The following is a 144,179-nucleotide window of genomic DNA, read 5'->3' on the forward strand; positions in this document are numbered from 1 at the left end:
ACTGCTTCCCCCCATCAACAAGGCTTGTTACCTGTCAAAGAAAGCTATTCAGTTGGTTTGACATGATTTGTTCTTGACAAATCCATGCTGACTGTTACTTATCACCTTATTATCTGTTTGCAAATTGATTGCTTCATTATTTGCTCCATTATCTTTCTAGGCACTGAAGTTAAGCTGACTGGTCTGTAATTCCCCAAGTTTGTCCTTATTCTCTGTTTTATGGATTGGCACTATATTGGCCTTTTTCCAGTACTCTGGAATCTCTCCTGCCTTCCATGAGTTTTTGAAGATAATTACTAAGGGCTCAGATATCTATATTTCATAGAGTCTAGGACTGGAAGGGACCTCGAGAGGTCATCGAGCCAAGTCCCCTGCCCTCACGGCAGGACCAAATACTGTTTAGACCATCCCGGATAGACATTTGTCTAACCTACTCTTAAATATCTCCAGAGATGGAGATTCCACAACCTCCCTAAACAATTTATTCCAGTGTTTAACCACCCTGGCAGTTAGGAACTTTTTCCTAATGTCCAACCTAAACCTCCCTTGCTGCAGTTTAAGCCCATTGCTTCTTGTTCTATCCTTAGAGGCAAGATGAACAAGTTTTCTCCCTCCTCCTTATGATACACTTTTAGATACCTGAAAACGTCCCCTCTCAGTCTTCTCTTTTCCAAACTAAACAAATCCAATTCTTTCAGCCTTCCTTCATAGGTCATGTTCTAATTCTTGTTGCTCTTCTCTGGACCCTCTCCAATTTCTCCACATCTTTCTTGAAATGCAGTGCCCAGAACTGGACACAATACTCCAGTTGAGGCCTAACTAGCACAGGGTAGAGCGGAAGAATGACTTCTCGTGTCTTGCTCACAACACACCTGTTAATGCATCCCAGAATCATGTTGGCCTTTTTTGCAACAGCATCACACTGTTGACTCATATTTAGGTTGTGGTCCACTATAACCCCTGGATCCCTTTCTGCCATACTCTTTCCCATTCTGTATGTGTGAAACTGATTGTTCGTTCCTAAGTGGAGCACTTTGCATTTGTCTTTATTAAACTTCATCCTGTTTACCTCAGACCATTTCTCCAATTTGTCCAGATCATTTTGAATTATGACCCTATCCTCCAAAGCAGTTGCAATCCCTCCCAGTTTGGTATCATCTGCAAACTTAATAAGTGTACTTTCTATGCCAATATCTAAGTCGTTGATGGAGATATTGAACAGAGCCGGTCCCAAAACAGACCCCTGCGGAACCCCACCTGTTATACCTTTCCAATAGGATTGAGAACCATTAATAACTACTCTCTGAGTATGGTTATCCAGCCAGTTATGCACCCACCTTATAGTAGCCCCATTTAAGTTGTATTTGCCTAGTTTATTGATAAGAATATCATTCGAGACCGTATCAAATGCCTTACTAAAGTCTAGGTATACCACATCCATCGCTTCTCCCTTATCCACAAGACTCATTATCCTATCAAAGAAAGCTATCAGATTGGTTTGACATGTAATGTTCTTTACAAATCCATGCTGCTCTTCCCTATCACCTTCCAAGTGTTTGCAGATGATTTCCTTAATTACTTGTTCCATTATCTTCCCTGGCACAGAAGTTAAACTAACTGGTCTGTAGTTTCCTGGGTTGTTTTTATTTCCCTTTTTATAGATGGGCACTATATTTGCCCTTTTCCAGTATTCTGGAATCTCTCCTGTCTCCCATGATTTTCAAAAGATAATAGCTAGAGGCTCACATACCTCCTCTATTAGTTCTTTGAGTATTCTAGGATGCATTTCATCAGGCCCTGGTAACTTGCAGGCATCTAACTTTTCTAAGTGATTTTTAACTTGTTCTTTTTTTTTTTTCCCAAATCTTCTAAACCTACCCCCTTCTCATTAGCATTCACTATGCTAGGCATTCCTTCAGACTTCTCGGTGAAGACCAAAACAAAGAAGGCATTAAGCATCTCTGCCATTTCCAAGTTTCTTGTTACTGTTTCTCCCTCCTCACTGAGCATGGGGGCCTTCCTTGTCCTTTGTCTTCCTCTTGCTTCTAATGTATTGATAAAGTCTTCTTGTTTCCCTTTATTCCTGTAGCTAGTTTGACCTCATTTTGTGCCTTTGCCTTTCTAATCTTGTCCCTGCAGTCCTGTGTTGTTTGCCTTTGTAATTTGTCCTAGTTTCCATTTTTTATATGACTCCTTTTTATTTTTTAGATCATGCAAGATCTTGTGGTTAAGCCAAGGTGGTCTTTCGCCACATTTTCTATCTTTCCTACCCAGCAGAATAGCTTGCTTTTGGGCCCTTAATAGTGTCCCTTTGAAAAACTGCCAACTCTCCTCAGTTGTTTTTCCCCTCAGTCTTGATTCCCATGGGACTTTACCTATCAGCTCTCTGAGCTTACCAAAATCTGCCATCCTGAAATCCATTGTTTCTATTTTGCTGTACTCCCTTCTACCCTTCCTTAGAATTGTGAACTCTATGATATCATGATCATTTTCACCCAAGCTGCCTTCCACTTTCAAATTCTCAACGAGTTCCTCCCTATTTGTTAAAATCAAATCTAGAACAGCTTCCCCCCAGTGGCTTTTTCAACCTTTTGAAATAAAAAGTTGTCTGCAATTCAGTCCAATAACTTATTGGATAGTCTGTGCCCCGCTGTGTTATTTTCCCAACATATATCTGGATAATTGAAGTCCCCTATCACCACCAAATCTTGGGCTTAGGATGATTTTGTTAGTTGTTTAAAAAAAGCCTCATCCACCTCTTCCATCTGGTAAGGTGGCCTGTAGTAGACTCCTAGCATGACATCACCCTTGTTTTTTACCCCTTTTAGCCTAACCCAGAGACTCTCAACACTTCCATCTCCTATGTCCATCTACACCTCAGTCCAAGTGTGTACATTTTTAATATATAAGGCAACACCTCCTCCATCTTTCCCCTGTCTATCCTTCCTGAGCAAGCTGTACCCATCCATACCAACATTCCAATCATGTGTATTATCCCAATAAATTTCAGTGATGCCAACAATGTCATAGTTGTATTTATTTATTAGCACTTCCAGTTCTTCCTACTTATTACCCATACTTCTCGTATTTGTATATAGGTATCTAAGATACTGCTTTGATCTTGCCTCCCAGTTTTGCCCTGACCCTCCTTTCTCTCTGCCATTATAGCCCACGCTCCCTCCTATTTCTGACCCATCTTTCAGGTCCCCATGTTCTCCACTTACCTGTGGGCTTTGCTCACCTGTCCCCGTCAAACCTAGTTTAAAGCTCTCCTCACTAGGTTAGCCAGTCTGTGTCCAAATAGGGTCTTTCCCCTCCTCAAAAGGTGAATGCCATCTCTGCCTAGCAGTCCTTCCTGGAATAGCATCCCGTGGTTGAGGAAACCAAAGCCCTCCTGGCGACACCATCTTCGCATTTCCATCCTGTTTGTACTCTTAGAACATAGAAACATAGGAATTGTTTCTTTTTAAATGTTTGTTTCTTTTTATCACTCTTAATTGTATTGCCCTTTAATTTAGAGGCTTATCACTTGCACTGTGAGAAACAGTAATGAATAATAAGTGCACCTGATTGACCATTTGTCTTTTATACTAGATTTCTCTATCATGTCATCTAGTATACTGGGATACAGCTGATTCAGCCCTTCAGTCTGCTAGCAGAAAAGATCAAAGAATCTCAAGTCTGATTCAGTTCCCACTGAAGTCAATGGGAATCGTTCCACTACTTTCAACAGGAGCTGGATCAGCTCCATGGTTTATATTTATCAAGTATGGATCTAATTCACTTCCTTCAGTGGTATTACCACAAGGATGAATTTGGCCTCAAAACCTTTACATTAGCTTTTACAAGCATTTCCCAGCTTCAGGCATGACCTTAACAAGGTGATGATGTTTATTGCTATGGATGTTTTCCCTCACTCTTTAAATTTTGAGCCAAGTATGTTGGCAGCTCCAGGGTGTGTACACAAATTTTAGTCTGGATTGGTAGTTAATCTTGGGTCTTTTCATGGGAGCCATTTAAAGAATTTGGAAAGTAATTACCTTTAAAACAAAGGAGATTGCAGCTGCTTTCTAGTGTCTATTTTTAGATTGTGAATAAAAGAGAGAAATAAAGTATTTTGATGATGTTTTACACTCTTTTAAAATGTGGCTCATAATGACATATATTAAATTGCTGAATAATTAAGAAAGCTGGTCATGTAATTGTTAGATGAAACTGCACATTGTCCCAGGGAATGTAAATCAACAAATTCAAATCAACCACAGTCAGACTATTTCTAGGATTTACTATATTGCTCTGACAAGACTTCTGTTCAGCCGTAGTGCTTCTACTACTGTTTGGTTTCAGGGCAGACCACACTCAATATGAACTGGCCTGTGGGGTCACCCCTGTCCTCCACACTATTTGTGAATGCAGTCCAACACCGCTTGTTAGCGTCTGTGTTTTCCAAAAACACCATTTTGGTTTTTTTAAGGAGATTTGAAATAATGTGCTGGTGGAAACAAATAAACAAACAAACACAGACAAACCCACCACTGTCTCCACAGAAGATCTGAATTAAACAGGATTTGCCAAGTACTAGTAATAGTTTATCATGGCCCAGTGGCTCTGACAGGTCTCTTTGTTGTATGTGACACACAGCACTGTTACATGTTATAGACAGGTTGATGCAGGGCTTCATCATACATTTTCAGAGAAGATGCAGCAATTTTCATTGATTACAAAGTTTTAAACTCTCTCACACATTTTTGGTATATATGTACTATGCGTGGAAGCAAAGAGGCACTGATTAGTGGTGTACTTTGTACTGTTCTACCATGAGCCACATTTTATACTTGCAAACATAATTCCTGACCATATCATTATTTTCGATAGACCCAAGAGAAACCTGGATGGTGAGACCCCCAAATGTATAATTCTGAGGCATTGTTGCACAGTACTTAAAATCCCAAGGAAATAAGTATACGAGTTCAGATTTTCTCTATAGCTTGATTTTTCTTCCAAGAGACTCACCTTACAAAATCATCCAAAAATAATCATGATTCTAACCACTGATATAACAAGATTCACCTTTATGCATTAGATTTCTTACAATACTTTTCAGAAAAGAAGGAAATGTCCATTTACTTCAATGGGAGCAGGACCTGATGCTAAATGGTATTCATTTGATTGATTACCTTACTTTCCCCTTAAGAAAGTTTAGTTTAAATGAAAGTACCCATCAATAAGGTAGTGAGGAAATTCCTTAAAATGACATGGGTGGACTGCATGATTCAGAGATGATCAATGGGATATGGTCTGTTTCAGGTTCCAATCTAACTGAGTTAACAATGACAAAAATTGTTGCTACTTGATGGATGGTTGTTCAGTAGTCTATGTGGAAGGTGTTTGACTATCTCAGTCCAGTTCCTAATACATTGGAGACTACATCCCCATACTAAAACAAAAAAGAGCAATAAGTGCCACACATATTGGCCCTCTCAACGGAGATATGTCTCTCTCACCCCATAAATAGTTCATCCAGGTCAGTACTGGGGCTCGTTGGTAGGGCTGAGTGGAGAAGTCTGGCATAATCCATGCTCATGCCCACTTAGAAGGCTTCAATCTCCAGAGGTATCAACTCAGCACAGTTTACATGAACACTAAATCATTTTAAAGAATTAAAACCAACCAAACAAAAAAACAACCCTACTGATTTTATTCTAAAGGATGCATCAGTTAGACAATGGAATGAAGGCTCAGGGCTTACTTGTTCCCTTTAATACCCAGTCTAAAACAATGGCCACTTGTGGGCATAGCTGGTAGGGGAAATCTGAGGGAGATGCATGTGGAAAGCTACTATTCAGTGGATAGACATAGTAGATTACATGGTTATTTTAGTAGGCTGGGCCTTTGTTACCAAAGAGACCTAGTAATCTCTGAGCTGCAAGGCGGGACCAGTGGCATTAGACAGAGTGGAGAGCAAATGTGTGTGAGTTCCAGGGTGCATGACACTCTGGCAGTTCTCATTGTAGGGGTCAAACATATTTAACAGGCCAGGGATTTGAAGCAGTCTGAATGCCCAGCTGCTGACCATAGAATCATAGAGTCATAGAATATCAGGGTTGGAAGGGACCTCAGGAGGTCATCTAGTCCAACCTCCTGTCCAAGCAGGACCAATTCCCAACTAAATCATCCCAGCCCGGGCTTTGTCAAGCCTGACCTTAAAAACCTCTAAGGAAGGAGATTCCACCACCTCCCTAGTTAACCTATTCCAGTGCTTCACCACCTCTTAGTAAAAAAGTTTTTCCTAATATCCAACCTAAACCTCCCACACTGCAACTTGAGACCATTACTCCTTGTTCTGTTATCTGGTACCACTGAGAACAGTCTAGATCCATCCTCTTTGAAACCTCCTTTCAGGAAGTTGAAAGCAGCTATCAAATCCCCCCTCATTCTTCTCTTCTGCAGACTAAACAATCCCAGTTCCCTCAGCCTCTCCTCATAAGTCATGTGCTCCAGCCCCCTAATCATTTTTGATGCCCTCCGCTGGACTCTTTCCAATTTTTCCACATCCTTCTTGTAGTGTAGGGCCCAAAACTGGACACAGTACTCCAGATGAGGCCTCACCACTGTCGAATAGAGGGGAATGATCACGTCCCTCGATCTGCTGGCAATGGCCCTACTTATACAGCTCAAAATGCCATTAGCCTTCTTCGTAACAAGGGCACACTGTTGACTCATTCAGCTTCTCGTCCACTCTGACCCGTTGGTCCTTTTCTGCAGAACTACTGCCTAGTCACTCAGTCCCTAGTCTGTAGCAGTGCATGAGATTCTTCCGTCCTAAGGGCAGGACTCTGCACTTGTCCTTGTTGAACCTCATCAGGTTTCTTTTGGCCCAATCCTCTAATTTGTCTAGGTCCCTCTATATCCTATCTCTACCGTCCAGCATATCTACCACTCCTCCCAGTTTAGTGTCATCTGCAAACTTGCTGAGAGTGCAGTCCACGCCATTGTCCAGATCATCAATGAAGATATTGAACAAAACTGGCCCCAGGACCGACCGTTGGGGCACTCTGCTTGATACCGGCTGCCAACTAGACATGGAACCATTGATCACTACCTGTTGAGCCTGACAATCTAGCCAGCTTTCTATCCACCTTATAGTCCATTCATCCAGCTCATACTTCTTTAACTTGCTGGCAAGAATACTGTGGGAGACCGTATCAAAAGCTTTACTACAGTCAAGGAATAACACATCCACTGCTTTCCCCTCATCCACAGAGCCAGTTATCTCCTCATAGAAGGCAATTAGGTAGTCAGGCATGACTTACCCTTGGTGAATCCATGCTGACTGTTCCTGATCACTTTCTTCTCCTCTAAGTGCTTCAGAGTTGATTCCTTGAGGACCTGCTCCATAATTTTCCAGGGACTGAGGTGAGGCTGACTGGCCTGTAGTTCCCCAGATCGTCCTTCTTCCCTTTTTTAAAGGGACGGTTTATTCGTTCTTATAACAGCATTCTGCATAATAAAGGAGAGCCACTGGTGTGCTTCAGGAATTCTCTTGCTCTTTTTAAACATTATTTATACTGCTGTTGTATTAGAGTTAATTATTTGTGGCTGTGCTGACCTCTCCACCCAATACACCTCTGTGCTCAGGCATGTCAGTTTGGCTGCCTTTCCCCTTTTATCTGTTTTAATCAAAATGCATTTTGTAGTGATAAGGGGGACCAGATTGACAGAACAGGTATAGCACTCCCTCACCAATGTATATTAACCTTGGCCTGGAGCCTCCAGTTCCATTCATGCCTTGGTTTCTCTGCTAAGGCTGCCAGTTATTGCCAGCTGTGATGATGTTTTAACTTCCTTTTTTATTTATTTTGATTATTATTATATATTTATTTCCATCAGGCAGGGGCAGCTCTAGGAATTTTGCCGCCACAAGCACGGTCCTCCAAAGCCGCGGGACCAGCGGACCCTCCGCAGGCAAGCCGCCGAGGGCAGCCTGCCTGCTGCCCTTGCGGCACCAGCAGAGCGCCCCCTGCGGCTTGTCGCCCCAAACACGCACTTGGCGTGCTGAGGCCTGGAGCCGCCCCTGCCATCAGGCTTAGGATCCCGCTGTGGTGGGTGCTGCTCAAACACAGTCCTTACACCAAACTGCTCACCACCTAATTTAAACAAGACACAATCGGTAGGCATGTGTGGATGTCCGGTGTCGGGGCTCGGCCCTCTCAGGCGCAGCTGGGATCCAGGGCGCCTCACTACAAACAGCCAGTAGGTCAGGGTCCAGGCCCTTCAGCAGGGCGTTGAGCTAACAAACAGTCTATAAGTCTAGGCCCTGGGTCAGGGTAGGGCAATCCACAGTTTAAAGCTCAGACCCTTCAGCAGGGGTGGAGCAAACAAACAGTAGTTCAGGGGCTCAGACCCTCAGGCAGGGGCTGAGCAAACAAACAGTACAGTACATAAGCCCCGGCCCTTGAGCAGGGCGGGGCAGCAAGCAGTTGACTACAGTAAGTCCAGACTCCTACGCCTGAGCGTCGGGAATGGGGTGGCAGGGGGGGACACAGGCCCACCGACTCCACTGCATCCCAGCCCGGGGCCCTAACAGCAGCAGTCAGTCAGCTGCTGTGTCAGTGGGGATCCTGGCCGCAACACACTGACATTGGCTCGGGGTCGGCTGCAGCCGGACTAGGGTCGGCTGCCCCCGGGCCACTTCCACTCTCCCCCTCCATTGGTACCTGTACATCCCCAGCATCTTCCGCAGTGTCCCACACCATGGGCTCCTCAGGGTACTGAGTGCTGGGTAAGCCGGGCTGCTCCTCAGATACAGGGCGACGGGAAGCTCAGGCAGCTCCTCCGGGCAGCGAGCCCGGGGCAGGCTTGGCCAGTCCTCCTCCAGGTAGCGAGCCCGGGGCAGGCTTGGCTAGTCCTCCTCCAGGTAGCGAGCCCGGGGCAGGCTTGGCCAGTCCTCCTCCAGGTAGCGAGCCCGGGGCAGGCTTGGCCAGTCCTCCTCAGGGTAGCGAGCACAGGGCAGGCCCGGCCCAGCGGGAGCTAGAGCACTAGCGTCTGTCCTCTCCAGCGGCCAGCGGTCAACTGAGCACTGGGGCCGGGCCTTTATACTTCCTGCCCCGCCCCTTGACTTCCGGGGGGCAGGAACAGGCGGTGGTGGCTTCGCCCACTGTGGTGTCCGTTCTGGCTCCGCCCTCTCAGGCGCAGCTGGGACCCAGGCCTCCTCACTACAGCATGACAAACAGTCGGAGGGATTGGCGGACAGGAACACAAAGACTTGCTCTGATATGAACACAATTGAATAATTTGTGCTTAAACCTTGAATTTCTCTACTCAGGGACAGGTCACAATATCAGGCCAGACATTTGGCAGAGAGCAAGGTCTGCTCCTTCCATGAGCTCCCAAGGGTGCTAATTACCCCAAAGAGGGCAGGGATGAAGTGAGATCATAGTCCTGTCTCAGCCTCACGAACAACCCATTGAGCTGGCCAGACTTGCTTCACAGACAGCTAGAGAGCTGGAGATTGGTACTGCATCCTGAAGCACAAACTCTCCCAGCACTTGTGCTTGGGTGGGGTGGCTGCATATATCCCACAATGTGTAATTTGCACATATCGCCCTTATTAAGGCTTCTGTTTTCCCGTCTGCTTTCTCATGCAGAAGGGAGTATATGCTGAATTCTCCACTCTCCTAAACTCTGTGGCTCTCAGAAGTGTAAGTTACCACTGACGCTCTGTAATTCCAAGGAAATTGGTGTAAATGATGAGTTTTACCCTGGTGTAAGTTCATTGAAAATTAAGATGGCTGCTACTTCCCTGCAGGCAGAAGTTCAGTCGTCTCCTAGCAAAAATGGCCACTGCCATTCATTGTTCCTGTTCGGAATGAAGCCAGATGTTCCTCAGTGAAGATGTCAGGTCCCAGGCAGAAAGTATGGAGAGACACTGTGAAATGCACGAGATGACAGGGTGGGTATAGGAGAATCTAGGCAGAAGACAGGAAGGTGACCAAATGAATATAGCATGGGGGAAAGCTAAGGAGTTGGGAGAGAAAATATGAAGGAACAGGAAGAAACATTGATGGGTAGGGACTGTAGGGTTTAGGATGGAGTTAAATGGGGAACAGATGAATAAGGGGGAAGAGAGGAATGTAGGGAGGCTTCGCAGGAAGCCTGAGGCAGGGAGGGGAATAGGGAGAATATGAGATGAAAAGGAGGACCAATATGGGACTTGAATTGGGAGACTATGGGTGCATATGGAGGGAGAATATAAATGAGTCAGAAGATTGAGAAGTAGGATAGTGATAGTGGAGGGAGACAGAGAGGCATAGAATGACATTGTCCACCCCAGAGATTAGGAAAGGGGTAGAATGGCATCCAAACTTCTTCCTAACGTCAGTATGAGTGTGAATCAAAACTGTAAAATCAAGCTTACAATTAAGTTTTTCTGTGTGGAAAATGACTTTGTTGGTTCTATTGCATATTCATGCATCCTCAAAGGTCTCAAGCCAGATATCTTCAGTTTCATACTCAACTATATTTCTCTCTCCCTTGTAATGAACGCTAAGTGGTAGGTCATCATACGTTGTTTATTTCCACCCGTATACCTGGTACAAATACTTTTATGTATTTGTTAATCCCAGTGTGGTCTTTTGCAGTACTTGCACTGGCTCACAGTTCTTCTTGGAACAAATCCAAGATACACTATATTATATGTGCCACTTCTAGAGAAAACCTGTTACAGCTGGGGGGGAAAAATCACTTGCAATTTGCATTTGAATTTTGCTATCTTAATTAGCTTTGTTTTGTGACTTAGAGCCAGATTTTATGACAGCTATTAACAAGTCTTATCATCATCATTCTTTTCCATGTGTACTTAACTGCTGCTGAGCTTTGCATTTTTATGATCTATAAGCTTTAGTTTATTTCAGAGTTTGCTACAATTGTGCTATGCAAATTATTAAATGCAAATCTTATAACATTATTGATAGAAAGCATCACACACAGACACATACTGAGAGGGCAAGATGGAGCAGATGACAGAACAAACAAAACAAAACAAATTAAATAATGTCCTGAAATTATATATTTGTATAAACGAATCCCCTTAATTAACCTCTTGCATACTAGAGACAGTGATTTATGAAAATTACATAATAAAGGCAATGGGTAATGATAAACATAATTATCCAAACACTATTTTTATTTATTGTTTCTATAGTGCCGCCAATATGGATTGCACTTAGAAGATAAATTAAACAAAAGCTACGACCTGGATTTACAGACTAAGGGCCTTATTTTTAAAGGTATTTATGCAACAGATAGGTGCCTTGTGGGATTTTCAAAAGAGCCTAGGTCCCTAAATCCCATTGATTTTGATGGGAGTTAGGTGCCTAGGTACTTTTGAAATCTGCACCTTTAGCCACCTAAGTACCTTTCAAAATCTGGCCCTGATCCTGCAAGTCATTCCATTCAAAAGGCACCCTAATCTGTACTAAACAACTTGCAGGATAAGGGTCTAAATTGTGGTCCGGTGGGGTGCATGTTTCGTGTACAGCCTACTGTGTAATAACATGAGAGGACTCCAGGTTTGTAAAACTAAACTGTCTCTCTATTAAAGCATTTATTTTCAGAGGTGCTGCACCTGCCAGCATTATTCAAGCTTTACACATACACACTAACTACCTGTGCTTCCTCCAAACTCTGCCTTCCTGCAGATTGTACTCCTCCCTCCAAATTCCAGGCAGGTTGCTGCATTGCAGAGAGCCTCCTGGAATGTGTTGAGTGCCCTCATCTCCCACTGATGTCAGTTTAACCAGGCTTGATCCCATGAAATGCACCAGATGTTCAAGGACCACTTCCCTAGAAATTCTAAGACATCTGACTGAACTGGGCCCTAAAGCTTCCATATTTTATTCAAATGGCCAGTGGGCCAAATCATACCATCACATGTGGGTATATGGCTCCCATTGACTTTAAGATGCATCTTGAGGCAGACTTCACCTCTCTGTTCCCAAAAGTAATTTATTTCCTTGCAGTAAGATCCATAAGACAAGGTTGCCAGTAGCTATAACACCTGCTTGGCACACAGGGACTTCCAGTTTGTAATACGCAATCACGCTGCTATCTCAGAGATGCATCAAATCCTTTTTAAAAAAAGGAGAGTGAGAAACAACAAAAGAAGATTGTCTAACATTTATCTTAGTATGTGTTGTTAATGTTACATTTCAAATTAAATTAACATAATACTTATTTTTAGGATCCCTATATTTTAAAGCTGGCAAAGATGGAACTATACATGAACACAACGCTTTCACTAGAGTAAAGATACTATTACAAATATGTAATCATTCAGGAAAGGATTCACTTACTATTATTCCACTTAATTTGATCATTGGGTCATCTGGCTCAATAAGTGACACTTGTGCAGGCCCCACAGAGTTGTCTTAAGATCTTACCCTTTTGTCAATAACAACTAAAAGTTCTCAAGTCCTTTCAGACAGTAGCACAACCTCTGTGTATATGACATGTGGTACTAACCCAAAAGGCTCCAGGAACTTTAATGAACCACCTTGCTTCCATCAGCTTCTCATTCACAATTCCTGATCTATACTCTGAAGATATAAATGTTCAATAATGCACAATATGTTTCTATCAACACAGTGTTATTTAATAGGGATGGGAAAATATAGGGGTGATTTTGCTCGTACAAAAACAAATGTGTGGTGATTTGATAACTGTCTTCATTTTATCTGACTAACCCAAATTTGATGTCTTAAATAAGTTGTTCCTCTTCTGGCTCATGATAGTAAATTATGGTCAGAAAAGTGCCATTCTAACTACCCACAGATGTAAGCCTGGCATTCCAAAACTATTCTTACATTTATATTCCTGCTTTAAAGTTTAAAAAGCTGTTAAATGTAATTCCAGCAGAACTGCAATAAAATTTATGACCATGTCTCTCTGCTGATAAATAAATGTTTTGCGTCATGAATTAGACATAGGAATATCTGGAAATAGAGTGTTGTGGTCCCCGGTTGACACACAACTTGAGGATATTAGTGCCAGGACCAGTGGTGCCCAGGGGCCCCAGCCAATTGAGGGACCCTGGAAAAATGGGCACCCTCGCATGCCCACCTGCTCCGCCCACTCAGTGACCTGCCAGGGAGTGGGGTTGGGGCATAGGGGTTGCCCCGCCCCTCCCCATTCCCCAGTGCGGGGGAGGACGAAGGGGACTGCAGGCGAAAGGGGTAGGGAGGGCCCCCCACTTGCTCTGGCCCAGGGGCTCCACCAAAGCCTAATTCACCCCTGGTCAGGACATTCTCATTGGGCATGATGTGATAAAGTTAGACAGCATTTTAGAACTCCTGCTTTTTGTGGAACCAAAAGTGGTCATGATTAGAAATCTCAAAATTGGTTTGAAATCTCAAAATTGGTTTGAATCTCAAATATACAGGTTCTTGATGTCACACATATACAACATTGTCTCCCAGCTTTCTAAAATGCATAGCCAAAATCAGCCTCTGTATTAAGAGTAGCCAGCTAAAGATGATGCTGGTAAGAAGTGGGAAATGCTTGGAAGAACTTGCTTATTCTATAACATAACCCAGTTACAAGGGCATCTGCCCTTGGATTGTTAAACTGGTTCATAATTTGGGGGTGCTCTTCTGCCCCAATGCTACTGGAAGCCCAGTTAACCATGGTGGTAAATCCCTCCAAATATGTCTATCTGGAACTGGCCAAAAGATTGTGCTCATTCCTATTCCTTTGATCTTTGCACAGCAACTCAAATTTAGGAGTGCAGCCACTCACAGTCGGAAAGCTCCTACTAATACAAAATGCAGCAACATAGCTTGCCATGAATTCATTACTCCAGTGCTCTTGTTTCTGCACTGGCTTCCATTTAATAAAGAGTCCAGTTCACTTTCATTGCTGTGATATTTAAAATTAGCCGTGGGTATGGACCTAAGTAATTGAGAGATTGCAATTTCCTCCATGATCAGGAGCTCCTATGACATTTACATGCCACCACAACTATATAACTGCAAGACCTTTACAGGTGTTGGACCCAGACTACAGAGCTCATTTCTTGAAGATGGTAGAAAGACCATGGGCTTCACTATTTCAGAACTCTGTGACTTGGCTCCCCCACAATGATGTCTTTACTCACAGATACACACACACACACAATTAAAAAAATACTAAAAGTTTTTCTCTTAGAAGCAGGGAAGGAAGAATCAGAGAGGTTGTTATTGTTTACTATTTTTTTCAAATATGGGAGGTTCTCTGATATGATGGCTGGATCCACAGTCATTTTCACACACTTTCATTCTGTCATATATTTTTTTCTTCACTCTCAAAGCCAAGTGTGGGTGGTCAGAAAGGCCAGGAGGCTGAGGGAGCTGTTTCTGTAGATGAGATGGGACAGAGTGAACTTAGAAACCTGTAAATAAGCCATCTATAGGATACTAATGGTGACACTGCCATGTAATAGGCTAGCTTGGAGAAGCAGAGTCCCAAAGCAAGGACAGCTATACTCTTCACTTGCGCACAATTGTGGGAGGAGAGTAAACAGACTAGCCCTGCATCCTATGTTAGGAACTTGCACACCAGGCTAAATGCCACGTCACTTAGCAGCGCAGTCTAGGCCTTCACCTGTATTCTTAAGATCTATGTCTGCCATATAGATCATATTCCATTGCTAGCATTGCTACCAATGCTTGGAAGCATTTATCATGTATTCAGCCACCTGAAACTTTGACATGACAGATATACAGCTTATACACATCAGACCAGATCCTAGGCTGGTGTAAATTGGTGTAACGGAGGTTTGATCCCACCATAACCAAATCATAGCAAAATTCAAAAATACGACTTGAAAGATGGCTACACACCTGTACCAGAAAACCACAGTTCAAAGGTCACCGCAGGTCAGTGCCACCAGCATGTCTTGAAGAACACATATTATATTAGGAGCCACATCATTTTGTATGTCTTCAGGCTAGGGAATGTAATAAATGAGAGGGAGTAATAAAAAAGTGGTTAAAAAGAGACATACATCAAAATATCAGACACCATGGAATTCCCCAGAGGGATGTACACAAGAATGCTTATATACCATCTGATGATAAGCAAACCTCAAGAGATTTGGAGATTTTAGTGTAGATAAGACCCAAGTGTTTGCACTCCTATCAGAAACACCTAATTTCTTCCTCCTTTCTTCTTATTTCTTTGTATCCTATCTACAGCTGAGTGAATACTGGAAATATTTTGTCTGTATGTAAAAGTCCATTTTGATTTGACCATATTCATAAAACTTTCAGGATTGTTTTCCACGGCATTCAAGTGCTCAACCTTCAATGGTACAAATAAAAAACCCTAAATTAAAGATCAAGCACTCAAACATTTCAATGAAAGTGAATTTAAGATTGGATATGAAATTATTATTGTTGTAGCACTCCGAGGTCTCATTCAGGACAGGGTCCCGTTGTGGTAGGCACTGTACAAACGTATAGTAAATGACAGTCTTCACCCAGGTCAGATTAGCAGGGACCTTGGGAAATTTTCACCTTCCTCTGCAATGCAGGGCGTGGGTCACAAGATGGGATTATCTGGGTATATCTCACCAAATCATTTCCCTGCCTTGAGCACTGGTGTGCCTTGGTACCTTCTAGTCTCTGCCTATAATACACAGTAGTTTAATCTCCAGAGTCCTGGTAGCTATAATACTTTTGTTTAATCCTGGTTATTGGACTCAAAACAGAGGTAATTGGGTGGGCTTTAATGGTCTGTGGTGTGCAGGAGATAAGACTAAATGATCTCTTCTGGCCCTAAATTCTATGACTCTATGGGTACATCTACACTACAAGACTATTTCGAATCAACTTAATTCAAATTTGTGGAATCGACCTTATGAAGTCGAAGTTGTGTATCCACACTAAATACACTAGTTCGACTGTGTGAGTCCACAATCTGCCCATTTGAATTCTGGGATTTCCAATGCATGCTGGGGTGGTTTTGGGTAACTGTCATCATTGAACCGCAATCTGTTCATGCACTTTTCTGCTCAGTGACAGCGCAGCACTTTGAGCACGGATCCTGCTGCAGTTATGGTTGTCCACCTCTTCCACAGTCAGCTGCCGCACTGGTGGACCATGGGGACATTTTACCAACATCAACCTCGGGTGGCCAGGCAAAGTTCATGGAACTCTGGTCTGTTTAGACGCCTGCAGGAAGGTAGTTTCTTCCCGGACCACAAAATAACTCTTGGGGATGTGCAGATGCCTATAGTGATCCTCGGGACCCAGCCAAGCTCTGTGCAGGCGCCTTGCAGAGCGACAAGGAACTCTTCAAGTACCAGCGAGCAGTGAGCAGCGTGACCTGTGACTGTTCAGTTTCTTTACAGAGAAGCTGAACCTGACTAGCATCTGCAGTTACATAAAAATAAAATACATGTTCCACTGTAACTTTACAAGAGCAACAAAGAATCCTGTGGCACCTTATAGACTAACAGACGTTCTGCAGCATGAGCTTTCGTGGGTGAATACCCACTTCTTCAGATGCAAGTCAACTTTGTAACTTTACAAAGGTTTCTTTATTGATGACTTTGCGTTACAGGGTTGAGACTGGGACACGGACTGTGCTGGGTAGGGTGTGCAGTGATGTAAAGACCGCCTGTAAACTCGAGGAATGACAGGCTCCTGCGTCTGCAGTGCCGGACTGGATGTTTCAACGGAGCCTGCCATCCCTCCTTTTGGGACTCGGGAGGACGGATACAGATTCCTCTGCTGCGTGGCTCTGTGGTCCAGGACAGGGACCGTTGCATGAGATCTGTAACACCCACACAGAACCTGCGTACTGACTGCAGTGTGTGTGTGACCTGCTGATCCTGCCCCCATGTCTGTACCCTGGTAAAGGTGATTGTCCTATCAAATTACCAACCCCTTCCCCTTCAAACACAGTCTCCTCTAAAAGAACATGACGGAAACAGTAATTAACAGAAAAGTATTTTTATTATCAACTAGACAGTTAGGGGATGAAACTGGGATGGGGGCTTGGGTGAGGCGGAAGGAAAGGACTTCTCAAAATTTAGGCTATGAGAGCTTTTGGGTACTTGAGCACTCTGCTGGGGTGCAGTGACAGCTCCTTCTGGTTATTTTGGGTGAGCGGTTGCAGATACACTGCAGGGGGCTCTGTCCTCCTGCCTGAGGTCCTGCAGAACATGCACAAGGCGCAGGAGCATGTCCGCTCATTAGTCCAAGCAGCGGAGAGGGTCTCCTCCACTGGCTCTGCTGGTACATCTTGTCCCCTGTCTTTTCTTTCGCGCCTAATCTTTGCCAGCCTCTGTGAGGGGATGCTGTGGCAGGTCTGGAGACAGTCAAGATAAATTTTTACAATGAACACAGTCTAGTCTGTCTCTGTGAATTCTGGGTTGAGATCCCAGTGCCTGATGGGGCAAAAACCATTTTCGTGGGTGGTTCTGGGTAAATGTCGTCAGTCATCCCTTCCTCCGGGAAAGCTACAGCAGACAATCATTTCAAGCCCGTTTTCCCTGGATTGCCCTGGCAGACGCCACAGCGTGGAAACCATGGAGCCTATTTTGCCTTTTGTGCCTGTCACCGTATGTGTACTAGATGCCGCTGACAGAGGTGGTCCAGCAGCGCTACACAGCAGCATGCTTTTGCTTTTGCATGATAGCAGAGATGGTTACCAGCCATACTGTACCATCTACTATACCATAAATTGGTAATAAGATGGGCATTGTTACCAGTCCTTTTGCACTGCACCATTTGCTGCTGTCATAAGTGCCCTGCTGCTCTTAGCCAGGGTGCAAAAAAAAATTGGGAATGACTCCTGAGTCAATCCCTCCTTTTGGGTCCCTCCTTTTGGTATAAAAATAGAATCAGTCCTGCCTAGAATATGGGCAAGTGTACTAGAGAACCACTGTATCAGAGAACCAGAGAGCACAGCTGCTCTGTGTCAGATCCTGCATAGATTATGAGCTGAATGCTATTCACAGGGGGTGCTCCTGCAACAACCCCAACTGTTCATTCCATTCTTCCCCAGCCTTCCTGGGCTACCATAGCATTGTCCCCCCACTTGTGTGGTGAAGTAATAAAGAATGCAGGAATAAGACACAGTGCCTTGTTAGTGAGAAATGAGTGGAAGGCAGCCTCCAGTTGCTATGATAGTCCAGATAGGACATTAAGGAGTGTGGAGGAGAGGAGCCCAGCATCCTGCTGCTAGTCCAGGGTAATTGATCTTTTCTTTACACATGAAGGGTGAGGGCTGATGAAGCTCAGCCCCTGTTGATATGATGAGGCAGCCATACTGCACCATCTACCAGGAAAAATTAGGCCAGGCGCCTTGATTGACCTCACGGATGCTAGTACGCATGGTTACCAGTCCTTTGCACTGCCCCATGTGCCAATAGGCTGATGATGACGATGGATATCAGTCATATTGCCACCCATGGCGGGGAGTGAGGATGTTGGTGTTCAGTGCTGCAGCATCCCGTCTATCTTCAGCATTCAGTAAAGATGACACTGTGTTTTACCCTAGAAGCATTTGGATCTCAGCCAAGAATGCAAATGCTTGAGACAGCAGGAACTGTGGCGTCCATTTGATTCTTTGGCTTTCCGTTACGCTTTTGAAAAATACTTTGGACCAGGCGAATTAGATGCAGGAGTCTATCACCCTGAGGACGGTCACTGAAGGAGATAGCCAGCACAAACCAGGGCCCTATGCAGCCGTGCTCGGGAGGCAATGCTCCTGAGTACCGAGATCTCCCAGGAGGATTTCTGTTCTATCCCCATATATAGAGAGACCTCCTTTTCACATACTTCAGATTCCTGTTATATTAAGAATAAAAGTTTACATGGTTAAAGCACTTACCGACTGCTCCTTCCCTGATTCAGGGTCTGATGGTGATGAAGAGATCCTGGCTGTCCCTCATCCTCCACAAACACTTCCTCAACACTGTCCCATCGTCAGAGTCCATGGTCACTGGTGATTTTTGGTAGCCTTGTCTGGGGTCCGATCAGATCCAAGAGTTCCCGGTCAGTCTATGCTGGGTCCTCTTTCTATTCAGAGATTACATGAACTCCTCTGCTGGAGAGCTCTGAATGAGATTCTAACTGTCCAGACAGGAAAAGGAATTCAAATTTTCCCGGACTTTTCCTGTGTGGCTGGTCAGAGCATCCAAGCTCGGACTGCTGTCCAGAGCGTCAACAGAGTGGTGCAATTAAAGTCCTAGTGTAGACCAGGCCTATGATTCGATTATAGTCCTTGCCTGAAGGAACATGGGACTGGAAGCACAAGAGAATTTAGGTGCCTAGAAAATCACTGTGCTTCACAAAGCCTTAGTTAGGTGCCTAGGCTTATATACAATGAATTGGAGGAGATAGGCACCTTAGACACAAAAACCCATGTGATAGGTGGGGAGCTGTCTAAGCCACCCAATGGGAGATGCCACACAGAAGGGTAGGGCTTAGCCCCGCCCCTTTCAGGGTGATAGGTGCTGTTTCTGATAGCAACTCTCATCTGTGAACATTCTTCCAGAATTAGGAACCTTGGCAGTTTTAGCAAGAAGCTGGGGAGGAGGTGGACTTCCCTCATAACTTTCAGAGCAGTGGCTAGGGTGCTCACCTGGGATGTGGGAGATGCTTAGTTCAAGTCCCACCTGTGTTAGGATATGTCTGCAAAAGGGATCAGCAACCTTTGGCACACGGCTCACCAGGGTAAGCACCCTGGCAGGCTGGGCTGGTTTGTTTGCCTGCCGTGTCCGGAGGGTCAGCCGATCGCGGCTCCCACTGGCTGTCCCAGGCCAATGGGGGCTGCGGGAAGTGGCGCGGGCCAAAGGATGTGCTGGCCGCCGCTTCCCATTGCAGCTGGTCCAGGTCAGCTAACTCAGAGTCACAAGGCTTGGACTTGGGGGCTGAAAAATTGCTGTGTAGAAGTTCAGGTTTGGGCTGGACCCTGCAAGGATTGCAGGTCCCAGAGCTCAGGCTCCAACCCAAGCTCAAACATCTACACAGCTGTTTTTACTCCTACAGCCTGCACCAGCTGACCTGGGCCAGCTGTGGCCATACTGTGGGTCTTTTATCCCTGTAGACATACCCTTAAAGGGTCATTTGGGCTAGAAAGAGAGAGCAGAAGCATGAGATGTCTCTGTAGCCTGGTCTTTAGAGCACTTATCCAGGATGTGGGAGACCCAGAGTCCCCCTGCTCCAGTGACTCTATCTGTTTATCTATAGTGCAACAGCTTCTATAGGAGACAGTAATATCCCACATCAGAATATCCCACAGCCCAGTGTTTAGAGCACTCACATGAGAAGTGGCTTATCACTATTCAAATCCCTTCTCCTCCACAGGCAGAGAGTGGACCTGCATGGGGGTGGTCTCCCACATCACAGTGAGTACCCTAACCACCAAGATACAAGTGAAGTCCTCCCTCCCTCTTGCTGCCTTGTGTGAATTCGTCAGAGAGGTCCGATCTCTCTGAACACACCTATCGGATTAGGCCCCTCACCTGACTTAGACAGCCAAGTGCCTATCTTTCTCCTGTTCATGCATCTCTCTGGGGCTTAGGCAGGAGATAGGGATCTGGATGCCTAGAATGGGGCAGCCATTCACATGCTCAGAGGCAGAAACTTAGGTGCCGAGGAAAATTTAACTGCAAACATGTGCAAACTTAGGACCAGATATTTATTTGGGGGGAAATTTCAAAGATGCAAATATGTATTCAACTTCTACAAACTTGCACATCTCCCCTGATGTAAATCAGCGTTGCTCCACTGACATCAAAGGAGCAATAGTGATATACAGCAGCTGAGGAACTTGTCCTTACAGATGTGGGGTGACGTAGAGGGAACCAGGAAGATAACAATTTGTACTGTATGGGTTAGTTACATAAACCAGCCATTTAGGGAACAGAAACAATACCCCTTGACTTATGTACCTAACTACTACAATGGGAATTGTGAATAGTGCTGCTGAATGAGCTATATCACAGTAATTATTTACTGAAGAAATCTGTGAATAATTTCAAGAATTCTGCAGTTTCGTCACAAACTGAAAAAATGGCAATTGGGACTGAATATATATACTTTTGTGAATGATTTACTCACTTCTCTTTCCCTAAAAAATGTCTCCCCCACACTTGGGGGGTACTTATCTGAACTGAATCACCAATCCTTTAGCAATCCACTCATCTCTAGTAATACAGTCAATGAGCCACTGCATGATATCTGAACCGACTGACCAGCCAGCCACTTTCAGATTATACAGTCAAATCCTCCCCTGAAATACAAAGGGACAAAGGGGATTCAGGGTTCCTTTTCCCTAACTGTGCAGGAACAGGGCAGGAGTCCTACTTGGCACTCAAGACACACTCAGGCTACTGTGCAATGGGAGCAACATGGCTTCAAGGAAGACTGTCAAACTCTCAGCCAGTTATCGGACATGCAAATGTATTAGCTGGGGTCACACAGTGTTACTCTTTCCCTTCGGCCAGCAGGATACCTCTTGTAGTGTTGCATACAGCACTAGTCACCCAACTATTGCAGCTCCTCTCGGTAATTTCAGGGCTTCACCAGCTAGACTATTGGCGTTTCAGTGATTTGCTGAATTGAATGGTCTGGATTTGTTTCAATGTATGGTCATGATGATAATACATACGTACAATGTATATATATACCTAGTGTAGATCACATGCCTGCATTTATATACCTACAGAATGCTACAAGACACATTACAAGACTGTTCTTTTTTTAGGCGGGGAGAGAGGGCGTATAGGCTATTTCTAACTACTATAAATCACAAACTTAAATAATGACTTCACAAACTTAAATAAATAATACTTTACAAAGATAGTCAGAATACAGTTCTTCAGTGAACCTGGTTGCCAATTTTCTACCCAATTCCAAATCTTAACCTCTTGTTTATGGAAATAATTATTCTCTGGATTTCACAAACATAATAGGACACCCATATATTTAATATAAAATTCATTGATATAATAGACAGGACAGGTTAAAAGTTCCAATTGAATTAGCATAGCCCTCTGAGTTCTTAACAGGCACTGGAATGCAAGTAAGTGAGTTCATCAAAACTTAATCCTTCTTGTAACCATTCAGTCCGCTCTATTTTGGAAGGAAATACCAAGTGGCATGTTCTACTATACGCTTACTGTCATTTCAAGTAATAGATGTTTTTGGTTTGTTTTGTATGTTTTGTAAAAAGAAAATGTATAATTGTTGAATAAGATAGATACCCGCCTTTGAAATATATTGCTATGGGACATCTGACATACAGCTTTGAGTTAATTAATTATTAATACTTAATTATTAATGTTTCAAACCAATCTCCCTTGGTTTATTTTGTAAACTGCAGTGCAGAATAATCCTATCAGCTGAATTTCCAAATGACTAGTGTTTCTATATTTCTTTACTGTTTGTTTTCAAGTGTTGATTTTTTTTAATAGCACAAGAGAGGAAAACAAATCACATCATACATTAACCCATAACCTTTTAAGCTATAGAAACAGACAGGTCTTTTTAGTGTTGACATTCTGCATGTGTAAGAAAAACTTATGTATGTAGATTTCTCTCACAAGAGCTTCAGGGCATAACCCAGACAGAGGAGCCATCACTTTTCCATTCTGCACCCAGGCTGCTGACAAAAGAATTGTGCAAATGAGCCTTTAAATCCTTAAATAGTCACTACACAATGCATGAAAGAATGCAGCACAGGACAAAGGGCAATATTCACAGTTTATCTCAGGGTGATGGATCTGAATCGACGCATGAACATGGTTTGTTATGGGATGGAGTAGGCTGCAAACCCCTACTGAGAACCCAGTGGCCACAGTCTGTAATGCAAACAGTCAGGCTAAGTCCTTAACAATTAGGGTAAATTGAACTGGCCATTATCTGAACTTCAACTTGTTCTCATGATTGATATGGGAAATGAAAAGTTGTATATATCTTTAGAAAGACTGCGTGTTTCTTCCCTGTCTTAATGCTAGCAATATTTTAATGTAAAAATTCCTATTTATAAAATTGATCCAGGTGACAAATGCATTTGCAGTAGCAGTTATTGATCTTTTGCTGTTCACCTGGATTTTTTTCTGTAGATGACAGGTTATTTTTAAAAGTGTATAGAGAAAGTACATATAAAATTGAAGACATTCTCTCTCTCTCTCTCTCTCTCTCTCGATATATATATAAAACTTAAATTTTCAGAAGTGACTAGTAATTTAGGGAGCCTCAGTTTGCCGAAACGGAGGCATCTTAAAAGAGTTTGATTTTCAGAGAGTAGGTGTGCCTTTAAGAGGTTTCAGTTGGATACCCAAAAATGTAGGTAGTATATTAATATAAATATATAAATTTTACATACACACACTATTTGGTAAGCTTTTTAATTACCATTTATTAAAATAATGTTGCAGTTTTTTTGAACCATACAGAGTATAAAAGTAATAGTGAAGTAATTTATAATGGTAAAGCAAATGGTAAAGCAAAAGTAAAAGTTTTTCAGTGTTCAAACTGGGGAGAAGTGATGGAATACGCCAATGTATTCTCGGTACACTCTCCCTTTTTCGACTGGCAAGAACTTGTACAACACCACCCTAGAAAAAAACATCCACAAAGCATCTATTATCCACACATAATTGGGGTGAGAAGGGAATGCTTACTTATGTCCTTATAGGCTTATTAAAAAATCTTAGAGTGAACCAAATTTCTTTTTGGTGAATATTGCACCAACTAAAATGCAAGGCTGTATAATGCAGGTAGCATTTTGGGAGATGTGATCTATGTGAGTACATATGATTTCACATAAAGACCTGCATGAAGGCCACCAGGACAGCCAATGAAACAGAGAGACTTCAAGAAACACTCTTCAAAGCAATCCAATGTATTCAGGAATACACTGCATTCAGGCTGGATGGATTTCCCTTTTGTCTACAGTCATCAGAGGCAAGTGACATCTTGAACGCCTCAAGAAGATTAAATAGCAAAGCTCAGTCGGAAGCTTAAAAAAAGAGAGAGAGAAAAGAAAAGGGCCAACTTGGCCATTATGGAACTGGTCCTTTCTTGTCTGTGAAAGAGCTTTCAATGAGTACTATTGGAAGAAGAAGGCCCAGATAAAGAATACAATGATGGATAGAAAGGGAGAACTCCGAGTGGAACCAGAGGGTGTGGGTTGCACTGAATGAAGGATTAGTGCAGCTTCACAGCAAAGAAAAGGGGAATCCTAGTCAAGATGAAAATGAGGAATTACTTTTTTGAGACTTCAGTTCACTGAGCAACAACAATGCATGATGGGAGGTACTTGACATAACACTCTTCCAGGCCATGTTTGCTCTCCATGTGGGACCTAAGAAAAAAACAACAACAGTGGCAACCAAAACAAACCAGATTTTAACCTGATAAAGTTAATTTAGATATTCTTTTATATAAATCTTGGAACTTTTTTTTACTGTTGTATATCTGCTCACATAGCCAATCATATGTGGGAAATTAGCATGCCAGTTTTGCATACACTTGTGTGTCTCTAAATAATCCTGTCTTTTCTAAAAGGGTTTAAACCAACACATTTTTACTTCAGATGAGAGAAGAGAAAAGATGCCTGAATTCTTGAACTGTTCCCAGCTACAAGAAATAACTGGCTTTTACCAGCCAGCGCAGTGATGAGGGAGTAAGGGGCATTTCAGACCCCTAGTTGTGCTTCAAATGGTTCCACAGTAGTCCAACTTATCCTGACTTAGGTAGGGCTCAGTGCAGATGTGAGGAGGGAATGGCCAAGCACTTACTCATGTATATGAATCTCATGTAAATAACCTCTTTGGGCCCCCATGAATCTCACGGCATGATCCCTGTCCCTCTCTTTCCACACATAAGGAATCTGCAGCGCCAGGGTTGCATTACCCAGTGTGGTCCAGCCAAAATTGGAAAAGGGGCATGGATACAGAGTCTCTGCAACATCTTATTTTACAAAAGTTACAGATGAAAAATTAACTCAGGGCAAGGAAGGTTAGGAGGGCTCTGTAGCTCTCTCCCCTTCATCTTGCAGTGGGGTGGGCTAGAATCCATTCAGGAAAAAAGAGACTTCCTTCAGCTGCTGCTGAAGCTGCTGTCATAGCAATGGGCGACAGAGATGAGTTGAGCTTCCTCACCCACTTCCCCAGAGCCTCCTTGTGGTGCAGAAGTCCACACCGCTTCCTAGGGGAGAGGCAGAACCCACTGGCAGGCCAGAGGATTTCTCCAGATGTTGCTGGACAAACTGCAGTGGCAGGAGTCAAATAACAAACATCTCCTGGGTCATTCAGATTCTTTGGCTGTCAATCAGCTGAAATGAACACACCCCTTTCACTGGGAGGTCACAGAGACACAACTTTCCCAATACCATTTTTTTGGGTCCTGCATAGCAGATGAGGTGTGAAGTCACAGGCTTCAACTCCGGATGGGGTATAACAGCTGTTACCTGGCTACACAGATAGTTGAGTTTCCTTTTAGGGTGTCTGAAGGGCTCTGTGAAAACGTAGGATAGTTTGGGGCATGCAGCTTTGGCTGGGGCTACATCACAGAGCCAACAGGGACTCTTGGGTTGGAGTATTTTAAAAAGTTCCTATTATTGATGGATGGTCCTAAAGTCAAAATGATGTAACCTTGAGTAAATCTCTAACCCTGTCTAGGCCACACTTTTTCCTCACTTCTGTATGGTGAAACGGAGCTAATACTGATCTATCTGATAGAGGGTCAAGGTGGGTGAGATAATATCTTTTATTGCACCAGCTTCTGCTGGTGGAAAAGACAGAGATAAACTTTCGAGCTACACAGAGCTCTTCAGGTCTGGGAAAGGTAATTAGGGGGTCACTGCTAAATATAAGATGGAACAGATTGTTATGCATAGGAATTAACACATATTGCAAAGGCACAATTCAAAATGAAATGGGCCATTAACATTTCTGCAGTCATAGGACAAAGGAGGAGGAGTGAATTGTAAAGAGATACAAAACCAGTATCCCTACTGAATCCCTGATTTTTAGTGTAGAGCAAAGTTATGAATTTAAGTTCCCAGGGTCTTCTTTTGAAGGTGATGTTGTGCAGGTTTTCTTTGAGGATAAGGACTGAGAGGTCAGCTGGAGGGATTATTTTGTGAAAAGTGTTTGATCACAGTGATAGGAGGTTTTTGTCTTTTACTATTTTTCTGTGTGAGTTGATTCAAGAGTGTAGTGATTGTCTGGTTTCACCCACATAGCTGTTGTTGGGACATGTGATGTACACCACATGTTGTGACAAACATGTGTAAGACCCATGGATATTTAAAGGTGTGCTGTGGAGTGTATTGATCATCAGATAAGTAAAGAGATGTCTGTAGGTTTTGCAGCTGTTGCTATAGCAGGTTCTAGTGATGCTTTTGAGCTTGGAGAGGTTGGGGGATTGTTTGAAGGCCAGAAGAGGGTGTTCAGGAAAGATTTTTTTCAAGATGTGGTCCCCATTGAGCATGGGTTGTAATTGTTTGATGATATCATGTATGGATGCCAGTGTGAGATGGTAGGCTGCTAGGGGTCTGCAGCCAGCGTTGGTTTTTTTTTTTGTTTGTTTGTTTTTTGGTATTGCAGCAGGTTTCTTCAGGATATTTGGATGGCCTCTTCCATGACGTGATCTACTTCTTTGGTGAAGTGAACTTATTTGTTAGAGGCAGTTTTAAGTGTATTAAGATGTGTATCGCAGAGCATGGAGCATATTCTGTGGTATCTGAGTGCATGGTTGAAGATAACAGATTTATTGATGTGCCTGGGGTGGTTACTTGATTTGTGGAGGTAAGCAGGGTGATCTGAGAGTTTCTTGTATGTAGTTGTTTGCAGGACTCTCTTGTTGAGGCTGATTGTGATGCTCAGGAAGTTGATGCTGGAGTGGGAGTGTCTAGAGAGTTTAATGGATGGGTGGTGGTTGTTGAAGTTGTGGTGGAAATCTAAGAGTGAGTTTAGGTCATTTATCCAGACGATGAAAATATCATTGATGTATCTCAAGTATATAGTGGTTTCATGATACATTTTCCCAGAAATTGTTCCTCAAGGGGGTTCGTGTAGAGGTTGTCATACTGGGGAGTCAACCTAGTACCCATGGCTGTTCCTATGGTTTAGACAGAGTGTTTCTTGTTGAATTTAAATTTGTTATGGGTGAGGATGGAATGGATGAGTTTGGAAATACGTTTGGGGTGAGTATCTGGTTGTTGTCCTTTGTCTTGTAGATATTTGAGAAAGGCAGTGATGTCATCGTGGTGAGGGAGAATGGTGTATAGGGAAGTGAAATCCATGGTGTCAATTTTGTGGAGTTTCCTGAGGAAGTCAGTTGTGTCCTAGAGGAAACTTGCCCTTTGTGCGATGAGTGGCTTGAGGATGCTTTCTATGAGTCCTGATATTCCTTCAGTCAGAGTGCTGTGGCCATATACAATGGGTCTGCCTTGGTTTTGTTTGTTTGTGTATCTTGTGTAGAAGGTCCGGGGTGGGGGGGGAGGGGTTGTGGGGACAAGGTTGTAGATTTTCTTTTGCAGTTGTTTGGGGAAGGATTTGACATTATCCTCAAATTACTGTGTGAATTGTGGAGTGGGGTCTTCTTTGAGTTCTTTATAACAGGTGGTGTCAGAGAGTTGTCTGTTGGCCTCACTGGTGTAGTCATCACAGTTGAGGATTACAATGGTGCCCCCTTTGTCTGCTGGTTTGATTATTATCTGGTGGCTGGATTTTGGGGTATGGTATGGATGTCCTCTTGGTGGTGGATAGATTGTGGTGGCTTTGATTTTTAACGGATTTGACAGTCTTTTTTTTTTTTTCCTGAAGCAACTGATGTAATGATCAAGTGTGTGATTTTGTCCACTGTGGGGTCTCAGGTCAGATGATTCTCTTTTCTTGTGACTGTCCATAGGGAAGTGGTACTTGTGGGTGGTGTGGTCTTTGTTGTGAAATAATTCTTTGAGTTGGAATCAGCAAAAGAATTGTTTTAGTTCTCCGCATGTTAGTATGGTATCAGATTCTGTTGTGACACAGGAATTCAGTTCCTTTGAGAAGACAGATAATTCAGCTCTACTTCGAGGTAGTCTTGATAGGTTGGTGATATTGGGGTATCACGTAGAGTCCATGTTGTGGGTCCTGATATCATGGTTTCTCCCTAAGGTGGTGTTCTGTGGAGTTGTTGTGATTGACTCCACTTTTTGTTTTTGGGGCTGTCATCAGGTTTTTTTCATAGTTATTTTGGGTTTCCTGCATGATCTCCAGGTAGGTTTCCTGGCATTTTCCTTCCAGAGAGTGGAAGCGGGTGATAATTTCTTATTCTGGAGTATATGAGGGGCTGGAGATGGTTCCTCAGTTTTTCTGAAGTCTAACTGCATAACTGTTCTGCATATTTGGAGTTGTACGTAGTGGTCAAAGGGTTATAGAATGTGAGTCCTCTGGGGACTATGTTTTCTTTCTTGCATTTTCTCAGGACATATACATTGCTGTTAAGTTTGGCTTCCTTTTTATCCCTGTTGTGGAGTTTCCATTTCAGATGGCAAAATTCAATATCTTCCATTGTTGTTTGCAATGCTGTTGTAGCCAGATTGGTCCCAGGATAGGAAAGAGACAAAGTGGGTGAGATAATATCTTTTATTGGACCAACTTCTGTTAGTGAGAGAGAGACAAAGAAAAGCTTTCAAATTACACAAAGTTCTTCCTGAGGTCTGGGGAAGGTAATTAGCATACTAATTAACCAGGGCTGGACTGTATGACTACAATCCAGGCTGGGCAAAGGGCAGCACATAGTTGTGCTGTAGACTGAGTATGTCAAGAAGCAGATTGACTCTCAAAGTGACAGTCTTGTTCCTACTTTTCCCTTGTTCTGGGCAGAGGTCGGAGAGAGAGGGGGCGAGAGGGGTAGGTAAACTGCACCAGCTTGTGGTAAACTGCCACATCCTGTTTATGTTCTGGTTTTGGTGTGTGGACAGGCACATTTGATTAGCAGCGGCAAGGCTCTGCCCACTCCATGGATCTGCCTGCCAATGCCCTTCTCACTTGCACAGGAGTGGGAGGAGCAGCTTGATGGTGGCTACTCTGCCTCCAGTGTGCACAGGCTACAGCGTGGAGCCCATGCTAGGGTGTAAAGGTCTCATTAGTCCCCCTTCTTACCTGCATGGACATGAAGGAGTGCTCACGAGAGAGCCCATAGTGAGTCAGTGGCTGTGCCACAAATTATATCCCGAGCAATCCTGTTGGGTTTATAGTTTGATTTAAAAAGAAAAAAAAATTGTTTTCTCCTCTCCTTGTGAAATGAACCACTGTCTTCTTCACACTGAATTCTCTTGACAAGTGAAATTATTATTACTATTCAGAATGTAGGAAAATTGGGAAACAACTCATTGTTGAAGAAGGAAAACGTAACAGTCTGGATTCTCAGCTGGTGCAAACTGGCATAGCTACATTGATCAGTTGTTGGGTTGAGTATGTGGATGCAGGGTGCTGTTGGTGGCCTCTGATATGCTGGAGGTCAGACTAGATGGTCTGGTTTTCCTTCTGGCCTTAAACTCTATGACTTCATTGGAGTTATGCTAATTTACCTCAGTTGAGGATCTATTGTTTTTAAAGGTAAGTCTGTTTCCAATGAAATTTTGTGTATGATTACATTGTGTCTCCAAGGTTATTTACAAGGGCTCTGCATGTGTACTTCTCTGCATGTGTACTTCATTCCTACATTAAACTACTTCTTTGAACTCTGAAGTAGCTTTTACTTATTTGTCCATTATTATCTACTCTGTTGGCTATAAATTGATCTGTACAAAGAATGCAGCACTTCATTGCAGTAGTTTACTTGGAAAAGAACAGTGTCATTTTCACCCTAAGGGAAAAATCCTGTACAATGTACTACTATGAAATCAAGTAGATTCTATAGGGACAAGTAGTGCAAATCAATGTAGCTTCATTGGCATAACACCACTGATTTCAATGGGGCTATGCTGATTTACACCAGCTGAGGATATGGGACATAGACTTCAAAAGAGAACTAGGTCCTTCCTCATTTTCAGAACACTGTAGGGAAGTTAATATGGAAGTATTTCCCAACTATGGAATTCTGAAGATTGGTTTAAAAATTCAATGGGAGTTGAAGCAGGTCCTATAAGATACAGAAAGATGAGCATTCTGTATTCAAATCTCTAGGGCTCTTCCATCATGGCACTTGCTTGACAATGACACTTGCCTGCGTACACGGTGTTCCTTCAATTTACAGCTCAATGTCCTGCCACATGTTTTTAAAGGTCATCCTCATTCTTTGCCTTGACTTTCCCTGTGGGCTACTACATTTGGTTGCTCCTAATTCCAGGGTCTCTGCCAGTTCTTTTACAAAAACAGCCCAACATCTTATTACATATTAAGAATGCAATACAGCACAGTTTCATTCTTTACAGCAATTGCTATGTACAGGATATGCCTGACCTGCTGCTAATTATTGCTATTATAAACCATGAAAATGTAATAATGTAGAAAGGGAAATCATTGTTTTTTTTCCCTTTCCTTTCTTTTTAAAACTTTTTTTGTGTTATAGCCATTGAGACAATATAACAGCTGGGGATAATGCAGTGAAAAATAAAGAGCACCTGATAAATACATACAGAGGAGAGGAGCATTTTCTCCCTAAACATGTTAACATTTTTCTTGCACAGTCAAAGATGTTGCATAGATGAGATATGTTCAATAATTGAGACCACTGACCCTACCCACCCACCCAGCCAGCCATGATCCAGATATGTCAAAAAGCAAGCATTTCCCAAGGTAGTTTATGTGCTTGATCATGCACCAATTAAATCTAAGGGAATTTTGTCATTGACTTCAATGGGAGTTGAAGCAGGTCCTATAACAGAGAGTCAAATAGTTACCATGTACATTTGTTCCAGAGCTCACAGTTTCCTCAATAGTAAGAACTAGCATAGTGGATGTGTGTTAGGGATGCTTCTGTTGAAATACCAGTTTTAGCCTCTAGGCCTAGCGGAATCCAGGAGCATTCTGGGAAGATTTAATTTGTTGGTCATCAGTCCTTAAATTCTGCTGCATTTTTATTTTTAAAAATGTACAATGTGTTCAGAGCATTGCATGGTGGAAATCAAAAGAAGCAATTCAATTGTATTAATAATAACTGAAATGATAAGTTTGAACTGTCCTAACTTATCACAATTAACATTCAAAGCCATGAGGGTACACAGCAGAGTCAGGACAAGAGCTGGTCAAAAAAAAGGAAAGTTTTTTTCATTAACATTTTTTAAAGAAATGAAATTTGTTTTGCTGTGTTTGAAATTTTTCATAGAAATGAAAAAATGAAAAAAAAAGTTCCCCTTCGTCTCACTTTATTCCCCTTTACTTTTTCATTTCCAATGGAAACAGAGAAAAAAAAGAGGGAGAAGAAAGCAGAAAAGCAGGAAAAAAACCCAAACAAAACCAAAACCAGGGAAAAAACAGGTTTTTGTTTATATTTAGACACACACATGCACATACATTCCTGTCATATCACTCTACAGACTATTCTGTGTTAGCTTAATGCAAGTAATGTGATTATTCTAAAATTACAGGAATTTCCCCTTTCATATATATATGGGATAATTCCATTAATTCTGGGATAATCACATTACTTGTGTTCAGCTAAAACAAAGTAGTCTGCAGAGTGGCATGACAGGAGTGAAAATGTGAAAATCTGACTTCTATTTGTAAGCACAGATAGTGAAACAAATGCCAATTAAAACAGAATATATTCAAGTCCAAATGATTTTAAGCAGCATGGTATAGCAAGCCATGTGTTATGTATATTACCCCAGAGTTTACTGAGATCCTCTCAGAGTCCAAAGAGTGCCACTGTGGATAAGATCTCATGGCCTGGGAAGTGTCTTTTATTGTGATTATAAAACAGGACAATTTAGGATAATGACATTTAAAATTGGATTTTGTTAAGATTTACCAGTAAAGAATAAAAATTTAAAGAATATTTGTGAAAAAAAGTATCAGAGTGGTAGCCGTGTTAGTTGTGAAAACAGTGGCTCCATGTACAAGAGGCCAGCTATAACAGTGGTACCTGTGACGCCCTCTCTCTTAGTCCCACCAGTGCAACTGACCTCTGTGGTTCTACAGGAGACACCCAGTGGCAGCTTTCTAGGAGCTGTGCAGGAGTTGTGCTGAATCAATGCATCTGTCAGGAAAGCCTGCCATGGCTAGCCCTCCATGGCTAGCACCACATAATGTCTGGCGGCATCAACTGACTGTTAGCCCCCACCGTGGAATGCCTGATTTAGGCACTTGTGATATTGAAATTCTTATTCAATTGTAGTTTCACCGTAAGGGACTGAATTCTGGCTGCCACTGTTTGGACCGGGGTGAAAGTAACTTACAGGACTTACCGGTACTGCTGGAGTCCTGAGCTGCGTGGCCTCATCTGGAAGAGCCGTGGCCTCTCAGGATTTAAAGGTCCTGGGGCACCAGCTGTGGCTGAGAGACCCAGAGCCTTTAAATCAGTCAGGGGCTCCCAGCTGAAGAGGTGGCTGGGAGCCCCCCGGGGCTCAGGGGCAAATTAAAGGGCCTGGGGCTCCAGCCGCCAGGGGGAACCCCGAGCTTTGCGGGGCTGAGGCAGGGATTTAAAGGGCCCAGAGCTCCTGCTGCTGAGGGGAGCCCCGAGCCCTTTAAATCCTGGCCCCAGCCCGGCCGCCAGAGCAGTGGCCGGGATTCAAAGGGCTCTGGGCTGCCTGCAGCGGCGGGGAGCTCTGAGCCCTTTATATCTCAGCTGAGCCGAGTTTTAGCTCACAGTGTTTTGAGCATCCTCTGGTTTTTAGGTTTATATCCAATTTGTGATTTGTGATGTGGGTTGACACAAATGCAAACATTCATACTAAAATTCAGCGAAAAAACAACTGATTTCATCTGATTTTAGGACAAAATTTATAACTACAGAACCCCATGCACTCCCCTCAAGACTCTGTTCCCACAGCTGACTCAGGCTCCTCCTTAACTTTTTCTGTATATTTAAGGCATTCAACTAGAGCTGGCTGGGACATTTTCAACTAAATGTTTGTTTTGGTGTTTTGCGGAAACATGGTGCTTTGTCAAAGCCGAAATGTTTTCAGAGACATATTGATTTTGACTAAGTTTTTGATGGGAAGGTTTATGAGGTCTAGCATGGTCAGTTCCAGAAAGAAAGAAAGAAAGAGAATGAATGTTTACACTGCAGCTGGGAACATGGTTTCCAGCACAGAAAGACAAACAGAAGCTAGTTCTGCTTGAGCTAGCACACCAAAAAAATAACAGAGTGGACATGGCATCATAAGATAATTGCCTGAGTATGGACTAGGGCAGTGTTTCCCAAACTTGGGACGCCGCTTGTGTAGGGAAAGCCCCTGGCGGGCTAGGCCAGTTTGTTTACCTGCCCCGACCACAGGAAGCGGCAGCCAGTACGCCCCTCAGCCTGCACCGCTCCCATTGGTCGGGAGCAGCGAACCACGGTCAGTGGCGACCTGTGGACGCTGCAGGTAAACAAACTGGCCTGGCCTGCCAAGGGCTTTCCCTACGCAAGCGGCGTCCCAAGTTTGGGAAACATTGAACTAGGGTAACCAGATAGCCAGTGTGAAAAACCAGGATGCTTTTTTCCCCCAGGGGGTATAATTGTGTATATAACACAAAGCCCCTAGTATCGGGATGGTCCTGATAATATCATGATGTCTGGTCACTTTAGTACAGACCCAGGGGATTGGGTGGATTTGTATTTAAGTGGCTAGCCCATGCTGGCACCTCTGCTGAATTGTCCACAAGGTTTTCTTAGCATGCTAGCTCAAGCAGAGCTAGCGTGTCTCTGTCTACCCATGATGGAAGGCTCCAACATAGACATTCCTGAATTAAAAACCTGACCTTTTAAATCTGAAAACAGACATTTTGACAGAGTTTCATTTCACAAAAACTTTAGAAAGGTTTTTATTTTATTTCCAATGTGGAATAAAAAGAACATTTGGAGTCTTGAAAGTTGTGAAATGGGATTTTCATTCTACATGCAACCTTCCCTCCTCCTCCAATCATCTACAATATCTTGGACAGAAAGACACTTAGCTTCTTCCCTCCTCTTCAACCTTTGTGAATGCCTGCAAGGCAGGCTCACTCTCCATAATCCCTAGAAATAACCTTGTTGGAGAGCCTCAGTTGTACCAAATTCTGCTGCTGAGACATTGATGTTTGACTTCACTCTAGCCCCAAAGCTTCACAGCGCTGTTATAACTGCCGTCCTTCCCCTGACAGGTTCTAACCAGTAAAGGTGGCTTTTCTTGTACACATAAAGTCTTCAACAGCAAGGGGGAAGTGATGCCAGAGGGAGAGAGATCTGCTCTCTAAGGCCTTAATTTATCTGCTGTGTTCCCTGCATGTAGCAGCATGCTTATTCTGCAGGTATGTAACTAAAGCAGAAATATTCATGTATTTCTAGTCTTCTGATTCTACAAGCAACACACTACTTTTGTGAGATCATTTGAGATATTGGCATGTTCCAGTTCCCATTTCATCATGAGACACTGACAGCTGTTTAATGGCCTTCATCACCATAGTAACTAAGCCCCTTTGCATTCCTACTGGGCAGTAATATTTTGTAGCCTCTTCACAGTCTAACATGTCCTCTTCATTATTATTCCCCCTTTTCATACCTTAAAAGTTTGCTCCTTCAGCAACTTCAACATTACTATGTGGCATAGTTCAACCCCTAGAATTGTCATAGACATTAGCAGCTCTCTTTCTCCACCAGTGCCATCAGCTGACTGACCCCTGCTTCCTTGATTTACTGATTGTCATGCTCCAAGATTTTAAAGTCACATTAACCATGGCTGAAGCATCAATAATGGCTTCCATTTTGTGGATGATCTTAAGAAAAAAACTAGTTGGGAGATGGTATGATACTCATACCTTCCAAGTTAGGCTTTTCAAAATGATAATAATAACTATTATTTATATAGTGTTTTATATGTTCAAAAGACTGTCAGACATTTATTAATTAATTCTCACAACATCCCTGTGAGATACGTGGGTAACTACTATTCTTCCCATTTTACAGATGTGGAAACTGTGAAAGTGAAAGGATTTACTCAGCACCACATAGTGAGCCAGTGTTAGAGCTGGGATTAGACTTGAGGATCTCCTGATTCCCAGCCCATGCCTGAAGACCACACTGCTTCTGAAAATGCTGCTTCTTTCTGAGATTCTGGGAGGTTTTCAGTCCCACCCGCTAAAAGGTGACGTATGAACTGGTCCATTATTTTTCTCTATTTTGGACTCATTTTATTTATATTCAGAAAATGTGCTTTAACTATGGAGGTACTATGTATAAATTCTGTTCATATGGCCAGACATTCAAAACTCTGGCTAACTGGGTTTGTTTGTTCACATACTTTCAGGCCACATTCATCAGCCCCTTCATTTTCACTCAGTAAAAAAATTGTGCCATTTTCCTCTAATCTAGAAAAATAGTAATGATTAATAATAGTAAACAATGCAATTTCTAACAGGAAGTAGATTGGCCTCTTGCATTCAGGTGTATCATATTTTCACACTTCAAAGTGACAGGGCGTGATAGGACACATCTAAGTGAAGAATAACTGACTCCTTGACAAGAACAAATTTGTTTTCAGTCATGTTTGACTGGGAGGAGATATCAATTCAGATAGCACTTTTTTACAGCCAAAAGATGAAATCAAACAGGTGTGAAAAGACAATTCAATCTGGACAGATCTCTGCCTTCTGTCAACAGGCCCAAAGCAATCCAAAAAGATTAGGATTTACATACATTTTCCAATATAATTTGGTGTAAAGAACCACACCTCAGAATTCAGAAGATAAAAATATTCATAGGAATTATATAGCTTCACGTGTGCTAGAAAAACGTCTGGGCACTGCAGATCTTTCATTCCTGGATCCGTGTGCTGAGCTCACCCTAGTCCTCCAGCACAGTGTCACAGGGTAGGAACACCCCATCACGGGAACTGGGTGACATGTGGGGCGAAGAAGAGAAAAAGAATTGTATAGCAGTTTGTCAGGTCCTAAGTTCGTGACCCTGACTACAAACATGGTAGTACAGCCTAGTGGCTGGAGTCAACAAATGGCCCTTCCACTCCTGGTAGCACGGCCCAATGGTCAATAGGGTAGCCCACCTCTGTGGGGATTTTGTGGCCTATTGGCCCATTGGGAGAGTGGGGCACGACTTAGGGGGGAGTGGCACCCAGGGGAGGGGTACTCAGGCCCTCCCTGGTCCTCCGAGTCCCAGCCCCTGGCTCTGGCTGTGGTGGGGGTGCTTGCCACCGAGTCAGCTGAGCGGTTTTCCCTTTCACTCACCGGAGAATATTCTAAGTCCCCTGGGCTGTTTCCTCCGCTTTCTCCCTTAGCGAAGGTCCACGGTTCCTCCAGGTGTCTGGGGTCCTCCAGTAGCCTAGCTCGGGGCTTGTCAGGCAGTCTGATGTTCGTCTGGGCCTCTGTGTGCTTTGCCCCTGGGGTTGGGGCCTGCAGCTGCTCCCTGGGGAGAGCCTGCAGTCTGTGTCCTCCCACTTCAGCAGCCTGCCTAGAATGAGCTGGGCTGCTTTCCTTTATACTCCTCCTCTAGGCTGAGCATGCCCAGCAAAATTGGAGGGGTAGGCTTCCTTAGCTTGCAAAGCATAGTTAACCCTTTTGGGGCAGGTGCGGGGTAGGTACACCCCGTCATACACAGGGACACCAGAATGAGAGCTGCACTGGCAATTGAGAAGTCAGCGGCAGTTGCACTCTAGAAGGCAATTGCACTGCAAGATCGTTACCAGTCAGTGGGAAATTATTTTGGAGTTGGAAAATCCACATGGGGGTCTATTGTCATGCAAGTGTGTAGGGCCATTAATCATGTCCTGCTATGCAGTACCATGACTCTTGACCATGCACAGGACATAGTGGATGGATTTGCGTCAATAGGGGTTCCCAAACTGCATGGGGGTAATAGACAGCACATATATCCCTATTTTTGCACCAGCCCACCTTGCCACAGAGTACATCAACAGAAAGGGCTACGTTTCTATGATTATGCAAGTGCTGGTGGATCACCAGGGATGCTTCACCACTGTCAGTGTGGGCTACTCAGGGAAGGTGCATGATGTTGACATATTTAAGAACACAGGACTCTTTAGAAAGCTGCAAGCAGGGATATTCTTTCCCAGCAGGCAAATTACCACTGGTGATAATGAAATGTCAGTAATGATCCAGTCTAGCCCTTGCTCGCGAAGTCATACACTTCAACAGCATCAAGGAAAGATTCAGCTATTGGTTCAGCAGGCGCAGAAGAATGACTGTTGAACGTGCTTTTGGTAGATTGAAGGGATGCTGGTGGAGTTTACTCACAAGTTTGGATCTCAGTGAGAAAAAATCTCAAAGGTTATAGCTACATGTTGTGTGCTGCATAATGTGTGTCAGGCAAAGGGGGAAAAGTTGCCACTGGGGTGGTGAGGCAGAGATGGAGTGTCTGTCTGGTGAGTTTGAATAGTCAGATATGAGGGCTATTACGAGAGCTAAGAATGGAGCTATGTGGTTGCTGGAAGCTTTGAAAGAGAACTTGACCAGTCAGCCACATTAATTCCTGTGCTTGACTGTGCTCTGGCCCTGAAGGTTTGTGGGCTGTTAGTAATTTTGTAGTGTTTGGTGTATTTATACATATAACAGTGTGTCTTTTAACGAATCTATGGATGGTGTGGTTTTTGGTGTATATTTATAATTGTTACACTATGTGTTTCACTGAAACTATGAATTATGTGATGCTTGCTGGTTGTTTTGTTAAACCAGCTGTACACTTGCAAGTACGGGGTGCTTTGAGTACTGCTATACATTCTGCAGTATATGTGGTGAACCTAATAAAGAGGAATTTATTTTTTAAATAAAATTTTATCGAGTGACAAAAAAAAGAAAAGCAAAGCAATGTGCGTATAAAAAAGGGCAATAATATCCAAACTTCTAGCATAAATTAACTGAACAGAACTTTAAAATTAGAAAGGCAGCAAACATTTTTGTCCATTTCTGTGTACAAATGCATTGCATTTTTGCTATACATACACCAAACATGCCTCTCACAAGTCAATATATGTGGAGCTGTGGTTGTCCTTAAGTCCTCCAGCATGCAGTGGAGGGTACACCTGTGACCCATGATGCCACATGGAACGTTGTGAGATGTAGGGAGTTGCTACCATGGAGTTCTCCAAGAACTGTAAATGGTGGCAAATCCATGATTGTTGTACCTGTAGGTCAGCTAGTGTCTGCAGCATTTGTGTTTGCTGCCTGAGAAGCCCTATTATCACTTTTCCTGCTGAGATTCCTGAGTCTTTCTCCATTTTCTCCTGACCTCACTATCCCTCTCCAGGCAATCTGACAAGGTGCTTTGTTTGCAGTCAAATGAAACGCTTGCAGGATCTCAGTGGAAATATCTTCCTAGTCCTCTTCTTTCTTCTCCTCCTCATTAGGGTCTCGTGTTCTGTGAATGTGAATGTGCAACAGCAGCAACTACAGATAAAACAGACAGATGTATCACTGGGTTTGCAGCTGTGACAAAGTTCCTCCTCCATCTTAGTGGGTCGTGCACTTATTGGCAGATGTGTTCGCCTCAGAGATTCACCATGTGGGTCAGGGAACAGTCCAGAGACCTTCCCCTCTGGTAGAACCCACAGTCCAGGTCAATTCCTCCTGTGTCTGATCAGAAATTGGGAGGTTTGGGGGGAAACCCGGGCCCACCCTCTACTCCAGGTTCCAGCCCAGGGCCCTGTGGACTGCAGCTGTCTAGAGTGCCTCCTGGAACAGCTGTGCAACAGCTACAACTCCCTGGCCTACTTCCCCATAGGCTTCTCCCAACACCTTCTTTATCCTCACCACAGGACCTTTCTCCTGGTGTCTGATAATGCTTGTACTCTTCAGTCCTCCAGCAATATACCTCCCCACTCTCAGCTCCTAGTTCTTCTTGCTCCTAGCTCTTTGCATGCATGCTACAAACTGAAGTGAGATTCTTTTTAAACTCAGGTGCCCTGATTAGCCAGCCTTTCCTAATTGATTCTAGCAGTTTCTTCTTAATTGGCTCCAGGTGTCCTAATTAGCCTGCCTGCCTTAATTGGTTCCAGCAAGTTCCTGCTTGTCCTGTTCCCTTATCCAGGGAAAAAGGATCTACTTAACTGAGACTAATATATATCTGCCTTCTAACACTCTCCTGTAGACATCTGGCCTGACCCTGTCACACAGCCAAAATGGAAAATGAAAGATAAATTGAAAAACTCCCTTCTCTTATTCCTATAAAATTTTTAAATAAGACACGTTCATTGACACTTCAGCTTTTGAGTGCCTCTGCACCCACTGCTTGCTAGTCCCAGCCATGGTGAGTATTGACTACCAGGCATGGTGGTAGAGGAAAGGAGAAGAGGGTTAAGAGTTTCAGTTGTATGAAACAGTAGCATTTCAGTCCCTATTTCCATGAGTATTAGAATAGGGAAATGGCATTGAATCGTGGCTTCATTTTCCACAGGTATTGGTGGTTTTAGATGATATCTCACCCCTGAGGGTAACAAAGGCACAGAGAGCACAGCAGCTTTTGGCATCACAAAGCTGCCCAGACATATATGCCCCTAGCCGTTTTACTGCAATGGTATTAGCATGGGGGCAGGTATCATAGGCTAGGGAAGGCTGTGCTTTCCCAAACAGCCAGGAGTAGCCCTGCCGATGCTCTGCTCCCAGGCATCTCCTGATTACCGCTCTTGCCCACTCTTCCCAGTTCCCCTGTGCAGTGTCCCTGGCTTAGGCTCGGGCTGGCGCTGGAGCCGTGCATGCCACCTGCCTGCCCGGCACTCTGGAACTGGGGCTGCACCACCTACGCTCCCAGCACTCTGGGGCTGCGGGGGCTGTGGCCACACCACCCACCCTCCTGGCAATCTGGGGCTGTGGCTGCTCTGCCTGCCTGCCCGGCACTCTGGGGCTGGGGCCGTGCCACCAGTGCTCTGGGGCTTGGGCTGCACTGCCCGCCCTCTTGGCAATCCAGGGCTGGGCTTCCGGGGCTGGGGCCCCTCTGGGGCTGGAGGCACTAGCCTGCGGTGGGGGCCAGTGGCCATGGTGGGAGGCTCTGGGCTGCGGCGGGGGAATGGAAGGGGCGGGGCCTTGGGCAGAAGGAGTGGGGCTTGGGTCTAGCCTCCCCCAGCCAGTGGTCCATGTGCTGCCCAGTCTTGGGCCCCTCTCAGGTATCCATGGTGATCTGAGGTGTGCTGGTGGATCTCCATGAAGTATGGCATGCAACTCCTTGTAAAAGCAGCAGGTCTGTGGCTCTGCACAAGATTGAGTATTGGCCTCCTTAGCTTGTGCTATGCCTGCTACAGTTCCTTCACTTTCACACAGCACTGCTGATGACCCCTGTTGTACCCCATTCACCTGCCTCCCCTGTGCAATCTTTTCATAGACATCTGTGTTCCTATGACTGGTCCGTAGTTGTGCCCACCCAGTCTCTTCTCCCCACAGGCCAAATACTTCCTGTCTACTCCACAAAGGTCTAATGCTTAGAGTTGGCATGGTTGGTTGGGCAGTTGCACACAACAAGAGAGAGCTGAGAGAGTGTCTTCTGGTCTCTGTGACCCCTGGGCAGTACAGTTCACAATTGTGACCAGAGCAGTCTGTGTCAGGCATTGTGGGACAGCAGCTGGAGAATTGGTGGGGTTGACATAGGTCATACAGCTTCTACACTCACACTGCATTAACCTATATTGGTCAACCATGTCTCAATGCTGTTCGGGAAGGTGGTTTTACTGTGTCACCTAAACAAGGCACTTAAATTGGCTAGAGACAAATTTGAGTGCAGACACATGCACAAATAGGTCAGTATCAGAGGGGTAGCCGTGTTAGTCTGGTTCTGTAGAAGCAGCAAAGAATCCTGTGGCACCTTATAGACTAACAGACGTTTTGCAGCATGAGCTTTCGTGGGTGAATACCCACTTCTTCGGATGCAACACTTCTTCTGCTGACCTATCTTTGTATTGTCTTTGTCTTCTGTCTCCAGAAGAGCCACTGCAATGGCAGTTCCGGGGGACTCTGTTAACTCTGTGGCTTCCCATCACTCCACTAATAGGTACATGATGGAAAATTCCCTCACATTTAAGCTCTCAAACGTAAGAGTAAGGCTATATGGGGGTATTTGGAACTGGTAGGATACTCTTTTGAGGAAGACCTTCTACACAGTACAAACACTGGGCTCTAGCTCCTTATGAAAGAAAGCCAGAAAGCTCCTGCACTCCCATTTCCTCAAGCACATGAGAGAAAGCTCAGATGTTTAGTGGGGAATCTCTAATATGAGCTTTCTTGGGAACCCAAGAGACGCCTGGAAGAGTTTTTTCTTACATTCATGATGAGCAAGATTACTCCCAAAAATAAGGAGATTAATTCAAATGTAGGGAATAGAATAGGATTTGTAAGGCTGGCAATCATTGTTTCATTACATTTAGGGTCTTTCTAGAGTGTTGTATTATCTGTGGTTAGGAGAAATATTTGGGGGTTAGGACTCAATTTGAGAAATACAGCTAAGAAGCAGAGTCCTTTCCTTTGAGAAATGCATGAATATCCGTCATTGCAGACACACAGCTTCACAAGTAGCTCTTGGATGAGCCAATGACACAATGCACTCTGCCAAAACTCATCGGCTTCCTGACATGGAGAAGCTGGACCTCATGGGACAGTGGTAGACCGAATAGGTCAAGATGAGAAGGGACAAATCTAAGTCCATGGCTGGGATGGTACCCCAAGTCAAGACACAAATAGCATTCTAGAAAACCTTGGTTTCAGACTCCAAAATGGTCTTTCTCATCAATTCCTCCCCAATCCCAGATGAAGTAAAGTTGAATAGTAGGGTTGTAAGAAACACACACTTGATAAGTGGGTTACAGATGCTTCAAAAACAGGCTGGTTTGTCTTCTTTGCTCAACAAAAAGTAAGGGTATGTCTACACTTTGAGCTGGGGGTGATTCCCAGCTCCAGGAGACACACCACAATTAGCTTTCATCAATAGAGTGTAGGCAAGGCAGTATAAGCAGTGGGAGGGACTAGCCATCCTGACTATATACACATCTGAGATGCTAGGCACATACTCAAGGTAGCTAGTCCCTCCTGCTGTTTGCAAAAAAACGACATTCTATTATTAGTGCACTAGCTTGATGAGAGCTAGCACAGGCATGTTTCCTTCAAGCTGGAGGTATGATTCCCATCTTAAGTGTAGACAAACCCTCAGTGACAATTGGTCTCGTCCTGCCTCTTATTCAGTATGAACAAGTGAGAGGCCCTTGCTTTCTGGAGGACCCTGCAGTGCCCCACATTATGGCTGGGTAGGAAGAACCCATCCTGCAAGAATTTTTGAGATTTCAGAAAAAAATCCCATCCCAAATCAGGATGAAAAATCAAAGTCTTGAAAATTTTTGAGAACTGACAAACAAAATGACAATTCCATTTGGGTCAATCAAAACATTTTATTTCAATCATTTCCCAATATTTTGTTCCAATGTTGTCATTTTTTTTCTTTTTTAACCCTTTTCTAGAGTAAATTAAGTTGCATTTCTAAATGACAAGTCATTTCTAAACAAAAGCTAACAAACAAATAATCCAAAAGAAACTTTTTATTCCAGAAATTTTGAAACTTTTTTCCTCAACATTTTTCATGTGGGGAAATTCATCAGATCTGCCCCTTTCTGTGAACAGTTTTGGTTTTGATGAATCAGCATTTTTGGCAAAACAAAAACAAACAAAATGTTTAGGTGAAAAATTCCAAGCCAGAACAGTCCTCTGGGCACTCACGTGCAGTTTCTGTCAGGCAATAAGAATTGTGGTGTTGCATGTGTGAACTGGAGGACAGTCAAATATGCTCTGGACATATGAATTTACAGATTTTGTCAAAATATAAAAAATACTACAGAATGTTGCCGGAACCGAGAATGTAGTAGCCAATGCCTTGTACAGGAGCAAACACCCATGTGAGGAAGCATACACACATCTGGCAATTTCCCCCCAAATATGTCACTGGTGGGGTCTCCTACAGCTAGCTCTATTGGCCATTGCTTGGAATCACTCCAAGTTCTCTCGTTAAGTTCACATGCACAAATGTAACAGGGAAAGATCTCAAATGTTTGACACATCCACAGCTTCTGTACTTGTTTCCTCCTCCTAATACTTCTGAAAGTAACATCATAAGTAATGAATGACAAACAAGGCAACTGTCTTTTAATATTTCCCTACTGACTATTCAGGGCTTGATTCTGCTCTATCCTGCAGCTCTTGGGTCTCTTGCATATACACCACCCAACCAATGTCATTGAAAAGGGAAAATAATATGCCATATATGAAAAATCATAAAATAATGTTTCTTTATTTCCTCCAGACAAAGAGAATCAATGTATAAGTGAACTGAAAGAAAATCCTTCTTGGCGTGTGTACATAATCTATATTAGGGGCCTGATTTTCATTTACACTTAAGGCCCCTTTACACCAGTCTGGTAGCATATAGGGGCCTTAAAGTGACTCTAATTTATCCCAGCTTAAATGTTCTTTTACACCAAGACTTTGTCTTCCTGAGTGTTTGTACAAGGTCCATCTCAATAGGGATCTGAATGCTAATTGTGAACTCCTGGCACTTCTTCAATGTAATTGTTAAATAATTCAAAATAATATAATACCAATAAGCTATTACTTTTAAAATGTACATGTTATATATGGAAGTGATGATAACACTTTGTTATGAAATGACATGTCAAATATTTGCGATATGTTCTTGGATATCAGATTTTTGCCCTTGAATAATTCAGTTCTGTAAACATGGGGGTGAGTGTTTTCCCAAAGTAACATGAAATATCAGAGAATGAGCAGGGCAAAACAAATTCATGCCATTTATCGTCGCCATTGAGTTTTAAATTTTCAAAGCAGACTTTTACATGTATAACTAGACTAAATTGTAGCATCCCTGTACTGTATAGCCTTCTACAAATGTATGCACTTAAATGTCATGCACATAATTTGAGCTTTGCTTGCCAAACACACTCTGCTTGTTCATTTTGCAATATAACCTGACAGTTAACTTTAGCCTGCTTGATACTGGTTTGTGCTTGATGAGGCAGCGCGCTGCTCGGTTAGTGCAAACTAGAGATTGGGCATAGAAATCATCAAGGCTATTATAGCACGGTGTCTACAACACTCCCTGAATAACCATAATTAATGTGATGGTTCAGCCTCTGATTGGCACAGGAAGATAAAGCACCCACTTAAGATTTTTATAGTGATCGATTGTGTATATTTATTGGCTGTCAAGGTTTTTCTACTGAGTCTGAAGTATCCCTCAAAAATCTGAGATTCAGTGAGATTAACTGGAAGAATCTTTGGGGCTTTAACTACTTATACATTTCTACTGCTAAAATGTGCAATCAAGGTGAAAACCAGGTATAGAATTAACTTCCTCCATGTTGCAAAATTCTGCCAACTGTGTCCCCTTTTTCTGCTGGCAGTATGTTGGCAAAGGCATTAGCTGCCCTACCTTGCGGCAGTTAGCAACTGATCCTTCTAAATTTTCTATAGCAAAAATCCATCCTTTAAAGTATTAGATAATTTAAACCTGTTTTTTATCCCTCAATATTATATCAGAACAATTTTAATTAATTCTTAAGAGTTTAAAAAAAAAGGAATGAAGATTTTTGTTTCTTAGGAATGCTAAGCTGTACAAAAGCTCTAGGCTTTGTTTTTGGCCTGTCATTCTAAAGGAGGTGAGGATGGATTATAATTGCACTGTGGAGCCTGAACAGAGAACCCCTGTAGGTAGAGCAGGCCTTTCAATCTTCTGATCAACGGAGCTGAAACAAAAATGCAGGAGGGCTGTGTTCCCACGTTCTTTGACAGTTTCCTGCTGCAGATAGCGTCCTTTTAAATCTCCCTTATGCTTTCATTATGCTGGTGAAATAATGAATAATTTGCCTCCTCCACTCTTTGATATGCATGGTCAGATATTATTGGGTAAGAAGCAAGGGGGACCTTCCTATAACCTTAATCCAGTTCACACTAATAAAATGATTTAGCTGAGCATTCTTGAGAAGCAATTATTTTTCTTGAAGACAATGACTATCAAAAAGTCCCTAATGGGCAAAGGCAGATCAGGTCATCTCAGTTTTCCATTTTTCCCCCAACCCAGATGAGTTTAAAGTAAAAGTTCCCTTCTGCAGTTTTGTCACAAATAGTCATGACAATTGCTGTGTGTATATGTAAAAATGAATTTTGGCTTCAATTTTATTTATCCAGCTATATAATTCTAGATTGTGAGTTGCCAACTGCCCTCTGCATGTTACAGAAAAAATCTTTAAATACTGCAGCTTGGTAGGAAAATTCTAAAAGGAAACATCAGTTTCTTACTGCTAGTGAGGAACAATCACAAACTTTTATTCAAAACCTTCTTTTCCTCATGAAATTATCATGCTGCTAGTGTTTGATTTTTTTTAAACAGATAAACCAATCAATTTTACTTGCTAAACTGGTAAAATCTTTAATGAATGTCATACTTACGAAGTTAAAAGTCTCACTTTTAGATTATTGAGTTCTTCTTTTATGACTTAAATGCAAAAGATTACAAACCATATATCACAACAATAGTAATAATTACTTAAATACATAATACTTAAATACATACACACTTATATGTATACTACCTTTGCATTCAAACTTCTTTGCAAAGAGCAATTCAACTGACCTCACAAAATTTCTGGTCAAACACATAAAGATCCCACACACATTCTAATGTAGGTGTTATCAGAGGGCATTTACTAATTATCTTTATTATCCTATTGATATAGCCCCAAAAGTTTGATTTCATCTTAAAGAAAACATTCAAAGATGCGAGTTGAGATTTTCAATGCTATCTAGACTCATATCTTTTAATGAAATTATTAATGTTAATAAAATCTGGTTCTAAACCCCTCAGATGGTTTTGCACATGTAACACACCAAGTGAGAGAAATAAACAAGAAGAGATTGGATGAGGAAGTGAAAAGGCTAGAGTTAAAGTAATGAGATCACATGGTTTAAAAGCTAATTAAAATAAAACAGGCATTGGTATAAGAATGATCTCATGTAATATGTATTTACAGTAGCAAAACACTGAATGGTAAAAATTGTAATGTAGAGAATACCGTTAGAGTGAGTATATTTGTGAACAGATTTAGAATATAGTTAGAGCTGGTCTATTATTAAAATACCTGTTTTTCATCACTGAAATTTGCATGCCAATCATTTGTTTTTTATTCAATTTTCATGTTTTCATTAAAAATTCTGAAGAGGAATTTTGTTTGTTTGTTTTCAGTTTCCTGCAACTGGACACAGAAAAAAATTAAAACCAAAAAAACATTTTTTTCCCTGATTTTTTTTACTTGCTGAAAGCCAAAAAATGTTGTTGTTGAATATGAAATATTTCATGGAAATATGTTAATGTTTTCATTGAAATTTTCATGGATTTTTTTTCCCAACCAGTTTTAAACATCCTAAAGCATACCCACAGAAAATGTACCCTTGACTTATGCCCATTTTGTCATAAACTCACTCCAGAGCATCCTGTTACTTCTCTCTAGAGGAGACTTTAAGCAGTTTGCTTGTTTAGCCTAACAAAACAAAGATGGGTGTGGGGCAGGAGATATGACTGTTCTCTATAAATACATCTGAGGGATAAATACCCAGGAGGGAAAGGTGTTATTTAAGTTAAGGGCCAATGTTGGCACAAGAACAAATGGATACAAACTCACCATCAACAAGTTTAGGCTTGTAATTAGACAAAGGCTGTGGCTACACTTAGCACTGCCACGGCAGCGCTTTGAAGTGCTAAGTGTAGTCAAAGCGCCAGCGCTGGGAGAGAGCTCTCCCAGCGCTGTCCGTACTCCACCTCCCTGTGGGGAATAACGGACAGCGCTGGGAGCCGCGCTCCTAGCGCTGGGGCTTTGACCACACTGGCGCTTTGCAGCGCTGCAATTTGCAGCGCTGGAGAGGTTGTGTTTTCACACCCTGCTGCAGCGCTGCAAATTTGTAAGTGTAGCCAAGCCCAAAGGATTCTAACCATCAGAGGAGTTAAATTCTGGAATGGCCTTCCAATGGGAATAGTGGGGACAAAAAAACCTAACATCTTCCAAGACTAAGCTTAATAAGTTTGTGGAGGAGATGATTTGATGAGGTTGTGTACGATGGCATATCATCTATCTACAACTCTTAGTAAATATCTCTAATGACCAGAGATGGGACACTAGATGAGGAAGGCCTTGAGTTACTACAGAGAATTCTTTCCCCATGTGCCTCATTGGTGGGTCTGACCCACACACTCAGGACCTAATTGATTGCTATATTTGGGGTTGGGAAGGAATTTTCCCCTGGTTGGATTGGAAGTGACCCTGGGGGTTTTCCACCTTCCTCTGCAGCATGGGGCACAGGTCACTTGCTCCTTTGAACTAGAGAAAATGGTGGATTCACTGTAACTTGGAAAGGGATCTCACAAAATTGGGTGACTGGGGTCTATTACAGGAGTGGGTGGGTGAGATTCTGTGGCCTTCAATGTGCAGGTGGTCAGATTAGATGATCACAATGGTCCCTTCTGGCCTTAAAGTCTATGAATCTATGAGCATATGTGACATATGAATCAAGGTACCTAAAAGTAGAATAAAATGATTAGAGTGTTCTGCATACTACAGAATATTTTCTGCACGTATCCCCTTGAAAAATGAAAAGATTTTGCTTCTGCCATGTTTACGCTAATGTTATGATCACTTTTTTTTGGAAAAAATTAATCTGTCATGTTTTCTTCACTTAAACTCATAAGAACGGCCATACTGGGTCAGACCTTATCTAGTCTAGCATTCTGTCTTATGACTATGGCTAGTGCCAGATGTTTCAGAGGGAATGAACAGAATAATGGACAATTTGAGTGTTCTGTCACCTGTCATCCAGTCCCAGCTTCTGGCAGTCAGAGGTTTAGTGACACCCAAGCATGGGTTTGCATCCCTGACCATCTTGGCTAATAGCCATCAATGGACCTATCCATCAACTTATCTAATTCTTTTTTGAACACAGTTATACTTTTGGCCTTCAGAAAATCCCCTGGCAATGAGTTCCACAGTTGACAATGCATTGTTTGAAGAAGTATTTCCTTATGTTCATTTTCAACCTGCTAACTATTAATTTCACTGGGTGACCCCTGCTTCTTCTGTTGTGTGGAGAGGTAAATACCACTTCCTTATTCCACACCATTCATTATTTTTATAGACCTCTACTATATTTCCCTTTAGTCGTTTCTTGTTTAAAGTGAATGGTCCCAGTCTTTTTTTTAATCTCTCCTCATATGAAAGCTGTTCCATCCCTAATCATTTTTATTGTCCATATCTGTACTTTCTCTAATTCTAATATCTCTTTTTTGAGATGTGGCAACCGGTACTGCACACAGTATTCCAGGTGTAGGCATATAATGGATTTATATAGTGGCATTATGATATTTTCTGTCATTATCTATCACTTTCCTAATGGTGCCTAATATTCTGTTAACTTTTTTGACTGCCACTGCATACTGAGCAGATATTTTCAGAAAATTATCCACAATGACTCCAAAATCTAACTGCTAATTTAGACCCCATCATTTTTGTATGTATAATTGGGATTATGTTTTCCAATGTGCCATACTTTGCTTTTATCGACATTGAATTTCATCTGCCATTTTGTTGCCCAGTCACCCAGTTTTGTGAGATCCCTTTGTAACTTTTCACAGCAAGCTTTAGACTTACCTACCCTGAGCAATTTTGTATTGTCTGCAAACTTTGCCATTTTACTGTTTACCTCTTTTTCAAGATCTTTTTAAAAATATGTTAAACAGCTCTCAACCCGGTACAGATCCTTGGGAGACCCTCTCTCCATTCTGAAAACTGACCATTTATTCCTACCCTTTGTCTCCTATCTTGTCACCAGTGGTACTCCCCCACTAGTGGGGCCATTTCTGTCATTCCTATATATTTTGTTCCTTGGTATTATTGTGTCCCATTGATTATCATTGTTCCACCAAATTTCTATTATGCCTATTATCAATATCCTCATTTATTACCAGGCACTCAAGTTCACCCATCTTATTTAGATTTCTATCATTTGTATACAAGCTCTTATGAATTTTTTCAATATTAGTTGTCACCCTTCCTGTCAAATAATTGACTGGGACTCTTTTTCATGTGACTGTTTCTCTTCAGTTCTTACCTGTATTTTATCAACTTCTATCCTGTCCTCTTTACAAGCATATAGAGTATACCCTTTAATAAATCTTCCCTTAAGGGGTGTGTCTGTGAACCATGTGCTCTTCTGCACTTGTCAGCTTTCCCCCAGCTCTTAGTCTATGACTTTTTCAATTTTACATGCCAGCAGTCTGGTTTAGGTGGAGCACATCCTTCCTGTTTAGGCTCCTCCTTTCCCAAAAGGTTCCCCAATTCCTAATAAATCTAAACCCTTCCTCCCTACAACATTGTCTCATCCACACACTGAGACCCTGCAGTTCTGCCTGTCTAACTGGCCCTGGATGTGGAACTGGCAGCATTTCAGAGAATGCTACCATGAAGGTCTTGGACTTTAATCTTTAACCTAGCAGCCTAAATTTGCCCTCCAGGACCACTCTCCTACCTTTCCCTATATAACTGATACCTACATATACCACACCCCCAGCTCCACCCTAGCACTGCACATAAAGCTGTCTAGATGTCTTGAGAGGTCCACAACCTTCGCACCCAGCAGGCAATTCACCATGTCTTTCTCCTGGTCATCACTAACCCAACTAGCTAGATTTCTAATAATTGAATCCTCCATTACTGTTACCTGTCTGTTCTGAATAAGTAGGATCCCCTCCCCTGGAGAGGTATCCTCAGTGTGAGAGCACACCATGACATCATCTGGAAGGAGGGCCCCAACTAGGAGATCATTTCCCTCCACTCCAGGTTGATGTTCTCCTTCCCTGAGACTTCATCTTCCTCAACAGCACAGCAAATTAAAAAGTAAAAAATCAAAACAGATTGAAAAAAAAATTGTTTGAACCAAAACAAAATGTTTAGTTTCCATTTTAAATATTTTAAAACATTTTTGAATTTCTTAAATAAAGGGAATTATGACACAAAAAGTCATTTTGAGCCAAAAATTCAAAACTTTTTTTTTAATGTCAAAATGATTTTGCAGATTTTTTTTCTCTAAATGAACACTTTGGGATAACTGAAAAGATTCTGCAAAAACTTTGTGAAATTCCAAATAATAAAAAAAGTGGAGGAAATAGTATTTTCCTAGTGAACATTCTACAAGGAGAAAACAGGCTACGTTTGTTGAATAAATTATTTGTTGTGAATAACTAGTTTAACTCTACAAATAACCTAGGTGTCTGTGGGACTGGGAGCAGCCTCAGTACAAAACTTGCACCCACATTGGATACTATTATCCTCTAACATTAGAAGTAGCAGCATTGATATGATCAAAAATGGGGGCCTGTTTTGTCCAAAACTTGGTGGCATTTGGATATTTGCAGAGTCTTGTTTGGAACTAGACCTTATAATTCACATATGGGGTTAGACTGTGCTTTTAGGCACAGCCCAGAGGAAAGGGTAGTGCATAATCTGCAGCCCTCCAGGGGTAGCCCTGGGAAGCAATGTGACTGTGAGACACCCTCTGAATCACAATTCCTCCCCATGCTCCCACCTTGCTTTGAGGTCTTAGGAATTTGCTTCTGGCCTATATCAGCAGCAATTTCCAGAGTGTGGACTCAGAGTGCCACCCATCCCTCATCCCTTTCTGTCACTATCCACCTACCTGCTTTGAAGGAGAAATAATCAGGAATGCAGAGCATGCTTCTCCCTGCACACCTGGATCAAAGGTCTGCATAGTTAAAGGAAGGTCTAAGGGAAGCTCTTACTCCCTCATATATTCCAAGGCACAATATAGCCCTCAGTGACTACAATACAATCCATATAGCTGCTTCAATAAACAACTCACATGAACCTACTTGTACTCTGATGTGTCTTTTAGCTAGAGTAGAGATCCAAAGACAACGATCCAACGGTCAAGAACATCCATGTAGGTTTGAGAAACTCACTTGGAGACTCTGAATCCATAAATGAATTAGTGGTTATGCTCATCTTTTATAGTAGTTCATTCTAACTTACTTCTAAAAAATGTATTCACAAATAAATAGAGCCAGGACCCACTAAGGGCAGTGCTGTAAAACTCGCATCTTTGTTTGGATTTCCATTGTATGGGCTAAAATTTATTAAGTGCATTTGAGATACCAGGTCTCTATGAAAGTTGTATCAAGTATTAGGATGTGACCCTAAACTTATAGGGTGGGATTTTCAGAAACACTCAAAATTGGCCTCACTTGCCTCCAAATAATGTTATGACTCCAGTTGGAACAGAGTTAGGCTAATGCTAAATGCTTTTGAAACTCCAAATTATAATGCCTTATCTCATTGTCACTGAAGCTAATTACAAAACTCCCATTGACTTCAGTGGTACAGTACCTCTAGCTTATGAGAGTCAAATTAACAAGTTAACTGAGCTAATATAGCAGGAAAATGTATGTTTGGTGAAACATTTACATAATAAATATTCTGGCTTAGATAGATTCCTCTCCAACTGTTAGCAAAGAGTGCAGGGAAGCTATTTTAGATATGGAGTCATTTCTTGAAATGATTACCTAATATTTCTCTAACCCATAAGGTTAAAAACCATCTGGACTAATTTTCATACATGCATATTTCTCTCGTCAATCCTGATCTTATCATTCATACTAAAATTATTTCCAATATGTATGTAATGAATGATTGCCAGCTATTTTTATTCATAGCAATAAAACACATTTTATTTCTTCTAGAACACGAGTCTCCATTATTAGGTATCCTTTAGATGTATTTTCACCAATAGGGTCAATAGCATTTCTCCATGCAGAAAAAACATTAAACAGAGTGGACACTGAGCTGGGGAGCCAAAAATGTACACAGTATTCGGGGGCTGGGGGGAGCATATTCCCTAAGAGTTGCAATTGCTTCATGCTTACTTCTTGCTCTAGGGGTATCAATTTACTGGTGACTTAAATCAGCAGCAAACTATAAGATCCTCTGCTCTACTTGCATTGGCCAGCTCATTGTGGAGGAGAATATTTGCCCCCATCCACCTTTCACTGTCCTTCTGCTTGAGGAGTGAATAAGAATCTTGCAATTTCCATGTACTCCTCCATGCCCAGACCAGCCTGCCTAGAGCTATAAGGGAAGGCTTTTACTCCTATCCCCTTGAATGTGCTTGGACTTAAAATTTATGGGGGCAACTGTGTAGATGGTCAGATCTTTAGGCCATCTCTATAAATCCTTTGAGAGTAGAAACGTTGTGAATAATAATATCATATAAACATATGAAGACAATCTTTGCCGCAATCCAAACTAATTATACTGCTGAAACGTATTGATATGTGATTAAAACGTCTTGGAAGGAACAAAAAAGATAGTTAATCTCATGGCTGATAATCAACTACAAAGAACTATTTCATGTGAATATAATCTACATCTAGACTTTAAAATTCAGTTCAGCTAATAGATGCTATCATCTAAGAACAACAATTCCATGCAAGAAGTTTCCTGACACAAGCTCTGTGATGCTGTTTGAAAACAAAGATCCTCTTGAGTTTGTAGCAGAGGAAGAGATGTTATCTGCAATCCAATGCAGAAGAGTGGTAAATAAATGTGACTATGCCATTTCATATGGCAGCAAAAATAAAAAAAAAATCTTGACAACTGCTTGGTTCAGTCAAAGTAATATTAACAGCAAAATGTACAAGGGGGAACAGCCCCAAAAGCTTGAGAATTAGTCAAAGTAAAAGGTGCCTCTTATGTAGCAATGTCACTATCTGCCTTCACTGAATATTTATTCAGGGGTTCCCTGTTGTAAAACTCATTGCCCTCTCTTTTCCCTCACACCCCTGCATTCTTCAATCCTCTGAATCTCCTACAGACCCAAGGTTATCTTTTTAATGGCTGGTAACCAGACCCTCGAGACCATGCCCCCTGCTCTGCCTCTTTCCCCAAGGTCCTGCCCCTGCTCCACTCCTTCCCTTGAGGCCCTGCCCCCCTTCTCCCCCCCACCCAAGACTCTAGCCTAGCTCTGCCTCCCCCCCCCCCCGATCTAAAACAAACAAACAAACAAAAAAACCACAGACGTCAAGACTTGTCAATGGCACCTGGACACACAAGCCAAAACCTGGACTGTGCAGGTGAAACCCAGATGGGTGGCAAGCCTGTATAGTTCCTTATAATCACCCAATTCTCTGCTGTTGCTGCTCATAGTTCTTTCAGCAGCCCCAGAAGAGTGAAAATGGCACCTTTCTGGACATTTTCTATGCTGGTCTTGCCAGGATACCATGCAGTTGCTTGGAACTGCACCAGCTGCACAACAGTACAAATTCAGGGCTCGATTCTCCATTGTCCTGTAATTTGTGTAGTCATTTACACCAGTGCAGAGTGGGTGTAAAATGCTACTAAATCAGAGTTGTAGTACTTTGCAGAGGTGTAAATGACTACACAGATTGCAGGGCAATGGAGAATCAGGTTCTCAATCTAGGGCCACTCCAGCTAGTGCTTCTAGCAGCAGAAATATAGAGATACTGTCATAAAGAGACTGATCAATTTCATAGCTTCCCTTTAAGATATAAAGAGAAACAGCGACATTGACCAGGCTGTTGTCAATTTAATTCTGCAGCTTCTGATCCCCACCAAGGAAAGTTAACTCCTAGGCACTGATGGGTGGGTTTTTGAAGACCTGTAAATACAATTGTGGTGGGGTGACAACTCACCATCACAGTGCCTCCTGCTCATAGTCTCGGGAATTAGCTCTTTCGAGCCCAGAGCACCCTCTGCAGGCTGGTGTTTCGCCTGCCACTGGCCCCCCATGGACCCTGGTGCCCCTCTACATCAGGGTTCTGCCCCTGCAGTAACTCACAGTCTGGGTCTCCCTGTCCAGGGGAAACCCCAACCTCCTATTCCAACCTTGCCTCAGTGGCTACTGCCAGTCACCTCTAGCCCTCGCTCCCTGGGGCAGACTGCAGTCTGTAAACCACTCATCATCGGCAAGGGGGGGTTACACCAGCTGCCTCTGCCTATCTGTGGGCTGCCCCTTTGCAGCCCCAGTACCTTCTGTGGGCCCTTAACTCGGCCTGCAGCCTGGGGCTTTGCTAGGCTGGAGCTCCCCAGCTCCCTCTGCCCTTCCCCAGCACTGCTCCACCTCAGGTACCCTTCTCAGCTTCCCAGGCAGCCAGGTCCTTCTCTCTCTAGGGAGCTAGAGAGAGTGTGTGTCTTCAGTCTCTGGCCCTAAGCCCTCTTATAGGACCAGCTGTGGCCTGATTGGGGCATAGCCCCAGCTGTGGCTGCTTCCCCCAATCAGCCTGGCTTTACCAGCCACAGCCCTCTTCAGGGCTGCTTTAACCCCTTCAGGGTCGGAGCAGGGTGACCACCCTGCTACAACAATATATAATCCTCATCCACTCTCTTAAACTCTGCCACAACAAGGCTGAGTGAAGGTATAAGGGGCTTCTGGATGCAAACAGATTTTAAAAAAAGAGGAGATGAGAAATGAGAAGACACAAACCCTGTTGCCATACTGAGGGGAACATCTAAAAGGAAGTGAAAAGTTGCACAGAAAATCATGGTACCTCCTCAATTGTTGTGCATATTATCTTCAGCTCTTATCTGAAAGGTCAATGAGAGTAGAGCATTCTCTGGTTTATGTGGGGAGAATGTTTAAGGCCAGGAAAGTCTTCAACCTCTATAGAGAGCCAGGAGTGAAATCCTGATTTTATTTAAGTTAATAGCAAAACTCCCATTGACTTCAGTGGGTCCAGAAAGTCAATATAGCTCCATTGACTTCAATAGAGATATGTTGATTTAGGAGGATGTGGCCAAGGTTGTTTACTAGTTTGCTTATGGGAGACTTTGAAGCAGTTGAATCATTTGTAAATGTTTTCCTTTACTCTTCCCGAAGGGTGTTGGTTGGGGGTAGATATGTTGCTACAGAAAGGATTCACCATAATCTATAAAGAGATGCAAAAAGATGGAGCTTTTCCAATAGAGGGCAGCCTGAGGGGATGGGGGAAGGGACACTTACTCTGGAGTTGCATTGTTTTTATTCGAGGCAGTTTTTAGCCAAGAATATGTAGAAATATAGGACATTTTTCACATATTAATCCAAGATGGTTGTTTAAGTACCTTCTGGGTAACAGCTGCTATTGTCTGAGAGTATCAAGTACCCATGCAGATGTAAAACACAGACAGTAGAAGCTAGTATTGCTGCAGGAGATTTAAGGCTGTAAGTTGTAACAAGTTTTTAGTTTTTGAGCTATTACCCTTTGAGCTAAAAAAAATGACTCCCAATAGTCATGAGTACAAGCCTGATCAACCCCTCCGGGTCTGTACTTGGGTGGCTAGTCCATGCCACCACCCATGCTGCAACATCCACACTGCTATTTTTATAAAACTAGCTTGAGCAGAACGAATGCATGTTTGCCTACCTGGAGGGCATGGTACCAGCTGCAGTGTAGACATACCCTTTAAGGTGTCTACAGTAGACCAAATCTAGCCTTGTTTACAGCATGGAGCACCACTGAAATCTATAGAGAGGCATGGCTATAATGAAGGGCCACTATAAAAATATATTATTTACTCTTGTGTTTATTGATGTGCGTTTCAGCATATGCTGGAAACTAGTCCAGAGTTTCCTTATCTGTTAATCTTCTTACACAAATGCAAGAAATGTCAGGCCTCTGCAGAGCAGCTGAGGGTCAAATAAGCCTAAAATATCAGAGTGAAGGAAGAATTCTTCAGCATGGTATGAGAGGAGACAGTGCATGAAAAAAGTGGCAAGGGGTCAGGAGGGGAACACACAGGATAAAATACTTTCATCTATTGTATTGGGGTCAATAGGCTCCCATCAGGAAATCTTGAGCCCAAGATTAATTACTTATTGCAGTAGGTAAACCATTGTGCTCTTGAAGACACTGGGGTGACTTTAGGCATCTTTCAGATTTCTGGTTCACACATTACAATTCTATATATATCTATATCTATAAACACAATAGTGGCTAAGAATGTAGTGGTGGGTGGCAATGAGGAGCCTTTTAACTCATTCTAATCACAAGCTTTTCAAGGGCACGTTCAGCTCAGATAGAAATGCTGGGAAAGCAGTTATTAGATATTGCTAAAGAATTTCATAGCTATTCCGAATTGCAGGCCAAGATTATTATGATTCACTATTATGATTCACTATGCAGGAAATCCAGTCTTAAAAAATTCCCAGTCTTCTTATTTAAGACTCTGTCAATGCTTCATTCTTGGAACTTGATAATTTCTGTATACATTTTGGGAACTCTCATTCTAAATTTAGACCCAAATCCTGTGGTTGTCAGCTCCCAGACAAATGTGGTCTTGCTGTAAAGCAACAAAACAAATAAAAATAGCCTTTTGGTTCTCACAGGAAATAACGATTTGGGAGGTGGGGGGAGTGAAGAAATCAAAAGCACAATATTGCAATCTTTACTGTGGAAAAATTCCTATTAGAAATTTAAGACATAAACATTTAAACCCAATGGGAGTTTTGCTTCAGTTAGTACAGCAGGGTTGGGTCCTTGGGTTTCATGAATGTTTTAATAAACTATATCCCAATATTTTAGACAAAAATATGAATAGTATAATTGATCGTCACTTCTTGTCCTGAATTGTTACATAGGGTTGCTTTGCTGTGCTGTGTTCCACTGCATAGATGGCTACATTTCAGTAACAGGTAAAGTGGTCTTTACATACACATCCTTACCTTCCTGTTAGGAGTATTGTGAGGGCTAATTAGCTGAATATTGATAAAGTGCTCTGATAGCTCACTTATTACATCATTTATCGTAAAATCTTTCTCTTACCTGAATAAACATTTAAATAGAACCTGCAAGAGAAGCGTGAGGGTCTTTGTCTTCCTCTAGTGGTTAGTCCACATAACAGGCGAAACAGTCTCCAACACCTGCTAGATAAGGGCATGTGTCCTGTATTTGAGGTGTAGTGGGTCATGTTTATAGCACTTGGAGGTGACAAGTTCTAACATCACAATCAGCCTCAGTGAGGTCAGTTATAGAAACGTAAGTATTACTATGATTTCAGTATATTTTGTGAAAGCTCAGTAATTTTCTGAGCACGTGCACCTTAGGGGAGGAAAAAAAGAACAGTAAAGGCTAGGGAAAAATACATGATCTGTCAAAACCCTTACTTCGTTAATGCTCAGGAAATCCAGTCATCTTGCATCTAGTCCACTTAACTCCCAAAGTATAGGTAATGGTCCTACTTGCCTTAAAATGATATATATTCTTCTCCATCTGAAACACAACCTTCTTGTTCCATGAAGCAGATAATCAGTAACATACCTTTATTGGCACCAAAAGGGAAAAAAAGCCTAACGAACTAAGGTAGAATCTTTCTCTTGGTTTCCCAGTGTGTTTTGTGTTGCCTTTCTGTCTGCACTCTGTCTAACCCATCATGGCAGGCACAGGGGAATCCATTCCTGAAATGGTGCTTAGCCTTCTGCAGCGACTGAGGGAGGAGTCAATGTGCCATCCCTAACTGTGGGCTGCTGGAGGGCTGCTTGGCCCCCTGCACAGGTTAAAAAGCCTGAGGACCACCCTAGCTTGTGCCCTGGCTATGTTGGTTCTATGGGCACTGTAGAATAGCTGGGGCATAAAACTGTCCCATCTGTAGTATGGTGAAATGAACTGGAGAAAAGAGGGTCCAGTTGCAGGCAGGACTTAGTTTTGTGTGATCAGTGACTCAGGATCGCAAACTGAAGCCAGGTTACTAACACACATTTTAGAGGACGTGCATATAACACTGGTGTCTTAGTATGTGTAATAATGAACCCTTTCCTATAACTCTACCTGCTTGCTGCATCACTTCTTGCTAAGGAAGCACCAGCTATGCACCTTCCCTTTGGTGCCCGTAGCTCCTGAGGGGTGTGCGGTTGAAGTCAGCTATGGTGGCTACACATCAACTGGGAAGCCCGTTAGACCCCGGGTATCTCTTTATGTCTGATTTACAGTCACTTTGAATATCTGACTTTGCAGCAGTTCTAATGCTAACTTTGACATATTGTCCCAGTTTTTTGTGCAGATGAAGGACCAGATCAAAAGACTCCCATTGAGTTCAATATCTTTCGAATCAGGCTTTTGTCCTGCAGGTGAAGGGATATGATTAAATCAAAATGGCCCAGTCTTGTAAAGACATTTGCTAGTTCTTGTTCACTGTATGATCAGAGAGAGTTGTGATTGATGTGTACCTTAGTCCTCATGCTCTATAATTTTTAATTCTGTTATACATCAAAATATGGGCTTTAGGGAAGAAATGCCATGATTTTTGAACCCCTGACTTTGATAGCACTTTTCTTACTTACAAGCTGTTATTTAGCATCTGTTGTGGGAAAGAACAAGCACATTCCCAGATATTCTTCATGGTCTAAAGAGTTTTAGACATGAGACATAGTTACCAGACTCCTAGTAAAATTTTGGTCATCATGCAAATTAGGAATGATGTGTGTTGGCTAGAGCTGAACAAATAATCAGTAACAAATAATTTATTCAGTGAATTTGGCCTCCCTTTCTGTTCCACGTTGTTCATGACCATATTTTTTTCCTCAAATGATATTAGTTATTCTTCATTATTAACTAAGAGCTTCATTTGGGCTTTGTGTTCAGCGCTGTGCATGGGAAGGTATGTTGTTAAGTCACCCCGGGAGCAGCACAGGAAGGCCATCATGCCTCTGGGAGACCCATCATTATTATGGTTATTAGTTGTATCGCAGGCCCCAATCCCATTGTGCTAGGCCCTGTGCTAGCAGCATTTCCTACTGGGTTTACTCATCATAGACACATAGAATTGTAGGACTGGAAGGGACCTCGAGAGGTCTTCTAGTCCAGTGCCCTGCACTCATGACTGGACTAAGTATTATCTAGACCATCCCTGACAGGTGTTTGTCCAACCTGCTCTTAAAAGTCTCCAATGATGGAGATTCCACAATTTCCCTAGGCAATTTATTCCAGTCCTTAGCCCCCTCCCCTCTCCCTCCGCCCCCGACAGTTAGATAGTTTTTCCAAATGTCCAACCTAAGCCTCACTTGCTGCAATTTAAGCCTATGGCAGTAAAGTTAAGCACATGCATAAGTATTGCAGAATCACGCCCAAAGTATAAGCTGAGACACAACAGATAGAAAAGACGGACTGGTGAAGCATCAGGAAACAATTCCTCTCCTTATTTCCTTCCTTGCCTATGCCAGCAGCAAATCATTACCCCCTCCAGGATGGCCCAGCTTGGCTGCCTGATGCACTGAGTGGGGAGAGCCTGGCCTCCATCCATTCCTCCTCACTCCCTTGTCAGCCCTGATATCTCAGACCATATGTCCAGGTAGTCTTAACAGGCATGTATGGGAGGGTCTTAATTTCTCTTATCCCCCTAATTGGCATGTAGGCCCAAACACAAAGTAGCCTGAATAATTTCTGAAAGTAATTTTTGGTCAGCAGGTTTTTGTTTGTTTGTTTGTTTTTATTAGAAATTTATTGTAAGTATCCAGTAGTTCACAATCTGAGTTGCTTTGACTTGACACATTAGACAGCCAAAGTTTTCTGTTCCCTGACTGGATAGGCATTATTGTTCAGAACAGATTTTCAGAGCCAATAATTGAATTAAAAATTGTTTTTCATAAATATTTGCAACATTTACTTAAAATGTGCTGTTTTGGTGAACTTCTTTCTAGTAAACTTGCTAGGATGTCTGTGGAAAACGGAAAATGAACAGGAACACAAATGTTTTGTTTAAAAATTGGTCTCCGTGTGTATGTCTGTATGTGTCCATTTTTTTATAGTAAATGCTCAACTCCAGTGTTTGTATAATCTTCCTAAATTAGATGCCATTGTCAGTTTTATGTATATAATGTAATATAAAGTTTTTCACTGCCGTGCTGGAAAACACAGATTAAGGCATATATTTTCTAAAGAACAACACGAAATAATTTAAAAATCAGCCAAAGGTTGGATTAAGGGCTATTCCTATTAAATTAACCAGAAGCAGTAGCATGATGTCCACTTAGCTACCCATTTTCAGCCAATGTTAAAGCTCTGCAAAATTGTTGAAAGAAAAGTATAGGAAACAAATGCCACATTTTTTCCGAGATCTTTCATCTTAGCGAAATAAACTAAATTAGTGTGACAGCATGAGGGAAGGGGTGTATATGTGTTTGAAGGGGGAAATCTATTGTTTCTCATTGGTAGAAGAGAAGAGAGCATTCTGTGTTGTTGTCTATCTTCTACTTATTGTAGTAGATGTGGAGGCAGGTATTAAATCATCCAAGTTTTTCATCTGTATGTGTAGCTAGTTCTGAACAATGAATGGTTCCGTATGAAATAGATACTTGCAGATAGATTCACAAAAGGATGTAGGAATCTAACTGCTACTTTCAGTGTCCAAATCCCAGAATCAGGCCCCAGCAGGATTCACAAACCCCCTGCTCAGCTGCCTCTGAACCCTGTAGGTGCTCATTTGGTGCCTACATTTTTGCAGTAAAACTTCCCTAGGCGCCTGTGTTTCTATCTCTGTACATGAGCACTGCAGCCCCTGGGCGTCTAAGCCCCAGAATGATGCATGAACTGGAGGCAGATAGGCAGTTTGTCTGCCTAATTTGTCTACAGGTAAGCAGGCTCTGAATTCACCTACCAGGCCTCACATAAAATAGCTGGAGGAAGAGACAGCTCCCTCAGAACGTTTAGTCCAGTGATTAGAGTACACACATGGAATGTGGGAGACCCCAGATTAAGTCCCCCATCCACCTGAGGGAGGGAAGTGATTTGAACAGGAATATTTCACCTCTCAGGTGAGTGCCCCAGGCACTAGGCTCTGGGATATTCTTGTGCGGGGCTCCCTCACAAAATTGTTAAACTTTGGATAAATAATTAGAGTGTCATTGGGCCAGAGTGACATCTAGGATGAGAATGACTCTGTAGTCTCCTGGTTAGAGCGCTCATACGAGAGTCTCAAGATCCAGTCCTCTGCTCCAGTCTAGCCCCTGTTTGTCCTTTCCATTGGGGATCCTTGAATTTACTTCATCTGTGTCAAAATTAAAACCCTTTCCCTTAAACTGACACATGACCCTTTGTGTTTATTCAGCTGTCAGAATTTATTCTCTTTCCTTAAAGAGGGGAAGAAGCCCTGGGAGCTTCTAAATCATTAAAACTGAGGATCAAATTTTAAAGTCTTATTAATTTTATTTAAAGCTTTTTTTAAAAAAGGCTTGAACAAAATCTTATCAGATTAGGCATAATTTACATGAAGTCTGAGGGTCAACTTCTGCATGGAGTTACACTATTGTAAATCTGGAGCAACTTCACTTCAATCAGTGGAGTCAGTCCAGGGTCATAATTATTCTGTTGGTTGAGGGCATATGATTCCTGTTGAAGTCACTGGGAATTAAGTGCATAAATAATGTGATGATTGGGCTTTGCGTGTATAACAATGTTATTGGGAGCAGAATTTAATCTTGTATAGGCAAAAAACTTTGTACAGGAGAAACATTCCTATTGTATATCTCAGAATGAAGGCACTGCACATAGAGCTATACAAACTCACTGGCTCTGGGATATGTGCAATACTAATTTTGGAGTTTGGATCATGCCCCCAGAGTTTTGCTGTTCATTTTGGATTTGACCAAATTTCTACACTCACAATTCGGCTGAAGCCAGTAAAGGGATATTCTGCTTTCTGGTGGAAGTCCAACAAAGAACTAAGGGCTAGGTTGATACAGCCTGTATTCTGCTTTGTGGGGTAATATGGCTTTCCTTGCTCCCCTTCTTTATCTTGCTCAGATTGTGACTCTGACCATGGTGAGGCGAGTAATGGCTAATCACTTGATTATTTGGGGTAGGGAGTGGATAAAGAGTAGAAGAAACCCTGGCCCTGTTCTCTCTGAATGCGAGCCAGACTATCTGGCTGGGTGGACAGTGAGGGAGTTGCTCTGAAGAAAGTGGCAAAGAAAATTGGAGTCTCTGAGTAACAATTTATTTTCTGGCCTGCTCCTGGAGCATCAGATTACCTCTAACTAGATTTTATCTAGCACAGATAGTTCATTGATTGCAGTGATCCAATCGGGGCATGACAAAGGTCTGCATGCAGTGGTGGAGCCAAACTTCGCAAACGGAGGGAACAGCGGTGGCGGGTTGGAGTGTGAGCCCGTCTTGCATACATCCAGCAATGGTGGCTCCTGTCCAGAACGGCAGGGCCTGGCTCCCCACTCTGGGGGATGCCCCACTCAGTCATGATGGAGGGGCAGCCAGGCCAAATTTGAGTGAGTGGCATTAGGACATGGTGCATGGGGGTGCAGTGCCATGTGACCCCGTGAGCCATGTCGCAATGCTGGAGTGGGGAGCTAGGCCCAGCCCCACAGGACAGAAGCTGCCATTACTGTCTGAGAGAGGAGCCCTCCAGCCCTGTGTGAAAAGCATGTCATACACCTCCTTTTGTCAACTGCATAATATGTTTGAAAAGGCACCACACAAACTGCGGTGTGGTCGCCTCCTCCCCCCAGGCCTTCTTTTAGCTCTGTCACCGTTTGGATGACTATGATGACATTCACACATACAAGAAAAGCCATGAGTTTCTAGCCAAGCAGAGAAGGGGAAAACTCACTCTAGGCTACTGATATCTGGCATTCAGAAGCAGATCAGGATCCAACTGGACTCCCAAGTAAAAGCAGAACCAAAAGCACTCCCTCTTTGCCATACTCTTTATATTCCACCTATGGTATGTGCAGTAGCTCTTCAATATTGTCTTTCATATCCTTCATTAATGGGACTCCCATTTAAAACAGTTCTGGCTCTAATGGAGAGAAAAGAATGAAGTAAGCACAATTTCAATAATTCTGATCTCACAGACGTGGGCTGGATGAGCATAGAGTAAAGCATGAACAGAACAGACAGGGGTTAAGAGAAAAAAAATATCCCCCGCAGTATAAGCATGAACACATGCAAATTATTCCCTAATTCTTTCAAGATGGATAATTTGTTTTTAGTAAATCTTATAAAATGAGGTTTATTCTAATCATAACATGCTAATATTTTGCTAGGATATTTATTTTTATTTCAAAAGCAACAGAAAAAAAAAGTCAGGACAAATTTTGCTTTCATTTTAGCCAAAGAAAATCCAGAGTAAATCCAACAAAGCCATTAAGAACTACTTTGGGTTTACAATGGTATAAATGAGACAGAATTTCGCCCTTCCCCTCCAACAAATGCATTATGTTTCAAGTACATGAAATGCTGGCACATTGTCTAGGAGGGCATCCTGCAGTCACAGGACTCCTTTGAAAAATAAATAAATGTAGAAGCCAGATTCTGCCATCCTTACTATGCTAAGTAGTATCTTAGGCCCACATCCTTAGGCCCCTAACTCTCATTGAAATCAATGGGAATCTGGTACCTTTATACCATTAAGGCTCGGCCTTACTCCTTTGAATTATTGGGACTCCTCAGGGAATTAGGTACTAGGGTGACCAGATAGCAAGTGTGAAAAATCGGGATGGGGGTGGGGGGTAATTGGCACCTATATAAGAAAAAGCCCCAACTGTTGGGACTGTCCCTATAAAATCAGGACATCTGGTCACCCTAGGTACTATTTGGTGTGAGTAAGAGTGGTTGAACCTGTGTGAACAGTGACCCAGACCTGAAAAGCTATATATGAATTATCAATCCCCTGCATTATCCAGCTACAGAGGCCAAGCACCGCTAGGTATCTAATTATAAACTCTTTATTTGACTGAACTCAGTGCGTCTTGTAGCAGTTCCTCTGGTTTTATTCTAGAGTCCTGTCTGATTTCACCGGGGCTTTTCCCAGAGTAAGGACGTAAGAAAAGTTCAGGATTTGGCCCAATGAACCTTAATGACTCTTCCAGTAGTTTTCTTGAGTGGCAAGTCTATTTTACATGTTTGGCTACCTTCCCGTGGAAGGTGTTTGGCCTGCACTGCTACTGACGGAAAGACACTTGTAGTACCATAAGGTGGCCTTTGGAGCCACTTCTTGATCTACACCAAATGTCTGAAGTGGTAATTAATCACAAAGCCTGGGCTCTAGTTTAATTTTGTTAATGAAGATGCTCTTAGGTGTTGTGCTCTGGCTTGATTTATTTTTACCTTGGGGAAAATAAATACTAATTAAATATTGCCACACTTGCTGAGCTCTGATCTGCTTTAAAAGAAAAATGTAGGATAGAAGGTAGCATGGTTTAGTGTGATGGAGTGTTCCATCACTGGGACTTGATTTCTGATTGACTGGACTTCAGAGGATGGCAGGGTTAAAGAGCTATAAAACTTGCCCTGGTTTTGAAAGTGTCAGTGTAGCCTGTGATCTTGGCTTAGGCAGAGACCTGCTCCAGCTTTGAAGGGCATCATCAACCTGGGACTAGAGTTGCCTAGAAGCCTGGTTTAGGCTGGAACTTGCCCTACCCCTGAAAGACTTTCTCTAGCCTGGGGGCTTGGTTTAGATACAGGCTTGTTTTCAGCTTTGAAAAACGTGGTTAGCTTGGAATCCTGCCCTACAAAAAGGTCTGCTCCAGCTATGAAAAATGTACTCTAACCGGGGAGTTTGCTGTAGCTCAGAATGATTTAGTCCAGATGAGAGAGCTTTGTTTTAGGAATAGGATCTGCATCAGCCTGAAAAGATTTTCCTTAGTCTGAAAAAAGGCTTGTGCTAATTCTGTTGTGGTTTTTTTAAACTGGGGATTATATTGTCAATATGTTGTATGAGAATTTCTGTAACTTTCACTGTCAGTTCCTATGGGACCTAATATTTTAAAAAGGATATCTTTTCATAATGCCTCTTTCCCCTTCATGGTATTTAAGTCTATGACCCACAGTTTCTATGCCTTAAACTTCTGTGTGCCTAGATATAGGATCAGTTCTTGTATTGACATGATGTCCTTGTGTTTATCTTTCTGGCCTTTTTAAATAGTTTGTTTTGGAGGCAGCTCCTGATATAAGAAAAGGGTCCTGCTGCCAATATCATGTTATATTTGGTTATGGCATAGTTTCTTTCTTGGCCAGTGTTTCAAGTGATCACTTACTGCAATGTCAATAATTGTTTCATGTCACACTTAAGGAACAAAAGCCCATCCCAAATCCTTGCAAAAATCTGTATGCAGTTCAAACCTGATTATTGGGAAGCCTTGGGGGATATCTGAATATTTTGAATAAACAGGATATCAGATGAAGGGTAGTTGGACTCTGAGTCAGAAAAAAAAGCTGCTCTTCAGATTCATATCCCCAAAACATATTGAGGAAAACAGTGGCTGACTTGTTAGCTTGGCTGACCTTCACCAATTAGTTGACCTGATCAGCAGGTGGCCACTTTTCTGGGAGTCTTGGGTAGGAGTACAACCCTGGGGACATAAGCTTTACTCCTGGGGGCATTCTGCATCCAAAAAAATAAAAATTCTGTGCCAAAAAATTAAAAATTCCGTGCACAATATTTTAAAATTCTGCAACATTCTGAAAATTTTATTTGTCAAAATAACACTACATAATCATGCCAGTTTCAATTATTTGGTAATTTATTTCAAAATACCTGTCAGTAAGTATGTCTGTAACAATATGGACACACACAAAAATTCCCCCAGGAGTAGAGTTAAAGAAACCCCTACAACAACCCAATTCCTGTTTCTCTGCCCCTTCCCCAGAGCCCAGCCAGGGGGCCAGACACCCACAACCCCTTCCCCCCAACCCCCATAGACCAAACCAGCCAATTCACCTGAATCCCCTCCTCCCCAGAGCCCAACTGCAGGGCACCCCCAGTGCAGATACCTGCACCCCATCCCCCCAGAGGCCAGCTACAGAGCCCCCTTTGCCTGAGCTCAGGGATCCAGAGGGAGAAACAGCCTGATGCTTCGTCCCAGGTTCACATAGAGTTTCCTGTGTGCCGCCCTCTCCTTCCCTCAGGGTGTGCTGGGAACTGCAGCTGCCAAGAACCCTTTGGCTCCCTCCCCCTGGCAGTGTCTTCTATGTGCGAGTTGGCCTCTGCTGGGTCCAGCAGGCCCTAGTGGCAGCTAGCAGCACTGCAGCCCATTTCTCTGGAGGAAGGGAAATTCTGCATGCACAATGTTAATTTCTTCAAAATTCTGCATTGCGCAGTGCTGCAGAATTCCCCCAGGAGTAAACCTTCGTTACTATTATTTTTATTTAATGTATTATTAGTATTTCCGTAGCACCTAGGAACCCCAATCAGGGATAGGAACTGTGCAAGCACAATGTAAGAGACAGTCCCTATCCTGAGGTGACTACCCATTATGGTTCAGCAAACTAGGGTTGTGCTGTACACTTCTTTAGTTTAGGTTTTGAGTGAGGTTTGTGACATCAGTGAGTGACTGATAGCAAAACCATGAGCATCACAATTAACATGGAAAGGTCTGTTCATGCTTCCCTGTAGAACTCTGCCAGTGCCCCTCAGTTCTGATTTACTATTTTCAAACTGTCTGCTGGGATTTTGGTGGCAAGAAACAAACTTGGATTACAGGAATGAGGGACCTAAGCAGATTTTAACCTAGCTCTATGGAGGCAAAATGTTAGTGTATGAGCCCACTGTACCATGTAAGTATTCTGAAAACAACCTCAGGTATTCTTTTATAATACATTACTACACCTAGGTTAGCAAAGCTCTCTATAGCAAGTCACGAGTGCTCAATAAATGAATACAGAGTGCCATCTTTAAACACCCGGTGCAGTAAATGTCTCCATGATTAGATGCTTTTCAACCATAAAGTTTTTAAATAGGCTTTAGTACGTTCCAACTTGAAAATAACCGGTGCTGCTAGCCTACATTTATCCTCCAGGTCTGACAATTAAAAGTTCCAAAATGTAATAAATTCCTTCTTACCTGGTTTTGCTCAGTCAGTAATGTAAAACTGACACTCAATATCCTCCAAAGAGTGAATGGATTTGATGTCTCTGAATTGATTTCTTCCTGTTATCAAAGTCATATGCATAGACAGTTTTCAACTGTACCATAACTCAATCTTTTAGTTTCAAACAGCTGATGGCATTCTGGCTGCCTCTCAGCATCTCACAGTGAATCAGTTGGAGCTGGGGAGATGATCTGAATTGCACAGTACAGAAAAGTTGCACCATAATTAATTATCATCAGGAACACTGGTTCACTTTTGGGAAAAATGATTTATATTGCAGGTAGCACTCAGCCAAGATCAAGCCCCTTTTTATTAGGTCCAGTGCAAACACACAAGAGACAGTCACTGCCCCAAAGTGCTTGCAGTCTAACTAGACTAGTCAGACAAAGAGAGACACATATAGAAATGACTTGGGAGAAGAGACAGAGCCAGGTGTCTCACTCCCAGCACAGTACCCTATCCACTAGATCACATTGCCTCATCCTATTTTGAAGGTATTTGCCAGTCAAATTTCCACTCCTTTTCCAGTTTTGTATTTTTAGAAGACACACATCTGACTGTTGGCGCATATGTGCTCTAGTGCTTCTCTAAGAGATTGTGATTCCCCATGTTGAGAGAACATTATTTTAATCTATGGTCAGTCCTCAGAATCCACAATTCAACCTATGAATTGAATTTTGTGGAGGATCACTGCCCTTGAATTGATCTATTGTGGACTGTGGTGGTCAGTATCACACCTTTTAGTTAGGCGGTCTGTGGAGACAGTCACAACTCCTATCAGGGCGTTTGCCTCTGCTGACGTTCTTCCACACTCTCAGAAAAGTAGCCCATTATCCCAAGAAAAGGATGATCACTGGACACAGGCCCGCAGTGTTGTCCTTTGAGAACTCTACGGCTGCCCAGGGCAGAGAGCAGCACTCCACTGATTCCCCAGTCCTGCCGCATGCAGGAAAGCCTGGAGGCATAAGTCACCTCGTGTAGCTTGTAATGTTTGTTTCTATACTTGGCAGACTCCTAAGTCTCAGGAATGCACATCCTTGAATTAGAACTATCTCTGCAGTGTAGGCAATCATTACATCTGATTAGGAAGCATGAAAAGAAACACACATGTGGTTGAATCCGCTCCTCTGAAGTCTGTGGCTTTTTGCTGACAGGAAGGAAATCCTTTAAAAAACATACTTTTTACAGAGTTCACATCATTTTTGAAACTATGTGGGCCAAATCCTGCCCTCACTTACACCCAATCAGGGGATTGGTTAGCCCACAGGGGTGCAGGAAGCTCTGCAGGAAGAATTTGGACCCTTTGTTTTGTTTTTCACCAGCAATTCTTATTCTTAAAATGCACATATTCTGTTTGGTTTTTTTTTTAATTTTGTAAAGAGTTTGCCAGGTCTGAATGTGGCAGAGCTGGGAGATCTGTTGTGGAAAGCTTTAATCTGGCTACAGTCATAAGGAAAGGTGCAAAGACCGCAGTGTTCCCTTCTCCTACAGTGTATGTGAGTTAACTAAAATTGGTGTTTACATTTTTCCTTTTGGACATGATCCAAAGCCCCATTGTCTTTCCATTGACCCCAGTGGGCAGGCCCTTGGGAATCATTCTTGCTTTCTTGGCTGTCCTTGAAATCCATTGTTATTACCAGAAGTTCGATATCTTCTATATCTCTATATCGGAAGATGGTATTTCTGCATATGATGTAATAGTGCAGATTAGGCTGTGTTTGCAGGGCTGCTACTTATACTGATCATAATGCAAAATGCTGCCTGTGTTCAGCATAGATAAATTGGTAACAGGACAGGCAGAGCATGACCATTGTACCTGTGAACAGACCTACTTTCTCAGAAACCAACATTTTTTAAATTAGTTTGTACAAGAAGTGGGTAAAGCAATTTTGAACTATCTGATCATCTACCCCTGGAATCCTCATGTTGAAATGAACCTGTTCCAGTGGTTTGGGAATTTTCAATTAACTTCAACAGTGCATTTTTATTTTCATACCCTTCTGCCCAGGATCAGAACCAAAAATACCAAAATACACCGAGACACTGATTCCACAATATTTCTAGCCTTCCCAGAAGCAAAAAAATACTTGTAGTAATTTCAGGAGAAAAGCTATTTACACAAGATTTCCTTTTGCGTTTTACAGGTGTAAGATGTTCAAGAGAGTTTGGATAATTAATGAGACCTGATCTCCAATGCCTCAATCCTGCACCTTTAGAGCCAATGGGAGTTGTTTCCATTTGCTCCAACAGGAGGAGGCTCAGGCTCCATGTCCTTTGACCCATTACTATGGAGCAGTTTCTTTGACATACAGAGACTATGCTTAAAATTAATCCATTGCAAGTAATGCTAAGACAAGTAAGCCTGTGGTGACTTTTAGAGTGAATTTTTCTATTATAAGAAAGGAGCCAGACTGACCATCTAGATGCTTCTGTATTTATCCAGTGAAAGACATGTAATATTGGGAAGTACGCTTGCAAGCGTCTCCATGCTGCGTCCTCTCCTCTCTGACCTGCAGGGTTGGCCTCTAGAGATGAGAGGGCCAGTCAGCCTCCATAATTACAGTGGGTGAGAAATGGGCAATGAGCAACTCATTCCAAAAATTCAGCCCTTCTTTCCATTATCCACAAAGAGCTTTTATGAAAGTATTTGCTATTCCTAATAATTAATTAATCATTGTCAGGAACAAATCTTGGCCAGCTAGTTTGCAAACTGCCGACTACACAGCTTTATTAGTCACAATTCCCACTCTGTGAATGGCCACCTAAGTCCATGATATGGCTTCCACTATATTGTTTCTGCTTCCAACTGGATGATCTAACCTTTTTAAACATGAGGAAAGCTTGCCACCTGAATAAATCATTGCATCATGGCTCTTCTCTGTGACAGGGCAGTGAAGAACTTTAGGGAGGAAGGGAGTAGGTGATAAATAGCACTTGTGAATTTCTGGGCATTTGAAATCACTACCACCACAGCTGGTATCATCGCCAATGGGGCTGGAGTGGGGTGACGTTGGCGGGGGGAGGTAAGGACTATGTGGTACATTCTCCATATACTTCTAATGGTGCTGCGAGGAGGAGGGAGACTAGGAGGGAGGTTTTGTCTGCAGCAGCTGCCAAAACAATAAACAATGGGTGCATGTGTGATATGGCAGGTTCTTGAGTGAGGAGTGAGTAGCAGTCACCTCAGTTTTTGGTCCTCTTCAGCCATTGCTTCGGCAGTGGAGCCTATCTGCTTGGTTCTCCCAACTGTGGTGATGGGTTGGCTTTGGTTTCCAGTGGCCTATAAATGTTTACATGTTCCAGGCTAACATCACAAGGAAACAGCCTGTAGACTTCACTTAAACAAGAAAACTGAGACTCCTCCATGAATCCCAATGTTCACAAAGGTCTGTCATAAGCCCCCTCCAGCTTATCAGCGGGCCACATGCCAATTACACAGGCAGATGATCAGGTGCACTGTTTTACTACTACCAGGCTCGGGACCCCACTGCTTCCTCTCGGAGTGGTGGTGGTTACACAGCCCTTCTCACCACAATCTCCACGCTACTGCTGGTCATTTTTATTTCTTTTTTTTGTTTTCCTTCTTTTCCTCTCAACCTCCTTCCTTTGCTTTCCCATTGCCAACCCACAAAGAGCTTCCAAAGTGGCAGTGGGAGCATTTGCAGTGAGAATACATCAGTGAGTATTCACAGCTGGGGGCATTCTGAGAGAGAAAATTACTCTTCTCAGGGTATGGCTACACTTGCGAGTTGCAGCGCTGGTGGAGGCTTTCCAGCGCTGCAATTAGTAAGTGGCCACACCTGCAGGGCACTTCCAGCGCTGCAACTCCCTGGCTGCAGCGCTGGCCGTACACCTCACTCAGCATGGGGAATAAGGATTGCAGCGCTGGTGCTGCAGCGCTGGTCATCAAGTGTGGCCACACACCAGCGCTGTTATTGGCCTCCAGGGTATAAGGGTGTATCCCAGAATGCTTTTAACTAAATTACTCCCTTTGTTTTGTTATGCAGCCTCTCTTTGTTTTGTTGTGAACCTCCGGAGCTCCGTTGCTCTACCGGAGCTGCTTATCAGCTCCTGTTTGCTGTGATCAATCTGTGAACAATCAAATGAGATCCTCCTCCCTGCGTGATTCACAGGGGTTGAGTGTTTGCATTTTGCTTGACCAGCAGCGAGAAAAGGAGTCATTCACAGGGGTTGAGTGTTTGCTTTGCTTGAGAGAAACGGGTAGAGGGGGCAGAGGGGGGAAAGAGAGTATGTTGGATGCAGGCTGTTTGCAGTTAACAGTAAGGGGGTGGGAAAATTTTCTGATTTTGCACAGTGTCAGTTCCAAAAATCCACTCTCTCTTCTCCCCCCCCCCCGGTCCCTGTCACACTGCCCCACACCCCCCTCTTTTGAAAAGCACGTTGCTGCCACTTGAATGCTGGGATAGCTGCCCATAATTCATCACTCCCAACAGCGCTGCAAATGCTGCAAATGTGGCCACACTGCAGCGCTGGTAGCTGTGAGTGTGGCCACACACCAGCGCTGGCCCTGCACAGCTGGACGATTTGTAAGTGTAGCCATACCCCAAGAGTCCATGGAAAAAATGACTTGGATTGTTTGTACCTTTTCTCTGAATCCACCCACACCTAATCGTGAACATTCCAACTTGTTTCATCTAGGTAGCTATTTATATGGCCCTCATAACCATAGTATATGAGCTCCCAACTGTTACTGACGGATTGGTGCACCTCAGTCCCTCCTGTTTTCTGCCTGTGGCACTCCATCGGTTATCTGCTGAGAGCTGTAATACTTTCATCCATTTCTGGTTGTTGAGTTTGGTGCGGAGGCGGATGAGTTGTGTTTAGTGGTCTGTGATATATAGGAGGTCAGACTTGATGATCTGGTGGCCTCTTCTGACCTTAAACTCCATGATTCTGTCCTCACAACATTATGAAGAAGCAAAGCATTATGCCCACTTTACAGATGGTGAAGTGAGGCACAGGGTTTACTAAGTAGCTTGCCCAAGGGCACACAGGAAGCGGCTGAGACAGGAAGTGAACCCAGATCACCTGAATCTAAGTGCCATTATCCCCTGCACCATTCTTTCACTTTGTCCAGTCTCCTGGGACTGCCAACAAAAGTGAACACAATGGTCCTCTGTGGACTAGATTCAACTCTACCACTAGAAGTAGACTTTCCCGGCTGTGCTACTGAATGAAGAATGAATTAATACTTGCTTTAAAAAAAAAAAAAAAAGAGAAAGAGAGGAATTATCACTATTTAAACCAGGCTCACTTACTCAAGCACAATATTTACAGTGGGGATATGCATTATTGCTAACACATTACACAATGCCTAGAGTAAGTGGAAGCTACTGTCTACATTGGGAACAATAGAAAGCAGAAGTGCTAAACACACCATTTCACTTTCAATTTCACAGACAAATCTACATTTTTGCATGATTGCTTACACCCTCAAAATCTGTTTTTCTCTCTGTTTTGAGCAAATGTCTATTTTACACTGAAAATGTGAAATCCACAAATAATCATGATTTTGGGGTGAAATCTATCACCACTTGTAAAACTGGGCTCCCTTCTGCCCTCTTTCACTCAGAAATGGGTTTATTTCTTTCACAAAAAAGGCTGACTTTCACTAGACAACAGTACCATTTTTTTACCATTTAAAAGGTATGTCTCAGTAAAATTTTCCACAGAAATGAGGTCCATTTTGGAGTTCACAATGAGATACAAAAAGCCTTGTGATTCAAATTATGGTGCATCTTGTTGCAAATACTTTGCACCTTACTCATCTCATCCTATGACAATTTGTCATTTCATTTCCAAATGAAATGACAAATTCATTTGGTGATGTCACGTTATCCATACAAGAACTTAGTCTGGGCAGACATTTAAGAGCACCATATACTGTGACTAGGCAAAGAGGCATTTGTGTCATAGCAAACTGATGCTGCATTTCCTTCCTCTAGTGCAATTTCCCTAGCCTTGATGACTGTGTTGTCGTTATTAACATATCATACCCTACATCCTGTTAATTCTCAGTAAGATGCTAAGCCGCTGGAAGCTTCTGCAGAATGCCAGTATGGAAACAAGCTCCCACACACATAGCCTAATGTAACAACAATCCACAATTATTGGTAAGAAAGTTTCATTTTGGGGGCTGGTAGGGGGGCAGGTTTTAAGAAACTATAAATCTTTCTAGTCTCACGACAAAACATCACTCAGTCTGAAGGAAAAAAGGTAGCTCCAATGCCAGCCTCTGACTTTTGGGGGCTTGATTTGGCAAAAGGACCACACTCTTTGCGTGTCCTTTCTCTCCTTCTTCATGCTGTGCATCATTTCAGCTGACAGATTTACACAGGAAACCTGCCTCAGTGAGGCCTACCGTAGTTGGTGGCAAACAAGAATATGAGGGAATTAACTTCTGGCCTGCTGACAGTGGTTAAATCTGCCAAAGCAGAGCTGGGTAATTTGGTTTCTTTCCTTTGTTGATTTCGTGCCAGCCCACAAGAGAGGATTAAGCAGCTAAATTCTGCATGGAGAACTCTACCCCTTTCACTCAAATCCTATTGTCTTGATAGAATGACAGTAGCTAGTTGTGCCAATCTTTAACATCTTGCTGGCATTTCCCCAGAATATATCAGCTTTTGGTCTTTGAAAAGAGGGATTTGTTAAAGAACTAAAGTTAAAAAGAAATAAAAAGTGACAGACAAGGATGAGAAGCCATGGAGTAAAAGTTATGCCTTGTATTAATTAAAGGAACAAAGTTCTCTAATCCTAATATAGACTCTACAGTGAAATGTCAGTAAGTCCCTAACTGTTCTTGTCACTGTAGCACATTAACAGTGTTCACTCCCTATTATTCACAGTGTTTGATTCATTCAGGAGTTCTGCGCTATAGAGCTCTGAGAGGCTCTTCATTCATCTTACTCATTAACTTTGGGTGCAGAACACACTGAAAAATAAAGAAAGTCTTCTGCTTCCCTATAGGCATCACCGCCTCTTGAATAAACTTACTTTAAAAAGGCCAGGGACTGACATAAATTGTTGCCAAAACTTGAACTGAACCCAAACCCTCCTTGAGCTTCAGATCCATATGTTTAATTATCCTTTGAAATTTTAATACCAAAATGCTGTGTGAGAGAGGGGCTAGTTATCATGTTCTTCTGAACAGAATAACTCATAGATTTAATGCCAGGATTGTGACCATCTAATCTGACCTCCTGCATAACATGGGCCATAGAATTTACCCAGTAACGTCAAGCCTTGTGGCTGGGTTTTGGAGAATACCTTTTGGAAGGGCATGCAGTCTTGAGATAAAGATTTCAAGTGATGGAGAAATATTTGTTAAGATTTAATGTTTTTGGAAAGCCAGGAAGGGCTAAATATCTCATGAGGAAGCTTGCTCTCCTGGGAGGTGGAGCCTGGTATTCTACAGATCAAAGATGCTTTTGCAAGTTTGTAAAATGTTCAAGTGCTTTCTTTAAGCGAATGTGTGAAACATTTGCAGTTCATCCTTAAATAGCTCTTGTCTTCATTGCTTGAGTGTGGAAACTTGAATGGGGAAGGGGAGGAAGAGCTAACCAAAGATGATATGCCCCTTTTCCTAAGGAGCAAGCTACAGCTATGTTAAATAAAACAAATCCACAGCCTTAATATATTTTCCTAAAGCCATTCATAAGTGCAACCTGGCTAAGGTAGTTCATTGTAGCTAGCAATTTCCACAAAACTTACTCAGATATTTCCTCTGTTAAACACAGGGAAAAAGTTTCCAGGCCAGTTCCTACAAAAACCATTACCTATGAAAGCAGACTAGTAGAATGGAGAATACTACTTACAGGAAAGACAAACATTAAACTTTAAAGTTGAGAGGAAAGAAAAGCTTATTAATTAATAAATCCATATGTGGACATTTTTTTTCTTTTTACAATTTGCTCCGTATTGCCTGTGGATGTTATGTATATCATGAAATATATCACATCAAGCCACAGGATTCAGTTATTGCTGCAGATCTAGATTCACCAAATTTGAATCTGAGCTTTGGATTCTGCTTATTCTATTGTCTATATAATTTATAACCAGATCTGTGTTTGGAATTCAAATACCCTCAACATGTGAGATGTCCAGAGCAGGGTTTCCATTTGTGCCCATGTCTATACAAAGCAGACTTTTTCTTTTCTTTTTAAAGGAACAAAAGTCCAAGCAATGTTTTTAGACAGATGGAATAAAGTGATAAGGAAGTGGTAGTAAGGTAACGTAAACCAACAAACTAGGGGCAAAAATCCTAAATCCATGAAAATCAAAGGCAACTTTTCCATTGTCTTCAACAGGGCCAGAATTCCACACTAGAAAATGTTCTCTTTTGCATGATTTTATTTTATTGGTACGAGCTAGTGACACAACAGCAGAGTCTTACTCTTTAGTGAAAAAAGCCAATCACAAATTAGACTTGTTAGCATTATTATCAAATCTAGGCATTCACAGCTCACTTATCCCCATAGTACACAACCTCACCCAGGAGCTATTCTATGAACATATAACATAATTTGTTCCTGAACACGCATTTTCAAGGTGCTGAACTGGGGTTGAGCTCTAGCACTCTCACTAAATACAAGGAGAGCCACAGGTGGAATTTCCTGTATTGGCCTGCTCCCATGGAAGCCAACAGGAATTTTACTATAGATTTCAATGGAAGTAGAGCTAGGTCAGTGCTGTGTGCTTTAGAAAATCCTATCCTATGGATCTAAAACCTCATATAACACTTAAAAATATGCTCCAACCACTGTAGTCTTACTCCAATTATTTTCACCTGGGAAAATCAGAGAATAATTTTTGGTCAAAGTAGTCCTAACATACAGGAAGAACTCATTAGTCTAATGCATTGGATGTGTGTGTTAGCTCGACACCTCTCTAGCACTGTGAATATTCACCCGAGAGCTTTTGTTGTCCCTTATGTGGCTTGATTGGCATAAGGAAGCCAGAATCTGGATCATTGTTAGGAAAATATTTCAGTAATGCAATGATCCCAAACCCTGGAAATAGCCATATGCAGTGGAAGCAAACTTGGCCACACTGCTGGGAGTACATAGCTGCATAACACCCAAATCCATATCTGATACTGAAGAGTTAATACTGGGTGGATCGCTAAGTGAGGAGATCCAGGCATTCCAGCGTCTCTCCCCATCAATGGCTGTTGTGCAATCTATCTCTGTAAGAATTTCTGTTTCACCTGCCACCATATTATCTGAGCACCTCACACATGTTAATGAATTTATCTTCAGAACTCCTCTGTCAGGATAGGGATGGGAGAAATTAAGTGACTTGACACTATCATCTAATAATTTTGTGACACAGCTTGGACCTGACAGCAGCTTTTTTGATTCACCAGTCCATATGCTAGTCACATGACCATTTACCTTCCCTCTTAGCATGTAATTCTCAACCATGACTGGTTGCCGCAGAGGGAAGTGTGGTATGCCTCTCTCACACAATGCGAAAGGTCACTGAACTGGTAAGTGAAGAAACTGAAGAAAATCTCTGTTTTAACTTTTGTTGTTGTGGTGGTTGTTGCAAATGCATCTTGCCTTGAAAATGGCCCTATTTTCAGTCATTACATTATCCACTTTTGAGGGTATTATCATCCTTTTCATTTTTTGTTTGTTTTCTTTTTGCAAATGCTGGGGGGAAACATTGTTTTTGAAGTCAGTGGTGTGGGGTTACTGTAGATTCACGTAGGGGTGAATGAGATCAGTCTGGCCCATTTTGTTTTCAAATACACAACAAAATATGAAATAAGTCATATTTGAGAGCTTTCAAATTTATTGCAAAAAATCCTGCAGATCTGTATTATTGTCCAGCTGGATCTCAATAGTGAATATGTATTAATGATGTTTCAGCATAGTTTCAGCATAATTCCCCTAATCAGATACATTTTTTGCAAGCCCCAAAGATATAAGGCTTACATAGAAAAAGAAGCCCTCTGCTTCCTCATAAAAGAAAGGGGGGAAGCTAGCTTTGGCAGACTTTATTTACATTATAATTTTGCACCAGTGCAGTTCTGTACATTGTTTTATGTGATATTGTTTGGAACCTGCTTGTGTTCTGTTTTTGGCAAATTTATTATATGGTTCGTGTAAATATATTTATGAAGGAGTAGAGAAGTGTGAAAGGTTGTTATTATGCACATGTGGTACAATACAGATGGAAAAAAGTTCGAATTGCAAAATATAAATTAGAGAGATAAAACAAATGTATAAGTACAAAGAAAGAAAAGAAAAATGTTACAAATGTCAAAAGGGCTTATGTAGACATACCACACGTTTTACCCATTGAATAGCTTCAGGGTGAGTCTAGAAAATCCTCCTGATAGACCAGCATGAGACAAGCAGCCATTCACTAAGTGTGCAGCATCCTCAACTGCCCTGCAGCTACACAGAGGCCTGTTCTTCAGTCCCCAGGTTTGGTCATTTACCAAACACCTCACCCACTCCACTAAAATGACTGCGTTTGCACCTAAGATAGCGTGGCAGCTTGAAGCCGGGAGTCTCTCATCAGGCTGAGTGATGAGGAAGGAATTTCTTGCAAAAGGAGCAGCTCATTCCCGTTCTGTTCGCCATAGCATAACAGTGTCTGCTGCGGAAACAGTCGGTAACGTAGTCCAGATTGGTCTTCTGCTGATGAGTTGGGAGTGAGGTACTTCCCGCATATCTCTGAAAAGTGGCTGTTGTGGCACCTCCTAGATTTTGTCAAGGCGGTTCTTTGCTGCAATACAGTGCCTGACATTAGGTGGTGGAATATTAGAAAGGGCTGGTAGCCACTTGGCATTTGTTAGGCTCATAATCCCTGTTGTTATCTTCATCGTCAGGGGTACTGGAACTATTTTTATACTTGGGATTCTGAAAATGGAAACCAAGTATTTGACTGTTATTACTACTTCAAGCCAAGGGGTAATGCCGCATCCCCAACACCCCTAGTTCCAACATCCCAGTCATAGTTTTATTTATTTGCACTTCAACAAGCTTTGTATGGGAAGAGTTTATCCACACATAAGCACAGTATTCTCCAATTGAGTAGAAGAGAGCTAAAGCTGAGTTGTGCAGTGTTTGCACATTAGCATCCCAAGTTGAGCCTGAAAGCTTAAGAGGTCATTTCCACTCATTATCTTCTGAGCTACCTTGGTGAGATGGTTCATAGATAAGTGTGTGAGCTAGAGTTACTCTTGGATTTACAGGCTTTGGGGCATGTGCCAGTCTGTCTCTATTCAAAAAAGATATTGAGTTCTTAGGAAACATTAGGTGAAAAGTAATAGACTGGGAAAAGTGGATCACCCTGAGATGACAGGTAGTGAACTCTGACTGGGCAGTGAGCCCAAATTCAACAACAGTAGGATGACTGTCTGAGTAGAGATTGTGTGGGCAAAAGCAGGCACTCTGTCCAGGGGTCTTGCCTCACTTTTCTGAGGTTCTGGACCCAGAGCGGAGCTGATTTTACAGGACTACACCTAAGTAGCAGTAGAAATAACTATGTGTAATTGGACTTGGCAGCACCCAGACTGGAGAAGCTGACTTCATGGACTCTGACCTGGCAGTTATGGAGTTGACTGTGGGGAACCAGGCCAGGCAACAACTGAGTTGACTTCACAGAACCAAACTGGGCTATAACAGAGGTGATGCAGATGATTTCCCTGAACTAGGACCTTGTGGCATGGTAGAGCTAATTTTGAAGGACTTGGTCCTAGTAGTTGCAGATTGTACAGGAACTTGGTGGTATGGAATTCACAAGAAAAAAGGAACCACCTTCTGGTGCCCACTTGGCCATCCCTGAATATAACTGAATTTGTGAACTTTAAGTGGGTGAGGATTGTTTTATGAATGGCCTTTCTAGCCCGCAACAAGCTAGGCAATTATTAACTGGGACTGTAGTGTCAGCCATTTCATACACTGTTTGGATTTTGCTCTTTTTGTCATAAATAGTTGTTTATCTTGTTTTCCCAAACAGAAAGTATTTTTGGTTTCATAAATGCAATCATTTGATGTATTTTAAATAGAACTCATAGACGTCATCTGAACTGACTACTACTAATAACACCTGGCAGAAGGGTGACATTTATTTGGTGAACTACAAGAGATGATGCTATATGCTATTTACAGCTCATCATGCTTCCTGTTCTTACTTCAGCATATATTTTATGGGTCTGAATATTACCAAGGGTCACTTCTTTAAATTCTAAAAAAACTCCAACATTCTAGGCATTATTTGATTCTGACCACTGCAGGGAAGAAATCTAATGTCAACTGTTTGCTAGCATTTTAAAATCAGATAGATCTCAATTCTTATAGGTCAAATGTAAGTGTTGAGAGGTATTCTTACATATAAAGGTACTTGGAACCCTAGTGTGATGCATTATATTAATTATTGAAATGAAATGTCTTTGAAAAATTAAATGAATCATTTAATGATCCACTTTTTTGTGTGTGTGTGGAGGGAGGGAATTGCTAGGCTGACATTCTGAAATGACATTTGAATTACCTATTTCACCAACTCTGGATTTTCAAATGTTTTTAATTCTCCTTTTCTGACCTAGCCTTAGGCTGATAAAAAAAGATAACATGAACCTAAGAGCCATGGCAAATTAGTTTATCATCACTACCAACACTACCGTCAAACAATCCAGGAAGCCTTCCAGCAAGGATTAACAGTATAATAAAGTTGCATCTAACATTTCTTGTGTTCATTTAACTTGAACGTTTGCTGGCAATGTTGAGTGTATTTTATTAAAGGTAACTGCACAATTACCTTGAAGGAATAAAGCTTAAGCCTATTAAGTTACTAAACATTCAAGTTCCATGGTGAACTTAAGAGGCTTGATTCTGTTTGGAGTGATATAGGCGTGGATTACTGGCTGCATATTTTATAAACTCAGCCATTGCTCATTCATGCATACTTTGTTTGCAATAACGCCCACCCCATACTTCAGACGATTTTTAAACTCTGTTGGAACCTCTGTATCTGCAAAAGCGGGGAAGAAATTCCATGATAATAGTGTCTTGAATGTTTCCTGCTTCTGGCTGGGCCAGTAATAGTGCAAGAAAAAGGCATTTCATCACTCTGCTTTCCAATACTAATAATGATACTATGGGCCAAATTGTGCCAGGTATTGATGGCAGTACAAAGGGCTGGGTTCAGTTTTCTAGGGGTTTTCTTAAAGACTTAACTAACACTGGCTCGAACCCCCTCCCAGAAACCTGGGAAATTATATCTGCAACCGTGGAGGCCCTTGATGGGCAATACTTCCCCACTCGCAAACACTGAGTCCAGGAGTTTTAACACACAGAGAAATTTGTTATGGGGGGAGGGAATGGAGGTGACAGAATAAACTAGGAAAAAACAACCATTATTAAAACAGCAAATTCTACAAGGGAAGACTCCCACCACCACAGGGAGCCTTAACATTAGTTCCAACCTGATTCTCCTGGCAACTGTGAGTGGCTGGTGCATTCTAGCTGCTTCCCTCCTCTCCAGTTCCCCTCTCACAGTTAGTTGTCTTAGGCTGGAGAAGTCCACGGATGTTGGAAGGCAGATCAGTGCTTCTTCGGCTGCTCTGGGGACTCTACTGCCTGACTCACCTGCTGTGGTTTCAGCTTTAGTTGCTGGGTAGGGAGGCCCACAGTGGAATCCCTTAGGTAGGCTGCTGCTCTCTCTCTGTGACTTCAGCACAAGCTGCCTCAGCTCTGCTCCAGCCGCTGCTGCTCTACACCATCTGTCGTCTTGAACTGCTGCCACTGCTCTGCACTGTCTGCCCCCTCAAAGCTGCACCATCAGCTCTTGTACCATCCATTGTTCTGCAGCACTCTCCACTCAGCTATTAGAGAGGGCCGGGTGGTATTTAGGACCCTTTACAGAATCATGAGTACCAGAAAGGCACTCCCAGCAGAAAGTAGCAGCCTTTCCCCCTCCCTCCCTGCCTCTCTTTCCCTCTTCTCAGCTCTGTCCAGGCTCCCTAATCCAATGGTGTCTGAAAGCAGTCTCAGTCAGAGTGACCCCAGGCGCATTCAGTTTCAGTGTCTTGTGCTTGGATTTCCCAGCAAGGTCATTAACACAAAATGTAACTGTACTTTAACCAAAATGCCCCACACAGTTACATAACTAAAATGCAAATGAGGCCTGGCCCATTCAGTCAATTCCCCTTGCTCTGCAACAGATGCTGACAGATTGCTCCCTCCCCAGTGCAGTTCTTCAGCAGCTCTGGGCTGCTGTCTCCCATCTCACCAACCAGTGGCAATAGTGAGTTCCCTTTTCTGTAAGCCTTCAGGCCTCAGAAGATGAGGCCGTGAAGAGGATTAGTAGACTAATCTTCATATCTGTGCAGTGATTGTGGATGCTCCTTGCTCACAGGAAATACCAAAACTGGCTGCTGCTGGCCATCTGTCCACGCCAACACCTGTCATCCAGATATTTATAGCTGGAATAGTGCCATGACTGCTGATCCATATGCAATGCATACCACATGCCTACTGACTGTCTTAGGGAACATGGGAGTGGATACATCAGACAGAAAGTTAACAGCATAATTAAAGGGGGGGAAAGAGGGGAAAAAATCTCACCCTTAACCTTTTATCTTATCCTTTCCTCATGTTTTTCCTCTTATTTGCTATGCCGATGGTGCTAAAAGCTTATGAGGCAATAATACTTGATCATATTAACCCTGGCAATGTTTTTCAGGTAATTAAGTTGGACATCAAATATCTGACTCAATCTTTAAGGTACTAAGTTACCGGATTGTTCTATCTGGTGGTATTTTGGAGGAAACCCTGGGTAACAGGTAGCTAGAGAAGTACAACACAAGCCAAATCAAAATGTCATGCCCATCATCTTGAAATTAATCATTTCTGGAAGTGACAGCTGTGCTGGTATGCACTGAAAGACTTAACAATGGAACTCTCACTACACCCAAAACTTGGTTGTATCACTTCTGGGTTATCATCAGTTGTAGCACTTACTTTTGTTATAGACTCTGGCTGCACCACAACACAATATAGAGTTGAAGCGGGATCCAAACCCAGGCCTCCCTCCAAACCTAGACTAAGACAGTAACCTTGAATATGGTATTTGCAAGAGTAGTATAACACAGCTTTAAACAAGGCTAATTGGTATTGCTGCTACTGCATCATTAGGTGAAGTATTGATTGCCGGAAAAGGTTCTCATCTAAATGTAAAAATTGAAGAATTTGTGAATTAGGATGATAATTTGGTGGAAACTTCTGGACACTTCTTGACTTCAGTAGAGTTATTTCTGATTTAGGGATGCATTCTTGTGGAGTTATACTGAGAATCTGACCTCAAATATCCTTGATTGATAAGATTAATTTACACCCAAAGTGAATTATTGGAATCAAACTCAGCTTCTCTTTGATATTTCTCATGTCAGACATCAACCACATGCAAGAAGCTGATTAGTAAATGTACTTTTTAGTGAAGGGAACTACAGATGTTGGAAATGTAAAAGGGTATGGTATGGAAAGTCTATATCATTTAAATGTATTCCTGTTTATTAAATAAGAAGGTGGGTATTGATATGGCAGATTTATCCCTGGCCTAAGAAGGCTCATCTGAACTTAGATTGATTTTGTTGTGCTTTCCTATGCCAGCAATGAACTTGTCCATTGGTTCCATTCTTAAAGTCTCCCTCCTAGAATCGAAATGTGGCAGAAGTTTCTAGCTAAGAAATCCTGTTAATGCCAAAGTGGTCAAGCTGAACTACAAGACTGTCTAGTTTCTCTTCTTCTTTTTAGTTCCTTTTCCTCCTTCCTTTCGTCTTATATTCCAGTCTCTAGCTTCATACTTTTGTGGCGAGGACATATAATTTATTAAGGATGAAATCAATATGTTTCTATGGAGAACATGCCAAAATCCTATAGAATTTAATATAGAGTGAACCTTCTTATGGATTTTTTTAACCTTCCCTCAGAATTTTACAGGAGGGATAGATTTTTATAGGGCATTTAAAAATATAGAAGGTTGTAATTTTCTATTAAATTCTATAGAGCTTTTCCAGAAATGGGTTTCTTAAATGAGTCCCTTACCCAATGAACCGACATCTGTGAAATCCTTGTGACCACAGTTATGATTTCTGAAACACCCTAAGAAGCCAAATATTAGTTATTTACTTCTCATAAGTAGCAGGATCCATATGTTAGCCTTTTATTCTTAAGTACCAGCGAACCCTTTTATCTTTATCAAAGTATAACTGCTGTTGTCAAACTGCCAAAGATATACTCAAGTGTGAGAACTATGTTTTGCCACATAATATGTGTTCTGTGGTGTATATTTACATGTAAATAGATGTAATGGTCCAAATGTATCCCTGGTGGAATTCCACTAACTTCAGGGGGGCTAATCTAGGGGTGAATTTGAGCCAGTGTGTCTAGCGGTTAGCAGACTGGACTGGAAGTCATGACTCCTGGGTTGTATTCCTTGCTGCTTCCGATGAACTCTTGTACAAGTCACTTAACAACTCTGTGTTTTAGTTTCACCATCTGTAAAATGTATATAATATCTACTTACTTTCCTCACAGTGCTCTTGTGACCTGAGATTTAATTACTTCTGTACAGCTTTTTCAGAACCTTGGATGAAAGGTGCTCCACAAGTGTAAATTATGGCATTCTTTTTATATCTATTGATCCATATATCAAACCTTCCATCTACTTATCCAGAATACTGGAGGCTATAAAATATGCTAATAATTTTATTGTAATCTTGCCAAAGCTAATTCTTCATTACACCCTTGATGTCTATTGTCTAGACCACTTACTAGAGAAATCTGATCAGATTTTATCATCATAAAATAAAATAAAGTTCACCAAATATACTTTTGTTTGGTGTTTTCAATACCTATAATATTCTCAAAGTGGAGAGATGTAGATTTTTCCTGAAATCCAGTAGTTTGCTCTATTTTCTAAATCTATTCTATCTCAGTTTCTATATATGCTAGACACATAACTTGTGAGTCCCCTAAGAGCTTTCCTCTGAGCCTCATGTCCCTTACAATCTCTGATTTACATGTTTTCGGTCAGAATGGTAAATGGAAGACTCCAGCCTTCTCCTTTTTTCATAGGAATTATTCAGAGAGCAGTTTGAAAGGATTGTATTTCCCCTTGGAAATGCTGGGATTTGAATGATTTGAAAAGTCTGGCTCAATTAGAATAATCGTTGAGAACTTCCTTTGCTTTTATGCAGGTAAATCATGGATAATTTAAAAGTAAAATACTTTCAGAAAATGCAAGTCAGAGTCTTTCATCTTTATGACCTCATAATTAACTTTCTATTGTGAGATCTCTCCAGGTTATGGCCACTGATTAAAAGGTTAAAGGTTGAGGAGAAAGTGAAGGGCAGGGAATTACATGCTCCCTTTCCTTTAAAGGGCACTTCCTTTACAGCAGGTATGATAAATACCAATCTTTATTCATGTTACAGGTCTGAATTGGTGCCATATGATGATGAATTCTGATACAAAGACAAGGCAGGACCTGATTTGGATTATATATATGAAAACAGATGGAAAGAAAGAATTTGAAATTGGAAGATGGCAGGGACAGCTGATGGCATTATGATTCCAACGAAGAAGGGAAAAAAATTGGTGTATGTGTGGGGGGAGGAGACAAAAAACGGTTCCTTTACTCCCTGACACCCACACTTCAATCTGGCAAAAAGATGAAAGCTTGTTTTGATCCAGTTCTGTGTAATGTAACAGAGATGGATGATTCATATGAAGGAAGCTGTTTTGACTTCCAGCACATCAAAATAAATTTAATTCCTTCACCTACCTTTGCAGCAAATGTAAAGTGTTGGGAATACAAGCTTTGAGCTCTATACATTTGCACGTCTTTATTCCATAGTCCTTACTCCAGCAAAACTACTGTACAGGGCTGAGGGACTGCGTCCAATGTCTTTGGTATCTGTAAAAAATGCTAAGGGCTGGAGTCCAACTTTAGGCACAATGCTCAGCAAGGGATAGTACAGAAGTTTCACCACCCCAGGAGTAGCCCTAGAAGGCTATGTGCCTCAGGGGACGCTTTTCTGAGTCATAATTCCTCCCTGCTTTATGCTTGCTCTCAAAGGGTGGTAATTTATTTCTGGCCTATAGAACCAGCATATTACTATGTCTCCCACATCCTCATTCAGGCTCAGCTATACTAGCCAGATAGGAGGAAGCTGGAACCAAAGATCATCCCCACTTTCCACTTACTTGAAAGGAATAAGTAGGTGCACAGCTCTTCTCTACCCCTGTGTATCTGGATCCAGGATCAGGTATCCCATGTAGGGTGTAATAGGGATTCTTACTCCCTTTTACTCTCAGGTAGGCCCAGATCCACAAAGATATTTAGGGTCTTAACTTCCACTGATATCAATGGGAGTTAGGAAGCTAAATACCTTTGTGACTCTGAGCTGTACTCCCACTCACAATCTAGCCTGAAGTGAGGTACTGAAGTACCATTTACTTGAGCCTCAAGAGGAAATATTTGGAAATCAAACTGCTTTAATGACATCATGGGTGGAAATGATCAGTCCATTCCCAAGGTTCATGTTTTATCACTTAACCATTTCCTACTGTATATTCACTGTCAACTGTCACTGTTAATTTCTTTCCAGGGTTAAGAAAAATAATAATGTATATGATTTTTAACATGAATGAAACACATTTTATTTAGGTTGGAATATCTCAAGTACTAAACACATTGATTAATTTCCCTAGATAAATATGGGAATTGCTCGCCACACCTGGTACATAAAAATTCTCCAGAGACATCATTTTGGGAAAGAATTATTGCATGTTAGTTGTTTTGCTACAATCCTCTGTCCTTCCATTCCCTGCTGTTTCATACAATGTATATGAATACAAGAGAGACCATAAAGATGATTAAAGCTATTGATCCAGTAGTGAGTACAAGACTTACGGGAAGATTCATAGGCTTACAACACTGACCAGGCAATTATAGGAGCTGGCAGGGGTGGAAAGAAGACTAGTGACCTATAGTGTGTACAGGGCATTAATCAAAAGCCATCTCTGACCAGCAGTTAGCTCATCACAATATATGAACTACTACAGTTATCGGATATTCTGAGTAGATGATAGGTTCTGTACAGCTGGGCGCTGACTGTCTCTGACATGGCGTAGAGTTCTTCCCAGGATTGGGACCATATTGAACTATATCAGACATCACGTGTAAGTTATGTATGGTAACTAATGTTATGGATTTAGGGGTATATTGGTAATCCTGATGGGTCAATCGGTTAAGGTAGAGTCTAAATCTTTACTGGTTTATTTTTGGTGAAGTTTGTTATTTTTAGTTCTGAGCTGCAATGAAAGTTTGTGTTCCATGAAAAATTCTGAGACTGTGAGGGGGTTTTGTTCCGTACTGAAACAAACAAACATTTCCAAATGTTTGGCGGAATGGGTGCTCAGCTTCCTGGATGCCAGCTGAGTGGGGCATCAGCTGTGTCACTCTGTGGAAGCCCACCAGCTGGGTTGCCCCAGAGCTGGGGACCCGGGAAGCCCTGTGAGTCTTGCCTGGTGGTTTTACCAGTAAAGACACTCGCTGTGTAGCAGTTCTTAATTCAATTCAGTTAATTCATCAGTGCAACATTCCAAGGCTCTAAAGAACTCCCAAACTGTGGTTCTAATCCTGCAGCCCTTACTCTTCTGTTTTAGGCCCTCAGTAGTCAATTCGATTACCGGTGTGGATAATCAGAGTGCAGTCAATAGGACTAGTATCGGGCTATAATTTGCAATGCATGATTTGAATCATCAGGGAAATGGAAAAGACATTCAGTTTGGTATAGCATGTGGTGATAACTCCTCAGTGACTTTCACTCCACTCCTTAAGACTTCATAAAAGTCTACTTTCCACCTCAGCCCTTTAGACAGCCATGCAAGTGGCTGCCACTGTGTAGTAATGTCACAGACATCATGGGCCATGTTAGAAATCTGGATGGCTCCATTGATATTACATCAACTGAGGATCTGGCTCTATGAAGTAAAATATCAGATATGACAACAAGAGCTTGTGCAAAGCTGTGTTCCATCAGGTTTTAGGGTACAATTTCCATTGATGATATGGTAAAGAAAAACAACTAGTAAAACAGTATTTATATTTAGTATTCAGCATAAGAAAAAAATAACCCAAATCATGTTATTAGAGAGCAGAGGAAATGCACTTGGAGCACATTTTTTTCTTTAAAACTCTCAATATCTATAGGCCTGTTTCTTTAAAGCAAAGCCTCATGGGGTGGGGAGAGAAGCTAAGAGAGAGGCACAATGTCTCCTGAAGGTTTGAGGAGCTGCGGTTTGCCCTCTATGTGCCTAGCCACCTATGTTGACTGCTTAGGAGTTGGGGCCATGACTGCGCCTCTTGTGCTCTTCCCAAGCCTCTTTAGAATGGTTAAAGTAGGCAGCAGCGCTAATCTCATACAGGCCTTGTACTTAATAGAGCACAAGGATCACGTTAAGTCTGGTACAATGGAGGAAGAAGGCTTTTTTTAAAAAAAAGCATTCAGAAATCATGACTCAGCTTCCAAAAACATCATGAAATTGTCTTAAATATCATGAGATTTTAAAAACAACATATTTGGAGTTCTTTTTATTTGCCTTCTGGCTTTCAAACTTTTAGGAATCACATTTTCAAGCTCGTCTTCACAAACATGAAAGCCAGAAATGTACTTAAAAATGAAATCTAAGATTCTGCTATACTCACCTGAGTCTAAGATTTAAGAACCCCCTCCCGCCCCCAAATATTGTGAGATTTGCAATGAAATTGGACATCTTACTTTCTTATTGCACCTTCTAATTAGTGATTTAGATGTCGAGCTACAATAATTTCTGCCAGAAATTATTTGCAGGCATAAAATGGGACAGCAGTTAGAAAAAATCAGGCCTTACATTCTTTATTTCATTACTAACATTAAATAATCAATAATGGCCAAATCCTGCTCTCTTCACATATGCAAATCAATGAGAGTTTTGTATGAGTAAAGCAAGTGGAATCTGACTCCAAATCATTTTATACATCTGCCACTGTTTCACTGGGGAGAGATGGAGGAAGTTTTTATATAAGATCAGAGAGGAGATCAACAAGGCACAAAAGAAAAAAAGTCTTTTGCAGTTAGAGCTGTCAGATTTCAGTTGTCTATTACAGTTTTATTTTGTAACACTTTATTAATAATTTCCATGGAGTCTGTTAATTAAACATACCTTGTGTGTACATGCCACATGCATTATTGTCCCAGATATGTCTTCAACACAATCACGTTGTCAATAATCTTTTTTAAAGCACCTACCTCTTGTGCTATGTTTAGAAGATAAGAAGGTTCACATAACCTCTTTGAAAAAATCTCCACTGGAGTCCTAGCTTGGAGTTACAGGTTTTTGAGGTTACAGCATCTAAAAAGGCTATTCCTAGAATGAACACTTTTTTTTGGCATCTACCTAATTAAGTTAAAATTTAATAAATTCCCTTGGTTGCTCCTTTCTTCAGGAAGTATGTGAAAAATGCATTGAAGCAAGGAAGTTCAAGGTTTCAGTATCTGCTGCCCTTGGTCTTTCTCAGGCATTCTTTAGCTGATTACATGCTTCTCCTTTCAACAACATAAGCTTTGTATCCCATGCTCTGTAAAGGATCATTTCTCTAACCACCCCTTCCAGGGCCGCTCTTGGTCAGCTAGAAAAGTTACCATCTGGATGTAAGTATTTCTAACAAATACACTTAAAATGCCCCAGGGAGTGTATTTCCTTTTGATTTTTTTTTAACAGAGGTAATCTTTATTGCAGATCTTATGATCTTACAAATGTTTTACTTAAATACAAAATTTCAAATTCTCTAAGATAATCAATGTTTTGGACATAGTTTTTGCTTTTCTTCCTGAAATTAACCCATCATTCCCTTTTCGATAATCACAAATGATGAACACCAAGTGTTTACATGCACTGAACAATGCAGATGCCAGAGAACATTACTTATCTTGACTATGGCACGTTTAGGGTGTTTTATTTCATAATAAGATATAAAGGCTGGATTTTCATCACATATCAGTTTTACACTAGTGTAAATCCACTAATTTTGATTACTTTATTACTGATTTATGCAAGGGTAATTGAGGAGACTTAAAACCCCCCCACCACAATAAAGGCTTAAAGTAAATGTAAACCACAAATAAAAATAAATAATAATAAAAAAACAGCAAGAGGACCAAAAAAAAAAAAGGCCACTGGATGATCGAGGTTCTAAAGGAACACTCAAGGAAGACAAGGCCATTGTGGAGAAGCTAAATGAATTCTTTGCATCAGTCTTCACAGCACAGGATCTGAAGGAGATTCTCATACTTGAGCCATTCATTTCAGGTGGCAAATCTGAGCAACTGTCTGCAGAGGTTTTAGAACAAATTGATAAATTAAACTGTAATAAGTCACAAGGACCAGATGGTATTCACCTAAGAGTTCTGAAGGAACTCAGATATGAAATTGCAGAACTCCTAACTGTGGCATATAACTTATTGCTTAAATCAGCCTCTGTACCAGATCACTGGAGGATAGCTAATGTATTAGCTTCAGTACCAGGCAAATTGGTTGAAACTATACTAAAGAACAGAATTATTAGACACAATATGTTGGGGAAGAGTCAACACAGCTTTTGTAAAGGGAAATCATGCATCACCAATCTATTAGAATTCTTTGAGGGTGTCAACAAATGTGGATAAGAGTGATCCAATGGATATAGTGTACCTAAAATTTCAGAAAGCCTTTGACCAGGACTTCACCAAAGGCTCTTATGCAAAATAAGCAGTCATGTGATAAGAGGGGAGGTCCTCTCGTGGATCAGTAACTGGTTAAAAGATAGGAAACAAAGGGTAAAAATAAATGGTTAATTTTCACAGCAGAGAGAGGTAAATAGTGGAGTCCACTGTTAAACGGTCTGTAAAAAGGTGTAAACAATCAGGTGGCAAAATTTGCAGACAATACAAAATTACTCAGGATAGTTAAGTCCAAATCTCACTGTGAAGAGTTACAAAGGGATCTCACAAAACTGGGCAAAAAAAAATAGGAGATGAAATACAATGTTGATAAATTCAAAGTGATGCACATCAGAAAACATAATCCCAATAATACATATAAAATGATGGGGTCTAAATTAGCTATTATCACTCAAGAAAGAGATCTTGGCGTCATCGTGGGTAGTTTTCTGAAAATACCTGTGCAGTTTGCAGCAGCAGTCAAAAAAGCTAACAGAATGTTAAGAACCATTAGGAAAGGGATAGAAAATGTCAGAAAATATCACAATACCACATGGTACACCCACATCTTGAATACTGCAAGCAATTCTGATGACCTCATCTCAAAAATATATATATTGGAATTGGAAAAGGTGATGAGAAGGGCAATAAAAATGATTAGGAGTATGGAACAGCTACCATATGAGGAAAGATGAAAAAGGATGGGACTGTTAATCTTAGAAAAAAAGACAACAAAGGGCAAATATAATAGAGGTCAATAGAATCATAAATGGTGTGGATACAGTGAATAAGCAAGTGTTTTTTTTACCTCTTCACATAACAGAAGAACCAGAAGTCACCCAATGAAATTAATAGTTAGCAGCTTTAAAACAAACGTAAGGAAGTACTTCATACAATGCCCAGTCAACCTGTGGAACTCATTGCCAAGGGATTTTGTGAAGGCCAAAATTGTAACTGTGTTCAAAAAAGAATTAGATTTGTTCATGGAGGATAGGTCCATCAATGGCTGTTAGCTAAGATGGTCAGGGATGCAACTCGGTGCGCTATGTGTCTCTAAACCTATGACTGGGATTGGATGACAGGAGTTGGATCACTTGCTTATTGCTCTGTTCTGTTCATTCCCTCTGAAGCATCTGGCACTGGCCAATGCTGGCAGACAGGACACTGGGCTAGATAGACCATTGGTCTGACTCAGGATAGCCATTCTTAGGCGAACAGAGGCCTGATTATAAATTCCAACCAGTAAGTCTGAACACAAAGGGCTATATTTACAAAAATATCCTGGTCTTAAGCCCCCATTTTGGGAGGCCTAATTTGAGACAATAACTAGGGCCCAGTTTTCAGAGATGCTGAGCACCTGGAACTCGCATTGAGCACAGATTGAAAACCAGTCCCTAAGTGTTCAAGGTTCGACGCCATTAAATTAAGGCATTCAAAACTAATGGACGCTATTGAATATGTAGGCCCCAGAGGACTGATTCTAATTAGTAACTGTTGAACCTCAAAAGGTGTGGAGGGTCAGTGTCACACGGTGGACTGAGTCTGTTGAAAGGGAAATTGTCTAGATCAGGGGTGGCCAATCTCTTCAAAGGTTAATATGCGGCTCCTTACCTAGGCACGGATTCCGGGGCTGGTGCTATAGATGATAACTTTCCAATGTGCTTGGGGGGTGCTCCCTGCTCAACCGCCTGCTCTGCTCCAACCCCTGCCCCCACTCCACCCCTTCCCCCAAAGCCCCTTCCCCTGAGCCTGTCATGCCCTCGCTCCTCCCCCCCCCCCATAGCCACCTGTGCAAGTGAAACAGCTGATTGCGGGAGGGAGGCGGGAGTAGGCACTGATCGGCAGGGCTGCCAGCAGGTGGGAGGCGCTGGGGGCTGGAGAGCGGATTGGGGGCTGCTGATGTATTACTGTGGCTCTTTGGAAATGCACATTGGTAAATTCTGGCTCTTTCTCAGGCTCAGGTTGGCCGCCCCTAGTCCAGATCCTCCTGGGTCTGATTAAGAGCCTCACAAAGGGGTGTGATAGAGGGCAGCTGATCTATATGTGGAGCCAGAAAGGGAGCTGTGGACAGCCAAGAAGAAGCTATAGAGAGAAGGCTCTTGCAGGAGAATATGAGATCCTAGGGGAACAAGGTAGGACTGGGAGTGGCCTGCTAAAAACAGGGAATTGAGTTGCACTTTGTGGACTTTATTTTGGGACTTTGAGTTTTGTTTGCAACTTTGATCCTAATAAGCCCAGTGAGGGATGTTTGCACAAGATGAAGCCTGTGTGTGAAGTTTTCTGAGCAGCCCAGGAAGAAGTAGGATCACCATACAACCCGTTTTGGCCAGGACAGTCCCTTTTTTAAGCCCTGTCCCTGCCATCCCAACTTTTTTGGTGAAAATGGGCATTTGTCCTGTTTGCAATTTGACCAGTTGACAAGAGCCAATGGGACAAATGCCCACTTTTGTCAAAAAAGTGGGGTGTAAAGGAATGTATGGTGGTGGGGGGTGATGCCAAACCCGTGGGAGGGTGAGGGAGGCAGGGCACCAGCAGACGGCAGGCAGGGCTCAAGTGAGCAGCGACACCCCCAGCCTCGTTCAGGGAAGCAGGAAAGGCACAGGCAAGCAGTGACGCCAGCCCCAGCCTTTGGGAAATATGGTCACCCTGTTTAGTATGTGCTCACCCGAGCCCTGCCTGCCCCCCATGCAGGGAGAGGAGCTCAGGCGAGCAGCTTGGGCCAGCCCTGTGCTGGTGTGGGGGAAGGGTCTGGAGAAGAGAAATGGAGGCAAGTCACTGTGGAGGTGTCCCGGACACTAAACAGTGCAGGGGAGGTGGCTGGCCTTGGTATAGTGAATTTGAGTTTGACAAGCCCTATAATTATGTGGATGTTTATCAGATACTGATATGAACCTTTTGAATGCTCCTGTCTCCTTCCTTTTCACACTTAAACTTGCTGTCCTTCTTCCTAAGCCAGTCCTTATGCCTCCATGAAGCCCATAATTATGTTTCTCTGACGTCCATCTCACTCTGATCTCCATACACTTTGCTTGATTTCATACAGACCTTCAGAAGCACAAATTTATTTTTCCTTCCCTGACAAATTCACTCTCTGTTGAAAGTGATAGTCTATTTCCATGAGTAAACACCATTCATCCAAATAAGAGTTTGTGAGGACTGGAGGATAGCTAATGTGATGCCAATTTTTCAGAAGCGCTCCAGAAATGACCCTGGAAATTACAGGCTGGTAAACCTGACTTCAGTACTGGGCAAACTTGTTGAAACTATAGTAAAGAACAAAATTGTCAGACACATAGATGAACATAATTTATTGTGGAACAGTCAGCATGGTTTTTGTAAAGGGAAATCATCCCTCACCAATCTGCTAGAATTCTTTGAGGGAGTCAACAAGCATGTGGACAAGGGGGATCCAGTGGCTATAGTGTATTTGCATTTTCAGAAAGCCTTTGACAAGGTCCCTCACCAAAGGATCTTAAGCAAAGTAAGCTGTCGTGGGATAAGAGGGAAGGTTCTCTCATGGATTGGTAACTGTTAAAAGTTAGGAAACAAAAGTTAGGAGTAAATGGTCAGTTTTCAGAATGGAGAAAGATAAATAGTGGTGTCCCCCGGGGTCTGTACTGAGCCCAGTCCTATTCAACATATTCATTAATGATCTGGAAAAAGGGGTAAACAGTGAGATGGAAAAATCTGGAGATGATACAAAACTACTCAAGATACTTAAGTTCCAGGCAGACTGTGAAGAGCTACAAAAGGATCTGTCAAAATGGGGTGACTGGGCAACAAATGGCAGATGAAATTCAATGTTGATGCACATTGGAAAACATAATCCCAACTATACATATAAAATTATGGGTTCTAAATTAGCTGTTACCACTCAAGTAAGAGATCTTGGAGTCATTTTGGATAGTCCTCTGAAAACATCCACTCAATGTGTAGTGGCAGTCAAAAAAGCACAGAATTTTGGAAATCATTAAGAAAGGGATAGATAATAAGACAGAAAATATCACATTGCCTCTATATAAAACTACGGTATGCCCACATCTTGAATACTGCATGCAGATGTGGTCTCCCCATCTCAAAAAAGATATATTGGACTTGGAAAAGGTTCAGAAAAGGGCAACAAAAATGATTGGGGTATGGAACAGCTGCCGTATGAGGAGAGATTAATAAGACTGGGACTTTTCAGCTTGGAAAAAAGATGACTAAGGGGAGATACGATTGAAATCTATAAAATCATGACTGTTATGGAGAAAGTAAATAAGGAAGTGTTATTTACTCCTTCTCATAACACAAGAACTAGGGGCTACCAAATGAAATTAATAGGCAGCTGGTTTAAAACAAACGAAAGGAAGTATTTTTTCATACAACGCACAGTCAACCTGTGGAACTCCTTGCCAGAGGATGTTGTGAAGGCCACGACTATAACAGGGTTCAAAAAAGAACTAGATGAATTCATGTAGGATAGGTCCATCAATGGCTATTAGCAAGGATGGTCAGGGATGGTATCCCTAGTCTCTGCTTGCCAGAAGCTGGGAATGGGCGACAGGGATGTATCACTTGATGATTACCTGTTCTGTTCATTCCCTCTGGGGTACCTGGCATTGGCCTCTGTCAGAAGACAGGATACTGGGCTAGATGGACCTTTGATTTGACCCAGTATGGCCATTCTTATGTTCTTATGAGTATAGGAGGCTACATGTACATGAAGATTCATTTTTGGCCACCGTCAGTTTGTATTTACCATCTAATTTAAATACAGCCCTAAAAGAACGATTGACATTTAGTCTGGTCACAAGAACAAAAGTGTATGCTGATGACAGATATTGGTTGGCACTGGTGTAAGGCAAAACGAAAGATTCAGAGAATTTAGAGATGGAAAAAAACTTGTTAAATCATGTAGGTGTGATATTACTGCCTTTGAAGTCAATGGCATGACTTCTATTCATGCCCCTGGGAGCAGGAGCGGAGATCTATTTTTTCCCTTCTGCCAATGAAAGGATGACCCCTCTGATACATTTTTTTGTGTTTACTCTGGTCCACTTTTAAAGGACCCAAGTGATGTGGTTTCTATTCTTTCCCTCAGAAGGCTACTCCGCAGTCCAATACCTCTCACTGTCAGTCCTCTTCTTTCAGATTCTAGGATAGAATATGACCCTCAGACTCCATTTTTGGTGACTTTCCTAAAAGAAAAAAATAATGTTTAAGACTGAGATTTTTTGTACTTATCTGCAGAGAGATGAAATTTTGTTGTTGTTGACAGGATGACTTTTTTATTTATTTATTATGTGAGACTTGGACTCACAATGGGGTATTTTGACAACCTGCAAACTTTCTCTAATCTTTTTTCAAAATCGGAAAAGATTTCAGTTTTTGTGAATTGGCTTTTTTTTTGGATCCCTACCTTCTCTATGAACTGCAGGTTCTAACTGAAAAGACACTGCACACCCTTATAGTTCTTTATAATACATGCTTGTATCTTTGGGCTGGAAGCGTTTTTGAGCACAGATTCTATTCTACAGCACCACATACACTTGCAGAGCTATGTAAATACTAAGCTCAATTCATTTGGCAAGGGAATTTCATAGGAGATTGCTGCTGGTTTCTGGCAGTAGCGAAAGGGTTAACTTATGGTAAATTAGATTGATAACAAGGGAAGCCGATTAGCAAAAAGGAGAGCTCAGTCACTGATCTTACAATGCTCCTTTATCTCTTACATGCATATCCCAGGCTTGATCCAACACTGAAACATAAAGCCAGGACTATGGTGCAAGTACTGTGTCCCCAATGAAGTATGGACATTGTTTGTGCATGCTTGGCTGGGTTATTACAGTGAAGTTCCAAATGATATAACAGCAGCTCGTCCCATATATTTAACAGTTCTTTAACATACTTACTAAATGGGCTCAAATCGGCTTATAGTACAGAAGTATTTAAAATTGAGTCTACACAGAAAGATTAAATTCTCAGCTTTTCATTCCCACTTAAGCTATGAAGAAATGGATGAACATATGGAATATCATTATAGAACAAGAGCACAGTGTATATATCATTGTGTAGCTCTGCACATTGTTACAGCATTGAGGACTTATTTAACTTTAAGATCTTTAGGTTTGGCAATCTATGTTTTAAAACATTATTGTCTGAAAAAGTTTGTATAAATCTTTCCCTTGTAGCAGAGGAAGCAGTCTAAATGGTGCACCCGGCTTGTCTCTGAATAAACACATGTTCCTATTACTGTTACCCTGGCCTTGCTTTACCCCAGTCCCACCAATTTGTTGGTTTCATGGACATTTTTTTTTTGCCTTGTCATGATCAAAGATTGTAAGTAGGTCTCGCTGAACTTTTTTCATTGAAACGTCTTCGGGTTTTTGACTGAACAAAATTTTCATGCAAAATATCTGCAAAATAGGTTTTTATAGAAAATTTCTGTGGAAAAATAAATCTCCAACCAGCTCTCATTGTGAGCTCTATGTGGCAGAAACTACTCTTTTATTATGTGCATGTACTTCTATTAGCTTTGGGCTCATCTACATTACCTGCAGGATCGACAGGCAGCCCTCACCCCGACTCCACCCAAGGCCCCGCTCCTACTTGGTCCCCTCCGACTGAGGGCTCCCCTGCCCACCACTCGTTCCTCTTCACCCCCTCCCCAAAGGCTCCACCACCCACCGCTTGCGCCTCTCTCTCTGCCCTCCCTGGAGGGGCCCTGCCACCTGTACCTCTCTTGCTCTCAGGGGGCAAAGAGGTGTGAGTGACAGGTGGGGGGGCTCATGGTGGAAGCAGCAGAGAAGCATGAGGGGCAAGGAGGCTGCAGGGGAAGAGGCAGAGCGGGGACTGGAAGAGGTGGAATGAGGGTGGGGCCATGCTCCAAAGGTGGCAGCCTGGTGGCGCGCCTCCTAAAGGAGGCGTGCCACATCCTGTTTGGGGAGGCTAAGTCTCTCCTGGCCTATTTTACCTGCCTCCCATGATAATGGCAATCCTGGTAGGTACTGAGCACCCATTTCTCCCAGTCAACTGCATAGCAGCTGCAGTTGCTCAGCACCTCTGTCAGGCCTAGAATGAACTAACATATAACATAATCACTGGTACAAACCTTAGTGGTACATACATAAGCCTGCCCTGTGCTACTCCAGCCCTAAACCTTTGAAATCCCATATGAAAACCACTGAAATAAAAATTCCCATTGGTAAAATATTGCTGATTTTTGAGATGCTCAGACATAGCTGATATCTTGCTTAAAAGCTTGCTGGCTTTCCACTGTATCTGGGCAACCCTGGCATGGTGTGTTTTCAATTCTACTGCATTTGCCAAATATATGTTAAATCCAGATCTTGCATATGGTGTTCCCAGCATGCATTTGACACAGCCCATGAAGACCTGGGCTGGAAACTGATGCTAGCTTTGTACAAAGTTATTTTTTAAAAAGATAACTCAATCAGCAGGGGACTCTGCTAACTTTTTTTTTTCTTTTTTACAATATGCCCCCATTGCTTGTATGTTTGAATAATCAGACATTTGAGTGATCCTTTCATCTCTTCCAGGGGACCCTCTGAACTGGGATGACAGGATTTGGAACCTGAGAATGGGTTGTCTTTGTTTGTTGTGGCCTATCATCAGTCAAATCCAGTGTATAGGTTAATAAGGCTTAAACTTTAAAGGAACGGTGAGCACCTGATTGACAAGTCTGTGAATAAAAGTCTAGTGGGAAGTTCTGTGTTTGTGAAGTTAGTATTCACGGAGATACAATCTAAGTTCAAAACGAATTGTAATTAATTATATTAATGCAGGAAATCTCATTAGATGAGTTAACATCAATTTCTGGACAACAGATCATGATTTCAAGTGAAATCCTATGTATTTCTGCCTTAAATGCCTTTCTCTTTATTTTAATATTGGGCACTACAGACTATTTCTTGATATGAATAACTAATGACATTCAAAAAGCCACCGAATCAGTATATATTAGTATTAAATGTCTTTCTAGGCAGACTGGAAATTACAATAGCTGTTTTTGCCCTACAGAGACCTAGAAAAGTTAGATGCATTCTGCTGTGTCTTAAACCTTGCAAAACATACACAGCAAACACATTTATTTTTACCAGGTAAGATTCAGCAAGTGCATCCTGAACTATTCTGATTTCAAACAAGGCTCCTAGGCTAGAATTTTCAAAGGGGCCTAAGGGAGGTAGGTACTCAAATCTCACTGAATTTCAATGGGGATTTGGGTGCTTAACTCCCTTTTGGCTCTTAGGAAAATCACACTCACAGCAGGTTCTTCCTTCATGGTTAACTCTAGAGGAGGTCAGAAAATGCAGTTTCATTCAAATCAAAACATCTCACAAGAATGTGTCAATTCTGAAAAATGCTTTGACAGAAAAATATCAGTATGAATCAGTTCGACTTTCTCATTTCATTTTGATAAAGCAAAATCCTTTTGATAAGGTAACAACATCTTGTTTCAACTCTTGTTTTGTTACATTTAGTTTTGGTATTTATATTATTATATTAATTGTACTATTGTTTTATGTATCTATATGGAATGTATTACCTGTATTATAGTTAATAATTCATTACAATGTTTCATCATTATCAAAATTTAAAAAATGTAGCTCATCAAAAATAAATGTTTTGATGTTTCGGAATAGAATTTTTTTGGGGGGGGATTTCTATTTCATGAGGAATTTTGACTGTTACAATTTGAAATGAAAACAAATTTTGAAATGCTGGGATTTCCCACAGAATGGAAATTCCTTTTTTCTGGTCAGCTGTATGTATAAATATCTTCTTGCTGTATGTTCCAGTCTATGCATCCGATGAAGTGGGCTGTAGCCCACGAAAGCTTATGCTCAAATAAATTTGTTAGTCTCTAAGGTGCCACAAGTACCCCTGTTCTTTTTATTAATTCCTCTGTCATTTGAGGAGGAAAACCATACAGTTACATGTTACAGTGCACAAAGTGCTTTTTTACCTTCTTTGCAAATTATTAATGGCATGTTCACATCATGAAAACTCACCATATACTTCAGTTTCCTGCCAGCATACTTTCTAATTCTCAGTTTAAAAATGATAATAAAAAAAGGAGAATGGCAAATGCTGACACTGAATTGAATATGAACTACATGGACAGAGAATTAAGCAACAGTTTTCACAGCAAAACAACAAACAATCTCCAAGATGCTTTTGTAAATGGAAATATTGTATGTTGTAACTGTTGATGGCTTCCTTTTGTAGCTTTTCTGATGCAGAGCTCTCTCAATGTGCCTATGGCAGAGTTTTGTAGATTCTGAGCTGTAAATCTCTGAAACCAAACAGTTATTTTAAATACTTTCTACCTAAGGACACTGTTACTCACAAATAATGGTCTTTCATGCTGCCAACAATCAGAGAAGATCCTACATTAGGCCTATACATGTGATCACTGTTCCATCAGGTACTAAGCCAGTCTGAGAAAACTGAGCTCAACAGAGTGTAGATATCATGCTAAACCTCTTTCCTTGAAAATTCAAAACTAATGAAAGGAAATACTTTGTTTTCCACACAACACACAATTAGACTGTGGAACTCATTGCCACAGGATATAATTAAGGTGAAGAACTCAGCAGGATTATAAGCAGGACTGAACACCGATATGGATAAGAAGAATAACTAGTTATAATAATTAATGCTAACAATTTTTGGAAAAGAGATAAAACATCATGTTGCAGGGCTTAAGACAACCTTTAATTATCATGGGTTAAAATGAGACCTTCATGGCTGGGGCACATTATCCCTGTGGGATGCAGATGTGGGTTTCTTGCTCATCTGTTGAAGCAACTGGTGTTGCCACTGTCAGAGACAGAATGATGGATTAGAGGGACCACGGGTCTGATCCAGTATGGCAGTTCCTATGTTCTATGTCACTGCCTGTATTTACTGATGATTGACAATCTATTTTTTTTTAAATGTCTTCATGTTTTTAAAAATACCTTTGCAACTCCATTCTGTGCATTAGAGCTCCCAGAAAAAACATCTGTGCATCAGACCAGGAAATCCTTCCTCTTTGAGTATAAATGGCATTATGCTTTTGGTGCAGCCTAAAATATCAGTTCAGACTACTTTAAATGGCCTTGAGTGCAAGAATCCTCTGGGATAACAGTGATGCTGAACTTTAAAAGGGAAGATTTTAAAACTGAGGTAAATGGTATAGACTGAAAAGCAAAGTATACAAAAATTTTAAAAGCCAGCATCGGGTCTATCTGCAGCATTCAGTAAAGATAGGGTGACATGTAAAAGAGTCAAGAGAGGATTGTTTTCCCTTTCACTTCTGGGGGTGGGTGGGGGGGTGCGTAAATTGCCGAGCTATGCCCTGACCCACCGCGGACACTGTGTTTGACCCTAGAAGCATTTGGAGCTCAGCCAAGAATGCAAATACTTTTCGGCGATTGCAGGAACTGTGGGATAGCTTGAGTCCTCCAGTCCATGAGCGTCCATTTAATTCTTGGGCTTTCCGTTACGTTTGTCACGCAGCAGTGCGCTGAGCCCCTGCTATGGCGTCTGTCTGGAGATTTTTTAAAAATGATTTTGAATTTCATCTTCTGTAACGGAGCGCTGATAGAACAGATTTGCCTGCCCTTACAGCGATCACGTCCGCATGGTCCATGCGGGAGATCTTTCTTTATTTTGATTTTTAACTGCATCGCCACACGTGCTGATCTGAGCTCCACGCTAGGCAAACAGGAAATATTCAAAAGTTCTCGGGGCTTTTCCTGTCTACCTGGCCACTGCATCCGAGTTCAGATTGCTGTCCAGAGCGGTCAGTGGTGCACTGTGGGATACCGCCCGGAGGCCAATAACGTCGATTTCCGGCCACACTAACCCTAATCCGATATGGTAATACCGATATTAGCGCTACTCCTCTCGTTAGGGAGGAGTACAGAAACCGGTTTAAAGAGCCCTTTATACCGATATAAAGGGCCTCTCAGTGTGGACGGGTATGGCGTTAAATCGGTTTTACGCTCCTAAAACCGGTTTAAACGCCTAGTGTAGACCAGGGCTCAGAAACCAAACAGTTATTTTAAATACTTTCTACCTAAGGACACTGTTACTCACAAATAATGATCTTTCATGCTGCCAACAATCAGAGAAGATCCTACATTAGGCCTATACATGTGATCACTGTTCCATCAGGTACTAAGCCAGTCTGAGAAAACTGAGCTCAACAGAGTGTAGATATCATGCTAAACCTCTTTCCTTGAAAATTCAAAACTAATGAAAGGAAATACTTTGTTTTCCACACAACACACAATTAGACTGTGGAACTCATTGCCACAGGATATAATTAAGGTGAAGAACTCAGCAGGATTATAAGCAGGACTGAACACTGATATGGATAAGAAGAATAACTAGTTATAATAATTAATGCTAACAATTTTTGGAAAAGAGATAAAACATCATGTTGCAGGGCTTAAGACAACCTTTAATTATCATGGGTTAAAATGAGACCTTCATGGCTGGGGCACATTATCCCTGTGGGATGCAGATGTGGGTTTCTTGCTCATCTGTTGAAGCAACTGGTGTTGCCACTGTCAGAGACAGAATGATGGATTAGAGGGACCACGGGTCTGATCCAGTATGGCAGTTCCTATGTTCTATGTCACTGCCTGTATTTACTGATGATTGACAATCTATTTTTTTAAAATGTCTTCATGTTTTTAAAAATACCTTTGCAACTCCATTCTGTGCATTAGAGCTCCCAGAAAAAACATCTGTGCATCAGACCAGGAAATCCTTCCTCTTTGAGTATAAATGGCATTATGCTTTTGGTGCAGCCTAAAATATCAGTTCAGACTACTTTAAATGGCCTTGAGTGCAAGAATCCTCTGGGATAACAGTGATGCTGAACTTTAAAAGGGAAGATTTTAAAACTGAGGTAAATGGTATAGACTGAAAAGCAAAGTATACAAAAATTTTAAAAGCCAGAGTGGGTATGGTTTGTATGAGCCAAAAAATAAAGAGGTATTCTTGTCTAGGTGAAGAAATAGATTAATTTATTAGCTCTAATCAATGGGCAACTTAAAACAGTATAAATATTGCCCCCTCAGATAGATGAAAATTTCTCTGGATCATCTACTGCAGCCAGGAGTTGGGGTCACCCAGCGCTGGGGCTGTCCAGTGCTTGGAGGGGGCTGCCAGCACTGGGGCTGCCCGTCCTGTACTGTGGGGGAGGCTGGTGGCTGTAAGGCCTATGGGCTCCAGCAGAGAAAGGGGGTGGCGGGAGGGGCGGGGCTGGTCGGGGGCTAGCCTCCCTGAACCAGCAGGTCACCCGCCACCCACGGGCACGCCCCAGCTCTGGAACTCTGAAGATTGTCATAAGTGGCTCAGAGGATCAGTAAGTTTGACCACCTCTGCTCTAGATTTTCCTTTCCTGCATTCATGTGCTGGGAGGGGTTATGGGCTTTCTGGCCTTAGCATCCATGAATTACCAATACATACTCAGGGAACTGGCCCACTTACACCTGGTGATCTGTAGGGCTGCTTCTAAGCCCACAATATTGGTTGGGACATTTCTCTCACCCTGCCCTGGCAGGGCTAGGATCTCTCAGCACAGCTGGAGAACTCTTTTACACTTAGGCTGACACTTGTGCCCTGAGGGTCAGTGCCTACGATTCATTAAACTCTGGCCTTGACATCAACACCTCTTGCACTCGAGCTCTGGCACTACTTGTGGTGTTGCTTCTATGAGTGCATACAGTGGTCCAGTCTCCCTCGATGTGCAGACAATTCTATAGTGGTGGCAGGCTTTCCAGGCATATTGTTTCAAGCAAATGAATCACCTGTATGAATGTTCGTGAAAAATGAATAAAATGGACACAAATATCATCAAAAGCAAATTCACGGTTTTGCTGCCTACATGAATGACTTCAGGCTGCCATTTAAGGAACACTGAACCCATCCGTGCACCTCTCAAAATGCTATTGCCAAAAGGGGCTGCTGGATCCCGACAGATGTACTTCCTCCCCAGCAGGAGAAAAATTAACGGAGGCTGGTATCTCAACACAAGTTCCCAACACTACAACACAGAGCACATTGAGTCACTGGGCCTGCCAGCATAGTTCCTTTGTGCAGAAATCTGCTCTATTTTTGTAAACTAATTAGCTTGCTGAAAAGAAGAATGTAGTCTGATGAGTAGAAAATGTCCAGATTGTGAGCACTATTAAACTGAGAAATAGTCTTGCAAGGGAAGTGATAGAGGTCTCATCACCTGAACTTTCAAAACTAGTCTTAGAGCTAGTTCTTGCCCTCGAGGCCCATCTCAGTTTTGTTCCTCCTCAAATATAGTCTTGTCTCCTATCATATTGCCCCACCTTTCTGTCAATGATGCCAACCTTGAGTCGTCATTTGTCCACCTCCCCACAAATGTTTATGCACTTTCTTCTGTGCTGCCCCTTCTTACTGGAGCACCCTCTCTGAACTTTTCTGTAAGATTCTTCTCCTTCAGATCCCACACCAAGTCCCACTTCTGTGGTGATGTCCAAAAGAATTCAGCCAACTAGTGATGGCCAGGTTGATCAGCAATCAGAGATAAATATTCTTTATTTACATTAAAACTATGAAGCTGTAAAAAAAACTTGATTTGTACCAATCAAGTTATGCAATAGGTCAGGAGTGGCCAATCTTACTGACCCTCCAAGCCACATACGACAATCTTCAGAAGTTCAAGAGCTGGGGTGCACCTGCCAGGGTTCGGAGCTTCAGTCCCGTATGAGGTACCTAACAGGGTTTGGGGCTTCAGCCCAGCTTCTGCTGAAGCCTCAAACCCTGACAGGTGTGCCCCATGGGATTGAAATCCCGAGACCCCCCCTCTCCCCCGCGCTGGGCAGAAGTCCCTACCCCACCATCCCACAGCATGGCACAGGTCCCGAGCTTCTCCCCACCCCATTCCCAGTCTGGTAGGTGGAGAATTGGGGACTGAGGGGGACTCCACAAGCCGCACTTTAAAGGTAAAAGAGCCGCACATGTCTCACGCGTCACAGTTTGGCCACCCCTGCAGTAGGTGAACAGTGTTACTGTCTGGTCTCCTTATTACCCTTCTCCTCAGTCTCCTTTTTCCTTTTATTTGTTTCACTCATGTGTTGTCTAATTTCAAATTAGTTTATACGCTCTTTGAGTCAGGGACCACATCTTCCTTTGTGTTCATATAGCACAACAGGGGCAGCTTCTGATTGGGATCATTGGGTGCTATCACACTACAAATAATTACAGCATAGAAATATAAACTGTTTAATTCTGTACTGGCCCCATCTGGATGGATTATATGACCAACAAGGTCTAACTTCTATCACAGTCCAAATTCATAATTGCTATAGGAGAACTGCTGCATATCATAACCAAATGGTTCTGAGGGCAGCAGCACTGCACGAATTCAAGGTCTGTCCCACTTACATTATGTACTGTGTTTTTCTACTATACATAAGTCATACACATTTATCCCAAGCTAATACTTCACCTTCCGTGTATGAATTCTGCCCGTGGAATGTTTTAACCGTTTTTAAAAAATTAAATAGCTTGGTTACTGTTTCATTATGTACATTTTAAAAAAAAGTTTATTTTCTTTTCCTCTTAGTTCTCAAAAATATTTTTTACTTCATGTAATAAAACTCCATGTTTTGGAGATTCACGGTATTTCCCGTTTGTGCCACCATGATGAGGCAAAGCAACCATTAGGCATGGGTGAATCTTGCCCTCTAGACTGTTGGCCATTTCATTTAGTTTAAACTTTGAAAAAAATGTCTCTTTTGCATTGTATGCCCAAGAGTTTGTCTGAAACCCATAGTATTTCTGTTGTGTGGGAACTCGTCACTTCCCAGGATTTACTGAGTGAGTTTGCATGTTATGCAGATCACAATGGTCCCTTCCAGCCTCTATCATTTAAAACAAAGCACAATATATTTTCCAGTGAGATCAAATTCTGTCTTGGGGCTGCAGAAGGCCCCTGACAATGGAATCCTCATGTTTCCACTGTACTATGAGCAAGATCTGTTCCAGCTGCACAAGGGTTGTACATATACACTGCATAGAGCAAGTACTTCTTGCAAGCCAGTGTGTAGAGGGAAGGTGGGACCACAGCTGGGAATGCAGCTCTGCAATCTTGGGGGAGACTTTCTTCCCTTTCCCTTTCTAAGTGTATACTTGGGCTCGGTTCTGGGGTTGCATTCCATCTTGTACATGTAGATACTGGTTCAACTCTCATGTGACAATAGCCATCATTCAACAGAGTTACTTCAGGGATCAATTTGGGAAGTGTTTGCGGAAGGTTTTGGCCTGACAGCCTTGGGGGTTGAAGTCTTCTCTTTATCTACAGCAGAGGCACAGCATGGGTAGCAGCAATGCAGAGTTCCTCACAACTGCAGTCAGCGGAGTTGCACAGGGTAGAATTTGGCCTGTGTATCTGAGTGAGATGCCTGGCCCCAAACCCATTTAATTTGTAGGCGTTCTGCTGAGACAGCTTTTGGCACTGGTAGGTTTCATCAGACTTAGGACCAGGACTGCAAACAACAACTTATTTCACATATGTCACAATAACTAATATTATGTATACTAGTATTGGTTCATTGTCACCTTGTGCTTCCCAGCTGTCTATATCCACTTATTGTCTCTTGTCTTATACTTACATTGTAAGCTCTTTGGGGCCGGGATCATCTTTTTGTTCTGGGTGTGTACAGCACCTAGCACAATGGGGTCCTAGTCCATGACTGAGGCTTCTAGGTGCTGTCACAATACAAATGTTTAATAATAAGTAATACCTTCCTTTGGTAACAACATTCCATCATTACCAACCTGGGGTGGATTCATATTCGTTGCTCAGACCATTTCCACCTCATTCAGAACATTGCCAATGAGTTTCCCTATGCCAGGTACTTCTTGGATTCTTCCTGCCCCGATTTGCAACATGACAAAAGGAACCAAATCAGTGTCTTTCTCCCTACAGCACACAATGTGCCAACAACTCTCTGCTTTCCACCTAGTCTGGCCTGTAAAGATACAAGTCAGCTTCTCAGTTGGTGTAAACTGCTGTAGCACCATCAAAGTCAATGCTGATTTGCACCAGCTGAGGATCTGACACATTAATCTTCTATTGTACAACTGACAATGGCTGTAAAAAGTACTAAGAGGAAACAGCTCTTAGAGGAAACACATGGAAGATCTGTTAGGAGACCTTTGAAATCAAGAAGATTTAAGAAACTAGTACAGTTCAATGCAACCAGCCAATTAAGAATCATGAAGAGGGGTAACTAAACTTTCCACTCAAAGACACTAGTTTATATATCATGTACTGTGCATTTCTACACATCAGGAACTGAATTCTAGACATCTTTTGATCTCTGTTGTGCACATCCAGGCAATGCAACCCTGATGGTTTAATCTCGCCTTCTGTTTCTTTTTAAAAAAAAATAAAACAGAATAATTTATCAAAGATAAACCTTCTGACACTGGCTGTACCTATATTACTGTGCAGCACCACCTTCTGGCTGTTGGGCAAGTCTTAGTGGTTATTTTAATTTTTGAATAGCAATCTGCTTCCTAATTCCTCTGTTCTTCAGAAATTTAAAATGAAAATATGATTATGATTTTTTATGTCTGCCTCTATTATTGCTTTCAATGTTTTTAATAACAGCTGGGTTTTTTTTAATACAACGGAGACATTCTCACACAGTCGGGTTGTGCATCTTTTTGCCTTTTTAAGACGCAATGTGTATGCTCGTTTTTTATGATCCATGATCACATGCTGGTCCTGGGAACCATGCCATGAGGGCCCACATATGTAAGTAGTGGCAGCTGAAAGTGCATAATTCATAAGGGAAACATCAACATCAGGGGAAAATAGCATAAATAGATGATCTACTTGACACATCTTATAATTTTTTCCAAGAGTTATTTCCTTTTAAACTACTGGTGTATGTGTGAGCATTTTTTGTTGTTGTTCATCTGTAGACTGGCAAGTAATATGGTGCTGTAGGTTTTTTGTTTTGTTTGCGCTGAAAGAAAGAATGTTCTTGTGTTTTTCACCCTGATTTAATTAGAATTGGTTTTTTACAGTATGTGGTCTTTGTTCTTTCAGGTCTCTACTCCTCCACAGTTTTATTCAACCACAAAAAGGGCATCTGAAGCAACTTGGCCTCAAAATGAAATCACATAAGTGTTACAAATGCAGTAGAGTTTAATCTGGTTTCTTAACCTTTGATTCAGTTTGGACAGGTCTCAGGGCACAATAGAAATGAGTTGGCTATTTCAATCAAGGTGTCATTTAGCTCAAATATGGACAAAACTTTATGGTAAAAGTTAAATGGAGACACATTAGGCGTCTCCCAAATTTCAGATGGAGGGGAAAAAAATCCACAAAATAATTTTAGTATTCTAAGGTTATACTCAGTCTGGAGTACTCCCACTGCAGCATTATCACAAGAAACAAGATTCTCATGGTATTTTTACTGGAAATAATGTGAGAAAGAACATTCTCACGTTACTTCAAGTCAAAATGCCATAAAAACGCACAATTGATAGCAAGCATTCACATAGCATGTTAAGGGGAGAGACCTCAAGAAAGCATTTTCTCATGACATTTCCTCTGGAAGTGGGTGGAGCCGGACAGCGCCCCCCTCCTCCATTCTTGAATGTCTCAGGGGTGAGCCCTGCAGTGATATCTAGAGAGGAAGGATTGCAGAGAAAAGAGGCAGAAAATCTTAAGAGGGATCCCTCTGTGATGAGAACAGTTATAAGGGAGGATACTCCCCCAACATGAAGAAAGCATTAAGAGGAAGGTCAAAGATAAGGAGAATTCACAGAGCAGTGTAAATCAGGGCTGGAATTATTTACAGATCAGTGAGTATTTTTAGTACAATACCCCTGATTAAAGTGTGTCTGTGGGGCAGGGTGGGGGGCACATTACTCAGGATTATTTTCAAAGGGTTCACACACACTCATCCCTTTCTTCTTCTCTATAATGTTGTGTATAGAATTAGCTCTTCTGTACAATGCCAGCGTGACAGTCCGGAAGAAACAGAGTGCTGGCTTTGTCTAAAGAAAAGCAAGAGTGGTCCTCCTTTCTGAGGCATTGCCCTAGGCTCAAAGAGACCCAGGTCAACTCCTCTTCAAACTTCCTGTATGACCGTGTACAAGATAATTGCTTTATGCCTCAGTTTCCCATTTAGAAAAAGGGAACAATAATATTTCTCAATCTCCCTGGGATGTTGTGGGGATAAACAGATAAAAGACAGTAAGTGCTCAAATAGCACATTCATGGGGGACTAGGGTTGCCAATTTAGGTGGGACTTACCCCTGGAGGTTTCATCACATGACATAAATTTTAATTAAAGACTAATCTTTAATTCTTGGAGACTCCAGGACAATCCTGGACAGTTGGCAACCCAATGGCAGACTCCGAAGTACCTAGATGGGCAGTGCTGGCAGCACAATGAAATGCAAGCTACACCAGCCTGTAGAAGGGAGAAGATCGTTTAACGCCGTGGACCCAGTCAGACTCCACCCTCTCTGCTGAGACTGCTTGTTGTACTGGCAAGAATGTTTCCAAAAGAGGAAACCTCTCTTCCTGGTAAAACTCATTAAATAGAAATGAGAACCCGGACAGTGAAAGCAACTGAAAGTCTGGACCCTCCAGCAAGAAGCAGTTAAGACAGAGCCCTCCTCTGCCTGCCTTGAGAAGGTAACCTGTGTTTATCACTACAGCTGCTGAAACTATTTAAACTGACTAATAAATTCATGATGAATCTAACCCTTAGTCAACTGGGTCCAGTTCTTGCATTGGGTTAATGAGAAATTTTCTGTACTGAACTTCAAACTGTCACAGCCTGCTCTCAGCCTCTGGCTTTCAAATGTACTGTGCCCATTTTAAGACTTAACTCTGCTTCCAAAATCTTGTTCAATTGGCATACTGACTCCTCCCTTGGTTTGGAAGGCAAGCACTCCTCCCACTACAAGGCAGATACTCCCATCTCCACCTCCATTCCCCGCACTGATCCTTTCATGGCCCACATAGGAGAAATAAAATTAGAAACTGGCTTGTGGATTATCCTTCTCCATATAGTTACTTATATTTTACATTATCTCACTGAATTTATCCAGTACCCATATACCAGGGATTTTTAATGTTTGCTTTTCCAGTTTTCCCTTCTATTCTTCTTGACTCTGTTTCTAATTTCACTTTCACTTGCAGTGTTTATGATCTGCTGCCTATATAGTGCTTAGAATCTTATCATTGCATACCTAGATATGCTACATATGTGAAGGGGACTAGAGCTGAGAAGTAGGAGATGGGATCTACTTCCAGCTTTGTCGGGGACTATTGATTTATAACCATGGGCAGATATCCTAACTTATCTGAGCCTCAACTCTAGATGCTCAAGTAGCATCACGAGGGGTATATAAATAGCTAGTTTGTTGAATAGCTCCTACATCTATAAAATGGTAATACCAGTGTGCTTCCCTACCTCACAGGGGAGTTTGGCAATTTCAGTGTTTTCCTTACAGAGTGGCAGTGTAGACACTAAACTGGATTCAGGAGAGTTGGGGTTTATTCCTAGCTCTGCTGGGTAACCTTTGGCAAGTTACATTCTCTCCCAGGACTTCAGTTTCACCATCTGTGAAACTGGGCTTATGATCCTAACCCTTCTTGTTTAAGGCATTTTGAGATCTACTGATGAAAAATGCTTTATAAGAGCTAGGTTGTATTGTGGTAATTACTCTGGTCCGTCTAGTCCAGTATCGTGCCTCTGACAGTGGCCACCATCAGGTACTTCAGTGGAAGGTGCAAAGGCTCTGCAGTAGGCAGATGTGGAATAATCTGTTCCTCAGGAAGGTGTCATTCTAACCCTTAGTAATTAAGGTTTGGCTCAAATCCAGAAGCATGAGAAGCATGTGTTGTGATGCTTAATTGAAATGTGAAAAGCGGTTTGAGTGCTGGGATGGAAAGTGCAAAGACACACTGAGCTAAATTAGGCCCTTGGATAGATTTGTACAACTTGCACTTGCTTCCTTGGGGTTTCACTAGGGGTGTTTATTGCTTTTCAGTGAAGAACAAGAAATTCAATTAAATTTATAATTAATGTAAATATATTTACTGTATATCCACAATTATAGCTCCCCACAGCTGCAATTCACAGCATTCAGTTTCATCAACAGCAGATGAATCTCTCTACCTGAGCTCTACTGAGAGGCATCATGCTAACACACAACATTTTTAAATACCTGGCTGTGCAGTCCTGGCTTAGCTGAGCAATTCACAAGGGGTCCTACTGAAGACTACTTCCATGAGTAAATTGTTCACCAGTTTGAGTATGGGTTTTACAGTTGTATGTATGCCCTTAGATTGCAAAGAATGGAAGAAACAAGGTGTTTATGGTATCTGTATGTAAGAAGCAACAATGAATCCTGTGGCACCTTAAAGACTAAGAGATGTATTGGAGCATAAGCTTTTGTGGGTGAATACCCACTTCATCAGACGCATGTCAGAAGACTCTCTCTCAAATATGTGTATAATTAAGTCAGGCTCATTGTCATATAGTATGGAAAACAGACTGCAGCTCCTGCCACATCCCAAGTACAGGTGCATCAAATGAGTTAGGAAAATATCAGCTTGTCACAGGTTTTCCTCTTTGTGTCTGCATAGATTTTTTCTCTGAATCTGCAGGTTATAGAAGTGAAAATTTGTGTGTTGATGTTAATACAAATCACCTTTATCAATGGGATGGAAAGATGTTTCTGTTTTATTTCTGGCGTCCAGAGGCTCCGTCCAAGACCAAGGCCCCATTGTGCTAGGCACCTGTACATACACATGGGAAGAGTTGGTCCCGGTCTCCTCAAACCTAAGGAGAGAAGGCAGTCCAACAGACTTCATTATTTTAGTGATGTGGATCACAAGCACAGACTTTAAGTGATTTATTTACTCAAGATTACATGGGAAGCCTGGAGTTAAGCTAGGAATTGAACTCAGATCACCAGTACTACAAGCTAGGGCCTTAGCCACACAGCCTTCCCTCCTCTCTAGTCTGGATTCTTTTCAACTTTTGTGACTGAATAAAACTTTGAGCAGTGAGGAGAAGAGGCTTGAGAGAGTGTGTGTTTTTTCAATGGCTGCCTGGGGCAAAAACAACAACAACAAAACTTCATAAACAGAAATACATATTCTCTTGGAAGCTGCTTGTGGCCTCTTTGATTTAGGAGGCTCATATGTTCAAGTATAATCAGACTAATGGGAATCATCTCCCATCATTCAGATGGGACAGAAACCAAACTTTTGCTGAGGTTTGAGAGATTTATTTGAAGTTTTTAATTTTTTTTTAAAATAAATCTTCTTTCAATTCTGTGCTGTTTCTGGCTGGCACATGACGTGACAAACCCTGAGATGACAGACACAAAAAAAGGCTACTCCAGAAGGCTTTCCATCTGTGGTGTAGCAGGTGGTCATTTCACTAATTAGCAGTAGGTTGTCTGGGCTGTGATCCTGCACGCTCTAGCACATAAGCAAACCCCTGCACCTTTGCAGAATCTCATTGGTTTCAGTGGAGCTCTGTGTGGATGCGAAGTCCTACCAGCATGGAGTAGCTTGAAGGACTGGGATCTTAAGGAGTCTGAAAAGGGATCAAGTACCCGTAAAATATTTAAAAGGCTGAAATTTGACATATTTCTTGTCTTGACACTAATCCCACAGCCTTTCAGTTAATCGAAAATATTGCTGCCAGAAATTCATATTCATCATTTTAACCAGGTATCTCCTCCACCCTCTTCTCAAGACATTTCACTGACATTTCACTCTTATCTCAAGACATTTACTGGAGCAAGATACTGTGAAGACTGAAAACAGATACTGGGGGGCGGAGGAATTTACTAGGAGGGATTTGGGGATAGCAAATACTCACTGGCAGCTTCAGATATGGGATTCAATGAGAATGGCAAAGTTGTGCTGTTTATCAAGGAGACGGGCATCAGAGAAGGAGGAGAAAACACCATTTGTACTGGAAAAAGTTAGCAAAGCCACAGGAATTTCACCAGAGATGTTCAGCAGTGCAGGAGCAGTATCAACAGAATTTGAGGGTGAGCTAGTGTTCATCGGATGGATGTTGATTTCAGTGGATGTATTTGCTATTCATAAGTATTCACTGAATAGTTTAGGTGAAAAGAGTTTTGATATATGCATTGTCAATTAGAGCCTGATCCTGTTAAGTGCAGAGTATCTTCAACTCTCATGGAAAGTAGCACATCACTAGATCAGGTCTTGTCTGATGTTTCTGTTAATTTATTGGTCATCTAAATCATTATTATAAAAACCTGAACAATTTCATGATTTTTAAGCTTTTTGTCATTTTTTGATTTTTTTCTTAATGAACCCCTCCCCCCAAATTATTGAACTTTTTGGGAAATGTTGTCCAATAAGAATAATGTAATGTTGTAACAGCTAGAGGCAGCAATCTAGAATCAAGGCCTCATTAAATACAGGTCCTGCCCCAAAGAGCTCACAGTAGTTTGGGCTCCAATTGAATACTTCAGTGTTTGAAAATAGTAAAATGATGATCAAACAATAATGGGTAATACCAGCATATTCATGAGAACAATACATTCATAAGAATAATCAGTAGAAAAAAATAGGTAAGCTGTTTGAGATATATAAACATTTGTGAACATTTTCTGCAGTATTTAATGAGCTATAATGAATACTGTGCAACCATCAAAAGGAAAAAGTCCATACCAGAAAAGATGACCATGAACTCAATCATGAATCCTTCAAGAAAAAGGAGAATCCACCCTTATGGACTTGTCAAAACTGTTACCTACCTAGTCAAATACCCACCTAACTAGGAATTATCGATCTGTTACCTAGCTACTTAACTAGTCATACCATATTATTTAATATTTCTATTCCAGTTCTTTGTGTTCTTATTATACAGGTAAAGAAACATAATTTTTGCAAAATCTTTCATTAACAATCTAGCAAAGAATGTTTATGACATTTGTCATTAAAGGCCAGATTTCACTCACTGCTGGTCCCATTGACTTCAGTAGAACTACTTATAGGAGAAACATCTCGCCAACATGAATAAAAGGTTCTCAATTTGGTCCTGAAAGACAAATTGTTATTCACGAATCATGACTTGACTGTTCTGGCATGATTAATATAAACTCATGGTTATTCAGCATCCTTAACTAAGGCTAGAAGAATTGACCCATCTCTGAGAGGATTCGGACTTGTTTGCCTGTCAGATTTGCCTAAAAAAAATAGTTCCCCCTCTCACATGGTGCTTTGTAGTTGAGAGAAAGTTCAGATGCCAAGGTACACATCACCATGGCTGTCCTCTTGCCCAGAGCCTATATTGCATAAAAGTTTTGTTTTATGTGCCAACGAGGCACCTCAATCAACTCAGAGTGCAACATAAAGAAGTCTAATGGAGAAAAGTTAGGAAAACCTGTTAAAGACCTAAGATCCTAAAGGCCTTGATTTCATCTGGATTGGCTATTTGAGGGGATGAGGTTGGCCAGAGGTGGCAAAAAAGCAAGATCCCTGGCCCTCCTAACTTTCAGCGACCAAAGGAGATCAGGAGGGAAATTTTGTGTTAATTTGTTTGTTTTTTGTTTGTGTGGCTTGGACAAAGGGGAGAAAATCTAGCTATGTGGATAGTCCTGAAATGAGATTCTTGATGAGGATGGCTAAAGTTTTCCTTTATTTATACCCCTTTGTGGGTTTGGAGGGGTGCGGGGATTAGAGGGTAGAGCTCCTAAAAGAGGAGTGGGTGGGAAGTCCATTTTGCTCTACTCTCTTACCTGGATGTTCCAGATCAGCTGGGTAAATTAGTGACTGATCTAATGAATCCAGGTTTATGGAACATCCTTGCTGCCCTCTGTGCAGGCACCTAAAGATCTGCAGGATTTCCCATGGGATCTCAGAAGGTTAGTGGTTTGAGAGAACCTCCTCCAGTTCAGCTCCACAAATCCTTCCCCTTAGTAGACCAATGTGTCAAATTCTGCAAGTTGATAACTTCCTGTGTAATTCCAACTCACTTGTAGGTGGTGGTGTGCAAAACTTTGAAATGCCCCTAAGTCTCTAAGATTTTTGTCTGTTTTTTATGCCCAGGTCTTCAGCATATTTCATCTTTCTTTCCTTGGTACACAAACTTTTTGTAAATTAAGAGTCCTTGTGAGGATTTGAACCATCAGAGTCAACGTTTGGTGTCCTCCTCTGGCCTCTTTAAAAAATGGGAATTAGGAATCACATAGACTTTGTATTGTGCCCACTGCTTGTCATAGATCCTTATGACATTAGTCTGCGGCAGACTGGGCCAAGTTAAGCACTGGTGTAAGCATCTGCATCATCATTGATTTAAGAGCAGAAGTAAATTTGGCCAGCTCTTAAATAGGTTGCAAATGGCAAGCAAATAATTTAGTGCAAAGCCATTGTGATTGTGGTTACATGAGCAAATAACTGCTATAAATCACTGCACTCTGCACAGTAAAAGACTCCAACATAAAGTTTACTATGACACACTATTGCACCACAAAACAGCATAACCACTTTGATTGTCCTGGTAGTTGAGTCAATGCTGCACATTTCATTCCCTCCTGCTGCTGGATAGTCTTTTTCCAGGAATATAAATGTCACATGGTTATGTGTGAAGATTTCCAAATGCCACACTTTGTGTGTGATTCGCTTCAACAGGAAAGGAATAAGATTGCAATTCATCCAAAATCTCAAAGGATTTTTATAAATATTTGTGAATTAAATCTCAGCTTTCCCTCTTCTTTAAAAAGTAAGGGTAAGGCTTTTTATCTTTATTTCACATATGGAGAAACTGAGGCACAGCAGTTGAGTGACTTGCATAACGTTGCAAAGTGAATCCGTGGCACAGCTGGGCATAGACATCAGTGACTGTAACTCCCATTAGATATTGCTTCTCATTTTACAGCTCTTGGGCATGCAAAAGCAGGGGACGCATTGGTGCACCCTATTTATTTGCAACTCAAATGGACCATGGATGGTTAGTTTGACCCTTTCCATTGTAGTCTCTTTCCAAGAGATCAAATTGAGAATCTTAATGCTTTTCTCAAGGCCACACAACTTTACCTCTGACTCAAACTAACCCAAAACATAATATACCTTAGCTGGTTGCAGAAGCTACTCTTTTGTTTATTGACAGTTTATGTAGCTCAGAGATGGATTACTAATATCACAGCCCCTTTAATCAGAGACACACATGCTCAAGGAAGACAGCTGTTTTGAAAGTCTCAGCTGGGGAAAATGCCCCCAGCACCTTTATTTGATGCAAACATACTTATTTGATTGTCTACACTCATATCCATCTGCCAGGATGGCATAGTGCCCATGCATGAGCTGGCCAAACCTTTTCCTTGGGCATTGGTATTGAGCAACAGAGGGTTTAGACAGACAGTCTGCATAACGCTGCATATAAAATGGCTTTGGCTTCTCTTCTGAGCCAGCAATGGAACATTGGGAGTTTGGAAACAAATGCCTCCTTACAAGCGATCATGCCTTTTGGGTACTGTTGTGCCTAAATAAGGAAGGAATACTTGAAAAGTCAAGGAAAGACTCTGATACCACAACTGGCTGCCAACAAGGTGGATTGAATTGCACAGAGTGAATGAAATGTTCATGAAGACTAAGCGGTGTGCTGAACACCATGTGTCAGGGAAATGATGGCCACAGGCACTGGTTGTCCAGGCAAACCCTAACTATCCTGAGACCCAATGGGACAATCTACATTGTAGATGATGAGTCTATCGGAGCCTGAAGCATATGGTTTTCATTTTCTGAAAAATGGGCAGTCAACCAAAGGATCTTAGCCTCGTTAGTCAACAGCTGTGTGGGGGTGTAAACGCAGAGGACCATCACCCCGAGAGGCTTTAAACAGATTCTGAAAGCAAAAACATTTGTCCCCATAATATCGAATATCATTATCCATCTTTGCAAGGGATCGGTCAGCTAGATGGGATACAATAAGAAACGGCCAAAACCAGCTCCTACAACTCAAATTGAACCCTTTCTGACACTCAGAAAGTTTGGCTAAATGGCTTAGTGTTGTTTTTGTCACTGCAGTTCCTGGTTCTGTCCAGAAAATACAAAGAGAGAGGCTGAACGTGCAGCATTTCCAGAACAGTCAGAAGCAAAGAGTACTGGAAATCTCACCAAAAAGCCTGTTGTGACTAGATTTCAAGACTGAAGCTGTAGACAATCGTTGGGATTGAGAGACCTGGATTCTATTCCTAGCTCTGCCAGTGCCCTGCTGAGTGACCGTGAACAAATCACCTCCCCGCTCTGTGTCCCACTTCCCCATCTGTAAAATGGGGATAATGATACTGGCCTCTGCTGTAAAACACTTTGAGATCTGTAGATGACAAGAGCTAGGTGGTATTTGCCTGAACAAATAAATAAGGAAGTATTATTCCTTTTCTGGACATTCAAATAAGGATCCACTCTGCTGGATCATTAACAAACTGATCTAGCAAACATTCTGAGGCTCATCCATCACTTGCTTGTGTGTGATGTAGAGCACTGTGTGACGTTATTGATATAAATGGGAACCATATAGAACATGGGTTGCAACCAAGGTCCTGTAGTGGCACCAAATCCTAAGTAAAGGGGGTCATATAAGGTGTCTAAGACCAGGTTCTGGGTTGCTGGTTATGATTATGCTGTCTGTATGTCTGTGTATCATTTTGTAGTTGAAGTTATAAGTATTGGCTCTGTAATGTCTGTATTTTGTATTATGCTCTGCCTCTGGGAAGTGTCCCAGACAAGCTGATGTCAGCCCTGCATAGCTGGCTTGATGGCCCATTAAGGGCCATCGGCTACACAATTGACCCATGGAGAGAAGGCAGACACGCCTTGTGACTCAGCAAAGTATGCAGAAACTTGTCCATGTGACTGCAAACTCCATTTTTGGCTGTAAGTTTCCACCGTGAGGACAAAGGGAGTCTTACACCTGGAAAAGTCTATATAAGGCTGATGCATCATCTCCATCTTGTCTTCAATCCTGCTTCTGACCTCTGGAAGGACTTTGCTACAAACTGAAGCTCTGCACGAAGGACTGTTGACCCATCCCAGCGGGGGATGTTCCAGAGACTTAATCTGAACCTGCAGTTTACTCCAGCACTGCTGCAAGCCTGAACTAAGAACTTTGCCATTACTGTATGTAATTGATTCCATTTAACCAATTCTACCTCTCTTCTCTACCTTTTTCCCTTTGTAAATAAACCTTTAGATTTTAGATTCTAAAGGATTGGCAACAGCGTGATTTGTGGGTAAGATCTGATGTGTATATTGACCTGGGTCTGGGGCTTGGTCCTATGGGATTGAGAGAACCTTTTTCTTTTATTGGGGTGTTGGTTTTCATAACCATTTATCCCCAGGACGAGTGCACTGGTGGTGATACTGGGAGACTGGAGTGTCTAAGTAAATTGCTTGTGTGACTTGTGGTTAGCCAGTGGGGTGAGACCAAAGTCCTTTTTGTCTGGCTGGTTTGGTTTGCCTTAGAGGTGGAAAAACCCCAGCCTAGGGCTGTAACTGCCCTGTTTGAGCAATTGGTCCTGATTTGGCACTCTCAGTTGGGTCCCGCCAGAATCGCTCCGTCACACACTGTGATACAGATTTTTCCAGTCACGTATATTCAGAGTTTGAAGATCTAGGTTCTAGGTTTCCCAACCTTGCCTCTGATTTCTCATATAGCCTTGAGCATGTCTCTGCACCTCCCTTTCCGTATCAGGAAAATGTGGATAATAATGCTGACTTAATGCCTAGCATGCACATTATTACTACGCGTAGTTCTGAATTTCAGCACTTTCAAATGTTTTTTTTATAATCACAAGCTTTCAAATAAATGAATATTTATGCACACTCTTTACTCTGTCTCCGCAGCGTGTTTGTCTGGGAACATCATGTAGCTCTGAGAGCCTTCTCTTATCTTGTAGCTTACCTTTTAGGCCCAGATACTGCATTTGGATCCAGGAAGGCAGATTCTTGTGCCCACTTGTTGACCAAGCAAAGTCAATGGGGCCATGCTGCAGGTGCAAGGTACTCCGCACTTGGATCCAACTGAAGGATTTGGCCTTAATTTGCTTTGTCTAATGTAAAGTAAAAAAATAGCTATCTTAGTCATTCTGCAGCCAATGTTCCAACTTAGTTATATCTTCCCTGTAGTTTGGGAATTTTCAATTTGCACAATGACTAATACAGAGTAAAAGCAGCAAAGAGTCCTGTGGCACCTTATAGACTAACAGACGTATTGGAGCATGAGCTTTTGTGAGTGAATACCCACTTCGTCAGATGCATGTATTCACCCACGAAAGCTCATGCTCCAATACGTCTGTTAGTCTATAAGGTGCCACAGGACTCTTTGTTGCTTTTACAGATCCAGAGTAACACGGCTACCCCTCTGATACTTAATACAGAGTAAAAATTTAAAAAATATTATTTTTCAAAATGTTATTGAAGTGTTCTGATCTGTCCTGTTCTAATCTATACTATAAAAGTTCTTATATTTTATATAATTCTATCATAATATGTAAGTGTCTTCCAGCAGTGCATTAAGCAATGTGACTAACCTCTCTCACGTGTGGTTGATTCTCTCTCTCTCATTCTCTCCCTCGGAGGAAAATTGAGTGTGCCGTGTAGTGTTTTGTTCTGGAGGGGTATTTTTTTGTATTTGCTATTAAATATGTTGACCCTGTTGTGTGTATATGTTAATGAAGGCAGGTCAAAGTACAGGGCCTGAATATAATACAAGATGATCTGGACGACCTTGTAAACTGGAGTAATAGAAACAGGATGAAATTTAAGAGTGGAAAGTGCAAACTCATGCATTTAAGGACTAACAAGAAGAATTTTTGCTATAAGCTGGGAGCAAATCAGTTAGAAGTGACAGAGGAGGAGAAAGACCTGGAATGTATTAGGTGATCACATGATGACTATGAGCCACCAATGTTATGTGGCTGTGAAAAAGGCTAATGCAGTTCAAGGATGCATCAGACAAGGTATTTCCAGTAGAAACAGGGAAGTGTTAGTGTTATGATTGCTCTCGATAAATACATCAGATGGATAAATACTAGGAAGGGAGAGGAGTTATTTAAGATAAGTGCCAATGTGGACACAAGAACTAGTTTAGGCTTGAAATTAGGAGAAGGGTTCTAAACATTTCAGGAGTGAAGTTCTATAACACCCTTCCAAGGGGGAGCAGTGGGGCAAAAATCACAACTGGCTTCAAGACTGAGCTTGTTAAGTTTATGGAGGGGATGGTATGATGAGACTGCCTACAATGGCATGTAGCTGATCTGTGAGTGCTAGCAGAAAATATCTCCAACGGCCGGTGATGGGACACTAGATGGCGTGGGCTCTGAGTTACTACAGATAATTTTTTTCCAGGTGTCTGACTGTTGGATCTTGCCCACATGCACAGAGTTTAACTGATTGCCATTTTGGGGGAAGGAATTTTCCCTGGGTCAGACTGGGAGAGGCCCAGGAGGTTTTTCGCCTTTCTCTGTGGAATTGGGCTTGGGTCACTTCCAGATTTAAACTAGTGTAAATGGTGGATTCTCTGTAACTGGAAGTCTTTAAATCATGATTTGAGGACTTCAGGGACTCAGCCAAATGTTAGGGGTCTATTACAGCAGAGGATGAGTGAGGTTCTATGGCCTGGCATATGCTGGAGGTCAGACTAGGTGAGAACAGGCATTTGCATGGCACTTTTGTAGCCAGCATTGCAAAGTATTTACATGTCAGATATGCTAAACATTTGCATGCCCCTTCATGCTTTGGCCACCATTCCAGAGGACATGCTTCCATGCTGATGATGCTCGTTAAAAAAAATGCATTAATTAAATTTGGAGGAGAATTGTATGTCTCCTGCTCTGTGTTTTACTTGCATTCTGCCATATATTTCATGTTATAGCAGTCTCAGATGATGACCCATCATGTTGTTCATTTTAAGAACATTTTCGCTGCAGACTTGACAAAACGCAAAGAAGGTACAAATGTGGGATTTCTAAAGATAGCTACAGCACTCGACCCAAGATTTAAGAGTCTGCAGTGCCTTCCAAAATCTGATTGGGACAGAAATCTTAAAAGAGCAACAGTCTGATGCAGAAACTACTGAACTCGAACTACCAAAAAAAAAAAGCAGCTTTCTGCTGGTGGCAAATGACTCAGATGATGAAAATGAACATGCATTGATCAACACTGCTTTCAATTGTTATTGAGCAGAACATATCATCAGCATGGATGCATGTCCCCTGGAATGCTGGTTGAAACATGAAGGGACATACGAATCTTTAGTGCATCTGGCACATAAATATCTTGCAACGCTGGCTACAACAGTGCCATTTGAACACCTGTTCTCACTTTCAGGTGACATTGTAAACAAGAAGCGGGCAACATTATCTCCTGCAAATGTAAACAAACTTTTTTGTCTGAGCGATTGGCTGAACAAGGAATAGGACTGAGTGGACTTTTAGGCTCTAAAGTTTTACATTGTTTTATTTTTGAATGCAGTTATTTTTTGTACATAATTCTACATTTGTAGTTCAACATTCATGATAAAGAGATTGCACTACAGTACTTGTATTAAGTGAATTGAAAAATACTGATTTATTTTTACAGTGCAAATATTCATAATAAAAATAAATATAAAGTGAGCACTGTACACTTTGTATTCTGTGTTGTAATTGAAATCAATATATTTTAAAATGTGGAAAATATCCAAAAATATTTATATAAATAGTATTCTATTATTGTTTAACAGCACAATTAATCGCATGATTTATCGTGATTAATTTTTTAATCGCAATTAATTTTTTATTTGCTTGACAGCCCTAGTCTGAATGGAAGACATCCTTACTCAAGATAAGAATTTAGGAATGGCCATACCAGGTCAGACCGGTGGTCCATCTAGCCTGGTTTCCTGTCTTCCAACGGAGGCCAGTGCCAGATGCTTCAGTGGGAATGAACAGAACTGGACACTTTATTGAGTAATCCATCCTTGTCATCCAATCCCAGCTTCTAACAGTTGAAGATTTAGGGACATCCAGAGTATGGGATTGTGTCCTTGACCATCTTGGCTAATAGCCATCGGCAGACCATAAACTTGTCTAATTCTTTTTTGAACCAAATTATACTTTTGGACTTCACAGCATCATCTGGCAATGAGTTCCACAGGGCAACAGTGTGTTGTGTGAAGAAATATTTCCTTATGTTTGTTTTAAACCTGCTGCCTGTTCATTTCATCACATGACCCCAGGTTCTTGTGTTATGTGAAGAGGTAAATAACATTTCCTTACTCACTTTCTCCACACCATTCATGATTTTATATTTACTTTATCATATTCACCCTTAGTCATCTCTTTTCTAAACTGAACATTCCCTGCCTTTTTAATCTCTCCTCATATGAAAGCTGTCCCATATCCTAACCATTTTTGTTCTCTTCTCTGTACTTTTTCCAATTCTAATATATCTTTTTTGAGATGAGTTGACCAAAACTGCATGCAAGTACTCAATGTGTGGGCACATGGATTTATATAGTGACATTATGATATTTTCTGTCTTATTATCTAGTCCTTTGGTGATGGTTCCTAACATTGTGTTAGCTTTTTTGAGTGCTGCACATTCAACAGATGTTTTCAGAGAACTATCCACAGCTTTAGACTTAACTATCTTGAATAATTTTGTATTGTCTGCAAACTTTGCCTCCTCATTATTCACCCTTTTCCCAGATCATTTATGAATATGTTGAACAGCACAAGTCCCACTACAGATCACTGGGGGACCCCACTATTTAGAATCATAGAATCATAGAAGATTAGGGTTAGAAGAGACCTCAGGAGGTCATCTAGTTGAACCCCCTGCTCAAAGCAGGACCAACACCCACTAAATCATCCGAGACAGGGCGTTGTCAAACCGAGCCTTAAAAACCTCTAAGGATGGAGATTCCACCACCTCCCTAGGTAACCCATTCCAATGCTTCACCACCCTCCTAGTGAAATAGTTTCCTAATATCCAACCTAGACCTTCCCCACTGCAACGTATGACCATTGTTCCTTGTTCTGTCATCTGCCACCACTGAGAACAGATGAGCTCCATCCACTTTGGAACCCATCTTCAGGTAGTTGAAGGCTGCTATGAAATCCCCCCTCACTCTTCTCTTCTGCAGACTAAACAAGCCCAGTTCCCTCAGCCTCTCCTAATAAGTCATGTGCTCCAGCCCCCTAATCATTTTTGTTGCCCTCCGCTGTACTTTCTCCAATTTGTCCACATCCTTTCTGTATTGTGGGGACCAAAACTGGACGCAATGCTCCAGATGTGGCCTCACCAGTGCTGAATAGAGGGGAATAATCACTTTCCTCGATCTACTGGCCGTGCTCCTATTAATGCAGCCCAATATGCCATTAGCCTTCTTGGCAACAAGGGCACACTGCTGACTCATATCCAGCTTCTCATCCACTGTAATCCCCAGGTCCTTTTCTGCAGAACTGCTGCTTAGCTAGTGGGTTCCCAGCCTGTAATGGTGCATGGGATTTTTCCATTCTAAGTGCAGGACTCTGCACTTGTCCTTGTTGAACCTCATCAGCTTTCTTTTGGCCCGATCTTCCAATTTCTCTAGGTCACTCTGGATCCTATCCCTACCCTCCAGTGTATCTACCACTCCCCCCAGCTTAGTGTCATCTACGAACTTGCTGAGGGTGCAACCTAGCCCATTGTCCAGATTATTAATAAAGATGTTGAACAAAACCGGACCCAGGATCGACCCTTGGGGCACTCCACTTGATACCAGCTGCCAACTAGACATCGAGCTGTTGATCGCTACCTGTTGAGCCCAACAATCTAGCCGGCTTTCTATCCACCTTATAGTCCATTCGTCCAATACATACTTGTTTAACTTGCTGGCAAGAATACTGTGGGAGACCATATCAAAAGCTTTACTAAAGTCAAGATTTATCTCTTTCCACTTGGAAAACTGGCCATTTATTCCTACCCTTTGTTTCCTAACTTTTAACCAGTTACAGATACATGAGAGAACCTTTCCTTTTATCCCATGACTGCTTAAGAGCCTTTGGCGTGGGACGTTGTTAAAGGCTTTGTGAAAGTCCAAGTACACTATATTCACTGTGTCCCCATTATCCTCGTTTGTTGACACCCTCAAAAATTCTAATAGATTGGTGAGGCATGATTTCCCCTTACAAAAGCCATGTTGTAACATATTCCTCAACATATTATGTTAATCTATATGTCTGATAATTCTATTCTTTGCTATAATTTTAGCCAATTTGCCTAGTACTGAATTTAGGCTTACCAGCCTCTAATTGACAGGATTGCCACTGGATCCTTTTTTAAAATTGGCATTAAATTAGCTATCTGCCAGTCTTCTGGTACAGAGGCTGATTTAAGCAATAGATTATATACCACAGTTAGCAGTTCTGCAATTTCATATCTGAGTTCCTTCAGAACTCTTGGGTGAATACCACCTGATCTGGTGACTTATAACTGTTTAATTTATCAATTTGTTCTGACACCTTAGTCTGGCACAGTTTCTCAGATTTGTCACCTAAAAAGAATGTCTCAGGTGTGGAAATCTCCTTTACATCCTCTGCAGTGAAAACCAATGCAAAGAATTTATTTAAATTTAAATTTTCCACACCACACTTGTCTTCCTTGAGTGCTCCTTGAGCACTTTGATCATCAGTGGCCCTACTGTTTGGCAGGCTGCCTGCTTCTGTTGTAAGGATTTCAGGATCAGGCCCAAAGATAGATCAGATTAAAAATATTAGTCTGGCAACATTTTAAAAATACTTTTAACACACATTAACAAAATCACATTCACCAAGGTTTAAAAAAGTTTCAGGTCATCATTGTTAGATAAAACCTTCAGGCCAGGTTTTCATGTGTTTGCGTTAGCCACAGGGATTCTGTCAACTTGCTTAGGCTAAAAATTTGATCAACTGAAAAGCTGTTACAATCAAGTGAATAATGCATTTTATATTCTGTCTGTTTTTCTTTTCTATTTTTTTCCCACTAGATTAACTCTCTGGTCATTTGACATGACTCCCTTGGTCTAAATCTCCACTGCCTTGAACTTTACGTTGATAGTTACACTTCTGCAAAGAGGATGTAAAACAAAATGGTTGCATTTTACACTCAGCATTCACTGGCCTTGTACATATTTAAAGGACTACACTAAATGCAAGGTAGTGAAGAATCAGACCTAGAGGGTTTTACCAAAGGACTCCATAAGCACTGGCTACTGCAACATACTTGGATGATTAAGGGAACTGCATGGTTGAGCACTCATTTCTGTCTGGATGGAGACTCAGAGAGAACCCATCTCCAGTAAACACTGGTGATAGTTGAATGTGCCTAAGGAATTCCTTTGTGTTCCAGAGCCCCTGGACAAAAGTGAGTTTGGAAGGAGTTAAAACACAGGCCTACCATCAGCCCATATTCAGTGCTGAGAACAATGAAGGCTGAGTGACTTTTGATTGATTAATTTTCAGGAAACAATAAGTTCTCATATCATTGTGACTATGGTGGGCTATTTCACTCACAATTGTCTTTCACTCTGGACTACTTGTGAAAGCACCCAGCCCAGAGTCAATATTAGGATTGATACTGGGTCCTTGGATTGGAACCTTAGTGGCTTTTATTGCTCTGGGTATTTGATGGTGGTTAACAAAGCAGAGGCCACTAAGTAATTGACACACTTTAGAAAAATAAACACATTAAATTAAACTGCCCTCAGTAAAGAACATAAACAGCTGGACTCTGATGCTATCCTGATCTATTAAAAGGAAATTATCCCCTGCGGTTATCTATATGCAAGTCAATGACTGACCAAGGTGAATCTGGCACTGTATCTGAGAGGGGACTGGGATGCAGGAATCGAAGGTCTGTTCCTTTCTCTGCCACAGACTTCCTGTGTAACCATGGACAAGTTACTTACCATTGGGCTACACACAGTTTGAACACAGATTTTACCAGATCAGTTTTCAATTTAGTTTAAATTGAGGGCTGTGTGTGTGTGTGTGTATGTGTGTAGTGAGTCGGTGTGGCTCCCCTCCTGCCCTGAGGAGGGAGCTCCCTTACAGACACCCAAGTGGGCGGAGCCACCACCACCAGTCCCCACCCCCCGGAAGTCAAGGGGCGGGACATGAAGTAGAAAAGCCGGCCGGCAGAGCTCAGTCCGAGCCCAGCCACCGCTGGGAGCAGACGTGCCGGTGGGAGCTCCTGACTGGGAACCCTTCAGGACCCAAGGCAGCTGTCCTGACTGGCCGGAGCTTCCCTGCGCCCACTACGATGAGGAGCCGCCGGAGCCTCCCCACCCCTGCTGTTACCCGGAGGAGCCGCCTGAGCAGGCCTGGCCGGACTTCCCCGAGGAGCTGCCAGACCTGCCACCAAGCCCTGGTCCCGAGGAGCCTATGCTTATTGACTGGCCTGGACCCAGTCCAACTGACGAGGTAGGCCCTGAGGGGGAAATGGAAAGTAGCCCGGGGGTACCCCTGTCAGGCTGCAGGCACTGACGTGTTGCGGTCAGGACCCCACTGACCAGCAGCGGTGATAGCCGCTGCTAGGGCCCCGGGCTGGGACACTGTGGAGTGGATGGGCCTGTGTCCCCCCTGCCACCCTACTCGTGGGTGGCAGTCTTCCCCCTCAACCCACCGCTCCGGTCTAGAGACCTGAGCTTTCTGTACGGTTTGCTGCTCAGCCTCTGCAACCAAGGGCCTGAGCCTCCTATACTATTTACTGCTCAGCCCCTGCCACAAAGGGCCTGAGCTTCCTGACTTTGTTTGCTGCTCAGCCCCTGCAACCAAGGGCCTGAGCTTCCTGACTTTGTTTGCTGCTCAGCCCCTGCCACAAAGGGCCTGAGCTCCCTATCTACTGTTTGCTGCTCAGCCTCTGCACCAAAGGGCCTGAGCTCCTTATCTACTGTTTGCTGCTCAGCCCCTGCACCAAAGGGCCTGAGCTTAGTGTACTGCATTGCCGCTCAGCCCTGCACCAGAGGGTCTGAGCTTCCTAACCCTGTTGACTATTGTTCAGCCGGTTCCACGGAAGACGTGGAGTGAGTCGGTGTGGCTCCCCTCCTGCCCTCAGGAGGGTCGAGCCCCGGCGTGATCGATTACAGTGTGTAAACAATTGAAAGACATATAGGGCACTCAATCTGAAATAAGATTCTCACACAATGGGTTTGTACCAATTTAACTACATTGGTTTAGGTGTAACTTCTCTGTGTGGACAAACCTTTAATCTTAATCTTTAATCTTTAGTTGGGGTTAGTCCTGCTTTGAGCAGGCATTTGGACTACATGACCTCTCTTTCAACCCTAATCTTCTATGATTCTATGATCTTTCTGTGCCTAAATTCATTATCTGTAAAATGGTGAAAATAATACTTCTCTGTCTCAGAGCTGCTATGTGGATGAAATGCAGTAAAGTTCATGAGTAAAGTTCTTATAGTTCTAAGAGACCATATAAGTATCTAAACAGACTGTGTTCAGAAGGTCAGTAAGCAAGGTGTTTAACGATAATGTCTATAATTAATGCATACAAAATGGATTGAGATCTTTAAATGAAAGACACTATTGAATGGCAAAGTGTTTATTATTATTAACTACTGTTGTGATTAAGGAAATATATAGTTGTGAGAAAAATGTTATTGACTATATTTTCAAGCTACTGTGATGATAATACAAAAACACAAAGGGAAATAGAGATCAAAATAATTTTTTAAAAGTAGCCGACAGCACCCTTCTGAAAGAACAACTGCCCTTTACTGATATATGTGTGTGTGATGATGGTACCTTACCTCACACAGGACTGTCATTGTATATTCATTCATTAGAGGTAATTATTTTTAATTTTTGTCCCTATTGACCTTCAGGCAGATGGTTAGCAGGAATACCATTTTTATCTGGTCACCAGATCTGGCCAGGCAGTTATCTGATGGGTTTGATCACTAAACTGGCAGCTGCATTACAGACCTGCTCTTTTCTCTTGTTGTCTCTGGGGACTGCAGATTGGATGCACTGAATGTGAACTTCTGCAAAACATGGGCCTTTTTGTCATTTTCACTTTGCTTTCTTTTTATGACCATCCGGTAAATGTCAGTACAGTTAAAAGCTAATCATGGCAGGCTGCAACAAAAACAACTTTAGCTGCAAAATTAGTTTTAATTTATCTGGAGTCTAAGGAAGAAAATGATGCTGTAAAAAATCCCAAATATCAAGTTTATTCTAATAAGATAAGAAGGAAGATATTGATATCAAGAATGCTAATGTAGACCGCACATGTTTAAAGCTGGACTGGAAAGACGTGTATATATAATACTATGGTTCGCAACAAACTGTAGTAAGTTATAGGCCAAATTTCAGAAGTGATTACAAAAGTGCACAGGCATTTATTAATCATTTTATTTGCACGTGCCCAAACTTGAATGCTTAATGAAACCCTGATTAATAGCTCCATACTTACACATATTTGAATCTGTATGCAAGCAAAAGTACACAGATATTTGTTCAGGCCCATTTGAATATCCAGCTCTATGTTCATTATGCCCTGATGCTGAAAAAGAGTTAAGATGTGTTTAACATTAAGCACACGAGAAATCCCATTGTGTTAAGTACCCCAAGTTAAGAAGAGTGGGACTTCTTATTACTTAGCGCTCATTACCTGTGTAAGCCTTTGCAAGATCAATGCCTCTTTCAGCCTGATCCTCTACTCCTTACTCTAGCAAAACTACCCAGTTTAATGTGAGCTCATTCTGAGTAAGGACTGAAATATCCAGCCCTCCATCCACTGTCTATTTAGTAGAGATAAAAAGCAAAATGTTCATTTTAAATATACTGATTACCGTGTTAAACAGAGAACTATCAATGTCCCTTCAATAAGCTGTTGTTTAATGAAAAATCTTTCCATTGATTGTGGCTAACAATTGTCCTCTGTCTATAATATGTCAGTGATACCCAGTCCAGAACTGGACTGCTATGGTAGCCTCGCGATAATAATGGAACAGGGATGCATATAAAAATCTCCCACTATACAATGAATCTCATTTGTTGCTAGCTGGGTGGCACAAGCTTAGAATTCAGAGGCAAGATCTATAATCTCATTGACGACCTCCCCATATATTGGTGTTAAGTGCAGGTGCCTTTTCATTATTTATCTTACCCCCTCATAAAATCTGTCTCTGGACTGTAACGGTATACATTTCTGGAGACATGTATTAAATAAAATTACCTAGAGTTAAATGCCCTCAAGAATAGTAAGAACTGAATAATATTTTTCCTCTCCCACATTGGAGAATCTTTATCTCTGAATTGAGCTAACTGATACATTTGCATTGGTTTGATTTTATATATTGTGTTTTTCAAGCCGTATTCAGGTATTGGGGGATGGCATAAAGAGACTGTCCCCAACGTCATGCACGTCAGGCTTTGATTTAAGTAACTCCCAGTCACATGGGGCGCAACAGTGGCAATGAAGGATGTAAAAATTCTTCTGCCTAGTCAAATGCACAACGTAAATGTAAGCAATCCACTCCCTAACTGTGACCTGCCACAAGTCATCCATTCCCTTTCACGTGACTTATCTAGGATCATTAGAATGAAAGGTCAGATGAAATGAATATGTATGGTCACCAGCATGTGACTCTTTCCCTAAGTCACTGCTTGAGCCCCATCCTGATCCAGATCTGAAAAGTGATGACGGGTCACCCTGACAGATTTACCGTTACCTTGAGTCAAATTCTGATCTTATTTCATTATTTCCTTGTGCTCCCCATATCTGTTTGTTATATCCATGTGTTGTCTCTTGTTGTGTTTTATATTTGGACTGTAAGTTCTTTGGGGGCAGAGACTGTCTTTTTGTTATATGTTTGTACAGAGCCTTGCACTGTGCAAGTCCTCATCTATGATCAGGGTCCCTAGATGTTACCTCATTATAAACAATAGCAATAATTTGTATCCTCTCTGTTTATATTTTAATTAGAACCGTTCTTTTTTGTAATCTCTGCTCCTTTTCTCCTCTCTGCCACTTGGAAAACCCAGTCATCTCTGAGCCCACAATATTTGAGTGAGTTCAAAAATAGGCAAAGGGAGTTCGCGCAACCCTACTAACAATTCAGAGAGTTGCATTGCAACAGCGTATATATGGAAAATGGACAAAAAATAGATGGTTGGAAGGCATCTAGGGCTCCTGTAAGGACGTAGTATATTTGTGACTACTATGGTAGAGAAATTATGTAAGAACAATTAATCTAATGAAAATAGTCTCCCTGTGATATTAACAATGGACCTATGGGAAGATTTTTCCACTGAAGGGTCAGAGAGGCATCGTGAATGAGTGCATCACCCTCTGACTTCTGAAGAGTAGAGTTCAAATCCATCTTTTCCTTATATAGATCTGCAGGCAGCGTTGATATGTTTCAAACTACATAAAAGCTGGTATCACCCAAGATAAACTGGTACTGAGATACTGTACCAGTTGAGCTAACATTTCTGTGTTTCCAGGGCTGGACTGGAATACTTCAGATTGAATATAGAAGGATGTCAAAGCAGAGTGGCTGAGATTTGCTGGTCATATAAAGCAGTGCTGGTGGGTGATGTTTGGGAGAATGCAAGATGATGAGAAACAGCAAAGATGTGTACCACCAGAGGCACTAGATGCACATGTTTTCTGCTTATCTCCTTCTGTACTAATGGAAACTAATATTTTCACTACTGCCTAAGCCAAATCTTGACAAACCATCCAGTAGGTCACTAGGCAGAAAGTATTTCCTACTCTCATTGTGAAAGTCACTGGGGAGCGGGGAGGGGAAGAGGATTCTACACTTTTCCCATGTACCTGTGGAACTCAGAAAAAGATTTTTTTTTAAATGTGTTCTTTTCACTCTTCTTGAAATCATAAATGGCTGAACTGGTGGATTTTTTTTTTAACTTTTTAGGATTCCATATGGGGCAAAGCCCAGCCATAGAAAATTGCATCTCAAGAGGTGACATTTTCACAAAGTTGAGAGAAATTCAAATCAGGGAGTTAACATGGAAATCTTATTAATCCTTAACTACATCAGCAGCTACCACTCCTGTTGTTTATTTACAATAAATTCTCAGAAAATGCAGGTTCATGAAACAGCCTTCATATTTTCCCTGCTATGCTAGGTTTTCTGCTTGCAACTGCATGCCCCAAAGTCATTGTAACACAAAGCCTGAACTATAACCTGTTTTTAGTTCTTCAGATTCCCTGACACAAAGTGCAATTTGGATACCTGGAAAGGTACTAAAATGCTTTCACTCTGCAAACAGTTTTATTTACTTACCTAGGCCATCTCCCACGCTGTGAAAAAAAATCACCGAACCCTTCCTTTAAGATTAATCGCTGACAATATCATGGGAATCATGCTATTTGTACCACACACTTCTGCAAGCTGACAAGCAGTTAGTTCTAAGTTGAGATGTATACAAGTGACCTCATCTCTTGATCTGGTTGCTCAGTGCTCACATGCCAAAAAAACTAGCCATCGCTCCTCTTGACTTGACAAGCTTTTGCACGACTTGTATTTTGCAACAGCTGTTAAAGTTCATCTCTTTGTCAGATGAAAGGAAGCAGGCAGTCAAGGAAGAGGGCAGCAAATTGAAATGTGGGAGTTTGTAGGAAAAAAGGAAAAGAAAGAGGAAATTCATTAAACTAAATTGTTTAAGGCAAAATTTTCTAGTGCATTAACCCAGCATGGGGCCTGAGCGTATGGTGTAGGAGTCCAGCTGTGTTCTCTGTTGCTTCATTACTATTTTATTGATTTCAGAAAGGAATAGAAAGCCAGGGCAGCCTGCCTGACTTAGCAAAAAGCAGGGCTGCCAATATTAATGTGCTAAAAGAAGGGAGATTTTGAAATAAAAATTGGTAAAAAAACATCTTTAATGCATTGGGGTTTGTCTCAAAGACAGAAATGGCCATCTCCAGTTTAGATTGCTGCACACTGTCATTATTATCTTGTTAACCACTGTAAAGACAGTGTGTAAGTCCTAATATAACATTTGTTTTAACACAGAGAAGCCAGTAGCCTACAACAGAAAACAATTCCATAGTTTTCCTAACAGACCATGTTACTGTTGCTTATAAAATAATTCAACCTAAAGAAAACACACTGGGGTAACCATCATCATCTCTAGCAACTAAAACTCTTACCCATGATCCACCAGCAGACTCTACTGGTAAGGCAGATGTTATTTACTCTGTTATTGCTTATCATATGATGTGACAATTCACTGTGCCCAGATCTTGGGCTGCTCCTTAAGAGTGCCCATCACTGCTCTGTGAGTAGTGGGGTTAAAGGGTTGCTTTATGTCACTTTAACCCTTCTCCAATTCTGGGGACCGATGAGCGCTTGGCTATTTCCCAGGTACAACTCAGAACTGAATTCCAAAGATGCCCACCAGTCAGGGTATGTTCTGAATTGCTGTGTCACAAATAACAGACCTGAGATCCAGATTACTACCAGGGAGCAAAGTGGGTCTGGTATTTTTAACACTCCCATAACTTTATGAACAATTGTGTGAGGTTTGTGCACAAAGGGACGCAGTCCTGATGGAATCACTGTGACTATTTAATTGGATGCTGTCTAAAACATTATGTTCTCAGTTAACGTCTTGCCTTCCATGCCTGTGTCCTAGGTGGTACCAACTTAGTTTTGCCTTCTTGTACAACTCTGTATTCATATTTTATATTTATATATAGGAATTGCCACAGTGGATCCATCTAGTCCAGTATTCTGTCTCCAACAGTGGCCAGCACCAGATGCTTTAGAGGAAGGCAGATATGGAATGATCTGCCTCCACCCCACAAGGTCTCAGCCTGATCTCTAATGGTTAGAGATTGGCTTGAGCCCTGAAGCAGAATGTTTAATATCTCAGCCCAAATGTTTATTGGCATTAATTAAGATAACGCCGGGTAATCTTGATATCAATGGAAATATTTAATCCCTTTTTGAATCTTGATAAATTCTTGCCCTCAAAAGCTTCCTGTGGCAATGAGTTCCATAGTTTAATCACATGCTGCATGAAAAAAAAATTCCTTGTATTGGTTTTGAATTTCCCACCTTTAAATTTCATTGAAAGGCTCATAGACTTTAAGGTCAGAAGGGACCATTATGATCATCTAGTCTGAGCTCCTGCACAATGCAGGCCACAGAATCTCACCCATCCACTTCTATAACAAACCCCTAACCTATGTCTGAGTTATTGAAGTCCTCAAATTGTGGTTTGAAAACCTCAAGCTGCAGAGAATCCTCCAGCAAGTGACCCGTGCCCCATGCTGCAGAGGAAGGCTCCTTGATCTTTTATTAGGTGACAAAAATCTATGTTCTCTAGACAATTATTTTTTGTGTATATTGGTATCATGCCCTCTTATTTGTTTTCTTCTAAAATAAACAATCCAAATATTTTCAATCTCTCTTCAAATAATAGATTTCCATGTAATGATCATTCTCATTGTTCTTCTCTGAACCCCTCTCCAGTTCTGCAATATCTTTTTTGAAATGGGGTAACCAGTATGCACACAGTATTCCAGGTGAGATTGCACTATTCATTTATAGAAAGGAATTATATTATCAGTATTACTCTCTATTCTATTCCTTATTCATCCTACCCCTGTTAGCCTTTTTGATAGCTGCATATAGAGCAGAGGTCTCCACTGAACTCTCTGCAATGACACCCAGGTCCCTTTCCTGGGTTACTACAATTAAATTAGAACCCTGTAAGTGTAAAAGTAGTTAATTTTTTTTAACTCCAAAGTGCATTACTTTAAACATTAAACTTAATTTCCAATAGTATTGCCCATTCAAAAAAAGGATTTTTTGAGTTTTGATGTATCAGTCTATAACACAGTCCACTGGAATATAACTTGCACCTAGCTTTCCTGCTATCAAAATGTTTTTGTACATAACATCTCCCTTTCTTCAGATGTTACTGTAACCTGGATAGTTTAATATAATTCCAATTGTATATCAAATTTGTTTCTCTTCATAGAGCGATCCTTAGCTTGTGATGCTTCTGTACTTAGGAAATATAAAGGCTTTTCCACAGGAACAATTAGTTTGGGGCAAGCTGAGGTGTGAATCTCTCCAGTTTGTACACTGAGATCACCCTGTGGTTTTTTTTTTGGTAACACCATGATGGCTGCTTTTTCTTGTTGCACTTGCACTTGTTCAATATTTTTTTACTGAGTTAACTGTTAAAATCAGCAATCCCTCTCCTTCCTTACATTTGCTTGAATTTGCTCAGCCCCAGGAGCCCCTCCTTTTTTCCCTGTTTTTTTTTCTTTAATTTAATCATTTTAATCAATTTCATCATAATTTTTATTGGTCCTTCTTCTATTTCCAACTTTACCATTAGTTTTTTTTAGTATTTTTCTGATGTTTATGTTGTGGTGTTTGCTTTTAATATGGAATAAACTGCCTAAGGGGTTGGGAATCTCCATCTCTGGGATGGAATTAGTAGGTTAGATAAATGTCTGTCAGGATGGTCTAGACATGGTCTTTGGTCCTGCCAGGTCCTCCCATGAGGTCCTAGAATGCCCTAGTCCTCTATCTATGTGGAATTATCTCTCATCATCTTCTGACTTCTTCTTCATCATTTTCAACACTTGTCCAAGAGAGTCCCTGATGGCATCCTGTGACTGAGTCCTGATCTGACATGATTCTTCCTTTCTCTTCTCTCTGTTCAGTCTCCTTCTCTCCCCTTCTCTCCTGCTTTCTGCTTCTGCTGCTTCTGCTAGCTTCTGTCTTGCTTGCATCTCTTCTCTTGTTCTTTCTTTTTTTCTCTCTCTTTTCTCTCCTTCTTCTCTCAGCCTCTCACCTGTGGCTTGCACTCTTTTTCTCTTTTTTTTCTTTTTCTCTTCTTTTTCTTTTCATCAATTTCAGCCATACCATTCATCTTTACTCTTCTTCTTCCTCTTCTTTCTTCTTTTGGTCCCTCTGGTCTTCTTCCTGTCTTCTCTTGTCTTCTTCTTCTCTCTTGTTTCTTCTTCCTGTTCCTCCAGCCCCTGTCTATAAAACACTGTAACAGCCTAACAAAATCTATCTTGCATCTGATCTCTGCTTTTCTGTTTGCTTTGTTTCTGTTCTTTTTGTTTGTCTTGTCTTTCTTTGTCTTCTGGTTTTGTAACATTGCCACTAAACTAAAAATAATGATCAGAAAGATAATCTGCTTGCTCGTACTCTGATTCTATCTCAACTCCATCTCTTAAACATACACACATGGTCTGTATGGTTGGCAATCGCATTGTCTGGGTCTCTCTGGGATCTAGTGGGTCCTCTTCTCTTGCTGGAGACTGGTGTCTGTCTTGTCTGAGTGAGTGTGTTGTTTGATTCAGAGCTGTTTGCCATTGGTTTGCCATTGCTTTTTGCGGATGCATTCCCAGCCAATAGAGTTGTTACTGAGGGTATGTCCAGACTACCTGAGTCCAGACCAGTATCCGTAATTTTCGAGGATCGATCGGGTCAGTCTCATCGATCTGCGCTATATATCTATATTCTCGAACATCCTCGAGCATCCTCTCTCCACTGGAGCAGCAGCAGCAGCGGCAGCGGAGTCGACATGGGGAGCGGCGAATGTCGATCCCGATCGAGAGGAGGAATTGAGTAAAAAGATACTTACTTCTTCAGCTTCATACTTCTGCGTAGCTGCTGTTGCGTATCTTAGATCAATACCCTGTAGATCAATACCTGATTTGTGCTTTTTGGTTGCTGATTTGTGCCCAGAAGGTCAATATCTTCACATCATCCAATACTTGCTACACCTGCTTGTAAAATATGTTGCATTGTTGGTGCCTGTTTGCATTTTGTTGGTGCCTGTTTGTTTTGTTTCCTGTTCTTAGGGTTACTCTTTCTCTACTAGGTTCTCGTTCTGTTTATCTATCAATGTACTGTGTCCTTGTTGTTGTTTTCATATGGAGCTCTCCTCTCCTTCTGCCTCCCCCTCCTCCCTATCCTGCCTGCAGGACCCCCCCCCCAGGGCTGGGTTCCCAGCTCCAGCCCAGGATCAACACAACACAGCAATAGCACAACAGCTGAGTCAAGTGGCACTTCCAAACTGCCACAAACACTGTCACACCTATGTCATGTCCTACAGGTGTCACAGTCCCATGTCCCACCTCAGGTTGTTCTATTTCCTGGGTATGGAGTTACAATTGTTGGAGAGGGAGAACTAGCTCCATGGAGGGAGGGGATGCTCAACATGGTTGAGAGTGAGAGCTGGAGAGGCCATTTAGGGTCTGGGGGGAAAAAAAAAACCTTTCAGGGTCCCATCCAGCTCTATGAGATAGGTATATCTCCACATAATAAATAAACCCCCTTGTTAAGCCAACCCCACTTTTAGGTGCTACTGGGACCTTTAGCTTAGGTAAGAGGAGCATTGCTGCAGAGTAAATGAGGAAACCAAAACCACAAAATAGTAAAGCTCAGAGAGAGAGAGGGAAGCAACCAGCTTAACCATAAAAGTTATTTATTGAATAATAGTGATAACCACACAAGGAGAGCCTAAACCAGCATAACAGTTACATTATTGAAGGTTACGAAAGTCATATATATAGAAAAACTATACCTGATCAAACAAGTCAGGGTTAAAAAGTTATACCTGCGTAAGAAAAGAAAAGAGAGAGAGAGAATGAGCAAGCAAGCTGGGGTCTCACCATTCCATGAAGCTTGAACTGATCCCAGGTGATGGTGGTAGCTCAGGGTCCTAAGTGCTGGAGCCAGGCAGAGCCTCCAGAACGATCAGTCAGGAGAAGATGAAAACCCAGTGGAACTGATGCAGTGGATCCACACTTATTTGAGCATGGGGAGGTTTTTTTTAGGGAAACAACAATGGTTCAAGGGAGAACACTAGATTTGTTTATGGGTAAACCGATGACTCAAGGGTTTTCTTTAGGCTAGACAATAGGAACTGATCATTCCTGGCTATGGGTGGTGTTCCTTCAAGGGAGTTCACAATGCAGTTAGGCAGCTTCAGTATTTTGGATATCAATCAAGGATTCATTACTAGAATTGGTCTGACACCTGCTGAGATGGGTGTGTGCAGGCGTAGGTTCATTAACATCTGGAGCAGAGATCCCCCATGATGCTGTTCTGGTCCCAGAGTTCAGTGTGGTTCTTGCCTTAGAATCTCTGTTCTCCATTCTGTATGCTAATGGAGATACCTCCCTCTCCCATCTTTGCTATAGATGAGGCTAGGGGAGTTGCCTTAATGCTATCACTCTTGTCAGGAGGGGTTTAGATGTGTCTCCCAATGCCTTTTTATTGCTTTCTGTAAGTCTTTCCTCAGATCGGTTTAGCTCGGCTGTTATTCTGTCATTCGCTGTCTCCCAAGCCAGCAGGGATTTCACTGTGATGTTATTCAGCATAATTTCTACACCTCTTTCATGCCTTCCTCCTTCTGAGTATAAGAGTGTAGCACTATCACACCCCATCTTGCCATCATTGTCCATCACGTCTCACTGACATCATGTATGTTCATATTTTTTCCATTTCTTGTGTAACCTGTGCCAGCTTTCCTATACTATACAAAGTGTATACATTCCATATACCTACTCTTTTTACAGATTTGGTCCTCAGGATGCAATGTCTTTGGATCTCAGCTTCGTTTCGGCTTTTACTGAGATCTGTCATCCTTGGGTTTTGAGTTCAATCTGCATCTACTATCCTCAAGTTATGGCTTCACTGAACTGTTTCTCTTGCAGTAAGGGTTTATCTGACTGAGAGGGATTGCAAACCCAACTACAGAACCCTCCTCTTTGATCTGGGCTTGGGACCGGCACTGTTGCTAAAATTAATTTGTTATATTTAGTCTAATGCCTTTCTACAAAACTCTCCTAGGTGTTTTTTCTATCCAACAGATAAAATTGTAGGCTAAGATTTTCAAAGCTCCCCAAAGGGATTTAAATCCACAAACTCTCATTGAGATGAATGAGTCATGTATATAAATTCCTTACACATCTTTGATAAGCTCATCCACAAGAACAAGTATAACCAGGAATAACAACACAAGTAGAATCCATGTGCTGAAATAATATAGGACTTTAAATATAGAAACCTGGACAAGTTATAATAGCCTGGGTAAGGAATGTTAAAATAATTGAAAAATAAATAGAATTTATTTTGCACAAAGGAAGCACAAATTTGAAAATACATGTGGGGAAGATACATGGGTCTGGAGCTATCTATCTATCTACTGTTATAGTGCTGATCCATGTATTATCTGAGACCATGAAAGACACAGGAATATATTAGTAGAATACACCTACTAGGTCATCTTGTCTATCTTTATCCCATCACACATTGTTCTAAATAGTATATTCACAATCCATATTATACACAGGATACAATCTGTGGCTACTACAAAAAGTGAAGGATTGGGTGGAGAAGAAAGAGTCGGAATTAAAAAAAGGATGAAGAAAATTAAAATGAACTGCTATAAAAGAATGAGTAATCTCTAACCACAATGAAAACATAAGCCTGCAAATGCTGATCTTGATCCTGCAAACTGTTCCATGTGGACAAACTCCTCCATCTACATACACAGGGTCACCCTGTGTGCGGAAGATTGTAGAACCATGGATGCAGGCAATAGGGAGGTGTCTAGAAGCTAGGACAGATATGCAAGTACCATAGTAGTGGTTGTAGTGTTTCCACAGACACAGAACTATAATTATACTTAAAACAATTCAACAGGGCCAAAATGGCCCTAAGAGGACCTCCTATTTTAATTAACTTATCCTCCTGTCTTTCTTTCAACTCTAATCAAATTCCCATCCCTTCTTCTTCCAACAAGTTTTGGGAAAACAAGACATGTAGCTCAAAAGGTCATTAAATCCAGGCTCTGTTGGACAAAATCAGGAGTGAGTTCTAGACCTTGCTTGTACTCAAGTCAATGAGAATCTGTCCCATTCGCTAAGGTATTCAAAATAGGATGGTATTTTCTTAAGTGTTGGCCTAACTCTGCTCCCACTGAAGTCGTGACATGGTCGATACTGAGTACTTTTGAAAATATTACCCCTAAAAGTTAGATTCCAGAGTCCATATTTAAATATGTTTGGCCTGAAAATCTTTAATTTCAAACATTCAAGGACTTTTCAATCAGCTTTTACTCACAAGAACTAAGCCACTGATTTATTTATACAGGACAACTCCTCTGAGTGGAATCAGGCCCTTAATTGATATTTTTTTAAAAAACATTCTGTTTGTTTATGCTTTACAAATATTAATACTTGTTTGATAGAAGCGGAATTCTATTCATCAAACTCTTTTGTTACTCTCTCCTTGGCCCTTAAGTACATGAGACTATTGGCACTCACTGTTCCTACTGAGAAACGGTTTGTATTAAATGTCAGAGTAAAAGTAGTGCACAACCTCTGAAATGGCTTAGCTTTGAGTTTAAAAGCTCTATTTTCAAAGGACTAATGTCCCAAAGAGAGCCAATTTTTTCAGGTAAATGACATGAAAAACCTCACACAATGGCGCTCTCCTGTGTAACTTACAGAACATTACAATTCATCAACATGGACATTTGATGTGCATTTAATACTCTTTCAATACACGCTCCCCTTTCCAAGTCCAAAAAGGATCAGAGACTAAGGGGAGGGAAAAAAAGAATTCTTCCCAAATGACCAGGATGTGAATGCAGAACAGGTTGTTGTACATATATTAAAAAGGAAGGTAGTGAACCAAAAATGATCCATGGAAAGAAACAACATTGCATATCTGTTTATAAATCCCCTATTTCTTTTCCACAGGGAATCCTCCACAGTACTCAGGCACCACAATGAAGCCTGTAAGCCTCTGGTGTTTAGTGACCATCTGCACCGGTAGTTCAATTATCTGTGGATGGAGATTGATTTTCCTTTTTTGCATGTTCACTTATCTTAATGCCCAAGAGTCTGCAACATATTCAGCAGCACAGAATGCACAGGCAGCTTTTAAGACATCAAAAGTGAGAACATCAGGAGTATCATTATGTTCTGACTATTTTGTGGCATTCTTCCTGTCTAATTCTATTGTGATAAGAATCCACCTGTAGGTGATTAGGATACTCCTTTGCTGAAGTTTAAGAGCAGAGTATATACAGGCTTTTCTTTCCTCAGAGGGAGTAACATGGGCCTGCATTATAGGTACATATAAGAACTGAGTGTACTGTGGAGAGGGACTTGGATTAGGTCAACAGACTTAGCAACTGACAGGGGAAAGGACAATGCAGGTCAGATAAGAAAGGACCAGAGTTTAGTGGATGGTCCTCTCAGGGGCGGCTCTAGCTTTTTTTGCCACCCCAAGCACGGCAGTCAGGCAGCCTTCAGTGGCTTGCCTGCGGGAGGTCCCTGGTCCCGCGGATTCAGCGGTGTGCCTGTGGGAGGTCCACTGGTCCCGCGGCTTCGGCATACCCACCACCGAATTGCTGCCAAATCCACGGGACTGGCAGACCTCCCGCAGGCAAGCCGCCGAAGGCTCCCTGACTGCTGCCCTCACAGGGACCGGTGGGGTGCCCCCCGTGGCTTGCCGCCCCAGGCACGCGCTTGGAGCGCTGGTGCCTGGAGCTGCCACTGGGTCCTCTAAAGCCGGGCCAGGTCCCTAAACTTTTTTTTTCTTTTAAAACTTCTTTAAATTCACCCCATCAGCCTGAAATCTAGCTTATTTTTTTAAAATCACTTCAAAGTAGTGTCAGCTAATATACTTTGCTGAGCCTCCCCCTAGCATTTTTTGTAGTTCTATAGGCATATTTTCATCTTTTTAAAAAATGGCCTTTGCTCCCTGGTTGCTGTCTGAAAGGCCCAGCTAAGTAACAAACTGACCACAGAAGAAGATCAATGAGAATAATTAGGCACAAAGGCCAGGATCTGAAAAGAGCTCAGCACCCAGCCAGCAGTTCCCATTGTTCCCAATATACTAATTTCAGTGGGAGCTGCTGGCTGCTAGCATTTTTGAAAAATCTGGCTACTTATCTAGGTGCCTAAATAGGAGCTGAGACCTTTGGAAAATGTAGCTCTTTGTATCTAGTCAGTTTCACCGCTTTCCATATCTGGTCAGTTTCCTCTTGTGTTTGGGGGTGTCTCTGTGTCCAAAAAAAAAAATGTGGCTTAAACAGAATTGATACATGTTCTTTGGTCTTTCAAAACTTTTGACAATGTTCCTTATAATAGTCTGTTAAGAAAACAGTCTCATTCAAGTCAGTGTGACTATTAGAGTTGAGTGGAAATGAGAATTTCCATTACATGAAAAATTCAGAGATTTGGATTTTTTTTTATTCCAACTGGCTCTAGTTAGGATGTGTAAAGAGTGGGATAGAAAGTAAGGACACCAACATAATGCCATTCTACAAATAGATAGTACATGCTCACCTTATATAGGATGCTTAGTTCTGGTCTCCCAGTCTATGAGAGGTAGCCCTCTTCATACTTCCAAGCAATAATAAATTTATCCTCACAATATCCCTGCGAGGGAGGTAATTATTAATATTTCCATTTTACAGAAAGGAGCTTAGGCACAGAGAAATTAAGTGACTTGCTCAAGATCACACAGGAAAAAATGGGGGCATTTGCTGAAAAGCAAAAAGCTGAAAGCTGATAAAAGGAAACAGGTTTTGTACAACACATGATTTACCTGTGGAACTCCTTGCCACGTGATACTAAGGTCAAGAGCTTAATAGGATTTTTAAGAGGCTTAAACATGTGTGGATACCAAGATACATTAGATGGGATAAATAATTTAAAAATCATATAAAAGCCCATGCTACAGAGCATATTCCAACCACTAATTGCCAGAGATTAGGAAAAAAACTTTCCCCTATGGTTATTACGTAATTGAGCATTGTACTGTCCCCTGAAGCATTTGGTATTAGATCAGTGTTTCTCAAACTGGGGTCGCCGCTTGTGCAGGGAAAGCCCCTGGCGGGCTGGGCCGGTTTGTTTACCTGCTGCGTCTGCAGGTCCGGCCGATCGCGGCTGCCAATGGGAAGCATACTGGCCGCTGCTTCCAGCAGCTCCCATTGGCCTGCAGTGGTGAACCGCGGCCAGTGGGAGCCGTGATTGGCCGGACCTGCGGTCAGGGCAGGTAAACAAACCGGCCTGGTCCATCAGGGGCTTTCCCTACACAAGCGGCAACCCCAGTTTGAGAAACACTGTATTAGATACTGACAGAGATCGGATACTGGACTAGATGGACCCGATTCAGTATGACAATTCCTGGCTTCCTAGCACCACCAGCTAAAACAAAAGATGGTCAGACAGAACTGAATTTTGAAGTAGATGATGTGGCTTTAAAGAAAACAAGTGACTAGAGCGGGATGATTTTTTTTCATATGCACCTTTTTTTGGCAAAAAAAATCAGATTCAGGCCTATTAAAACAATTTAAGATTTTAGGGTCAATGTTGGCTAATTATGCTGATCAACTATACTATATACATATATTTCATCCAGGTAATGTCAAAATGGTTCATTTCAGCACTTCTAAAATGAAACATTTTGAGTTTTCATTTCAGAAGTTCCCTTGATTTAAACATTTTAAAATGTTTTTTAAACCCCAAAATCAAAACAAAACCTTTTACTAAATTTTGGTTCACTGAAAATTTCAAAACTATTTTCAGATTGACCCCACATGGTTTTTCTCACAATTTTTCAGACCTGCACCTGAACCAAATATCCAGTTATTCAGGCAGACCTCTGGTAAGTATGTGAGGTCAAATCCTATGAGGCAATACTTTCTTCATGAAATACTTGTTTTGCCCATGAAATTGTACTCAGCCAGTACCCTTCTGAGCTCTTCATATATGTAATTTATACTACAAAATGGAACTAAATCTCATTTCTCTAATTTATTTAAACCCAGAACTAATAGATCTATGGTTTTAAGGCCATAAAGGACCATTAGATCATCTGTATATTGTTCTAGAACAGGGGTCAGCAACCTTTCAGAAGTAGTGTGCCGAGTCTTCATTTAGTTGCTCTAATTTAAGGTTTTGCGCGCCAGTAATACATTTTAACGTTTTTAGAAGATCTCTTTCTATAAGTTTATAATATATAACTGAACTATTGTTGTAGGTAAAGTAAATAAGGTTTTTAAAATGTTTAAGAAGCTTCATTTAAAATTAAATTAAAATGCAGAGCCCCCCGGACCAGTGGCCAGGACCCGGCAGTGTGAGTGCCACTGAAAATCAGCTTACGTGCTGCCTTCGGCACCCGTGCCATAGGTTGCCTACCCCATCCTAGAATTTAATACATGTCATAGAAGTTAATTTTGTTACTCATGTAGTAAGTGCAATAACTTGTGTTTGGCTAAGTCATATGTTTCAGAAAGTTATCAAGTCTTGATTTGAAGACTTCAAGAAATGGAGAATCCACAGCTTTCCTTAATAGTTTTCTCCAATGGTTAATCACTCTCACTGTTGAAAATCTGTGCCTTATTTCTAATTTGATTTCTTCTACTGTATGCAACCAACTAAAAGTAATATGGAGAAAAATAACATTTACTGAATTACAAAATGGTTCTTTTAGGTATGTGATAGGTGGAGTCCAGATTAGAGAAACTCCAAAAGGTAAATATTTGAGAAACAAGTGGTGTGGAGCTTAATTAATGTTTATGAATCATGATCTCTGAGCTGAGAAATGATGATTGGACTAACAGTGTATGAATGAATGACCTGTGGATCACAAGTTCCTGGAAATGCTACTGTTGCCCACTTCTGCTTGAATTTGCACACCTGTAATTTTAATATTTTTCCATAATTTTGATGTTGTTAGCCATCTACAAATGACCTCCTTTTAAGACTGATGCCACACTGGTGTTCCATCTGCATTTGGGTACAATATTTTTATTATGCATTTTTTAGTGCTTGTGATAGTGTTGCAAGTCTTTTAGACCAAATTATGCCCTGAGATGCATAACACTCACCACAATCAATGGGATCTGCACCCATACACCTAAAGGAAGAATTTGGCCTTTTGTAAAGAAAAAAGGAGGAGAAGCTGGGAGAACAGAAAATATTCTGATTGTTATGGGGAAAAGTGATATTAAAACATTTTGTGCCCCACTCTCCTTTGTAGCTGGCAGAGTAAAGGGCCTCGAAGAGGGTGTACATTACAATTACAGTCACTTTCAGGCTTCCTTCCATTGCCACAATGGTGTAAAAAAGCCTTAATGTAAATGAGAATCAGGCCCTTTGATTTTTCACACTGGTACTCACAGACAACCACACCAAGGTCAATAGGGTTATGTACATGTGACGGAGAGTGGCTCCATTGGCTCTTTGTGAATTTCACAGATGCTGCTTACCCTGTGATATTATATTGATGTAGATTGGCTGATACATTTTGCTTAGTGAGTCATGGCATTGTCTTAGGTCTACTACTGGGCTGGGGACAGCCTTGCTCCATGCCAGGCAAAATCATAAAGATTTTATGATAAACTAGCAAGCTGTTCCTTGGGCCAGCGGGTTTTGATGCATAACATCAGGCGTTTAAATAACCAGCTTCTAAGCGACCAGAGGAGCAGCAAACAGGGGAGTTTTGTGAGGGAGTTCCTTAGGTGAAGCAGAAGAGACTATATGACCCATGGGTGAGTGTGTCTCTTAGTCTGTTTGTTGTGTGCTTACTTGATTAAGGACTATTGTGTAGTCTCTTGTGGGGGCTGTGTGCTGAGCTAACCTGAGACTTTACTAACCAGGTGCTAGTCTGCTATTCTTTAATCCCTACCCCCTATAGAATCCTTTGGTAAGGAAATGGGGGCTAACTTAGGCAGAAGAGGGATTTCTGCGGGGGGGGAGAGAGGACCGAGGGCAGGGCATGCTCGGGGGAAGGGACAGAATGGGGCAGGAAGAGGCGGGGCAGGGGTGGAGTGGGGGCAGGACCTGAGGTGGAGCTGGAGTGAGCACCCCCTGCCCCTGGCATATTAGAAAGATGGCGCCTATGTTTGCAAGGGAGTTTAGAGAGAAAGTGGCAAAGAGTTCTGTGGCACCTTATAGACTAACAAATGTATTGGAGCATGAGCTTTCGTGGGTGAATACCCACTTCGTCGGATGCATGTATTCACCCACAAAAGCTCATGCTCCAATATGTTTGTTAGTCTATAAGGTGCCACAGGACTCTTTGCCACTTTTACAGATCCAGAATAGCACGGCTCCCCCTCTGATACTAGAGAGAAAGTGTGAGAGCCAGATACCCCTAACAAACATACTCTAAATTTAGGCCAATAACCATAACAAAGCCCAAAACAAGTGGCAGGAGTAAAAGTAATGTGAAGAGTCCAGCAGCTGTGTGGGGGTACCTAGTTTATTGCTGTGCCCTTG

At 41.8% G+C, this 144,179-nt stretch overlaps 2 long non-coding RNA genes across 2 annotated transcripts; one reads left to right on the forward strand and one right to left on the reverse strand.

Moving 5' to 3' along the window:
• Positions 1-14,313: 14,313 nt before the first annotated feature.
• On the reverse strand, positions 14,314-45,612 carry LOC120401837. The gene is made up of 3 exons (XR_005596770.1): positions 45,575-45,612; positions 14,877-14,983; positions 14,314-14,390 (listed from the first exon to the last, which is right to left on the reverse strand). It is a non-coding gene; the product is annotated as an uncharacterized LOC120401837 (long non-coding RNA).
• Positions 45,613-66,597: 20,985 nt separating this feature from the next.
• On the forward strand, positions 66,598-84,917 carry LOC120401836. Its single transcript, XR_005596769.1, has 2 exons — positions 66,598-66,737; positions 84,522-84,917. It is a non-coding gene; the product is annotated as an uncharacterized LOC120401836 (long non-coding RNA).
• The last annotated feature ends 59,262 nt before the right edge of the window (positions 84,918-144,179 follow it).

The sequence above is a fragment of the Mauremys reevesii genome, linkage group 3 (genome assembly GCF_016161935.1).
Source record: "Mauremys reevesii isolate NIE-2019 linkage group 3, ASM1616193v1, whole genome shotgun sequence".
Lineage (NCBI taxonomy): Eukaryota > Metazoa > Chordata > Testudines > Geoemydidae > Mauremys > Mauremys reevesii.